Below are 144179 nucleotides of genomic sequence, written 5' to 3' on the forward strand. Positions count from 1 at the left end.
TTATACATTGAGAGCAGCTAAAATTCACCTTCTCTTCTTCAAAGGTACACAGTGTTAACTACTTAAGGAGTTTTGGTACATAGGAGGAACAAGGGAAAATGTGAACAAAGCTGTAGTCTGAGCAATAGAGATGACATCTGACAACTGTGAGCTTTTCTCCCTCCAAAGGAATACACAACAAAAATAAGGAATGATAATATTGAGCCTTCCACATGCCAGACATTATGTTAAATGCTGTACCTATAATCTCTTAATACGCATAAACTATGTTCAATTGTTATGCTCCAGTTACAACTCAAGAACTAACATTCAGAGAGGGTAAGAAATGCCCAGATTGATAAAGCTAGGATTAACCAAACTGGGTAGTTCCAAACCTTAACTCTTACCCATTATGCTCTGCTATTCCACTAATCCAGTGAAAAGGGCCTATTCTGGAATTCTCTCTTGAGATCCTTTTAGATTTGTGGCTGATCCTAGCTGCACTTGGCCAAGCACAGGATGAGGCTGTGATATTACCAACTGGTCACTAATGAATGATGTCAGAGAAGGGCTGAGACTGAAGTTCTGTACCTCCAGTTCTATACCCCTTTCCTTCTGAGGAGCCAGCAGCTCTGAGACACTGTACGGTAGGAGTTCTAATGTCTAAAATTTGAATTCCAGCTCTGCTGGTTACCAAGTCTGTGACCCCGGGCATGTTACTTACCTTCTTTGAAGGTACAATAAATTTTATCACAAATAAAGTAAAAAGTTAAAATCTCTAGCTTGCAAAAATGGCTGGGATGAATACCAGAGATTATATACAAAGTTTCTAACACAGGGAAAGTGGCTCATAAATTGTAGCTGTTATCGTTTATTATTATTTTATGATGAAATTAAAATATTTTATAAAGAAAACCAAGATAAGTTTTCAGATGTCACATTACATGAAATTTAAAATCTCAATTACCCTTTTATATTTCTCCAAACCACTAAGTAAATACAGGCTTAGTTGTCCAATAATTTATGTCAGTTCGCAAATGATCTCAATCTAAAAAAATTTTACATCTTCTTTGTAATCAAAAGCCACCCTGAAGTGGTTAAATTCTGATAGAGAGAAGAAATCTATATGGGTTAGCAGAGCCATCTCCCGGGAGCATTAAAACGATTCTTGAATAATTTTCAAACCTAATTGTATTTGCACTTCCCACTGCTCTAAAGCCAAATCAAAATTCATTGGCAAACAAGCAGAATCTTGCCAAGATCTCATGATTTATCATGTGAAATTTCATGCACAGCAAGTAGCAAAGTAGCATGGATTTAAGAGACATATGTTCAAAATTCCTGATGATTTGTCTTTTCCCTCAAGAAAGATGGTCCAGGGAAAGTCAATCATTGGGTCTCCTGGACTTTGAGTTGATAAGCCCCTAACAGAAAGGCATGGATTAGACCAGGAAGAATCACCCCTGAACTCCTGAAGACAAAAGGAAGGTGGTCTGCACCCCACGGGGAGTACAGGACAATGTCATGCAGATTCCTGTTCCCTAGGGGGGCAGTAATCATGGCTGAATCCTGAAAATAAGAAAAAAAAAAGGACAAATTCAAGGAGGATCTATAAAGCAGCCCCATTAGGTTCCATGACTGTTCCCCCATCTCTCACACAGCCTGCCATTATTACACAATACCTTCCTGGGAGAGCCAGAAGAGTGGGGGAGAGGCTGGGATGGAGGTGGAGGGAGCCCCAGATGGCTACACTGACAGCAGCAGCAGCTACCATGGCCAGTGGTCCCACATAACTGAGGCCTTAGGCATCCTTGACTGCATAGGTCTCTATTAGTTAGACCAGCCATCCAGCCAGTTTAGCCAAAACAAGGATTAGGCTGGTATTTCTCAAAGGTCCACACCCACTTACCAAAACCCACTAATCCTAGAGAGGCAGTACAGGCAGAAGAGTTAAGATCTCAGCTTCAGAGCCAGGGTCTTCTCTGCTGGGTTACCTAAGACAAATTATTTAGCCTTTCTGTGCTTTGGTGTCTCCATCTGAAAAGTGGAATACATAATGATACTGCCTGTCTCACAGGGGTTATGATGACAATTAAATGAGTGACCAGATATAAAATAGTTAGAACAATGCCTGACACTTAGTGGGTGCCCAGTGCACATTGTTATAATTCTAAACCTAGCACCCCTTTGTCATATAGTGATGTAGTTATTTACAGTTCACTAAGTGTTTTCAGGTTCCCATTCAAATCTCATGGCAACCCAGAAAGATCCAAATGGAGAACCTGTGGCCCGGAGAAATTAGGTGGTTTATCCAAGGCCGTGAATTTAATAATTATCAGAGGGGCCACATAAACCCATGGGTTTGGGTTTCAAATTTAGAGATCTTCTATGTACATATCAATCACACATCTTACTTAGAGTTTTGGCTACAAAATTAAATTACATCAAAATTAACATTTTCATTTTAACACTGCATCCACTTAAGTATTTTAGCTGGGGATTATTTACTCCGTGAGTGGACTCACATATTTGCACTGGGGTCTTAGCACTCAGTTGGTAGGTGACCCTGTTCAGGCATAGGTTATTTCCATGAGTGGAGCCAGATCCTGATGCTTTTCCATTTACTTTCACCAGTTTGAAGTGCTCCATCATGACATGGGATAGCACCAAAGCAAGCAGGCAAAAAACAGCTATGGTGAAATGGGAGTTGCCGCTTAAAAATAAGTAACTGTTCTGGCCAGAATCACCACAATTAGGCTTCTGAATTTCCACGTGTCAAGACAAGCAGCCCTGTAATAAGCTCTCTCCTGCAAATAAAATTCTGTCTGCACCACCAATTAGATTGCACATACCCAAAAGGCAGACTAATCACACCCTTTAAAGTGGCCAATGATAGAATAATCTTGTAGCTGAAGAACCACTTAGGTAGTCTCCGCCAGTTGGGGAATGCCACCCTGACAGGTTAGGGTTGCTCGGATTTGCAAACAGAACAGGTGAAAATAGAACTAGTGACAGCTGGTGGGTGATTATTCACAGGACCTCCTGACTCGGACAGGGGTAGGTCACATAAAAGGGAAGAACAGAAAAGGAGATGCCAAAAAAGCATTTGGTCCTTGAGTTCTCTGAAGAGGAACAGATGGACATAATCAATTACCTAAATAATTCAGAAGAGAGAAAAGGCTGCTTTCACCTGAATTATCCAGATAATTTTCAAGATATAGCTTGAACGAGAGTTTCCTTTTCATCCAAATGAATGGCTTGTATTTCCCTGGTTCATCGAATAATTTACTCCTACCCGAGCAGACCTGGCTTACAAAACTACTATAACCAAAGGGATGACTGCTCCTGGTGATGTCCTTTCTCTTATATTTGTGCTTCAGGGAAGGATTGGTTTCAAGCCGAGTCCTTTTGTGTACTAGTAAGCTTTTCCTCTGGAAATGAACTGGGCTGGCTGGCCCTTTGATCCCATTGTGCAATTCTATCTCGTTTATCAAGCTTTGGCACCTGACCTGTTACAAGTGTATAGAAAATAGTACAATTTGAGCATTTCAAAGTGCTGGTTTTCTATTAAAAAGGGGGGGGGTAGATATTTGACAGCCACCTTTAGATTAACTTCCTTATCTGGGTTGCATTTTAACAAAATTTTGTGGAAACATATCATTTGTTCACCAAAATTGGGGGGAGGGAATGAACAATGGTGAGTTCATATCCCAGTGAATATGGCTTGAAACATCCAAATACAACCAAGACTGAGAGAAAGAGAGCACCATCATATCAGGGTTGCATCAGAAAACAGACCAGGCCTGAGCTCCAACACCCTGCAACAAAGAGGACCACAGCAGATGGGGTGAGAGCTCAGTGTGTTTTCCAGAAGGGGAGATTGTAACTGTTTCCCCTCCACTTTATCATGTGGGTAGATCAGAAGCGACACAGACATTTCCCTGGCCAGAAACCTCTTGGCTCCATCTTCATCAGGGACATTGATCAGCTTTTACTGATTACAGGAAATGGCTGTTAACTGGGTGAATAAATAACACATCTGGAAGCAGAGGTCCTAAGATGATTCAGAACCCCCTCCTGTCTGACTCTGCTGCATAACTCAGTGGAGTGAATGCCTTCTGCCCACATGAGACCCATTGCCCACCCCTACCTTTTCATCAGAAATGGAGAGCCTTGTAATTTCCGGCAACATGAAATGTCAAACATCAAAAAAATGGTTATTTTTTTCCTGCAATAAATATGTTAATATAGCAAAGCCAAAGCACCATCAACAAAGCCAAGGTGTTTGTGCCTGCTGCTTTGGCCTGAGATAAAATTCTACTCTTAGCTAAAAAATGTTTTCTGTTGTTCCCAATCAAATGTGATTTTAACTATATTGATTCCACTCATTGAAGTACACTTTAATGCTTTCCTTCACCATTTTTGTTTAATGTTTTTGAACCCTGCCTTGTGGATTCTATCCCTGAGCAGAGTCTTCCTAGGTGACATCACTGCTGCTGCTGAAACTCACACAAAGTGCTTGATGGGGACCAGTTCCGCCCTTGGCTGTACCGAGAATTCACACTGCAACTCACTGTCACTAGTCACACTTTTGCTTCCATTTGCTTGTGCTTCTGATTATAATTTAATATGTTTTCATTCGTTTTGTAGAGTGCCCCTTTTTAGCCTCTAGCTGCTGGATGACACCATCTGTGATTGCCAAGGAAATTAAATTAAATTAAGTTAAAATTCAATCAACAGAAGATTGTTGCTTCTGTGACTTTACTAGGGACTTTGAGAGCCTAAGTGTCTAAATGCCTCTCTCTTAATATGGACACAGGCTGGCTCTGCTACAGCAACATTGGCCAGTGGCTGAAGACCCCCCAGAGCCAGGGGCCAGTGACTGACCCCTTCTGTCTCACCTCACATAGAAGACAGTGCCTCAGAGACAGATTGCTTTGCTTCTGCAATCTTTGCTCGGCTTAGGGAAACCTTTGTTTCTTACCAAAAAGACAAGAAAACAAACAAAAAATCCTTCAGGTTTGCACGAAAAGATTGATAATTTGAATGCTATCTTATACTCTATGCCAAAGTAAATTCAAGATAAACTAAATGGTGTTATTTTGCAAATAAAAATAAACCATAAAAATTGATTTTTTTAAAAACTACTACATTAATCTCAGGAATTTCTAAGCATTAAAAACACCAAGCATTGATAGAGTTAGAGTTGAATATACTAAATTTGAAAATGTCATATCAAATAATATCATAAATGAAGTACAAATACCAATGAAAAAAACTATGGGAAAATGTAACATTTGTGATAGGCAGTACAAACTCAACAGACATGTAAATGTACATATACGAGTATATATATATACACATATATATACTTATAAGAAAATAATAAAAATAGGCAACAAACCTTTCAAATTCACCTATTTTTCAAAGCCTAACACATGTACACATATACACACATTATGAAAACAATGAGAAACTATATAACAAACTCACAAAGATCAAAAATAATCATGTTCATTTCTGATGAAGTAAAATAAAAACTTTCATATGTTGCTAGCAAACTGTAATATGCCACCATCTTCCTAGAGGTTGACTTAGCAACATGTAGGGAATCTTAACATATTTAGGGAGAAATTTATCCCAAAGAAATAACCACAGACATGCATAGATATTTTTGTGGAAGAATGATTATAGCAGCTTCACTTATAACATTAAAAAAAATAACGTAAATGTCAATTTGACTACATAAATTATATTACAAACACAAAAAATATAAAACATAATTATATGAAGAAATGTTTATCATACATTACTACTAAAAGCAGGATGTAAAATTATATATGTATGTGTATGTATGTAAGTATACTTTTATATATGCATTTGATTCAGATTTTGTTTAAATATTATATAAAATGTTTAAAAATTATGTACAACATTTAAATATCATATGCTATACATAAAATATATGCCTAAATACATATATAGTCACAATGATTGATAACAAGGAAAAGAAAATCTTGATAAAATATGAGCTATAATTATCACTAAATGATGAGAATATTTTTCTTTTTAATAATCTTTATATATCTATGTTTTTCAAAAATTTATAAAATATTACTACATTATAATTTTAAAAATAATAATTATTACTGTAAGAAAGGGGACTTGCTTTTCCTGTCTCTCCCAAATGGCAGAAGTCTTGTTCCCTTGCTATATCATAAGGTATATTTCATTACCATTTCCCATAACCATGTTATAATTATCTTCTTAACCAGTTCATAACAGGAAGTTCAAAGACTCACAGTAAGGCAAAATACCAGTAAAAATTTCCCAAGGGAAAGAACTAAGTGGTTGAGCCAGGAAATGTGGTTTGCATTATCACATATGGCTTCCCATTCTGCCCCCCCACCTCAGCTCTCCTCTGGCCCTGCCCTCTACCCCACACCAAGACAGCACTTGCGCAGATGTGTTTAGATTTGGAAAGGAGACACTGCCATCCACTCCCTAGTCCTATGTCCTCACTTGAACCTTCACTTCCCAAAACCCGAGAGTCTCACAGGTAAACTCCAGGTACAGCATTCAGAATGACATGTGGTCAGAAAGACCAAGAAGTGTTCATTATTTTTAATACCCCCAAAATAGAGAACTGTCATATCATTGGTTGAGCAATTACAAGGTGCCAACTAAATGTTTGACACATATTCTTTCCTTTTATTCCTAAAGCAACCCTGTAAGGTAGGCATAAATATCCCTATTTTACAGATAAGGCCCAATTCGAGGCCCAGGAGGAAAAGTAACCTAACTGGTCAGAATCTAACTTCAATTCAATGCCAGAGCCTACACACAACAAACCATTGTGCCACATTCTCTCCAAATAAGACAGAAAAACATGCTTTTAAAACCAACCTGAAAAATAAATAAAATAAAACCAACCTGGATTCAGGTTCTAATATTAGATTTTGCTAGTTAAAGGGGAGGCTCAGAGGCCCGTTCATTAATATTTCCATCTTTCTATCAGAGAGATGCAAATTAAAACCACAATGAGATACCACTTTACACCAGTCAGGATGGCTATCATAAACAAAGCAATAAACAACAAATGTTGGAAAGGTTGTGGGGAAAAGGGGTCCTTAGTTCACTGTTGGTGGGATTGCAGACTGGTACAACCATTATGGAGAACAGTATGGAATTTTCTCAGAAAAATAAAAATCGACCTGCCTTTTGACCCAGCAATTCCACTGCTAGGATTATATCCCAAGAATCCTAAAACATCAATTTCAAAGAACCTATGCACTACAATGTTCATAGCAGCACAATTTACAATAGCCAAGAGTTGGAAGCAACCTAGGTGCCCGTCAGTAAATGAATGGATCAAAAAATTGTGGTACATATACACAATGGAATTCTATGCAGCAGAGAGAAAGAAGGAGCTACTACCCTTTGCAACAACATGGATGGAACTGGAAAGCATTATGCTGAGTGAAATAAGCCAGGCATTGAAGGACAAATACCATATGATCTCACCTTTAACAGGAAGCTAAATAACAAAATAAACAAGCAAATAGAATAAAAACAAAGACACTAAAATAGAGAACAAGTGGGCAGCGACCAGAGGGGAGAGGGAAGGGAATTTAAGGGGAAAAACGAGGAGGGATTTTTGAAGAACAAGTATGAAAGACACAGGGATGAGGTCTGTGGGGAGGGGGGGGATGGGAGGGAGGTGGGGAGATGGGGTGGAGGGGGGGTTGGGATGGGAGAAATTGACAAAAGAAAACTGTACTTGAAAAATAACTCAATAAATTAAAAAATATATATATTTCCATCTTTCCTCCCTTGCTTTTTCAGTAGAGTATTACTTGCCATTATTTGTGGCTTTATTTTCCCAACAACCAGTTAACTAAACTTTAGTATTAGAAACCCACATACTAAAAGGAAGATGTGTTGTTACTCCCAGTTTATGGATGCATCCACTGCATCCCAAGACATTTCAGGGAATCACATCACTAATAAGTAAAAGAGAAGAGCCCCAAGCTCAAGTACCTTGCAACCTGTTCCTGAGAACCAGCAGCATACGCAACATTGAAGTTTTTCACTCCCAACTGTGAACGTTCTTGCTCCATAGATGGTGATCCTTATACCATTTATAGATAACTCGGCCTCTGTATGAATAAAGCTAGCTTTATTTTATCATAGAAAGCTGACACTCTTTCTGCATTTTCTCTTTTTCCATGACTTACTCTTCTATGATAATAATAGCTACATGCCAAGAGTCATTTTGAGTGCTTTGAGTGCTTTATGTATGTACACTCATTTAACGCTCTGAATAACCCACAAGATACACACTATTTTACCCACTTCACCAACAAGGAAACTGAGGCCAGGGATTAAATAACCTGCAAAAGTATCAGACCTGAAATTTGAACCCAGACTCCATCCACTATTCTGCACACTTGATACAAAAGAAATACATGGAAACTGTACCCTTCAGTGGTTAGAGCTGTTACTTTGGTATTATTTACAACACTGCTGCTTAATGGCATGGAAAATTCGTACCCAATACAGGGACACATAATGAAAATTGTGAATGTTTGAAAAATAGAACATATGACGAAAGGTTAGCAGAAGTGGAACTTTTTAGCCTCACAAAGAAGTCTGAAGGGAAAGTTGATAGCTCTTCAAAAGAGTGAAGTATTACGAAGAGAATGGTAATCAAAATTTATGTCCACTCCATAGAGAGGAGTGTAAGAGAAAACCAGTTTAAATCACAGCAGGAGGAAATTAAACCAACTATAAAGAAGAAGTTCCATTAGTTAGAATTCTCTCTATGGTGAACTTCAACTTAACCAGCTTTCCTTATATTGCCAGTTCAAGCATTATTCCTAATGAGGTAAAGAATTTCTTTTTGAATCTCCAGTGATTAAATGGCACTCAAGGTAATATTAGTTTCAAATGTTCTGTTTTATTCCCCAATGCTCTGACAATCAGGCACCCATACCAGGCTAACAGAAAGTCCTCAGATGAGGCTGTGATTAGTCAGACTACATGACTCCCTGACCTGTTTGTTTAGAAAGAGTTTACATGAAGCAACAACCCAGGGTCACTGTGGCATCACTTCCCTGAGATCCCTGTGAACAAAAGCAGGCAACCATTCATCTGGGCATTTTTGATGGAGTCTAACTCAGAAGCAGGGAAGTGAACTGCATTGACCTTTTGTGGCTCCTTCCTGTTTGGTGATTCTATAACCTCCTACATTTAGTCATTCATCCCAATAAAGCATCATTGTTAGAACCCATAGTCTCTTCACAACTGAAAAGAATAAAGTACACACATGGTACAGATAAAAACTGTTGATGGGCAAGACAAATGGAACTCCAAGCTAACCTGAAAGAATCTTACAGTGTCTCCAGTTCAGATTTTCTCAATGTGTGGTCCTTAAATCACTTTGCATTAGAATTACCTGCAATACTAAATTTGCTAAAAATTAATTAGAATCTTTAAAGGGGACTCCAAGAATTACATTTTAAGCACTCTTCTCCCATTGAGATTCATGTATAATACCTTCTTCATCCTACAGTTGAGTAAACAAAAAACTAAAGAAACTAATGTTTGTCAACCTAGTTACTTCAAGAATCAGGAATGAAATTAGATGTCCAGGCTACCAAGCTGATAAATTTCCCATCTACTTAGAAGCATCACAAATAGATTTTTGGAAAATGTTTTGTGGAATGTATAGTGGGCATCAAAGCAGTGATAAAAACTGGTTTGTCTCTCTAGGTAATTCTATTCTTTGCCATGGAGAAAAATACTAATTGCCTATATCTCAGTCAAGTGCTGGGCACTGCAAGTAACTGATTCTCATCTATAAGTGACTTAAACTACAAAGAAATACATTAGTTCATACCAGAGCAGTGCAGAGGTGTGGCAGGTGTCAGGGCCAATTGATCCAGTGGTTCAACCCTGCCACCCAAAATTCCAACTTATCATCTCTCCACTTTGCCATCCAGATTATTAAGCTGTCACTTCTCTCTCTTAAGGGAAGAACTTCTTTTTGAGAAGGTCCAAGGAAGATTTTCCTTGCTTTGAATCAGCTCAAATAAGTATAAACTTATCCATTCCTCAACTGATTACTAGCAGTGAGGCTACAAATACTGTAAATGGCTCTAATAATCAGTTGGTATGGAATGGAGGTAGGTGAGTCAGCCACAATGTCCATGTGACCTGACGGACAAAATGGCTAAAGAAGCTCTCACATTTTTGCTTAGCAAGGATCAGTCCCCAAACAGAAGCCACTCAGGGGCTTGCCTCCAACAAGTGCTTTCCCCAGTCCTAATGTGCATAGATTTATCTTCCATTTTCAGGGAATTTTGACCAATTTCATCTTGTGACAAGGCCTTTCTGTCCCATACTTCCGATCTACATTCATGACATTTGACTCAATGCTTTGGAAAGAGAAAGACATGCTTTCTTATCTACATACAACAGAGTCCCAAATGATTTAAAATGTATTTATATGTTCAAAAATGTAATTTGTTTTCCTATTTGAACCTTTCTCACAGGACCACAGCACCCAGGGCAGCAGAGTTAATAGTGGCTAAATTTGGTCCAGTCTAGTGACCAAATTTAGAAGGACCAGTATCGTTTAAACAGTTACTTGAGGTACATCAGTAATCTCATTTGGTTTAAAGATTCAGTACTCAGATTTCCTTCTTTTCTTCTTCAAAATGGCACTTGAGTACACAGGAAAACCTAACTTCAGTTAAGATAGCTTTTGTTCCACATGGCACTCTCCCACCACCCACCATGCGTCTCCTTCACTGCAAGACCCCGTCAAGGACATTCTGACTCCTCCACTTTACCTCTGACTCACCCATTCGCTACCATCCCTCTGGGACCAAAAGCAGGGTGCTTTCTACTCACTCCTTCTGTTAGCACAGAACTCCCCCATGGCTTGCTCTCCTACTTCAAAGGTAGCATTTAAATTACATACCCCTGCCCCACCATAATAGTAATGGAATAAAGGTAGAAAGAAATATGACCAAAAAAAGCATAGAAAGAAGTCATTTTGAAAGCATTATACCCATTACACATGATAATATGCAAAACACTCAGGGTGGCCTTCAAAGCTACCCAGGTGAACCTATTCCACTAAGGAGGAATTGGGGAGGAGAGAGTAGAGCCTAATGTAGCCAGCTATAATAGCAAAAACAAAACCCATCATTCCCGTGAAATATCAAAGTTGAAAAGATATGTCTGTCCCCTTAGAGACTGAGGTTTAAGTGCAAAAGGGTAAAGTATCCATGAAATAAAGAAAAGAGACAGGTTTCCAGTAATCCTCACTATGTCTAGACAGGCAGCATCTAAAAGCCATATTGGCCAGAACTGTTTTTGCCATCAATCTGCATGGTGATGGGGCCCAGAAGTATCAGTGACACCAGTGCCATTAATACATAAGCAACAGAAGAGACAGGAGCCAGCCTGGAGCACAGCTAGAGAGATCTTTCTAGCCCAGTTATAGACAGGACTTCAATGTCATCATGGTCCATTTTCTAACTTAATACTTTTCTCTGCAAAATTATGAGCTAAAACCTAATATAAGGTACTTGATGAAATGTCATTCAGTAATTCATTTTGGGGAGTTAATTCTTGGCCTTTGAAATAACAATATGACAATATTGTTATCTTTTTTGCCTAAAATAATTGCATTTACGTTTGAACCTAAAGCCATATACTATGCTTCTCCTACAAAACACAGGCACATACCTTGCTATAAGAAAAATCATGTCTTTTAAAATCATTCTGTTTGGTAAGATAAGGATGAAAGGCCTCACAGCTCAGGTTTTAAAAATAAAGAATTTAGTTTGTGTCTTGAAACAAACAAATACTTCTGTTGGGTAATTTTCAATATTAGAAGTCAATGCCAATTAGCCAGAGTCAATGCTAATTTAAAAAATGCAACCACATCTAAAACAAAAGCAAGCAAGCTAAAAGGACAGCTAGATCAGGAGCAGAACCATAGAAATGAAGATCTCATGGAGGGTTAGCAACAGGGGAGTGGGAGGAGAAGGGGGGAGAAAGTATAGAAAATAAGTAGCATAGATGGTAGGTAGAAAATAGATAGGGGGAGGGCAAGAATAGTATGGGAAATATAGAATCCAAAGAACTTGAGACACATGGTCATAAACTAAAGGGGGAGAATGGTAGAAGTGGGGGGTGCAGGGTGGAGGGGAATGAAGGGGGGGAATGGAACAACTGTAATGGCATAATCAATAAAATAAAATTTTTTTAAATGCATTTAAATGGAGGGAAAAAATAAAGAAGATAAAGAAGGTAGAGAGAAAAATGACTAATTATATTGGGTTGGCCAAAAAGTTCATCTGGTTTTCTTCCATAAGATGGCTCTACTAGCACTTAGTTGTCTTTAACTTCATTTGAACCAATTGTCAGGTTGCATTGTAACTGCTGTCATGTCAGTGTGCATTTTTAAAAAACTTATTAAAATTTTTGTGTAGCCATTTTAATATTGAAAACAGAAGAAAATATGCAATGTTTTTTTCATATTATACTGTACTATTTTAAGAAAGGCAGAAACACAACCAAAACATTTAAAAAAAGATTTGTGCAGTGTATTGAGAAGGTGCTGTGACTAGTCAAACACATCAAAAGTGGTTTGTGAAGTTTCATGCTGGAGATTTCTCCTGGATGATGCGTACAGTTGGGTAGACTAGTTAAAGTTGATAGAGATCAAACTGAGACATTAATTGAGAATAACCAATGTTATACTATACAGGAGATAGCCAAAATACTCAAAATATCCAAATCAGTGAAGTTATTGGTGACAATGAAAAATGTGTCTTTTATTTTAAGGAAAAAAACTGAACAGACTTTTTGGCCAACACAATACAACATTAATACTACCACCATATGCAAATAGAAAGATATCTATAACAAGATTTTATCAGCAATGAAGTATATCTAGTTTTCTTTTATATTTATATTTCTATTTCTTATTTAAAATAGGAGACTTTGTGACTGAAAGGTTACTTTGGAAGCTCAACTTATAGAAAAAGTCTTTGGCTAAGTCAATCTTAGTAATAAGGAGAGGTCGATGCCCAGAAATTATGTCTGCCATGGTATCACAGAGGACGTGATATCTAAGCTGAAATTTGAACAATAAATGAGACTTTTCCACACATAGTGGAATGGAGATAAAAGCATCCAATGAGAGGAAAGAGTATGTGCAAGGCAGAGATATGTGCAATCACTCAGTATATTCAGGTCAATACACCACTTCATGCCACTGACGTGAAAGATAAAAGGATGTGGGAGCCTTGAAAAGAGGAGTAAGCCCCAAATGTCAAGTGCTACAGAGAAGCTGACATAGAACATGGACAAAATATTCCCCAGAATGCCTGTAATATGGAAATCATCAGAGACCTTGCCTGAACAGGCCAGGCTGTGATGGGTTTAGTAAAATGGGACTATGAGGTATAAATAGAATGAGCTATCATAGTAAAAAGATGGATTATCTAAAAACTCAAAAGCATCACAGAATAAAAGGTAAGTTTTGTTCTGATTTTGGTCTGGAATGGAAGAACTTGATCACAGGTTAGTCTAAGAGAAGGATCAGAAGAAAGAAGCTGGAGACAATAGAAAAGGGAGATTGTCAATAGAGAAGGCTTCCAGATGAGACAGGAGAAACAGAACAGAGAGAATATTGCCTTCTTTGCATCTAGAGAATGGATACAGAGATGATAAGTTCGCAGACTAGGTAGAGACAAGAAATTAAAGAGCTCCTAATTAATCTTGAACTTCTTAGAAGTAGAAACCAAGGCTATGTATTTATATTTAAACACGATTATGTTCCATAGATGATTTAACATAGCCTGAAAGAGTCATCCATCTACTGATAGGTATTAAAACAGGCATTGAAGTTGGGACAGAGATGTTGAGGGAAAGAAAAGCACTGACAAGAATGAAAGGAGGATAAATGGAAGGGGATCTTGAGTCCCAAGAGTACTAAAAGCCATGAATTCAAAAAAAATGAGGAGAGTCTTAGGAACCTCAAGGATATCTTTAAATACTCCAACATCTGAATTATAGGGGTACCAGAAGGGGGAAAGGAACAGCCACCAGTGGAAAACTTATTTGCACAAATAATAAAGGAGAATTTCCCCAATCTGGCAAAGGAAATAGACTTCCAGGAAATCCAGGAAGCTCAGAGAGTCCCAAAGAAGTTGGACCCAAGAAGAAACACACCAAGGTACATCATCATTACATTAGCCAAGATTAAAATGAAGGAGAGAATCCTAGAAGCAGCAAGAGCTAAGGGGACAGTCACCTACAAAGGAGTTCCCATCAGACTGTCAGCGGATTTCTCAAAAGAGACCTTACAGGCAAGAAGGGGCTGGAAAGAGGTATTCCAAATCATGAAATCTAAAGACCTACAACCAAGATTGCTCTATCCAGCAAAACTTTCATTTAGAATGGAAGGGCAGATAAAGTGCTTCTCAGATAAGATCAAATTCAAGGAGTTCATCATCACCAAGCCCTTATTATAGGAAATGTTAAAGGGACTTATCGAAGAAAAAGAAGTTAAAAAAACATGAACAGTGAAAGGACAGCAAACTCACAGTTAATAACAACCACACTTAAAACAAAAGCAAACTAACAGGACAGCTAGATCAGGAGTGGAAACATAGAAATGATCTCAAGGAGGGTTAGCAACAGGGGAATGGGAGGAGGAGAAGGGGGGAGAAGGTACAGAGAATAAGTAGCATAGACAGTAGATAGAAAATAGGGGGGCAAGAATAGTATGGGAAATATAGAATCTAAAGAACTTGAGACACATGGTCATAAACTAAAGGGGGGGTAATGGTGGGGACAGGGGGTAGGGTGGAGGGGAATGAAGGGGGGAATAGAACAACTGTAATGGCATAATCAATAAAAAATAAATTTTAAAAAAAGCCGTAAATTTGTACTGACACAAATATTCATCATTTGAGACTCTCTCCAACAGTATTCAACAGATTGTCTGTGCAGTTAGATATGTATAAGAAATGTGTCAAAAACATAAGCAGGACAGAGATATAAAGATATTGGTGAGAGAATACTATAGAGAGAACAGCAGCAATTTAAGGCTGGTGTAGAAAAAAAAGAGGTCAAAAGAAAATTGACAAACTGAGAAGCTTGACAAATAGGTAGTGATAGGGAGTGTTGGAGTGACAAAGAAAGCAGGAAGAATGGGAAGTTTCCATCATAAATAAAAGTCATCAAACTTGAAATTTCAAGTATCAAAGAGTCTATGTGAAGAGTCTTCACAGCAAGGTGTTGCAGTAGAAAGAATTGTTGATGTGGAGTAGAGATAAAGGCCATTGACATTGAGGAGTTCAAGGAACTGGAAAGAGGATGCCAATTGCCACCATGATGTAAAAATTCACTCGTATATTAGTCAAAGTTGAAGAGGAGAAAACTCTGCATATCATTGGGGTGATCGTAGAGGAAGGAAAGCACAGCACAAGCAACAGGGCGTAGAGAAGAATAAGAAGAATATAGTAAGTTCCATGTGGGCTTTAAAACAGGAAGAATATTTGGAAAAGTAAGAGAAATTGTATCAAAATGGCCATGGGGAGTGAGACGCCATGGACAGAGAGAAGTGCAGACTCATGTAGAGTCACACAAAGCAAGTGATGTCTACAGATGAGAAACAAGTCATGATCAGGGCCCAAAGGTAGAAGTGTTATGAAACAAGACTGAAATACCAGAGACACAATGGAAAAGATGGAGAAAAATATCTGGGGTGCAGCTAGGAATCAAAAAAGGGGATATCTCAAAGAATTATGGAGGCAAAAGATTGAGGGAAGACTAGTAATACAGAGTCCGTATATGAATAATACCCAAGAACTTGGACTTGGATTGAGTGAACTGAACTTAAGTTTTCTTTCTGGGTAATGCTGTTAAGGTAAAATAAAATAAATAAATAAATCCAGAGGGGTATGGGGTCCAGTCCCACATCTTCTTCCCCCTCATGTGCAGGAACTTCCCAAGGGCCCCTGGTAACATCCGGCCCAGTGGGCAAGGCATCTCAACTGCTATGTCCAATTTTATTAAGGTTAGCTGTTACCAGTAAGTATCATGCAACTTTTTTTTTTACTTAACTCTGGCATGTTGGTAAATTTTCTGCTGAGTTGTACTTTATCTTTCCCAGCTTTAGTGTAGATTATATAAAACTGTGATTGGTTTTACTGACCAATTTAGTTAGGTTACAGCCTGGCTAGTGGCTCTTCTGTTTTTAATCTGGGAAGGAAATAAATTTTAGATGCCAATTTCCCTTCTTCCACTGCCTGCTATGGTCAAGTAACCCTGATAAATTGGCCCACTAATATTCACATCTTACATGCAATGGCATCTAGGTATTTGGGCCAAAACTAAATACGGTTATTACAACGGGTCCTACAAGTATTTATAATCTTAATTTCCCTGCCTATATTGATATGAGTTTTAACTATTTTTGCCACTTGTGAACTGAATGTTTTATTCAGGTTTTCTTTCATTGCTTTATGGTTAACCATCTCAATTACAGTAAGACCAGATATTTATAGACTTCCTTGTTCTCTTTATTAATTTGGTCTTAAATCCTTTAAACCTACCTGTCACAATTGTAATCATACAGAGTATATGTAATCTCCCCCACCCCAGGACATAGATGAATATTTCTACCATAATCACATTTATTCATATCTATTTTTCCTACCATATTCTCTGCCACATACACATTTTGAAAAAAATAAATCAAGAGAACAGTTATCTTTCACATTTCCCACATACCAACTTTAATGGGTTTTTCTGTCTGCTTATTTGAAACTACAATCACTTCTGCCTTCAGAGGAGAGTCTATGTACATAAACCTTAAACTCACTGTAGTAGATAAAGAATTAAGGGGCCAGCCAGCATTTACAGCTAGAAAGAAAGTAGCATAACCCTACAAGACCCCCTCTCCATTCATCTAACCTCCATGTTCTTCATGAATAGAGTCATCTTTGTGTAAAGTAAGGTTTCTCAACCTCAACACTACTGATATTTGGAACTGGATAGTTTTTTGTTGGAGGGAGCTATTCTTTGCATTTTAGGATGTTTGGAAGTATTGCTGGCCTCTACCCAGTGTCCTCTACTAGTGGATGTCTAAACCACAGTGCCCCATAATCCTCCAAATTAGGATAACTGAAGAGGTCTCCAAATATGGTCAATTGACCCCTTAAAGACAAAATTGCCCGCAGTGAAGAACCACTGATTTAAAACACCACCCTCCCTCCACTAACAATCCCACTCTCCAGAAGAAGAACTAGGGGGAAAAAAAGGAGAGATGAAGGAAGGAAAGAGTTCAAGTTGAAAAGAAGGGGGAAGATGAACTGAGACCCCCCCCCCAGAAAAAAGAAAGGAGAGAGATAAAACAAAATATTAAAAGGAAAAAATTGAAGAACTAGTAGGGAAATGCTTAGAAAGAAATTTAGTCCTAAATACAAGAGTGAAATATATTTGTCTACCTTCCTTTAGGCCTAATCCTAATTTCAAAGATGAGAATTTTATGGCATAATCCTTAAGCCTTCACCCCTTTAAAAAACAAGAGATATGAGTTGATAAATTTACATACAAAAGGGATTTTGAGAGAGGCTGTAATGGGAAAGAACTGATATGAATGGTATTCGGAAGTGCTGGACAATGGCTAGAGACAGCTACTGAATTCCTTTATGAGTTTAGATAAATAGAGCTGAATATTAACAAAAAAATCCAAACTGTCTACCCATAGATTTAGCAAGTTCACTAATTAGCAGCATGTATATAGTTTTTATGAAAATGTCATTTTTATGCTTTAATAATACTGAGCTCCTCCTAAAATATTTAAGAATCTTCAAACTCAATTCAGGTGTATTATCTGATGGCAAACAGGTAGAAATTACAAAATAAAGTAACTTCATCTGAAAGAGATAAGTAATTTAGATTGTTCTTAAATAACTATAACCTAATTTAAGTAAACTGGCACAGATATCCTTCCATCTATCGCTAGACTAGTAGCCTACAGATACAAAGGGGATTACATTAGTGATAATCCTATATGTCACTGGCCTTTGCTCTCAGAACATCACAAAGACCCAGTCTCTTGGAAACTTCCCACTAAGTTTAACTGGAATCCCAGGGGTTCTCCAAAGAATAGGTGCAGTGAATCAACTTAACCTATCAAGTCTCTACTGCTGCAAGAGCCAATGCCCATGAGGACCAAAAAGCCACCGTGTTCTAAGGCTAAAGGAAGAAAATATCTATTTATCTGTCTCCCCTCTGTGAATTATGTTTTCTTGGAGAAAATTCAAATCATGGTTTTGAGTTTCAAACAGGCCTTTTAAATTTCACCTGTATCTTCTTCAGTAGGGCCCTGTCCTGACAATAATCCAGGCTAAAAGACTGTGAGTGATGATCACCACAAGGTTTTCCCCTCCCTCCAAAGGCCACAACTTGGTCAGGTACCACATGTTTGACTCTCTCTTACCTTAAAATAAGATCCCTCTCTGGTGACCTTTCAGGTTCTCATGCAAAAAGACCTTCAGTTGTTTTTTTGCTACCACCTGCCAAACATGTGTAAGGGCAATTCAAGAGCTAGGAGAGTCTTGCTGCTATCAGACAGACTTTGATGGACTGCCCTGACCGTGGCTCTTCTTGGGGAATCTGATGCCACCCACAGCCTTTGCTGAATGGACAGTAGATCATGCAGCACCCCCTTCCCTACCCACAATGGTTGATTAGATCAAAAGTGAACACCTGACCTGAAGAGGGGGCTTCCCAAGGCTGTTTGTTTATCAACCTCTGGCTTGGAACAAAAAGGCTAGCTGAGCCAATTAGATACCTGTCCTGGAAATAAGCAGTGGCAGAATAGAAATAAACATATGAGCCATGGATTTATATTATTGGTGGTAAATCTACTGACTTCTGCTGCTCTTCTCTTATCTTTTTGAAGGCCTGGGCATTAAATGAAGCCTCTTGGTACCATTATAGTCAAAATTCTTTAAGTTTTCACCAATTAGAAAAGATTTGTGCTCCTTGACACCAAATTCTGGCCAAAATAACTACATAAAAACACAATCCCTGAAATGCTTAATTTTGACCTCTGTTAGTCCTACCTGGTTCATCCAGAGAAAAGTAATATGCTCTATGAGCACAGCAGAGGCTACCACATCACATGCCTGAAGGGAAAAAGCACACCTAATTATAACTCACTCAGAAATATTATAACTGCCATAATGCCTCTACACTCAGAGACACAAAAACAGTCAGAAGTAAAGCAAATGAGCAGTTCGGCTCCTGGCCATCTTTGCTTCTCTTCTAGACATACCAATAAAGTCCAGGCTGCATGGCTGTCCCTGGTAGAAAGTATTGAAATGTTATTCTGAATCAAGACAATCTATGAATATCATTTAAAACCTGTGATTAAACTTCCTAAGGGTAACTTCTGATGGAGTTATAAGTAGATACACTTTGCCTCCTCACACAACCAAAAGAAGGACAACAACAAATTTAAAAACAAAAAATAACCAGAACTGCATGGAATTCTGAGAACCCAGGAGTTAAAGAAGAAACATTCATCTGGAGCAGTAGGAGGGACAGAGAAGGGTAGCCTGGATGGAGAGGACTTGTGGCAAGGTGGCGGCTGGAGAACCCGGGTGGGAAAGGAAGCAGCTGGCAGACGGAGCCATCCCACATTTTCATGCAGATACGCCAGGAGGAACAACTGGGGAACCAGACAGATTGTGCAACCCAGGGTTTCATTACAGGGAAATAAAGCCTCAAAACCTCTGACTGTAAAAACCTGTGGGGAATGAGGCAGCAGGAAAAACTCCTAGCCTCTCAGGAGAGTTCATTGGAGAGACCCACAGGGTCCTAGAATGTACACAAACCCACCCACCCACCCAGGAATCAGCACCAGAAGGGCCCAGTTTGCATGTGGGTAGTAGGGAAAGTGACTAAAAGCCATCCAAGAGCCAAGTAACTGATATTGTTTCCTCTTGAACCCCTCCTCCACATACAGTGGCATAACACAGAGACTTGGGTTGTCCCACCCTGGTGAATACCTAAGGCTCCACCCCTTACTATGTAACAGGTACACCAAGACAAAGAAATATGGCCCAAATGAATGAACATATCAAAGCTCCAGAAAAAAATACAAGTCAGTCATGAACAGATAGCCAACCTATCAGAGGCAGAGCTCAAGACACAGGTCATCAGAATGCTCATAGAAACGGTTGAGTACAGTTGCAAAATGGAGGAAAAAGTGAAGGTTATGAAAAGTGAAATAAAGGAAAATGTACAGGGATAGGAAGAAAACTGGAATTCAAACCAATGGTTTGGAGCAGAAGGAAGAAATAAATATTGAACCAGCACAGAATGAAGCAACAAGAAATCAAAAAGAGGAGAGGCTTAGGAAACTTTAGGACAACTTTAAATGTTTCAACATCTGAATCATAGGGGTGCAAGAAAGAGAAGGTGAAGAGCTTATTTGAAAATATAAGAAAGGAGAACTTCCCCAATCTGGCAAAGGAAATAGATTTCCAGGAAGTCCAGGAAGCTCAGAGAGTCCCAAAAGAGTTAGACCCAAGGAAGTACACATCAAGGCACATCATAATTACATTAGCCAAGATGAAAGTTAAGAAGAGAATCTTAAAAGCAGCAAAAGAAAAGGAGACAGGTACCTACAAAGGAGTTCCCATAAGACTTTCAGCTGATTTGTCAATAGAAACCTTGCAGGTAAGAAGGGGCTGGAAAGAATTATTCCAAGTAATGAAAGGCAAGCCCTACATCCAAGATTACTCTATCCAGCAAACCTATCATTTAAAATGGAAGGGCAGATAAAGTGTTCCCAGGTAAGGTCAAGTTCAAGGAGTTCATCATCACCAAGCCCCTATTATATGAAATGTTAAAGGGACTTATCTAAGAAAAAGAAGAAGATAAAAAATACAAACAGTAAAATGACAGCAAACTCACAACTATTAACTGACCCTAAAAAAATGAACTAAGCAAACAACTAGAACAGGAACAGATTCACAGAAATGGAGATCACAGGAAGGGTTATCAGCAGGGAGTAGGTGGCAGGAGAATGTAGGAAAAGGCACGAGGAATAAGAAGCACAAATAGTAGGTAGAAAATAGACAGGGGGAAGTTAAGAATAGTATGGGAAATGAAGAAGCCAAAGAACTTACTGTTCTTAACTTCCCCCTGTCTATTTTCTCCCTACTATATATGTATGACCCATGGACATGAACTAAAGTGGAGAAATGATGGTGGGGGTGGGTACCCAATCAAAGGGCAAAGGGGAATAAAGGGGAGAAAAAAATGGGGTAAGTATAATAGAATAATCAATAAAATATATTTTAAAAACATAAACTTCCTAAGGGCAAAGAATCTGACCAATGATACAATAGACCTTTCTCATTTGTTACTGCTAATGATTCTGTTAACCCATCTCCCCATTTTGGTAATTTTTTTGCATTATGTATTATGTTTCCCCCAAGTAGGATCCAAAATTTCATTTCAAGCATCTCTTATATATGACTAGCTTCAACCAAGCCAACTTTCCCCACAAGACTTGGAAGAGACAGGTAAATTCTGAGACCACAGGGCCCTTCTCAAAAGCATGGTCCTGAAGGTGTTGAGTTCATCTGCAGCAACCATAGCAGAGGTTCTGCTGCTGAGGTGGGGGTTTCACGAGTGCCGAGTGACAGGTGGCAGCAGCAGAGGACTTTCTGCTGGAACAGTCCCTTGGCATGATCACACATACTTCCTGGCTGCTCACTCCAGCTTGTGGCATCCAAGCCTGGTTCTTTGACTGCCTCCAAAAACCTGTAAGCTGCCTGATACTGTGTACTAAATCCTTTTATGCTTAATCAAACTTGAATGGGCTGCAACTGAACCCTGTGGTAGAAAGGTAGCAAGGAAAGCCTCTTCCACACCAGCAAAGAAGGATGATTTAGCAGGGCTGAGCTGAACAATAGATACAGAGAAAAAAATGTCCAGATGCCCATGTGAGTCCATGATGATCCAGAAAGTCTCAAGTGGGCGGTTTACGAATGGAAACAGAGAAGAACATTTTCAATGAAATGCAATAAACTTTGCCATACACGTGCACTTGCAGGGTCTTGTCCTTCCCTCCTCTCCTCCTCAAGCACTTATTTTGCTGTTTTCACATACACTGGCTATTTATGTGTCTACCCTTCCACTAGACCAAGAGCTGCTTAAGAGGAGAAATTGTGTTTAGCTTTTTGCCACCATGTCAGTGTCTGAGTACAGTGCTTGGAGTTAGTAGGTGTGCCAGACATTCTTATTGGGTGTGTATCGTTGTTACTGACAAGAAGCTCCCAGATTCTCCTTTCTCAGACAATCAGGAAGATGGGGAAAAGCTTCCTTTGGTCCTTTTTACTTCAGGATATGACCTTGAGAGCCTATGTATGGGGAAAGGTCGAGTACATCTTGCCAACCAGGAGTTTTACTGACAGCTAGCACTGGCCCTGGTGGCTCTCCAGTTTGTATTTATATCTATACATGCCTCTTCCATCAAAATATGCCATATGCAACTAAAAGATACTGAATCAAATATTAATGCCCCAGATGCCCACGCATTTTTGTAATGCCTTCAACTTTCTTTACAAAGGATTTTAATGCACTCTTGTAATTTTACTTCAGCACAGTGCAATCAGCAAATATCAATTTCTCCCTGGGACCACAAAGACTTGTTAACTGCAGTTTTACTACACACAACCTAGTGAGGGAGAGAGAGCCATTGTGTCGGACTCTCAGAATTTATCTCATCTCTGTACATCTTGGCATGAGGAAACCATGGAGATTGAGAAATAAGTTTATTTGCCAGGCTCCTGGTGATTGTTTTTAAGAAGTGAATTCAAAGCATTCCTCCTGAAGTGCCCACTCCTTTTTCTCTGCCTGTTCAATTCCTACCTATTCAGTGAGGCTCACCTTAAATGCCACCTCCACAAAGCCTTGGTTATCCCAACCAGAAAGGCTTTCAGTGTATTTTATTCCCATTTCACTTAGCAAAAACTCCTTTGGCTACTAATTATTTGTTTATGTCTTATATCACCTATCAGATTTTGACTCAGTGCACCCAAAAATGTTTACCAAGTGTGAATGCTTAATAAATATGTAGATATTCACTAAATGAGGCCCTGGAGACCATACTCATTTCTGCTCAGCACACACACCCAAAACTGCTATAGAATCTTTTCAGGTCATTAGCAAAGATTTTCATCATACTTTAACATTGGGGTTGATTAGTTCTGGGTCTATAAAAACTCAGTATTTCCTCCTGGCTTCTTTGCCTACAATTAAGGGTAGCAGATTACCCTCACAAGAAAGTGTTGCTGTCTTAGATCCACTTTTCCCAAAGCGTTTTGGGAAATTGACCAATAATGTGTGAAATGCAAACTCTTTAGTCAAAAAAGTTTGGAAAATACTGAGTTTAACAAAATTAAATGTTTTTACTGGGGGACTTTGCAGAGCCTTTCATATAGCAGCCTGCACTGTGAATCTCACAGTGGTTTATCTCAGGCACTTGTGTTCTGAAAACACATTTTGGGAAATGCTACCTTGTATGACTGCTCTGGCCTTTCTTCTATTAAACTACCAATCACGTGTGATGAAGAAAGCAAGGGTGAGTCACACTTGTGCTGTTTTAATGCTTTTTCTATAAATAATATCATAAAAATGTGGTAAATCTTATTACAAATATTTGCAAAACAAAAACTTCAGTACCTTAAAAAGAAACAAACTCCTAGGCACTGCAAGGTTCTCTGACCACCGTCAACTTTTGTTCATCATGCTTTACCTAACCTTCGTCTTAAAACTTTTTTTAGAGTGAATAATAGTTATCATTGTAGCTATTCTGTAGGGAGTTTTTTAAATATTCTAGGGAATGTGCTAAATGCAATTCTTTATTTAATCCTCAAAACTTACAAGGTGGGAGGAGATCCAAGATGGCAGTGGAGGAGATGAAAGCTATCATCACCTTTTCCTGGGACCAACCTGGAATTGCAACTAAAATACAGAGCCATCCACCTGACCAGCCAACTGAAAGCTAGCTGAACAGAAGTCTTATAACCAATTATTTACAGAAGACGCCACATTAAGACTGGTAGAGTGGGCCAAAATGCAAAAAAAAAGGACTGGTCCCACTTCCATGAAAGGCAGCTGATATTCTGGAGGGGTATTCAGCTCCAAAATGTCCCTCTGAATAGCAGGGGGTCTCAACCCCAAACCCAGCTCCCCAGCCCAGAGGACCAGTGCCTGGAAGAGGTGCCCATGTAAAATCTGGCTGTGAAAAGCAGTGGGGATTCTGTCCACCAGGGAGAGACAGGAGTCTGAGACATAGGACTCCTCTTAAAGAGCTAATGTACAAAATCTCATTTGCAGCCACTCACCCAGGGCTCTGGCAGAAGGAGGGCAGAACAGACTAGAGCTGTGGGAAAAGAGGCTGGGGTTCATGGCTCTGGGGAAAGAGCTAAAGAGACAGCTGCCAGGATCCCTGTGCTCAGTCCCTCTCCCACACCACAGATGCCATCTTTCTTGGGTGAATCATTTCTGTCCTTAGGGCATCAACCTGGAAAAATGCAATAGTCCCACCCTTTGGATTCCCTGTTGCCCTACCCTGCAGAGTTCATGCCTGCCAAGTCAGCTTCCCAGTATATCTGTAGAGGTCAGGGAAGACTCGGGGAGTATCAGTGACTGAGTTGTGTGGCTTTGTTACAGGGGCTATTCCCCGCTCTTTCCTGTGAACAGAACAGGTAATGCCTCCTTGCAAGGGGATATCCACCAGCCCCACCCTCTATGCTTCCTGTGGCTCCATCCTCCTGACTCCTGGTGGCTCAATCCTGCACAGATCTAGGCAGAATCCAAGACAGACTGAGTCATGTGGCTCTGGGGCAAAAGCCACTACTCCTACCTCCCCAAAGACTGATCAGCACCTCCTCCTCATAAGAGACCTACTAGCCCCATTATCCTTACTCCTTGCAGCCCTGCCCAGCTGAGACAGGGTTCTTGGTAGAATCTAGAACAGACTGAGTTGTGTGATTCTAGGATGAGGGCTGTTTTCCCTCACATGCCAAATCGGTGTAGAGCCCTTCCTTCACACTTGATCTCTTTAAGCTTTATAAACTCTGCTGGCCTCACTCTAATGACTTCCTAAGACCCTGCCCCACCACAAATGCGTAAAAGCACCCAGCATAGGCAATTAGACTTGGTATACTCTGGAACATTTGCTGAATGGCCTCAGACCCATCGCTGGCACCAAGTTTGAACCTGTATCAGTCTGATGAATACCACTCTCGCCTACATGGTGACTCACTGAGAACCTTACTCATGCAACTCAAGTACCACCAGAGGTTCTTTCAATGACTGAGCCTAATAGGTAGCTGGCAAGTGGAAGCAGACAGAAGCAGATCTTGGGGTGCATTGGAACTTTTCTTGACTAGCTTCAGGTTTGATTCTAACAAAAGCAAGCCTTGGTACATCGTTTGGTCCTTCCCATGCACACACAGGCCTGGCATAGTTAGCCACAAACTGTAAATCACTTTGTAGCTCCAAACAGGTGGCCAAAGGCCAGTAACAGGCCATGTTGGATATTTGTCTGCATGAAAAGAGGCCCTAGAATCAAAGCATTCAGTGGCCAGCTTCAAAGAACATTAGAGCAGGACACGATTAGCTTCACGAGCAACATATTCAAAGGGAGAACCTGGCAGGCACCAGGCCCTGCAATTTCACTTCTGCTTCATGTGGTCAGCACCTTCACAGCAGCTCATACACTGTGGTTAGGGATGATCCTTCCAGTCAGCCAGCCTAAGGGCTGAGCACACACACAAATGGCCCAATAGTAATAAAAATTCAGTTACAACAGGAGGGCTCACAAAACCCACAAAAGGGAGCACCAGCTCAGGTGATCAAGAAGATGGCACCACAGGACACCTACTACATATGGCCATCCCACCAAGACTTGGAGTGAATAGCAGATCTACCCAATATACAGAAACAAACACAAAAAAGCAGCCAAACTGGGGAGACAAAAAAAAAACATGCCCCAAATGAAAGAACAAGAGAAATCTCTAGAGAGGTAAGCAATTTATCAAATATAGAGTTCAAAAAATTATTATAAGGACACTCAAGGAAATTGATGAGAACCTCAATGGCATGAAAAAGAATGGAGAAACCATAGAAAAAAGAACCAGTCAGGAGGATCCAAGATGGTGGAGGAGTAAGTGGAAACTAAACTAACCTTCTCCCAGGACCAATCTGGAATTACAACTAAATTGTACAGAAATTATCCTGAACAACCAACTGAACACTAGCTGGAGAAAAGCCTTATAACCAAAGACAGGCAAAAGAAACCACTGCACCACAACAAGGCTGATAAGGAGTGTGGAGGAGGTACAAGAAAGCTGGCTGGGATCTGATGGGCACCAGCTGAAGTGCCAAAGGAATATTTCAGTGGCCAGTGTGTTTCCCCTGAGAAATGTGAGGGCTAAACCCCAAGTTGGGCTCCCCAGCCTACACCACCAGAACCAGAAAGGAACCCAGATAACATCCAGCTGTGAAAAGCAGCAGAGTTTCTGTCTTCTGAGGATAGACAGCTGGAGATGCAGTCAGCCTCTTAAATGGCCAAAGCACAAAATTTTGTTGGCAGCCACTTACCCTGGGCTCCAGCAGAGGGAGGGCAGGGTGGACTAGAAATGCTTGAGGAAAGTCTAGGATTAGTAGCTCTGAGCAGAGAACTGAAGGAACAGCCACCAGGATCCCTGTTCTGAGTCCTGCCCCATATTGCAGAGGCAGTCTTTCTCAGGCAAAGAATTCTTCTCCAAGTGGCATCAGACTGAGGAGAAACAATAGCTCTGCCCAAGGGAATTACTCTGCCCCACACTGTGCTTCAGCCAGGCTGCTGACAACAGTTTAAGACCATATCACTGATCAGTTTACCAACTAAAGCAGAAAATACAAAGAAGCAGCCAAAATGGGAAGACAAAGAAAAAGACCCCAAATGAAAGAACAAGTGTGTTCTCCAGAACTAGATGAAATGGAGGCAAGCAATTTATCCAACAGAGAGTTTAGACCTATGATTATAAAGATATTCAATAGCATAAAAAAGATATAGAAACCATAAAAAGGGACCAGTCAGAAATAAATGCAATATCTTAAATTAAAAAATACACTGGAATGAATAAATAGTAGGTTAGATAAAGCAGGTGATCAAATCAGTGATTTGGAAGACAAGGTAGGAAAAAACACCCAGGTAGAGCAGCAAAAAAAAAAAAAAAAAAAAAGAGGAGAGCTTAAAAAACATTTTGGATAACCTGAAGCATAACCATATCCACATCAAGGGAATACCATGAGCAGAAGAAAGCAAGTAAGGAATTGAGAATGTATTTGAAGAAATAATGATCAAAAGCCTCCCTAATCTGGAAAAGGAAAAAAAACACAAATCCAGAAATCTCAGAGAGTCTCAAACAAGTTGGACCCAAAGAGGCCTACATGGAGAGACATCAAAATTAAAATGGCAAGGTTTAAATACAAGGAGAGAATCCTAAAAGCTGCCAGAGAAAAGCAGTAGTTTGTTACAAGTGAGCACCAATTAGACTGTCATCTGATTTCACAACAGAAACATTTCAGGGCAGAAGGGAGTGGCATGAAATATTCAAGGTGATAAAAAGCAAGGACTTACAACCAAGGTTACTTTACCCAGCAAAGCTATCATTTAAAATCAAAGCAGAAATAAGGAAAGCTGCTCAGACAAGAAAAAGCCAAAGGAGTTTCTTTACACCAAACCAGTACTGCAATAAATATTAAAGGACTTGCTTGAAGGAAGGAGAAGGAGAAGGGGAAGGAGAAAGAGAAAGAGGAAGGAGAGGGGGAAAAGAGGGAGAGAGAAAGAAAAACAGAGGAAAATAGTCTAACAACAAAAGAGGAACTAACACATCTCCTTCTCAAACTATTTCATAAAATTCAGAAGAAGGGAAAGCTCCCAACTAATTCTACAAGATCAGCATTATCCTAATTCCAAAACTAGATAAAGACACTACAAAGAAATAAAATTACAGGCCAATATCCCTGATGAACATAAATGTTAAACTCCTCAACAAAATATTAACAAGCCTAATACAGCAATGCAGCAAAAAGATCATACTCCATGATCAAGTGGGATTTATTCCAGGAATGCAAGGTTGGTGAAACATTTACAAATCACTAAATGTTATTCACCACATAAACAAAATGAAGGCTAAAAACCACATGATCATATTAACAGATGTAGAAAACCCATTTACTAAAATCCAGCACCCATTTATGGCAAAAACTTTCAGCAAAGAGGGAACATACCTCAACATGAAAGCCATATAATAAATCCACTCACAGTATCATATCATACTCAGTGGCAATACCTTAAAGTATTCCTCTTAAAATCAGGAACAAGACTTTTACCAATTTTCCACTTTTCCCACTCATTCAATGTAGTATTGGAAGTCCTAACCACAGCAAGCAGACAAGGTAAAAAAAAAAAAATTCAAATTAGAAAGAAAAAGGTAAAACTGTCATTATTTGCAAATACTGTACTTAGATAAGCCTAAAGATTCCACTAAAAACTACTAGAACTAGTCAATGAATTTAGTAAAGTGGCAGGATTTAAAATAAATATTCAGAAATCAGTTGCATTTTTGCATTGCATTGCATTGATTTGTATTGCATTACAATAGTAATGAACTATCAAAAACGGAAACTAAGAAAACAATCCCATTTACAATTGCATGATAAAAATACCTTAGAATTAATTTTACCAAGGATGTAAAAGACCTGTACTCAGAAAATTATCAAACACTGAAGAAAGAAATTGAAGAAGATACAAATAAGTGAAAGCATATACCACATTCATGGACAGGAAGAAGTAACTACTGTTCTACCAAAACAATCTAGAGATTTTACACAATTCTCATCAAGACACCAATGTCATATTTCACAGAACTAGAACAAATATTCCAAAAATTTATATGAAACCACAAAAAAACCCATATAGCCTCAGCAATCTTAGGAAAGAAGAACAAAGTTGAAGGAATCATGCTACCTGATATCAGAATATACTACAAGTCCATAGTAATCAAAACAGCATGGTATGAGCATAAAAACAGACATATAGGCCAATGGATCAGAATAGAGAGCTCATAAGTAAATCCACACCTTTATGGTCAGTTAATATTTGGCAAAGGCAAGAACATACAATGGGATAAAGACAGTCTATTCAATAAATGATCTTGGGAAAATTGGACAGATACATGCAAAAAAATGAAACTAGATCACTTTCTTATACTTTACACACACACTAAACTAAAAATGGATAAAAAATTTAAATGTAAAAGTTGAAACCATAAAAATTCTACAAGAAAAGATAGGCAGTAAAGTCTCAGACATTTCTCATAGCAATATTTTTTTCTGATATATCTCCTCAGGCAAGGGAAACAGAAAAAATAAGCAAATGGAATTACATTAAACTAAAAAGATTTGGCACAGCAAAGGAAACAAAATGAAAAGACAACACACTGAATGGGAGAATATATTCACTAATGACAAATCTGATAAAGGGTTAATATTCAAAATTTATAAAAAACTTATAAAACTCAACACCAAAAAAATGAATAACCATCAAAGAAATCTAAATTAGAATCACAATGAGCTATCTCACACCTATCAGAATGGCTGTCACTAATAAATCTACAAACAACAAGTGCTGGGAGGGTGTGGAGGAAGGGGAACTCTTTCGAAGTGTTGGTGGGAATGCAGATTGGTGAAGCCACCATGCAAAGCAGTATGGAGTTACCTTTAAAAATGAAACTTCCTTTAGCAATTCCACTTCTGGGAACATATCCAAAGAAACCCAAACACTGATTTGAAAAAATATAAGCACTCATATGTTCGATGCATTGTTATTTACAATAGCCAAGACTTAAAAGCAGCCAAAATGCCCATCAGTCCATGAGTAGATTAAAAAGCAGTGATACATTGACACAATGGAATACTACTCGGCTGTAAAAAGGAAGAAAATCTTTACCTTTTGTGATAGCATGGATGGACCTGGAGAGTATTACACTAAGTGAAATAAGCCAGTCAGAGAAATACAAATACCATATGACTTAACTAATATGTGGAATCTACTGAACAAAACAAACTAATAAACAAAATAGAAACAGTCTCATAGATACAGAAGACAGATTGACAGCTGTCAGAGGTGTGAGATTTTAGGGGGTTAGGTAAGAAAGGAGAAGGGATTAAGCCAAAAAAACCCTCATAGACACAGACAACAATACGGTAAATACCACAGAAAAGGTGGGTAAGTTGAGGTAGAAGAGAGTATAAAAGGATTATAAATCATGAGGAAGGGAGACTTGACATTGGGTGGTGAACACTCAATACAATATACAGATGATGTATTATAGAATTGTACACTTGAAACATATAATGTTATTACACATCAGAATCCAAGAGGCTTCTTTCATGCATTTCCAAAAAAATCCTGTAATTTAGTCACAATTTAAAAAAATTTTCTAATTGTTTTCAACTATAATGTACGTTCATTATTTTTTTATTAGTTTCAGGTGTGAAGCATAGTGTATTCATTAGAAAGTGTTTGCCCCTACATTTCTCAGTCTCTAGTTTTAATGTCACTTCTCCTGAATTCTCCAACTTGGACAACAGAGAGGAAAAAAATCAGAGACAAAGGCTGTGTTCCTGAGGTCAGATTCTCTACTGTGCACTCCCAGTCTGGCCTTCTCTCCCTCTCCATCCCAACAGGTAAACATTATTAGTATCTAATTCAGGTTCATGTTCAACAATTGTGCAAATACTGCAGGCTTCAGTATTTTACTTCCTGCTTTCATTAGCATCCTATTTGTGTTTTTTCCTGAATATTTTAAAGAGCATTTGAACAAAAAAGACAATATTTCTTTCATAAACCTGGGCACTCCCCACTGCTTTGTTCGCAGGTTATTCTTTAATTAACAAGATTATGGGATAGCTATGTCCCCATTCTGTTTTGCACATGAGAAAGTGAGTCACAGAAGGGGGACCCACCAGGGCCCCGGTAGAGAAGATTTCTCAGGCTGTTAAGCATGGGGAAAGGGGGATCAAATGTACACAATGATGTTAGATCTGCCTTTACTATGTCCTCAAAGTACTTGTTTTCATCTCCCAGGTGGATTTTTGCAACTGCCTGACAGCCCACCACCCCCCATTAAAATATCAGTCAGGACTACATACAAACTCTTTGAAATACTCGACAAAAACAAAGTGAATTTAACTTAGTGTCAAATAAGAGTTTTAAGTACATAAATTAAGAGCACAGGCTTTGAAGAGATAGTTTGCATGTCTTTAGGATTAAACCACTTCGTTGAGCTTCCCCTTGGTCCTCCTCTCTTCTGATCTCAGCACTTTGGTTCCACTACACTTTTGGAGACTTCTAGACTTGGTGACCCTTTACGAGCCAGACAGTAATAACATAGGGTTTCAGTTCATGGATTCTCACATCTGTCCGGCCAATACTTTCAGGGCCAAATATCTTGAGGCCCAAGTGTACATTGGTAGTCTTGAGACAAACACCTCTGAAGAATAAGACAAAAGACCTCAATGTGGATGCCATTTGCTCCTTCTCACAGGTAACGTATTCGAGAAAAAAGAGCATGCACTTAAGAATAAGGTAAACCTAGTTAGTTTTAACTCAACTCCACCACATATCAGCTCTGTGACCTTGAGCAAATTATTTAATCTTTCTTAATCTTGGGTTCCTTATCTGCGTATTACAGTTAATATGCTTCTACATATTTTAAGAATAAAATTAAATAACATATATGAAAATTCCAATAATACTGCCTGACACATAAGGAATACTCGATAAACATTCACTTCCTTCCTGCCCCTCAGCTTCTTGATTGTAAAATAACTAGGAAATAATAATGTTTTTTCTCAAAAGAACTTTTAAGAAAATATTGTAGGGACATCTAAAACACAGTAAATATTTAATTAACAATGATAAAATAATAATACTAGCAGCTACCATTATCATCATCACCTATTATTAAGACACAGGTGCAACAACCTGATGATCTGACTCATTTTTGTCTGTGACACATGTGTGTCCCCACATGTCTTTAGGACCAGGGGAGAGAATGGGCAGGCAATTGAAGAGGCTGTGGTTATCTCAACATTGCTTAAGTCTCAGGAGACTTTCCTTCCTAGAGTCCGTTCTACCCCCAGCCTAATTTCTAATTAGATAAATTGGAAAATCAGCATAAGGAATTTTTAAGCCTGATGTCCTAATACAAAAGCCTTTTTGCTTTGCTTCTAGAGTTCATTAAGGATGAGAATGTTCAACCTAGACATAGAGGTTGTGACCCATCTCCCCACCCATGTTTCCTTAATATAGTTTGGCTTTCTGGGGCTTGCACAGCCAAAGGCCCTGGGGTCACATGGCTTCTCTTAGGTCTCAAGTCACTGTGCTTGATTTGACTCATCTGCTACATACAAGTGAATTTATCTAGTCTCTGTCACAGTCCATACACATATATATGTAGTAATACATAAAAATTCATTTACATTGTTAATTTTTAAATTAATACTATCTTCCTCCAGTATTTTATCTGATATTAGTACAATAAGAGCATTTGTATAACCCAGTCATACTATGGCATTTCTGTAGATTTAGACTAAACTGTCACAAAATAGTAAAATATTATCTTAAGCATACATTCACCTGAAAAATTCAACATCCTACTCATGAATTCTATCATCATTAAACAATTATTGTTTATGCTAATGTCGTTGTGCATCTTTCTATATGTTCTCTCTGCAACAGAACAACATGCAGGACTCTTCTAGAGCTAAGATGAAAACATAGCATTATTTTATCCATGATTTTTAAATGCCTAGAGATATTGATCCAGCCTGCTAGGCTGCTCAGAAAGATGTCCCACTTGCTGCATTGTGCTTAGAGACAATCTAATAAAAGCTTACTGAATAATAAACAATGGGAGCTCACCATTTCTAAAAATTTAGATTGACAGGAATAATCCCCTCCCTGGAAAAAACAGACCAGCGGCGCTTCCCATAAACCTATTATTGCCCACTCACCCATACGCCAATAGAAGATGTTGGATTATTGGAACTCCTAGCTTTAAGAGAAATTGCTTTCCTAAATTTGACCTCCCACACTAAATATAAAATATGGACCATCTGTAATGAAGGGATTGCAGCCCAAACAGCCATCATCTCTCTGAGGCAGAGGTTAGAAGGTTGATGCACATTGGTTCCAAAGGGATGGGGATGAGGATGACCTTTTGCCTTGAAAATGGTCACTCGGAGCTGTAATGTGAGAGAAAGGGCTCAGGTATTAGCCAATAAAGAGTCTCTGAAGCTTCTGCCTTGTTAGAGTCTTACATGAGCTGGGGTGGGGGGAAGCTACAAAACAATATGAGCAAACAGCATCAGCTCTCACAAACATAAGAATGTAATACAGAGAGAATGTGAAATTGGATATACTTCAGGGGGGAGTGTGTTTCAAACCCTTTCAAAATAAACAAATGTCTGCAGATAAAGACAGGTGATTTGGAAAGGAAAATAATTTCTCTTAATTGTGACACAGTTTGATCATTTGATCGGTGTATCAGTGTTACTACTTGCCCCCTACCTGCAGGAAAAGTACAATTTCTTCCAGGCTGGTTAAGAAAACATAATACTTTGTAAAAATAATATATGTGCAACAAAATGGATGGATCTAGAAAATGGTATGCAAACTGAAGTCAGAAAGAAATAGACAAATGTCACATGATTTGACTCAAATGTGAAATATGAAAACAAAAATAAAAGAAATGGACAAACAAAACAAGAACAAGCTTACGGAGGCATAAACATTGGTGGTTACAAGAGAGAGGGGGTAGAGGGGAAATGAGATGGGTAAGGGGGGTAAATTGTACGTGACGGATGGAAACTGGACTTTGGGTGGTGAACGTGATGTAATATATATAGATTAGATATCAACACAAAAAAATTATATAGTGTTTGAAGCATGTTCTGCAATAAAAAATTTTTAAAATACATAATAAATAAAATCATGTTAAAAATACTATTTTATGGAGTTCAATGAAATTCCCATTGTTCATGTCCTGAGTTTTGTCAGATTCTGAAAAGAGACTCTGACAGCAATGGAGGGGCATCCCAAAATATTGATTGCTTTGTCACAAAAAAAAAAAAAAGAAAGAAATAGGCTGCAGATCAAAGATTTCATCTGAGAGCTGAGTGCCCCATTGAAGGGAAGGCAACACTATGCAGGGACCTGAACTGCATAGGCAGGAGTGGGTCACGCCAGACTGATGGGAAGAGGTGCTCATGGATGTGTGCATTGATGCTAGCGCAGGTCAGAACATCGTTCTAATAAACACATAGGCACACACACCCATCAGCTTCATATGCACAATTAGTAGGTTTCTGGGTTATAGTTTCTGAATATAAGTGAGGGGAAATGAAGGCACCTGAATCTAGATATTGCCATGATTGATATTTTGGGAAAACAAGAATGACCTGATGAATTATGAATAAAAAATTGAATGTGATGATGCTCTATTTTATCTCAAAGAAGTCTTGTCCACTCAGCTCTGTCTCTCGGGCTCTATTAGGCCACTGTCATTAGCAAAACCATTCTCAATGCATGGTAAATACATGGATATTAAATCTCAAAGAAAAAAACAATTAATAGGGGTTTCAGTTAGCAGTACCTTCATCAGCTTGGTATGAGAAAGAAAAATGACAGAGTAATAGTGCCACTAGCAATTCTTAAGTCATGTGATTTTTTTGTACAGATCAATGATGGTTGCCAAGCAACACACACACACACACACACACAAAAGAAAAGGGGAGGGAAGGATCCTTATGCTTTGATAAAGATCTTTTTTAAAAAAGATTTGTGAATTCCATACTGATATTATCATTACAGTTATTTTCCAGCTTTATGTTACTATAAAAGAGGGCTAACCTCGTTAATTGAAAACAACTTTTGTGAACAATGGACAATGTAAAGTACACTTGGTAAATGAATAGTGAACTTTAAGAACAAGAGCTTAAAATTCATAGTTGCCACCTTAGAATGTTTTATTAATGACGTGTTTACTAATGAGTTTATTGCCTTTGTGTCACACTTATGTCACCATCAAATATTAATGTTTTCTATATTATAATAATATCTATTGATATTACTGAAATTTGCTTCCCAGTAGGTGTCACCATGAATAATACTTCTGAAATACCAAAATCGATAACAAGAATATTAGGAGGGTTTTATAGTATGTCAATGAAATGAATTCCACTTAAATGCTGCATGTAAAATAAACCAAGTAAATATACAAACTTATGATTTTGTAACATATAAGTACCCAAGTTAGGAAAATAGATCAAATAACAGTCAAAAATATTTATTTGAAATAATAAAGACACTAAATAAATGAAGAGAGGTTCTGTAGGTTCTCTGATTTAAAGTCAAGATCCTGCTCATTATTGGAAATTAATAAGCATCCACTTCTTTCAACGTGACAGAAGATCATGTAGACAAGAGGGGGACTAAGCAGTTCGAATAAATACTAAATTTATTTACCCTTGGATAAGATGGCTGCTGTCCCTCCCTCCACCTAGTCTTCCTACAATTGTAAGCTCTTGTTCAGGAGCCATTTTTTTTATTCTACCCTGTACAGGATTGGACAGTATCTGTGTGAGCAAGGGGCCTTTCTAGTGAATAATACCAAGACAGCAATGTTCGCTGGCTTCTGGACTCTGAGCAGAGGTGACTGAAGGGGCAGCTGGGAACATGGCAATACTATCTGAAGATCAATATTGAACTTCAATTTAGCACTGTACAGACCCCCTAATAAAGACAGAAGGATACATGCTTCCTTAACCAAGGGAGGAAAATCATGAATATTCAACAGGACACAAACCCTCCTAGATTCTGTTTAAGTGTCAGAACCCGTTGTTGATTTCTCTCATAGGAAAGGCTGATAGAGGAGCAAAATAGAAAGCATGCTCTTCATCTCACCTCTTGCTTAATGCATCCTTGGGCTGCCCCAGAGGTCCTCACCTTGGTATGTCCTGCTGAAACTTTTCTGATTTGCTCACACTGTGCTAATCTAAGGGCAGTCCCTCTGGACCTGGCTACTGTGACAAAATCAAAGTGTATCACAGTGCAATGACTTCATGTGTACTCCTCCTGAGTCATACTCAACCATTCTAGAATCGCTGCTGTCTTAACCAAGAGCATCAATAATAATAGTTATGGGCCCCCCTGGTACCCTACAGTAATGAGGCTTTGGAATCCTTCAAGTCCTATATCATAAATAGCTGCCTGTTTTACTATGGACAGAGGAGAGTTAACCATAACAATGTTCACTGACAGTGCCAGGTGCTGTCCGAAACCCTTCACACATACTACTCTTCTAATCTTAATAACAACTCTACGAGTTAGGTCCTAGCTTTTTCTCCATTTTACAGGTGGAGAAACTGTTCAGGGTTCCACAGCTTGGAAGTTCTGGGCAGAAATGTCAACCTCAAGCAAGCTGGCTCCCAAGCCTAGACTCTCAACCACTATTCTGCAGCTGCCTCCCAGACTGTCACAGCATAAGGGGCTCTGGGTTTCAGTGTCTGGTAGGAAGTTTCTAGCAGGAGGCATGAAATGCTCCTATAGTACCCTTTTTTGAGGACCATCTAACTAAGATTATTCATTTCTACTACCTAAAGGATATCTCTCACTCTGAATGTTGTAAAAGCCTCAAAAAGAATCAGTTGGGATCAGGGATGTCCAGCCTGTGGCCTGCAGGCCAAATGTGGCTCAGGATGGCTATGAAAGAGCCCCAAACAAAATCATAAATTTACTTAAAATGTTATGAGATTTTTTTGTGATTACATGTCACAATGCATTTAATGTATGGCCCAAGACAACTTTTTCCAGTGTGGCTCAGAGATGCCAAAAGGTTGAACACCCCTGGAATACCTAGGGGCAAATCTATAAATATGAAGGTAGGAAGTGGAAAGACCAGACTGCTCATGATATAGACACAGGAGGCCTTGTGCCAGTCTCCTTGCTGGGCTCTGTAGTGCTCTGGCCAAAGCTTTAGGCAGGATCTCATTTGGGCTGGCTAGCTTCAGGGTCCCTAGGGTCCCTAAGACTTACTTATGGGACACAGATTACCAGCTCTAACTGCTGGGAAGAACTGCACTGGCATCGCTCTGCCCACCATTTTTCATGTCCCTGGCCTTGGATCTGTCCTCCACAGCCTCCTACTTAATGCTGATCCCTGTCTTAACTCTCCATATTAAATCTGTATTGAGACACTGAACAGTCTCTTCAAAGATCATCTCCAAGAGCTAGGTCTCAAGCCCACCACCTTCTAAGCAAGCTTTACTCTCTTGGCTATTTGATCAGAATCCTCCAGGAACTCTCTGGAGAAGTCTCAGAGATCTTTGGCATCCCTGGTCTCACTAGCCCACCTGGCCTCATGACAATGCTAGGCACCCCCTAACAATTTTCACCCTGAAAGACTCTAGGGATAATGCCTATGTTTTCTGTAAGAAATACTAATTTTTGATCTTAGCTTTTGAAAGATTGTCTTCAATGAAACAAAATGTTTACTTTATATGTTTATCTTATAGAAGTAATTCTTAAATTTCAGTGAACACTGGAATCACCTGAGGGGCTAATTAGAATTACAGACCCATCTCACCTTCATCCCCTTCTAGAAAATTCTGCCTTGAAATGATAATGCTGAGGTATTTGTATTGTTTAAAAGATAGTCCACTAACTAGTTCCAGATGGACTGCACTATTGCTTTTTGGGGTTTCCACTTCAACACTTGTCCTGACTGACAAATCTATGTCCTTGGACCCAGAACAGACTGAAAAGACAAAACGAATCAACACATTTTTAACTCTTACTTGTTCTTAATATATTACCCACTGCAACTGTGTTGGGGAAACTAAGGCCAAAAAAAAACAAGTGATTTGCTCAATTTCTCAAAGTTAGTAGCAGATCTTAGACTAGAACACAGATGTCCCACCTTCTAGTAATTTCCTCTACCACTCCCACCTTCCTTCTCTGAAGTATTTCAATAAGACAATAGGTGGTAGAAATAATAAAACCTATATATTGCACATAAACAATACCATTTATTGAAAAATTATAAAATTCTATAAAAGGCTATGCAGATTTTTATATGATTCAAAGAGTCAAGGCTTTTCTAGCAATATGGCACAGAAGTAATAAAGGTGTCAATTTGGTGGTTTAAAACGAGCCATCTTGATATCTAATCCTAGTTTTATCTGGTATAAAAGGTCACTAAAAAAAAAAATCCACCTGTGCCTCAGTTTCCTTCTTTGTCACCAGCTCATATAAATATGATAAAAACAATTAAAGATCATAATAAGCATTCAAAAAACCTATACTCAGAAAATTATAAGACACCAAAGAAAGAAATAGAAGATACAAATAAGTGGAAGCACATACAGTGTTCATAGAAAGGAATAATTAACAGCATTAAAATGTCCATATTACCTAATGCAATCTATAGATTCAGCATAATTCCTGTCAATATTCCAATGATGTATTTTACAGAAATAGAACAAGTATTTCAAAAATTTATATGGAACCACAAAAGAATTCACATAGCAAACAGCAATCCTGAGAAAGGAGTACAAAGTTGAAGACATCACCCTGCCTTATATCAAACTATACTATAAGCCCATAGTAATCAAAATAGCATGGTATTAGCATAAAAACAGACACATACATCAGAAATGTAAAAGGAACAGAAATAAGACCACACTTTTTATTTTCTAAAGATTTTATTTATTTATCTTTAGAGGCGAAGGGAAAAAGAGAGGGAGAGAAACATCAATTATAGTTGCCTCTCATGTGCCCCCTGCTGGGAACTAGCCTGCAACCCAGGCACGTGCCCTGACCGGGAATTGAACCTTGATCATTTGGTTCACAGGCCCACACTCAATCCACTGAGCTACAACAGCCAGGGCAGCCCACACTTTTATAGTCAGTTAATATTCGACAGAGGAAGCAAGCCAATACAATGAGCTAAAGATAGTTTATTCAATAAATGGTGCTGGGAAATTGAAAAGATATGTGCAAAAATTTGAAATTAGACCACCATCTTACATCACACAAAAGAATAAATTCAAAATGGATCAAATACTAATGCCCACAACCATAAAAATCATAGAAGAAAACATAAGCAGCAAAATCTCAGACATTGCTCATACAAAGTTTTATTGGTTATATCTCTCCAGGCAAGGGAAACAAAAGAAAAAACAAACAAACAGGACTATATCAAACTAAAAATGTTTTTCACAGCAAAAGAAAACATCAACAAAATAAAACAATAACCCACAGAATGGGAGAACATATTCATTGATACATCTGATAAAGAGTCAATATCCAAAATTTATAAAGAACTTACAAAACTCAACACCAAAACAAACAAGTCAATTGAAAAATGGGCAAAGGAACTGAATAGAGGTCTGTTGGAGAATAGACATTTCTCCAACAAAGACATGCAGATGGCCAATAGACTTATAAAAAGATGCTCAATGTCACTAATCATCAGAGAAATGCAAATTAAAACCACAATGAGATATCATCTTACACCTGTCAGAATGGTTGTCATCAATAAATCAACAAACAAGTGCTGGCAAAGAAAGAGGGGAACTCTTTTGCACAGTTGGTGGGAATATAGATTGATGTAACCACTGTGGAAAGCAGTATGGAGATAGCTCAAAAAATTCAATAAGGATCTCCCTTTGACCTAGCAATCCAAAGGAACCAAAAGCACTAATTTGAAAGAATATAAGCACCCCTATGTTCATTGCAGTATTATTTATGATCACCAAGATATGGAAGCAGCCCAAGTGTCCGTTAGTAGATGCGTGGATAAAACAACTATGGGACTTTTTCACAACAGAATAATACTACTTAAAAAAGAAGAAAATTTTACCCTTTGCAACAGTATAAATGGCCATAGAGAACACTATGCTAAATGAAATAAACCACCTATGGTATGTTACAGAAAGACAAATACCATATGACTTAACTCATATGTGGAATCTAATGAACAAACTGAACTAACAAGGAAAATGAGGACAGACTCAAGATTCACAGATGGAGAGCAAGATGATAGCTAGGGGTAGAGGGAGACTAGCAGATGGAGAGATAGAGCAAAAACGTAAAGGACTGATGGAAATGGATGACAGTGTGTTGATTGCTGGGGGGAGGTTATGTTATAAAGGGACTAAATGGTAATGGGAAAAAAATACATGATTAAATAAATAAATAAATCCATTAAAAAAGATTGTAGTAAGTCCAAAAAATTCAAAATACAAATATACTTTTTACCTTCAACAAATAAAATAAATAGTATCCAGGAAAGGTAAATTGAAATGGTTCTTTCCATTACAAAAAAAAAAATTACAATTACTTGAAGAAATTTTTCTAAAAGATCATACATAAAATATCTTTTATAGAAATTTACCTTTAGAACAACTATTCCCAAGATTATACTTTACATTATGGCAAGTTAAAATGCAAAAGTATTTTTTCTTGGCAATTTTAGCAGCAGAAAGGCACAGAAACTGTCTTTATATAACATTGAATAACCAGGAAAAAAACTACAAAAATTCAGCCGGGAATCCAAACAGTTGTTATACTCTATATAATTATCTAATACTTAAAGAGAATTCAAAAATTTACTTATTTTATTCATATTAAATAAGAAATCAACACTAAGTGTTTCTATGAAGAAACCACATGCTAGGAACCAGGAACCAGATATTTTTAAGTTTGCTAAGTGGATGGGGAATGACAAAAATGGGAATTGAATTATTTTTATATGGAAGTCATGTCATAACATACCCAGAAAGACATAATCATTGCTTTAAAATTATGTGAAAAACTAATATTTAACAAGGAATTTAAGTACACCATGGAGAAAAGACAGTCTCTTCAATAAATGGTACTGAGATAATTGGATAGTCACATGTAAAAGAATGAAACTATAACACCACTCACAAAAGTTAACTGAAAATGAATTAAAGACTTAAATATAGGACCTAAAATCATTACACTCCTAGAAGAAAATATAAGAATAAAACTTCTTGATATGGGTCTTGATAATGAACTTTTTAATACAATAACCTATTGCAAACTAACAAAATTAAAAATGAACGAGTGGGACTACATAATACTAAAATCCTTCTGCACACAAAAGAAACCATCAACAAATAGAAAAGGTAACCTATGGAATGGGAAAAAAACATCTGGATACCATATATTTGGTAAGGGGTTAATATCTAGAATATATAAAGAACTATAACTCAATGGCAAAAGAATAACAAATAACCCTATTAAAATATGGCAAAAACTTCAACAGACATTTCTCCAAAGAAGATACACAAAAAGTCAGCAGGAACATGAAAAAATGTTAATCAGGGAAATGCAAATTAAAATCACCATGAGATATCACTTCACTCCTATTAGAAAGGCCATCATCAAAAACACAAGAAATAATAAATACTTCATGGGTGTAGAAGAAAGGAAATACTTGTGTACTGTTGGTAGGAAATAACTACAGCCACTATGAAAAGTAGTACAGAGGACACTCAAAAAATTAAAAATAGAACTACCTTGTGATCCAGTGATTCCGTTTCTGGTAATATATCCAAAGGAATTAAAACACTGACTCAAAAACTTGCATTCACCCCCATGTTCATAGCGGCATTGTTTACAATAGCCAAGACATGAAAATAACCTAAGCATCTATCAATGAATAAAGAAGTGGTGATAGATAAATAAATATTCATATACATAGGTATATACAGATATCATGGAATATTGTTAAGCCATAACAAAACAAGGAAATTCTACTATTTGCAACAACATGAATAGACCTAGAAGGCATTATGCTGAGTGAAACAAGTCAGACAGAGAAAGACAAATACTGTATGATTTCACTTATGTGTGCAATTCTACAAAAAATAAAAATAAAAAACACTTAGAAAAAAGGTCTGACTTGTGATTATCAGAGGCCAAGGGTAGGAGAAGGGGGAGTGAAGAAAGGTGATCAGAAGTTACAACCTTTCAGTTATAAGATAAACAAGTACTAGGGATGTAATGTACAACATGATGACTATAGCTAACTATAGTCATAACATGATGACTTCTATATGATATATAGGAAAGTTGTTAAGAGAGTAAATTGTAAGAATTCTCGTCAAAAAGAGAAAATTTTCTTTTTTTCCTATCGAGTTTTTATTTCTAAGTACATTTTACTGATTATGTTATTAGAGTTGTCCCATGTTTTCTACCCTTTACCCCCTCCACTCTGCACCTCCCCCTCTCTCCAGCATTCCCTCCACCTTAGTTCATGTCCATGGGTCATACATGGAAGTTCTTTGGCTTCTACATTTCCTCTATTATTCTTAACCTCCCCCTGTCTATTTTGTAATTACCAATTACGCTTCTTATTCCCTGTACCTCTTACCTCCTATTCTCTCCCCCCTCCTCCCATGCACTGATAACCCTCCATGTGATCTTCATTTTTGTGGTTCTGTTCCTGTTTTAGCTGTTTGCTTAATTTTTGCTTTTTAGGTTCAGTTGTTGATAGTTGTGAGTTTGTTGTTATTTTACTGTTCACAGTTTTTGATATTCTTTTTCTTAAATAAGTTCCTTTAACATTTCATATAATAAGGGCTTAATGATGATGAACTCCTTTAACTTGACCTTACCTGGGAAGCACTTTATCTGCCCTTCCATTTTAAATGATAGGTTTGCTGGATAGAGTAATCTTGGATGTAGGTCCTTGCCTTTCACAGCTTTGAGTATTTCTTTCCAGCTCCCTCTTACCTGCAAGGTTTCTTTTGAGAAATCAGCTGAAAGTCTTATGGGAACTCCTTTGTTGGTACCTGTCTCCTTTTCTTTTGCTGCTTTTAAGATTCTCTCCTTCTCTTTAATCTTGGGTAGTGTAATTATGATGTGCCTTGATGTTTGCTTTCTTGGGTCCAACTCTTTCAGGACTCTGAGCTTCCTGGACTTCCTGGACATCTATTTCTTTTGCCAAATAAGGGAAATTCTCCTTCATCAGATTTTCAAGTAAGTTTTTAATATCTTGCTCTTCGTCTTCTCTTTCTGAAACCCCTATGATTAGGATGTTGGAATGTTTAAAGTTCTCCTGAAGGTTCCTAAGTCTCTACTCATTTTTAAAAATTCTTGTTTCTTCATTTTATTCTGGTTGAATATCTATTTCTTCCTTTTGTTCCAAATTGTTGATTTGAGTTCTGCTTTACTTCCCTTCTATGTGGGTTCCCTCTATATTTTCTTTTATTTCACTTTTCACAACCTTCATTTTTTCTGCCATTTTGTGACCATACTCAATCATTTCTGTGAGCATCCTGATTACCAATGTTTTGAACTCTGCATCTGTTAGGTTGTCTATCTCCTCGTCACTTAGTTCTTTTTCTGAAGTTTTGATCTGTTCTTTCACTTGGGCCATATTTCTTTATCTCGGCATACCAGTCTGGATGAATGTTTCTTCTTTAATTCCTTGGTTGTTGGACTTTCATGCAGTTTGATTTTCTGGTAGTTCTGGTTGTTGTTGTTTTTAAATTGGTTGTTATACTTCTTTTGGTTGTGGGAGGAAGCAAAGTGTATCTACCCATGCCTCCATCTTGGCCAGAATGCCTCTCCTCTCTTTTCATTCTATTACATCTATATGAGAAAATAAATGGTGGAAGAACCTATTGTGGTTCTGATTTCACAATATATGTAAGTTAAACTATCATGTTGTACGCTTTAAACTTATACAGTGATGTATATTAGTTATTTCTCAATAAAACTTAACCAAAAAAGAGAATTATATGATAAGAACTGTACTCAGTGACTAAAGGAAAAGAGAACTCAATGCATCAGTAAATAGAGAACTTTCTAGTTAACATTGCTCTGCAGACAAGATACAGAATGGTACATCCAGAAGATGAGGATCTCCCAACAAGTCTTAAAGCCTTCTTTAGCTGATCACTTAACAATATTCTCTATAGCTCCTCGTCCTAATTTCTTCTCCATCACCTTCCTTCATCATCCATCCCCTCTCCATTCACCCACTTATCATTCAGCCCCTGTAGAGATCTGAAAGTTCGGGAGAAATATCAGTTTTTATGGGGATATTTAAAATCCCTGTGTTTTATGGGCATGTTAAAAAACCCCAATGCTCTGTTATAAACAAAATAGATTGTTATTATAAAGACAATAACAATTATAAAGTTGTTTCAATAACAATATAGATCATGACAATTATATTTTTGAGGATTTTTGTTTTTCTGTTTCTTGACTCTAAACAAAATGTTTAAGGAAATTAAGATCTATTTGCTCAAAACATATGACATTTACTTCATTACTTAGTATACTAAGTTCTGTCTAAATAAATCCCATGCTGATCTTTCTCCATGAAAATCTGTACAGTGAACTCCTAGTTTATTATGCCTACTTGAAAAGGGTAATTTAATAAGGCATCAGTACAAATACTTAATTGTGCAATGGCTATCGACAATGCCTTTAAACAGTTGCATATTTGCCAGATTTAGCTAATGGAAGTAGAATTGCCACTTAATGTCTTAGCTTGCACTGGTGGAAAATAAATTGTATCTGACATTCCTTTGGCTTTTACAGGACATACTTAGATAATATTTACAGTCAAATTGATCTATTGTTGCATTTATGTTTTCTTGGGTTAAAAAGGGGGATCGAATGGGTACTAAAGGATAATATTTCTTTGTATCTGCTCAGTTTGGAATGCGTTTGCATACACATGCCTCATTTAGTGGGTATCTAACCAAAGTCTAAATATCTGAATGGAGAGTGAACATTTCAATCAGGCGAACAGCTACTTTCAGCTACAGCTCAAAGACCAGACATGTGGAAGATCAGTTGATCAGTGAGCTGGACTGTTCACTTTTCATGTAGGTCATGTAGACAGAACTTGCTTTATTAAGCCACTAATACATTAAGTATTGCAAAATCTTCTTCAGTTATTGTGACTATGAGGAAGCCAGACCTCAGAGAAGAGATCTAGTATCTCGACTTCCATTCCTTGCAAAGCACTGTGAAATTCAAAAATAGGCAAGTCTTATTATTGATGGTGTTAAAAATCAGGACACTGTTTATGTTGTGAGGTAGTAACTGAAAGCAAGCACAAGGAGATGCTTCAGGTACACCGTGATGTTCCATTTCCAGATTGGGGTACTGATTACCTTGATGTGTTTTGAACCCTCCTGGCCTCAGAATTTTATTTTAGTCCAACACTAAAGAGTTTAATCTATTTTTATTTCAGCCCTATATTTGGGATCACATTTCTTGACAATACTATCCCAAACTTCACCAAGTCTTCAATGAAGAAAGAGAAGCTAGCAGATCTACACCATTGCAGACAGGAGTGTATCTCATTCCCTTCACCTTCTTGTACACCAGAATAACAAAGGGAGAACTGTGCAATATAAAGAGTCAAAATCTGTTCCTTTCTGATAATTGTAAGAATAGGTAAAATGCATATCTATAAGTAGGTGTGGTACTCACATGAGTTCACATTTTATATCCCCAATTAAGAGGTAAAATTTCACATTAAAAAACTGTATCACCTAGATAGAGTTAAAAGGACATCACAACAAAAAGCTTTGATAAGGTATTTTAAACTTCATATTCTAGACAAAGTCTCTGAAACTGGCTAACTCAACTGTTCCAAAGGAATATGGTAATGACTCAAATGCCTTAGATTTAACTACCATATCTGCCCATAATCTTCAGAATGTTCTAGGGTCCCACATAGCTTACCTAACTCTGACAAGCCTCCTTATCTAAATCATGACACTGGATGCCAAGGAATATCAAAGAAGACTCAACAAAATCTATTACTGTTCCTGTCAAATCAACTCATAGCACCTGCATAGTTTGAAGGAGGGTCTAAACATTAGGTTCTCATACACAGTTTTATTGATTTGTGCATAAAAATTGGCAGAACAGCCTATAGCCTATATTCACTAATTAATTTATTTTTTCATTCATTCTACAAATACTTTTTGAATATTAGCAATATACTAACATATACTCTACTAGACCCTGACTATACATTTTCTAGTCAATTACAACAAATCTTTGAGCAGCTGATTAAAAGCTCTTTACTGCTTACCCGATTTTATTTTGGAGAAAACATGTATATAAATACTCTTTTGTTTGCAAGAAATGGTACTCAAGTACCTCAGAAAAAGGGAAATTAACTTTAAAAATATATAGGATCTGAAAGTAACAATGGTTCTCAATGACCACTAATGTTCACTGACAGCCAAGGTGGCTCTGAGGACTAGTCATTCTTGCCATCCCTCACCGGGAACATAATTGTCTGCTTCTTCATAAACAGGATGAATTTCCCTCTCTCTGGTAGCTTGGTACCTTTTCTTATTCATAGTTTTTGCTCCCTCACAACTTTGGTGTGTGACCACTGAACCACATTGCATGATAGGAACTTTGCTAAGACTAGCAGCTACATTTCTCAGTGAGTTAGAATTAGAAAAGGAAAAAAAAGAAACTTGCATGAGATTTGGAAGGAAGAAGTGAAGCAGAAGCCATTACTCTTGGAGATCCATCACAGTCAGACATCCTGCAAGGGTGCTTCATGGGGACCAGCATGTTCTTGATCTCTTTCATGACACATCTAACCCATCTTTCCAACTGCTTGTCCCTCTGACCAACAGCAGTCCCAGAGTGATCCACCCCCAGGAACTTGATTGGAAACCCACAGCTTCCTCAGAATGGCCTTTCCATAGAACTCTCCACAAACCACCCCTATACAGCCCACTCTACAGCAAGACATGCTTATTCTCTCAGACTTCCCTACAAGCCTTGACTTGTCTGCTTCCACCTGTGCTGCAGGTGGACTGCTTAGTGTCTGTTTCTCTCACTCTCCAACTTCTTTCAGATCTACTTTCCCAGTTCCTTCCATACTGTGTAAGGACAAATTCCTGTGATAAATCCTTATTTCAATAATATTTATGAAAGTTCTGCCTTAGTACCATGTTTTCTGTATCACACTCCCAAAAGAAAGAATTTTAATTCTCCAAATCATTTGTCATGTTGGTACTGTATCTTCAAGACACAACCTCACCCCAGAGTCTCTAATTCAATATTTTCATGAGGTCTCACTATTTTTGAAAATCTGCCAATATGATTCTGTTATACAACCATATTGGACCACTAATGATAAAGTCACAAGAAAGAAAATGCAAAGTTAAATCCAAGAAGATTAGACCATTTAACATATGTCCTCATGGCTTAGAATATATGCCAAGTTAAATTAAAAAAGAAACCTGGTAGCCAGGTGACAAATCTATATTGTGACCTTACAAATTATAATAATAAATAATAACCATAATGTTAAGCCCCTTTAAGAACTGAGATTATAAAACAGAGAATTCAGGTATCAGGAAATAAGAATGGATATACTCAGACCCAGGCAGCAAATGAAAAAGCCAAACCAAGGTAAGACAAGTGTGTTATAAGAAAGGCAATTCAAAATTATTGAAAAAGAGAGGCAACCCAAACTAATTTCCCTTCCTCAGGCTGCCCTAATGTCAATGCTCATGGAAGAATTAAGGCAGTTTGAGTCCTCAAGAACCAAGAGGAAGAATACAGGACATTCCTGAACACTGGTAACAAACTGGATAGCCTTCCTTCAGAAAAGAAGACAACTGCCTAAGATGATATTAACTCTTTACAGTGACAAATTTCCAGGGATAAATTTACACAAAGAAGTTTGCATTTTTTGAACTCTTGCTCATGCAGTGATTCTAAGTATAGAAGTATGTATCTTTTCATTTCAAAATTAATATTTTATAGGAAAATACAAATGAATTGACTATGTGCTTTAGCCTTCCTTCTTCTTATTAGTATCTTTTAGCTCAAGGACAGATGTCACAGTTCACCTGGTGACAGGTAACTACAGTGGGTCTTTCATTTCTATGGAGTGAGACCCCCATCCATTATTGGTGCTGTAGACAAAATATGAAAGAGCTTAGCAGACTTGACTTCATCTAAATACATTATTTTACACAATTGTATGCACTTGATAATCCAAAGTGAAATTATATTGTTTACATATATCAAAGAAAAGTCTCTTCAACATTTCTTACCTTCATACTATATTATGTTTCTAGATGAACAGAAAGGATAAATTTTGTCCTTAGTATGCTAAAGGGCATTTTTTAATTCAATAATACTCCAGAAGAATCAAAAGTGCCAAGTGTTTACATAATTGAGTTGAACAACTTTTATTAAATCAGTGGCAAAGGTTACCTTTTCCATAGGAGGTAGTTTGGATAAATAGTAAAACTATTTCAAATTCCCATGGAGTCTCTACCAATAGTTAAACTTCCATTCCTGTAACTAAGAAATGCCTGAGGGGATGATAACAATTTTCTCTCCCTCTTTCTGTTTTGTTAAAAACTAATAATAAAAAAATCACGACAAGGAGTAATGAAAATCTACAGAATGAGGTCCCATGTACACACTGTAAAAAAGCATAGTTTATAAGGGTCGTCTTATTCCATTTGGGGATTGTTCAAAGTGGTGCTTTCTGTTGTAAATCACATTGGTTCAGAGGTTTGGGGTAACAAAATATCATCCTCAGTAGATTGGAGTACAAAATAAATAGGTTAGAAAAATCTGACAGGGATTAAGAAAGGATAAAAGAAATAGAGAAGGAAAAATATATGGTTATAGGACAAGTTTATGCTGTCAAAATAAATAAGGGACAACAATTATTCTGGGAGATTCATTATTGTAGGTAACAAATACAGTGAAGGTCATTTAAATCAATCATTTTAAACCAGAATCTTTTAATTAGGTAACAGAACTAACTATCCTGATCACAAATTTACAGAGTGACTGACTCAGGAGAGTTTGGGGATTATTTACTCTATTCTTTTCATTTTACAAGATTAAAGTACAACCCAGGAAAGAGAAATTGCTCCATCAAGGTTGCCCAGCCACTGATTTGCAGAGCTGAGCCTAGAATTCTAAACTTGGGACTAGCACTCTTTAATACTATACTCCAGGCCCCCTTCTGCAAAGAAAAAAATGCAACCAACAGTTATTGAAGGCATACTTTTTATCAACAACTACTCCCAGGATTTTCCAGAGATTCTGTCTTTTAATCCTTTCAGAAATAATGAGTTAAGGTCTGTTACTGTCCCCATTTCATCACTGGAGAAACTGAGGCTTTGGTTAACTAATTTACCCATAGCTGTAGTGGCAGAGCTGAAATAACTGTTGTTTTTGCACTCTAAAATTAAGTTGTAAACCCTAAATTATGAGTTTTATATACAGCTGAGCAATGCTGACAAAATTGCTGACCTTAAGAAATATTGAATAATCAGCCTAACTTCCAGGAAAAGGCTGTCGGTTAAACATGATGTCTAATGTGATGTCTGCAACTGTCAAAGGAGAGTAAACAACATGGTAAGAAGTACACCTGCCATCATATGAATTAGGACCTCCTATATCCTATGTAGCTCCTTCTCAAAGAGCTCAGATCTAGCAGTAGTAGAAAATTAGACAAGTTTATAAAGACTAAATGTGGTACAAAGCAACATGGGGAGAGTCTCTGAACAGGCACACAACTAAACTCTGTGAAGATTGAATTAGAAAGAATAACAATCCTAAGAGCATCCCCAATCCTTAAAAACTATTTTTATACCATTTCATTTTAAATTTTTAAATACAATAACCTTTTGAAAAAATGATGCCTGCTCATTATTTTTTTAAAAATCAAGCTACTTTGGACAACAGTTTAGATTTTAAGAATTATCTGAAGTCTCACTATGAAGATATATGTATTAATCGTTAACCTTGAGTGAAAATCATTATCACCATTAATATATAAATAGGTGGACAGATAAACATATGGAGAAATTGTACTTGACTTTAATCAAAGAAAAGAAAGCTGAAATGAAATTGAGGAAATTGCTATACTCTGAATAGATGTTTCTTTATCACCTTCTAAAGAAACTTCTATATTTTTAAGGGTTTGGAGCCATCATAGTTTGTATTATCATATTTCAACCTGATGCAGTAGTTACTGATTCCTTTTATGAAAAGTGAGGAAATATCACCTATACTTTCTTTCAGTTTCCACCCTCCCAACTCTCTGACTTGTTATAATTTTACATTATCTATAGGTTATAACATTGGCACTCTGTTCAGTCATCATAATTTTCACAGTCATTTAATATTGGTTCTAAATTTTAGGTGGGTTCAGGTGGATTGGAGAAACCAAAGAACTTCTATGAATTACCCATGGACATGAACTAAAGAGTGGGGATTGCTGGAGGGAATAGAGGCTACCAGGTGGAAAGGGCAAAAGAAGAAAAATTGGGACAACTGTAATAGCATAATCAATAAAATATATTTAAAAAATAATAAAGAGACATGACTATTTCATAGTATAATCTAGATTAGATACTAGGCTGAGAAAATAAAGATATCTATAAAGGAGATTTTAAAAAATACCTAGAAATAAATTTAACCAAAGATGTAAAAGACCTGCACTCAGAAAATTATGACACTGAAAAAGAAATTGAAGAAGATACAAATAAGTAGAAGCACATACAGTATTCATAGATAGTAAGAATTATTATTAAAATGCCCATACTACCCAAAGCAATCTACAGATTTAACACAATTCCTAACAAGCCTCTAATGACATATTTTGCAGAACTAGAACAAACATTTCAAAAATTTAAATGGAGCCACAAAAGGCCCCACAGAGCAACAGCAATCCTGAAAAAGAAGAACGAAGTTGAGATAATCACTGTACCTAATATCAAACAATACTATAAGGCTATAGTAGTCAAAACAGCATAGTACTGGCATAAAAAAAAAAACGCACACATAGATCAGTGAAAAAGAATAGAGAGTCCAGAAATAAATCCACAACTATAAGTTGATTAATATTTGACAGAGGAAGTAAGCACAAACAATGGGCTAAAGCTTGGAAATTTGGACAGTACATGCAGAAAAATGAAACTAGACCACCTTCTTATGCCACACACAAAAATAAATTTAAAATGAATTAAAGACTTAAATATTACACCTGAAACCAGAAAAATCTTAGAAGAACATATAAGCAGTAAATCTCAGACATTGCTCATAGCATTATTTTTTCTGATATATCTCCTCAGGCAAGGAAAACAAAAGAAAAAAATAAACAAATGAGACTACATAAAACTAAAAAGTTTTTTCACAGCAAAGGAAACCATCAACAAAGTAAAAAGACAGCCCACAGAATGGGAAAACATATTTGCTGGTACATCTGATAAAAGGTTACTCTCTAAAATTTATATGAACGTATGAAACTCAACACCAAAAAAACAGCCCTGGCTGGTTTCACTCAGTGGATTAAGTGCTAGCCTGCAAACCAAAGGGTCACTGGCTCAATTCTTAGTCAGGGCAAGTGCCTAGGTTGTGGGCCAAGTCCCTGGTAGGGGGCACATGGGAGGCAACCACACATTGATGTTTTTCTCCCTCTCTTGCTCCCTCTCTTCCTCTCTGTCTAAAAATAAATTATTAAAATCTTTTGAAAAAAACTATCCAACTCATAAATGGGCAAAGGACCAGAATGGACACTTCTCCAGAGAGGACATACAGATAGTCAATAGACATGAAAAGATACTCAATGTCACTAATCATTAGAGAAACGCAAATTAAAACCACAATGAGATATCACCTCATATCTATCAGAATGTCTATCATCAATAAATCAACAAGTGCTAGTAAGGATGTGGAGACAGGGGAACTCTTTGGCACTGTTGGTGGGAATGCAGATGGGTGCAGCCACCATAGAAAGCAGTATGGAGTTACCTCAAAAAATTATACATGGAACTGCCTCTTGACCCAGCAATTCCACTTCTAGGAATTTATCCTGAGAAACCCCAAACACTAATTTGAGAGAATATAAGCATCCCTTTGTTTATTGCAGTGTTAATTTACAACTACCAAAATTTAGAAGCAGTCAAGTGTCTATCCATAGATTTATGCAATTGAATACTTGGCCATAAAAAAGAATAAAATGTTTCTTTTTGCAACAACATGGATGGACTTGGAGAACATTTTGCTAAGTAAAATAAGCCAGTCAGAGAAAGATAAATACCATATGATTTCACTCATATGTAAAATATATTGAAAAAACTGAACTAACAAGCAAAATAGAGACAGACTCATAGATAGAGAGCAGCAGGCTGATGGCTATGGGTTGGGGGTGTTAGGGGATGGAGGGATGGAGTAAAAAAGAAAAAGATCTCATGGACATTGACAACATTGTGCTGGGGGGAAGGGGTACAGGTGGAAGAGGGTGTGGGGGGAACACATGGTAATAAAAAGAAATACAATAACAAAGCCAAAGGGGGATAGGATTGAGAGTGGGAGGTGGGGGGTGGGTGGCACAGGGGAAAGTGATGGCAGGAAAATGGAGACAACTGTACCTGAACAATAAAAAAATAATAAATGTTTTTTAAAATGCAATAAATAAATAAGTTTTTTCAAATGTCCATATTCTGAATGGGGCAAATTATTTTCCTAGAGCAGTCTGACTACCCACAGAGTCCTTTTTCATTAAAAGCCAGGTATAGTGCGGGCCAACTCCAATTTTCATTTTTCTTTCAGGATATAGGCTTGTGTCTAAAAGCAAGTCGTGCAGATGAACTGGTCAGCACTACTGGGAACAGAAGCAAGTTTCTTTTGAAGCCAAGCTAGACTGCCTGGCGATATGTTCCAGTAAGCTCTTCAGTTTGTACTAATCTGTTCTGTCATAAGGCAAGAGGTTTCCCGCTCATCTATTTGCTGATTTGGTGTATTCTCATATAAACAACAGAAACACCATAGAGAGACACTGATGAAGCTACCCCCTTACAAATACAACCTGCCTGCGATTACTGAGCATGCTCTGCCAAGACTGCATAAATCACTTCTTAGAGAATTAAAGAGGCAGTCATAAAAAAAGAAGACAAGAGGGAGGATTTACAAAGTGATTTAGCCTGAAAAAGAGGAGGACTTGTCAAAGAGCATGATAGAGATGGAGGAATAGGGTGGGCATGAAACACAGGGGCAGCCTCCACCAACATCAGACATGCCCTTGGAGAACCCCTTTTATTTCCAACCACTTCCAGTGTTTCACTTCTCTGTGCAGAAGCCCAGAGAGCCCTTGGGTTCATTCTAAAGCCAGTAAAAGTAAGCCAATTGCTGCTAAGATGTCCCTTTTGAGTGGCTGAATTCTGACCATCCCATTGCTGAGACAGGTAAGCCTCACTCCATCACCCATGTACCTGCCTTCTCAAAGCATTTTGGTACAGGCCATAAAGCCAAGATCCACAGAATGGAAGATGACCCAGAGCAGGAACACTCTCATACTATATAGATTTGGACTCAGCCTTGGCTCAACTTGGATTTTCTGTTGTGTGATCATGAAAGAAGACAGAAAAATCTGATGTTAGAGCTCTTTGCTGGAGCCCATATCTGGTCATTCAGGAATCAGCTCAGGTCCTACAGATACGTACAAAAACAATACAAAATTCAGAGTCACAGCTCTCCAGGCCAAGGCCACACTCTCTGCCTATTTTGAGATATGTGTGTTATCCAGGGAGCTACTCCAGGCATAAATAACCCATGATGCCCATTGGTATTATTAACCACTAATAATAGAAACACTAACAATTCATGCTCCATCACCCTGTTTCAAAATTCCAACTGAAAGATGTTTAGAACTATATTCCTCCAGTAAAGTGCAGTGTAACTGCCTAAAAACCCTGAATTTCAATGTGACTAGATGGTATAACTGAGCTTGGTTAACTGGGCAAGTGTATTCAGGTCATAATATTACAAGCACATCACTGGACTTAAAAGAAATATTCTCCATCGTCAGTAAGTCTCATAATAAGTGCATTTAACTCAAATTATATTGTATAAATTAGGGAGAGAGAGAGATTGTTCCTTAAGTGACACAATTCTTCTTTAAAAACATGCTCGTATTAGAAATGAGATGGAAGGTACAACATACCTCCACACCCCCTGCACACACACACAGGGGCACCCCTCCACCCTACTACTCTCTTCTGGTTTGTGGATGATTGTAGGCTCATTTATCCCACTCATTCAGGGATAATTTTGACCACTCAGAATTGTCACCTCATGTGCAGACTTTATATCTAAACTCATTATATAAGGTTTGAGTAATTACAAACCTGGGTCAGCATAGCTTATTGCAAGGCATCTCAAACTTTTATGAGACTGCTAAGCACCTTGGAAACTTGTTCAAACTCAGGTTCTGCTCCAGGGGGCCTGAGATTCTTCATTCCTAACAAACCCCAGGTGATGTCAATGTTGCTGAACCAGAGACCATACTTTGAGGGCAAAGGATTATTATATGGATTTAGACATACAACATGCAATATTTGACACATTTATTAAGCATTTACTACATGCCAAGCACTATGCTATTTGCTGATAATAAAAGATACTATTCCTCATTTTTCAATGCTTTCACAGTCAAGTTTGATATATAAGTAAAAACACCGAATGAGATAGAAATCTGCCTTCTAAAATATGTGCCTTAAAATAACCCTTAACTCTAACATGAGTATGTAGTACCTTACCACTTACAAAGCACTTGTTTAAATTTTGTTCCATTTAATGCCTCAAACGCAGGATCTCACCTTTCCCTCAGTTGTAACATGTAACAGATGACTTTTTTATGTTGGCATAGCTGCATACATACCCCCAGTGATGAGAAGGATTTCCTCATTACCTCATTTCATGGATCGTTGAATATTAAAAATGGATTAAAAGAAACCTATCCAGTGACATTTATTGCATGCTCACATGTGTATGAGGAGTATATAAAGCAAATTTTGCTTTTTCTTTTATAACCTATGCAGATTAGTGGAAAGCCCAGAAGGATACATTTCTTTTTCTAGTTTAAGCTCCTCTGCCGACTAGCTGTGTAACCACATGCAAGTTAGTTAACCTCTAAGGACCTCAATTTCCTCATCTTTAAGGAAGGAGCTGGACCAGGTGACCTCTGAGGTCCTTTCCAGCTCTACAATCCTGTGTGTCTATGACCCGCCCACACTGAATTTGCTATAATCTGTGTTTTAGATCCCAAAGACAGATCTTTTCAACAGCATCAGCACAACTGCACCTCAAGCCTTAGCTGTGCTAGTTCACACAGTGAAGCTTTGAACTTCCCAAATACTGTAAACTCAGGCCTGCCGGAGCTGCTGGAGCTGCTACAATTCAAGTAGTCAGCTATTGACTTGTGGCAATCTATATCTGCATTAAAATGGGGAGTTTTGGATTAATGTGGAGCTGAAAGCCCGACTGAGGCTCTTTGCTGCCAGCCTGTCTCTGTAATTGCAGCATGGATTTCACCAACCACAAAGGGCAAAATGAATGTGATCATCCCCAGTAGTCAATAGTGCATCGATTTTTTCTTTTGACTCTATGATTCACACAAATATTGAAGCTCATTTTTTAAGCAAGGAGGCTTATTCATCTACATTCTTCTAAATGAGTTGCCCCTTCAATGAGGTGATTTCTGAAGGTTACTTAATATGCAAGATAGGAGTAGATTAGTCACATTAAATATTTTTAAATTCTTTTTCACATACTCAAGCACACACATACTGATGTCCTCACTTTTATTTAAAATTGGCATTCCGTGTAGACAGTAGAACTTCGTGCTCATTATCATGCCATTATGCATCTGACTGTACAGGAATGATTAGCATGGAAATGTTGGCAAAGTTCATTCTGGTCCAGTGGTGGTTATTTTTTTGGTTAGGTGTTGTTTTTCACTCACGCCTAAGGTTATAAACAACAACACCTGTGTACAACACCTGTGGTTCATAAAATAGAACAATGATGCAGGGCCATTTCTTCCCTAAATGGAGGCTATTTATCTGCTGTAACAAACACATGTTAAGGCAGAGAAACAAAGGCAGCTCTTGTACAGTTCAATTGTGATTGCTTCGCACCATACCAGTTCTTTTAATTTCTTGTGATGCTTTTTTCCATTTTATGCTGCTTCTGGTTGTTATATCTTCTGATATTTCTTTAATCTAGTGCCTTCTTAATTTTGCTGGAAATTAAGATTCTGAATGGTTTGAAACTTCATGTGTCAGATTTGTTTTTGTGTGGTTTGTTGTAAAATGTAGTGGCCTTCTCTCTTCCAATAGTTCTAGCTTTGAAAATGATCAATAATGATTAAAATATGGTCATCAAATCCCATCAGCTTTTTTCTTCAGGTAAATTTCCCAAATTTGGTTCCTACTGTCAACCCCAATTTTAGATGGGTTATTTAATTTGCAAGGAACAGATATAATTTGGTTCACTTCAGACAAAGAGGATTTGAGGAATAATGTAGGAATAAAGACGATGAGAATCTTGACCATAAAAATTTGGCCACATACCATGGCTTGAAGTGATAGAACTTGCTTGGGAAACTTGATGTTCATTCAGAATTCAATATGATGCTGGTGACCAGGGTACCTTGCCATAGAAGTTTATGATCACAGCCCTACTATTCCACCACAGAGTGATTTTGCTTTGTTTTATGTCCTCTCAACCTTCACTCTGGTTTCTGACTACTTAACTCTTTCTCTATTTCTCAAGTTCAAATATCTCAAATCACAAAATCTAATTATTCAACCACCCCCACATGGCTCAGTATTCCATTGGCCACTAATCAAGTGTATAGATGGGCTATTATTAGATTACACAGCCATTCTTTTTTTTTACCACTTTATTGAGATATGACTGGAACATAAAATTTTTATATATTTAATGTATGCAACTTGATGGAGATAAGAATACATCTGACAAAACCATTACTACTATCTATGACATAAACATACTCACACCTCTAAAAGTATCCTCTCACCCTCTTTATTATTATTATTTGTGTGATAAGAACACTTAAGATCTACTCTGAGCACATGTTTAAGTATGCAATACATTATTATTAGCTATAGGCACTGAACTGTACAGTAGCTCTCTAGGACTTTTTCATCTTTCACAGCTGAAACTGTGTAGCCTTGACTAACATTGCCCCATTTCCTCTCCCCCAGTTCCTAGAAATTACCATTTTCTCTCTCTGCTTATCTCAGTTTTGCTACTTTAGGTTCCTCTTATAAGTATTATGTAGTTTTTGTACTTTTGTGTTTGACCTATTTCACTTAGCATAACATCCTCCAGATTTATCCATGTTGTCACAAATGTTACACATACTTTCTCGATCTAATAAATAATAGTTAGTGTCAACATGATGATTTACATGGGAGAGGATTGTAGAAGGAGCCCTTTAAGGGGGAAATATAGGCAAGGTAGCACATTGAAGCTTGTGTTACCCATCATGCCCATGGTCTCTTGTTGAATTCAAACCCAGATCATCACATACATAGGCCTTTGCAATAATTTTCTTACTAGGAACCCAGTGCCTAAAGTCTATCTCATTTGATCTGTTCTCATGATGGTAATGACCTTGGGAAAGTACCTAACCTCTCTGAGCATTAGTGTCATTGTCTATCTCATTTATTTAATTGGCATGATAGTTAAGAGAACTTCAAGAAAGAATGCATGTAAAGTAATTGGCCATTTTTATTATTATCCTATGAATACCTTATCCTGGCTCTAACAATTACATTTGTTTATAAAAGTGTCTCTCCCACAAGAATGTGGACTGCTTTGGGTCACAGATCAAGTTCTATTTATCTGTTTAACCCCTAGTCCCTGGTCCAGACCCTCATACATTTATCAACTCAAGATACACTGAAAGAATGAAGGTATTAGTCAATCCCCAGAGAATTCCATAACAAGTCTAAGATGAAAAAATTAAACTCATGCTTCCTTGACAAACTTTTCTTAATCTTCTTTATAACAAATAAATTTTACCTCTCTATGTAAGAAAGTCTAGATCTGAGAAGATTGGTTGTGCATCCCTCAATGCTAAGGAAATATAATGAGACCCCTTATAAAGAGAACACTCAGCTATAGGGAATATTTCATGTCTCTTACATCACAGAATGACAAGCCTAAAGGGGACCTCAAAAATGATATCTTCCAACACTTTATTTTACTTTACTTATGTATTTTAGCAGTTTGACACTTTATTGTATCTTTTATTAAATTTATTGGGATGACATTGATTAATAACATTCTATAAGTTTTAAGGGTATAATTCTATAATATGTCATCTGTTTAGTGCACCGCGTACCCACCACTCAAAGTCTAGTTTTCCTTCATCACCATATATTTGACCTCCTTTACCCTCTCCATCCTCCCCCACACCTCTTTTTTTCTGGTAACCATCCTCTGTTGTCTGTGTCCATGAGTTTATTTGGGGTATTATTTGTTGGTTCATCTGTTGCTTTCTGTTTTATATCCCACATATTAGTGAAATCATGTGTTTCTTGTTCTTTTCCATCTAACTTATTTCACTTAGCATGATACTCTCGAGATCCATCCATGTTATCACAAGTAATAGTATTTCATCCTTTCTTATGGCTGAGTAGTATTCTATTGTATATACAAGGTCTATCTAGAACATATCTGGCCATGTAATACAAAAAAATGAAGACATTTATTAAAGAAGATACAAGCTACAAGAAACATTGTATATAGGACAATGATGACTCAATCCCCTTCAAAGTAGGCCCCTTGGCACCTCACAGAGTTCTCCTAATCCCCATTAGCTGCCCTATCATATTTTCCTGAATCTCATTGACAGTCTAAAATCTCTTCTCTTTCAAAGATGATTTTAGTTTTGGGAAAAACCAGAAGTCACATGGCACCAAATCTGGGCTATAGGGAGGCTGAGTCACCTGGGTATTTGATATTTCACCAAAAAATTCTGCATGAGACATGATGCATGATTGGGCATATTGTGAGGAAGCTGCCAATCACCAGTTGCCCATAGCTACAGCCTTCTAAATCATCTGAATAGTTTCCACTGAGGAATACTCAATCTTAATGCAAACTCATTGCTCTACTTGCTCAATTATTTTGAATGTGACAGCCACACAGTACATGTTCACTCAATGGCATCTACCACTCCCACTGACTAGTACAGTGAAGTCATCATTGTTTACACATTGACATTCCAGTCCACTCTTCTTGCCTGCCAGTTACATTGATGCCATGCAAACCATTCTCTTTATATTAACAATGGTTGGACTTTTTTCTGACAGACCTCATATGTACCACATCTTTATCCAATCATCCATTGGAGGACACTTAGGTTGTTTCCATGTCTTGCTTACCATTCAACACTTTGCTTTAAAAATGAAGACCCTGAGGCCCAGACGGGTAAAATGGCTCACATGATGTTACTCTATAGGGTTGTACAAAGAACATGCTTAAAAACAAAGTCATGTGTATGGACCCCCCAAGGATATACTTTACCAATGACTGGAGTCTTTCCCTGCCTCAGAGATGGCATGTATCTAACACAGTGACCACTTCCTCAGCAAGTTTTAAAAGGGCCTGAAGGATGATCTCTGGGCAAACATAATTCCCAGTAAAATAACAATACCACATTTTCCTTCTCAGAAAAAAGAGTGAGTCTGGAGTCAAGACAGGTTTCCTCCTTCTATCACTGTCCTGAAAGTAAGAACACCCAAGTTTGAGTTGTGGCTCACCTGGCTTCTTTGGAATGTAGTTTCTACATCTGTAAAATGAAAAGGTTGGGCTTGGTCACTGGTTTTGAAATTAGACTCTCTAGAGCCCTTGAGTTCCACAAGAATGCCAGGAAAGAGAAGAAAAAGGCCCAGTTAGGACCCCAGTCCTTTCTAGCTATTTTTAGCATCTTGGTCATTTTTAAATTTTGGACATTTAAAAATTTGTAACTCATTTAAAATCAAATATATTTCTACTGGTTTGGAGATGTTTTAATTATGCAACTTTTGTCCAAAGCTTTAATTTCACCTCTCAGCAAAAATAGGACAAAGGAATGGTGTCACTGTTTCCAACTACTAGATCATATGTTGATCATTTTATAGCACCTAAGAAAAATTTTAAACCTGCAACACAAAGTTCACAAAACTGACCCACAACCCATGAAAATTTCTGAATATGGATTATAATGCTTAAAAGTATATACAATACTGCAATATTATCTATACAGTACATAAGAATTTGTCAATTTGTGAAACTCCAATGAACTAAAATTTTCCAGGTTTTTTGGCCACATGGTAAATTTTAACCAATTTGTTACTTTGTTCAATGTGATTCAACAATAATTTTTTACTAAGTTGTCTGTTTCTGGAGAGACACATTTTTATTTCTAGCCCCAGAGAAAAACTTACATGGAATTAATAGGAGTTTATCCAGGATTCAAGGCTTTCTTCTCCCTTACAATTCTCACCTGCTCACTAGGAAGCTATCAAGATAGTCAGATTTAGCTGGCATGCTGCTGTAGCTCATTCATTTATTCATTCAAGGACTTAAATGGAGCCACTTTCTAGGTACAGAGTTGAAGAAGGCAAGGTCTACAAGCTCTATAAGCAGATAGACACACTAAACATCCTGGAATAAATGCTAATAGAGATATGTTATGCCAGGTACAAAGAGTAAAGGAAACAGTATGACACAGAAAGAGGGTCAAAGAAAAGTTCAGAGGAAACATCTAAGACTTGGAGGCTGCACGGGGATTTACAAATATGGGCAATGTCCCAGTGGGATCAGATGAGGAGGAATGTTATGTCTGCAGAAGGAAAAAGGGGACCTAGAAGATATTCAAGGCAAACAGACAACCTGTTCAGAGTCATGAAAGGGTAGTGTTTCCAGGGAACCTCAAATACTTCAGAATGGCAGTAGCATGGTTCCAGGTAATAAGGTGGAAATATGTTCAACAGTCAGGAAAATGCAGACTAAGTAGAGAGAGGGAAGAAGGTAAATAGAATCTTCTGGAGAATTATATTCTACAGAGGGACTAAGAACACGAGAAAAATTCTTTAAAGATCGATGTTTATATGCATCAAAACAAAAGATGTCACTGTAAAGTGTGCAAGAATAAAACCCCAAACACAAGTAGGTCACTCTGGATTCTGAGTTGTGAGTGACAGAAAGAAGAGCTGGGAATGAAGTAAAGGTCAGGGAAATGTCAAGCCAGTGAATAGAGATCATGAACTCCTTCCAGAAGAAGACAGAACTCAGAGTAGGTAACAAAATAATTCAAACTCTAAAATAAACTGACTATGCCCAGGGTGCATTGCCAGCTGCTATCTTAGACCTAATCAAATGCTTCTCAACCTGCCCCAGGAAACATCGTGATCCCAGAAAGCACAAGGCAGCCAAAAGCTGAAGATGGCTGGCTAAGGGGGAGCAAGGGTTCAAGGGAAACAAACTATGAAGTCTTTCTTTAGAACCCCAGAAAAGAAAATATAATCACAGATTTTTTTAAGAGTCCATCCTATGTTCTATTGAATTCCTTACTTAGACAGCAAAGGCTAAAGAAAAGTTAATTGCAGGAAGTAGGAGTGACATAAGAAAGCCAAAATATGATCAGAAAGGGAAACCTTTCATGTTTTCATGTCAAAGGCAGTGATCACCTGCAGCTGTAAATTCAGAAATTGCACAAAGATCCCCTTCCCTGGCCCCCTCGCAGAGCCATCAGTCCCACATTACATGCCCACGTTACCACCCCCAAAAGAAAAACACTGCTGATACTGAAGTTTCTATACTTAACATTCCATCCTGTTTGCCTGAATTTAGGAACTTTTTCAACACATAATATAAGCATCCAAGGGGTAGGGGAATTGGAGACAGGTAATCAAATGGTACAAACTTCTAATTATAAGATAAATAAGTACTAGAAATGTATGTACAACATGGTGACTATAGTTAACACTGCTATATGATATATAGGAAATTTAAGTAGTAGATCCTGAGTTCACAACACAAGGAGAATGTTTTTCTTTTCCTTTATCTATATAAGATGATGGGTGTTAACCTGACCTATTGTGGTAATCATTTCACAATATATGTGAATCAAACTATCATGCTGTACACCTTAAACTTACACAGTGATGTATATCAATTATTTCTCAATAAAACTGGACCAGGAATACTTTTAACGTGAACTTCCTGAAAGAGGGAGGGGCATATACAGAATTTTATCTGTGCTTTTACATTATCAGAAATCAACTCTCTGCTTGTTTCCTAGGATAAGCAGAGAAAGATAAAAAGAAGGTTATAATATCATACTCCTCACAGGACAGAAATGTTCCCCCTCCACATGTGGGATACACACTTCTATTTCAGCAAAGAACAGCTCTTCCAGAGGTGGCTGGTAACTAAAGGTGCAATGCAGCAAGCACTGTCATGGTTCTGCTTCAAGGTGCTCTTGGTCCTGTGTCTACAGTGAGGATGACCAAGTGCCCTGATCTAAGCCAAACCTCTAGGTTGTGAACTCCAGCATATGCAAGACATTGGGCCAGTCAATTCTAGTGAGATCAAAAAGGCAGAGCCTTTGCTCTTCAAGAGTTTGGAATCTAGTTATGAAGACATGAATGTCTTGAGGGATATCCACCAGCCACATAGTTAGTGTTAAGTGAGAGATGGAGAATTGGGCTTCAGGATCAGGGTAGGGAATGGTCATTTCCATCTAAAACAATGCCCCATTCCTCAAAGCTATGCCAGCCTTAACTTAAGGATTTGTGGCCTTGGTTCAAAACCAGGGACTAAGTTGACTTAGAAAACAACTGAAAATGTAGCTGAGGAATCCAGATGGCTGTTGTCCAGGTCAGAAGAAAAGGAAAGAAAAGGAAGGAAGGAAGGAAGGAAGGAAGGAAGGAAGGAAGGAAGGAAGGAAGGAAGGAAGGAAGGGAGGGAGGGAGGGAGGGAGGGAGGGAGGGAGGGAGGGAGGGAGGGAGGGAGGGAGGGAGGGAGGGAGGGGAAAAGAAGAAAAAGAAAAGAAAAGGAAGGAAGAAAAGAGAGAGAAGAGTAGGAAAAAGCCAGCCATAGAAGGCAACAATGGCAAGCATTATCTTCTCTGAAGCAATAATTCTCAAGTGTTCTTCTATCTTCTACCATGACAATTGTGGAATCAATAGTATAATTTGTGAGCTTTTCAATGAAAGCCTATTGTGGAGGTTTATATCAATTTTGGATCTTTACAAGGGTTCCTTTTTACTTGAACTTGCTCTTTCATTTTGAGGACTGGGCTAGTTGTTCATCTTTTACTGCTGTGAGTGATTCCAGGATGCACTTTGTATATAGGATAAGCATTAAATTGAAACTGGTATCACAGCTAAATATAGATAACAATGAATTAATGAAAAGAAGAAATTACAAGTTTGATTAAACAATATTACTTTGTATCACTAAATGAACAGCCTACCACTTAAGCTACATTAGTCAAGAGATTAAGGATTTTGAAAATTCAAATTCACATTAATTTAAATTTTTCAGGTTTTATCTGATGATAGTCCTAAACACTATTTACATGCTACTCAGTAGTTACTGTTTATTGTTAATATAATGTAATTTCTATATGCAATTTTCAAATAATGTACCGTGCCCCATTATACTATAGTGAGGTTTTCTAAGTGCCTTTCTTACCCACCTTGTTGCTGTTATGAGGGTGGGGCAGGGTGGAGGTCCCACCAACACAGACTTCCCAGGCCTGAATCCCCCATCATTACCTCAAGCCAAGCAGCTTGGGTATGGACAGTGGATCCCCAGAAACTAAAACCCATCTCTCACCCACTGGAGTTGAAGCCCCAGAAATACCTGACCAGTGGATTTTCATGAACTGGAACCTCCTTCAAAAGCAGAGTGCAAAGCTACCTGCATTTCTCAGGCTCCTTGCTCTCCCCAAGCCATGAGTCCTAATTCTCGCTGTAAGATCCTTTGAATTGGGGCATTAGGCTTTCTCAGAAAAGTCCTGCTGCTACACACACACACACACACACACACACACACACATCACATACACACACCATATACACAGACACACATCTCGTACATACACATACCACACACACACATCACGTACACATATCCACACACTGTATCTGTATATATAACTCATCTGGGAAGAACTACTGATTCATCAGTCACAGAACCCTAAGTCCTTGGCCTTAGGTCTTAATGGTCTGGTAATTGTGTACTCAGGAGCCAGCAAAATTTGCAGATTTTTCCCTTTCTCAGCTTAGCTTTGGAAGTGTCACAACCACTGAGTTCAAAGGACACCCTGGCCTCAGAGGAATTAAGAGGTGCTGTTAGGAAGCTGATGACCTCGGAAGCTATAAGAGCTGAAAACTGGCTGCCTTGTGCCTCTTGGCCAACCTCCTTTACATCTGTGAAAGAAACTGGTCACACTTGAATCGCTCCTCTTTTATCTTCATGGATTTTAATCTTTCCTCCAAGTTTAAGGATGTTTATCAGAATATCAGACAAAGGGAAGGAAAATATAATCTGTACCCCCTTACCCCACTTTCATATTCTACTATCAAACAAGTCAGCAGAGGCTGAAGGCTGGGAACAGGTACTTTCTACATGGAGAGTCTATCACCCTCAAAACATGAACTGCCTGGTAAAATGTTGTTCCTCCTGATAATAAAGAATATCCCTAATCCAAAATTGGGAGCAGGTATAGCCCATTTTAAAGAGAAGGCTTTGCTTCACTGGATAACTCGGAGCATCCCCTCTTTTCTTACCCCCTCTTTTTGTAGCCCCAGGACCCTGGCTCTCCCGTGTCAACTCCAAGTGTTCCCTTCATCTGAAAGGCCCAAGCCACTGTTAAGCATTTTCTTATAACATCCACTCTCCTTTCAGTTTCTGAAGTCTCTCCTTTTTCACCTCTTAAGCAGCCTCAGAAAACTCACCTCTACCACAAACCTTCCCAGGTGAATTAGAAAAAAGACTGGGCTCTCACAAAGCCGGTAGAGGAGAAGACCAGGACTCGAAGGCAAGTCCAGAAGTTGTCTCTGCCATTAACTATCTAAAGCCACCTCCACAGTCCCTCTGATGCTACCATCCACAAAATTAGAAGTATAACCCTAAAGATCTCTCCAACCTTAAAGCCTCTCATGCTCAATGGCCAATTCTAAAGGCAGATTTCCCATGGACTCTTCTACCAATTAGAAAAATCTCTACTAAGTCCTCACACCTAATATATATATATTAGACCCTTTGCCTCACTTCAGTATTTATTTTGGTGACCTTCGACAATGCTCTTGTTAGAGTTCCAACCAAGATGGAGGTGTAGATAGAAACCCTTCACTTCCTCATGCAACCAAAAGGAGGATAACAACTAATCTAAAATCAATAAACAACCAAAATCACCAGAAAATCAAACTTCATGGAACTCTGACTTCATGGAACCAAGGAACTAAAGAAAAAATTAACCAGAACAACCACACCAGTAAGGTGGACTGCACTTTCTGGCCCCTCCCCCACAGGCAGCACCACAGGGCAGCAAGGAGGGTTGCTCTGCCCTACTGGATACCTAAGGCCCTGCCCCCTTACTACTTATCAGCTGCACCAAGACAAAGAAACATGACCCAAATGACAGAACAGAGCAAAACCTCAGAACTAAGCAATGAGGACATTGCCAACTACCTGATGAAGAATTTAAAAGCCTGGTAATCAAAATGCTCACAGAATTGATAGAGCTTGGTCAAATAATGAAAGAACAAATGAAAGATACCCAAAACAAAATAAAGCAAACTGTTCAGGGAAACCAAAGTGACAAGAAGGAAACAAAGATTCAAAGCAAGGATTTGGAACAAAAGGAAGAAATAAACATCCAACTGGATCAGAATGAAGAAATAAGAATTCAGAAAAATGAAAAGAGGCTGAGGAATGTCTGGGACAACCTGAAATGTTCCAGTATCTGAATTATAGGGATGCCAGAAGGATAAGTACAACAGCAAGAAATTGAAAACTTATTTGAATAAATAATGAAGAAAAACTTCCCCAATCTGGCAAAAGAAATAGACTTCCAGGAAGTCCAGGAAGCTCAGAGAGTCCCAAAGAAGGTGGACCCAAAGAGGAGCACACCAAGGCACAATATCATCATTAAGTTACCCAAGATTAAAGACAAAGAGAAAATTCTAAAAGAGGAAAGGAGAGAGTTATCTACAAAGGGGTGCCCATTAGGATATCAGCAGATTTCTCAAAAGAAACCTTACAGGCAAAAAGGGACTGGAAAGAAGTATTTAAGGTAATGAAAAGCAAGGACCTACATCCAAGATTGCTCCATCCAGCAAAGCTATCATTTAGAATGGAAGGGCAGATAAAGTGCTTCCCAGATAAGGTCAAGTTCAAGGAGTTCATCATCACCAAGCCATTGTTATATGAAATGTTAAAGGGACTTGTCTAAGACAAAGAAGATAACAAATATAAATAATAAAATGACTACAAACTTACAACTATCAACAAATGAATCTAAAGGAAATGAAAACAAACACTAAGCAACAACCAGAACACAAACAGAATCAGAGAAATGGACATCGCAGAGGTAGTTCAGTGGGGAGGGGGAAAGGAGGAATGGGGGGAACATACAGGGAAGAAGAAGCAAAATTAGTAGGCTTAAAATAGATAGGGAAAGATAAAAAATGGTACAGGAACAGGGGACTCAAAGAATCTATATGTATAACCCATGGACATGACCTAAGAGTGGGGGAAATGCTGGAGGGTTGGGGGGCAGGCTGGAGGGGGGATAAAGAGGGAAAATTGGGAAAACTGTAATAGCATAATCAATACAGTTACTATAAAAAAAGAAAATGCTCTTGTTAATATATTTTAATAAAATAAGATTACTACTAAAGCAGTTACTTGCACTTATGTCCAAATGACGTCCACAGGAATTCTGAACATTTAACAAAATAGCCTGCATCTATAAAGCTGAGCATGTGGATGTATATAAATACCTGGATATTTTACCATGGGGCAGCAAAACATTCAGAGCATAACTCATTGGGAGGTTTTGCCATCAGGGAGACACCCTGATTGAGCTTGGAACATCTGCCCACCACAGTATTTGCTGCTGCTGAAATAACTTTGAATGACAAATAGTCTTGACTATGATGAATCACCCCCTTGCCTTCAGAGAGAGCTCAGATTTGAAAATCTATCAAGACCCTACTGAAATGCAAAACTTAATGTTTCTATCATCACTGTATTCCAGAGCCTGAAACTAAAATTTTCCAAGCTTTATTCTGTTAGTACATCCTAAGCATTGCCATGGTTTCCCATAAATGCAAAGCTTATTTTGCATCATTAAAATGAAACAAAATAATGATTAGCTGAGTTAAGGCAAGATTGCAAACTGAATAACAAGTACAAATTATTTAAAGGTGGTATCTCTTTTTAGATATCTAAAATTATATTTCTAATTTGTCTTTGTTATCCCTCATTATAGACACTTAAGCAAACAATATTTTTAAAAGGCATGTCCTAACTAGGAGCCATGTTTGCTTTTAGAATTTAAAATCCGTAACTCTGTTTTTAAAAATATTGTTCCCTTTTTCCACTATCCTTGTATCGCTGTAGGATAAAAACCTTGGCAAGCATCCCGAAATCTCCAGGGAGCAGACAGCAGAATGTGCTTCTCACCACTGAAATACTCTCATTGTTCACAAACTAGCCACACCACCGAGAGACTGACCTCTTTCCAACACTGACAAGTGAACATGAACAGCCCTGCAGACTTTGATTGGCGGTTCATTGGGTCTCTGACCTTGAATGACATTGCTGGCAGATTTTGATTGGCAGGCTGCACTACAGCAGACCACCTCTAGTACACATACCCGCTCTCCAGAAATTAACCCTTATCTTTTTAAAAACATTCTCACATTTCCAAAACATGGACCAAATATGAACCCAAATGTGACTGTAGGCATCAAACAGCCTGGGGGAAAAAAGCATGATCTTTAATTTACAACATTCAGATCCCACTGCAATTGACATATCTAGTAATGCACTTGGTCAGCCTATGGCTGCATCTCCATGAGGCCTAACAAAAATTAGATGAGAGAAATTCAGGCAGTTATACAGATGCGCTGTCTACAGGGCACCAAATATTCAGATACTTAGGCACCTCTGCATGGTTCTCAACATGTGGACAAAACATTTGGGTGACTGATGAAAGGTTTCAATTTCCTCTGGATAACCAGGCACATGAAGAGAAGTCTCAGTCTCAGTCTCAGCCGTGGGCCCTCCTTCTGCATGTGCCTGAGCAAGATGAGGGCTGGTGTGGCCCTCACTTTTCTAGTGAATGAAAATATACTGACTTTAACCCAGTACTCCACAAATTTTTCCTAAGTAAATAAAAATATATTTTCAAATAAAATGCCACATCTGTCTTTTAAAAACATTGCCTTGATTTTAAAATAAAATGAAGATGCTCCAAAGTTAGCAAGAAGCTGTGAACCTCATATTCCTGGTCAAACAAGGCATGTTTTACTTTGCTCAACCTGGTTTCCCCAGACACGCCACTAAAATGTAAATGAAAGTATGTATAAATTGCAAACCTTCAAATGTAAAGAAAATGAAAGGGAGACAACAACAAGTGAAGAGCGAAACAAATTTTAAAGTTGGAAATAATTGAAGGAAGTAACAGAGCTGAAACTTAAATACCTGCAGAGAAGAGTAAGAAATACAACAGTTACCCCCACAGCATTCTGGGGAGACTCAGGAATTAGAGACACCCATTGCCATGACATAAAGGATAGATGGGACTCAAAACAGGACAAGTGGACAAATGTTGATATAAGAGGCATCCAGATTCCCAGGCTCCCTCCCAAGCCATGAAACAACCAGCCATCTCTTACCACACCGAGAAGTTTACTATCCATTCTCCTGGGTCTCCTACTTGCCAGCTGCAGATCTTGGAATTTGTCAACCTTCACAATCATGTGAGCCAATTTTTATAATAAATATATTTACACCATATATATGTAACTAAATTACACAGATGATAAATAGATGATAGAAATATAGATAGATAGATGATTGATAGATAGATAGATAGATAGATAGATAGATAGATAGATAGATAGATAATCCCATTGGTTGTTTCTCTGTAGAACCCTAATACAAACAATGAAGTCCCAAGGAAGAAGAGAATTTCAAGAAGGAACAGGTAAGTGATGTGCTAAGTGTTCACGTAGATAAATGAAAATGAGAGTCAGTAAGCAAACTTGGGTTTGGGTAATCTTGATATAAAAAGTCTTTCTTTCTGAATTTTTTGAAAAATATATTTTATTGATTATGCTTTTATAGTTGTCCCATTTCCCCCCCTTTATTCCTCTCTGCCCTGCGCACCCCCTCCCACCTGCATTCCCCTGCTTTAGTTCATGTCCATGGATCATACATGTAAATACTTTGGCTTCTCCATTTCCCATACTATTCTTAACCTCCCCGTCTATTTTCTACCTACCATTTAAGCTCCTTATTCTCTGTACCTTTTCCTCACCCTCTCTCCCACTCCCATTCCGCACTGATAACTCTCCATGTGATCTCCACTTCTGTGATTCTGTTCCTGTTTTACTTGCTTGCTTAGGTTGTTTTTGTTTTTCTTAAGGTTAGGCTGTTAATTATTGTGAGTTTGTTGTCATTTCAGTGATCATATTTACCAGTGTGTCTAGCTAAGTCCCTTTAACATTTCATATATGATAAGAGCTGGGCCCTGGCTAGTGTAGCTCAGTGGATTGAGCACGGGCCTGAGAATCAAAGGATCACAGTTCGATTCCCAGTCAGGGCACATGCCTGGGTTGCAGGCCAGTTCCCAGCAGGGGACACACGAGAGGCAACCATACTTTCATATTTCTCTCCCTCTCCCCTTCCCCTCTAAAAATAAGTAAATAAAATATTTTAAATAATAATAATAAGAGCTGGGAGATGATGAACTCCTTTAACTTGACCTTATCTGAGATACACTTTATCTGCCCTTCTACTATAAATGATAGCTTTGCTGGATAGAGTAATCTTGGATGTAAGTCCTTGTGTTTCATGACTTGAAATACTTCTTTCCAGCCTCCTCTTGCCTATAAGGTTTCTTTTGAGAAATCAGCTGGTAGTCTAACAGGAACTCCTTTGTAGGCAACTGTCTCCTTTTCTTGTGCTGCTTTTAAAATTCTCTCCTTATCTTTCATCTTGGCTAATGTAATTATGATGTGCCTTGATATGTTCCTCCTTGGTTCCAACTTCTTTAGGACTCCCTGAGCTTCTTGGAATTCCTGAAAGTCTATTTCCTTTGCCAGATTGGGGAAGTTCTTCATTATTTGTTCAAATAAGTTTTCAATTTCCTGGTCTTCCTCATCTCCTTTGGGTACCCCTATGATTTAGATCTTGGAACATTTAAAGATGTCCTGGAGGTTCCTAAGCCTCTCCTCATTTTTCTGAATTCTTGTTTCTTCATTTTGTTCTAGTTGAATGGTTCTTTCTTCCTTATGCTCCAAACTATTGATTTGAGTCCTGATTTCCTTCCCATCACTGTTGGTTCCCAGTAGATTTTTCTTTAATTCAGAAAATGCTACCTTCATTTTTTCCTGGGTCTTTTTTATGCTGTTGAAGTACCCAGTGAGTTTCTGGACCATCCTGATAACCAGTGTTTTGAAGTGTGTATCTGATAGGTTAACTATCTCTTTGTCACTTAGTTGTATTTTTTCTGGAGCTTTGAACTGTTCTTTCATTTGGGCCATTTTTTTTTGTCTTGGCACACCTGTTCATAGTAAGGGGTGGAGCCTTAAATGTTCACCAGGATGGGGCAACCATGTTGCTTTGTTGTGACACTGTATGTAGGAGAGGGACTTGAGAGGGAACAATGCCACTTGCTTGACTCTCTGCTGGTTTTCAGTCACTTGCCCCACTACCCACAAGTAAATTGGGCCATTCTGGTACTGATTCATGTGGGTGGGCTTGTGTATATTCCAAAACCCTGTGGGTCTCTCCAACAAACTATCCTGTGAGGCTGGAAGTTTCTCCTGCTGCCTCAACTCCCACAGGTCTTTTCAGTGAGAAGTTTGAAGCTTTATTTCCTCACACTGGAACCCTGGGTTGCACAGTCTGTCTCACTCCCCAGTTGTTCCTCCTGATTTATCTGCACACTATTGTGGGAACACTGGCCCCAGTCCTCCAGCCTTCACCTTGCCACAAGTCCTCTCCTCCTGGCTGCCCCTCTCTGCCCCTCCTACCAGTCTGGATGAATGTTTCTTCTCTAACTCCTTGGTTGTCAGACTTCCATACAGTTCAATTCTCTGTCAATTCTGATTGGTTTTTGTTTTTAAATTTGTTGTAGTCTTTCTCTTGGTTGTGCAAGGAGGCACAGTGTATCTACCTTTGCCTCCATCTTGGCCAGAAGTCCTAAAAAAGTCTTAATAGATCAAGGAATCTAGTTATAAAGTCTCTCAGTTTAGTCTAGCAAATCTCATCAAATATTTTCAGACAATAGCTCAGATGAAGGTTAAAGGTCAAAAATCACATTCAAATATACATTCCTGTATTTGTCATGTATAAACAAATACATGAAAAATAGCATAGCTGGTGTCAATCAACTTGCAAAGTACATCACTCAGAACCAGGGATTTAGTCCTAGCAGAGATGGTCTTGTTTGATATATGTTTCCTGTGACTATTATAATAAATTATCTCAAATTTGATACAACAGAATTTATTCTCTCACAGTTCTGGAATCCAAAATTTCAAAATCAGTTTTATTGGGCCCAGACCAAGATGTCACCAGGGCCACTTTCCCTCCAGAGACTCTCAAAAACAATGTTTTTTTGCCTTTTCCAGCCCCTGGACCTGCATTCCTTGGTTCATGACCCCTTCCTTCCTCTTCAAAGCCAGTGGCCTAGCCTCTCCTTTCTCTGACTCTTCCCTCTACTTCCTTTAGTAGAGGGAAGGCTTTCTTTCTCTGTGTGTTTGTGTCAAATCTCCCTCTTATATAAATACAGTGTCACTGCACTTAGGGTCCACCTGTATAATCCAGGATAATCTCCCCATCTCAAGATTCTTAGGTTAATCACATCTTCAAAGTCCTTTTATTTTTATTTATTCATTTATTCCATGTAAGTTAATACTCACAAGTTGGAGTGATCAGAACATGGATGTCTTTTGGAGGCATCATTATTCAGGCTGTCACAGTTGGTATTCCAAGAACTGTGTCAAAATGTGCACCCTAGCAACCCAGCTGACTTATCATCACTCAGCCCAGGTTGTAACCTCAAATATTCAAGCTCAAATACTTGAAAGAGAAACACCCTAAAACCTGGGCCTAAGCACAACCAGAAAAAAATTCAGGCATTTTAATGACAGAACCAGTGATAAGATCCCTTTAAGAAAGATAATTCACAGTTGTGGAAGGCCTGTCACTTAGCAAGAGCCCTGAGCCAATCAGATGCTCTGTCAAGGGCAAGGCAAGAGAAAACCTGCCTAATTGGATTGGCTGCCTTAATGGGCCAGAAGTCAACAAGTCAGAATGAAAAATATACTCAATTCAGCCACCTGGAATTGGTTGTAAAAAAGATGCAATAAAATAGGTCAATTTTCAGGAACTAGTAAGAGGGTTTGTACCCAAATAGACTGAATGTTTCCGCCTTTACACACCTATTTGTCACTTTGTGATTATAGCCTTAAACCACTCAAGATGAAATGGTTTATCTTGTTTTTAAAGGGTTAAAAAACAGTGAATAAATTTATTCATCTTAACACATCCTTCCCAACTATGGCCACTCAAATAAATCTGTTGTGAGTTTGACCAATTGTACTGGTTCTTTCCCTGCTCATTGCCACAGTTTATCCTTTTTAATGTGTTAATACTGTTTCAGTGAAAATTTAACTCAAGTACATCTGTATGTGCCCTCTTCTCAGGTTGCCAATACACTACATGTAATTCTGTTTTTAATCTTCCTCCAACAGAGAAACTGGTTTTGTACTGAATTAAATATTTGTGGTTCAAATGGTCCACTCAACCACAAAACTGGACTCACATTTTGACTGTTCATAGCACATTAAAATGGTTATAGAAGATGTAAAAATGGATACTTCTGAAAGAGCTTCATCCTTGGGGAACTTCTCTTGGTCCTGACCTGCCATTCCTCATTTACTCTTTCAGAAAATATGTACTGAGCACATGCTCCGCAAGCCTCTCTATGAAATCCCTGCTCCTAAGGTGTTCACAGTAGAATGAAACAGTCAGGAAGAAATGGCCTCATACTTCCAAGATTCTGGATTTTTATAATAGATTGGACCTGTGTCAAGGCTTCTGGTCCTGTGTGCCATAATGGGTTGAATAAATCCCCACCAAATTCATATCTACCCAGAACATTAAAATGTGGCCTAATTGGGAAATAGGGTCTTTGAGGATGTAATTAGTTAAGAATCTTGAGATGAAATCATCATAGATTTAGACTAGTCCCTAACTCAAGTGATCTACTGAGATCATTATTCCTTTATCCATTCTTTATAGTAAACATCTTTCCAGGATATTTTTCTAGTTCTCCATTTAGGTGACAGTTTATTACTGTTTTAGTGATGTTGACATTATTCCTACAAGCCTCTGCTTTGTGTCTTTCATTTTTACCCCTAGCTGACACATTAGTGGCACTCCCATAATAGTATCTGCTTATAGGACCAGCATTTAGCTTATCTTTCTTTGGCCTGTAAGTCTTAAAGTTATAAAGCTAAACATTATGTTTACAGAAAACTACCATTTGGACTGAATTGACCAAACACATGATATGGCATTTCCCTATACTCATAATTAATCATGTGTTTGAGTGAAGAAACCAAGCAGGTCAACTGTTTTGACATCAGTTTAATTCAATGCCTTCACTTCCACATAAAACACCGCTTTATCTAGCCAGGTTTAGATATTAAAGGTAAAACATAAATGCTACTGCCCATTACAGGCTGATATATCTGCTAACTCAGGGTAGTTAGCCAATTTGTCTGATCTTGGTCAGATCATGGGAGCACATAACTATGTTATTGAGAGGTGGAGAGGGCAGGCAAGAAATGCCAACACTGGGAGTCAAGCAGAGACTGAGGAAAGAGAAACATTAGCTATGCTGCAGACAAAAGCAAGATATGGCCTTCTGCATTACCAAAGTCCTGCTGCCCAAGGAAAGGCAAGGGGCACTTGAGTCCTCAGTGCTGCACACAGACCCAGTCAGATGTCAGAATGCCACAAGCATGTCATTAAGGGCAGATAACTAAAAGAAAGAGCAAAGGCTTGTAGGAATAAGGTCAACCTTATCTAAACAGGAAAGTGTTTACAAGGGGATAGTGAGAGCAGGTGCAGTTCCGACAGGAAATCAACAACAAGCATGAGTGAAGAAGGAGAAATAAAGACAAATTAATTCCAACGGAGTATAAAACTCTCTGGAGTCCAAGACAGCAAATAGAATCAGGGAAGGGGATGGGAGCTTTAGCATTTATGAAGCACATCCTAGGCATTAGGCACTATGCTAAACACTTTTGATATATTATTTAACTTGTCCATTTTATAGTTGAGACTTGGAGAAATTAAATGATTTCACCACCTAAGTCTAACTGACAAGCAAATTCAGACCCAAGTCTGTCCATATCAATAGACCAAGGTGTTTCTACTGTCTCATCATTGCTCTAAATATGGACTGAGACCATCTGCATCCAAGTCACCTGACTTGCTTGTTACAAATGCAGGCCCAGCACTCCTGAATCAGAGTCTCTCTAGGTCGAGGGTGTCAAACTCATTTTCACCAAGGGCCACATCAGCCTTAAAGTTGCCTCCAAAGGGCCAAATGTAATTTTAGGACTGTATAAACATAACTACTCCTTAACTGTTAAAGAGTTGAAATTACATTCAGCCCTTTGAAGGCAACCATGAGGCTTTTGTGGCCCCAGTGAAAATGAGTTTAACACCCCTGCTCTAGGTGATCTTATACACACTGAAGTCCTAGAACTACTGTCCACCATGGTGCTTCCTCACTGAGGGAGGCCCGTCCTCTGAGCTTTAAGTACATTTGCCTCATGTTGAATGATGGTCCTGGGTTAGGGCAGGGTTGAGTCCACAGTGAGGGTGACGTGTCTCAGCTACACCAAGGCAGGAGCTGAAAATCCAGGCTACTTCTCCATGGGGCAGAGTAAGGCCAGCAGCCCCACTATCAGCAACCCCAGATTTTACCTTAGAGCTTCCACACCAAATACCAGAAGAAACCAAATAAGTGGCCAAGGCCACATGGTCAGAACTGCCGCAGAATCAGGAGGCCAGCTGTGGCACTGGAATCAAAATCCCCAACACTGAGAGTCAGTTCTCTCTTGTTCCTCTGTGAAAATTTTTGGTTCTTCACATTTCCTCCACACTAGTTTCAGCCTCTTTGTCTATAATCATAGCATTAGTTGACATTAACTGAGAACTTGCAGTGTAGCAGGCCCTTTTCTAGAACTTTTGTGTGTATGTGAGCTTAAAATCACTTGATGAAATAGGTATGATTTCTGTCTCCATTTTACAAATGAGAAAACTAAAACACTAAAAGATTAGGCAATTTTCCCAGGGTCACCCAGCTGGCATGTGCTAAAGCTGAGATTCTAATCAAGAAAGAAGCCATACCTTCCCTCACAACACTCTTTTCTCTCTGACAATGGCTGTGGTGCCACCTTCCATGTTTCTGGTGCTCATTAGGAAGGTTTAGGTGCCATCCTTGGACTCGAATTAGGAGTCAAACGCTGCCCAAAGCATTTCTGTCTGAGTCAAATACTGCCCTGAGCATTTGTGTCTGACCAGCTATGATGGGGAGAAAGGAATATCTCAGCAAGTTTGATTCAGTCATATAAGATTCTGCTGTGACATCATGAGTGGACATGATGTGAGACTTAAGCCAAATGAGCAGAGTGTCCAAACCCCAATATGTACCTGCCATTCTGTTAAGGGTCTAATTTGGGAATCCTAAAATTAAAAAAAAGACTTCTGCCTTGGAAACAGAGAGATAAAAAATCAATATGAAGGTGGATCTTTCAAGAGTTACTGGGCACAAAAAAAAAAAAAAAAAAGACAGGACATGCTAGAGGATTGTCTCCAGTGGCTGAAGTGTCTACAACTGCCCAACAAGGTAAATCAAATCTGCTGCCAATACATTCTTCTGCTGTCCAGATAAAACGGCAGACTAAGCTGGTGAACTTTCACCCTTCACCCGCGCTCTTCAAGCCAAAGTACAGATTTAAAAAAATCAATAACCCCAATCGATGGGAAAATATTTTTAGTCTCTAACTGAACGATATGTTTTGACAAGGCCAAAGAGGAGCACAAAAGAATGGCAAAAGATAAAAGACAGAAAATTAGGAATTTGCTTTATTGGGGGAGGTGGAATCACCAATCACTTTCTTTTTCCCCTGCTGACATTCGTCTAAATTATCTCACAGCAAGGAAATACAGTGTAAGGAGATGAATTTATAAAATGGCATGATTCACCGCCAAGCACCTTAAAACCTATTATTGCTACCATTTTCAGTTGCCATTTCCAAGAAAGCAATCTAGTGAAATGCCTGTGTTCAGAACAGAAAGAGAGACAGGAGCATTTCCCCAAAGTGGACGGAACAAACAATGGAACAGAGCCTTCCGCCCCCGCCCCATCCTGGAGGTTGCATCCAATACTAAACACATCAGAAAGTGTTTAAAATCCACCCAATTTGGCTCCATTTTCTCTCAAAATAACCACTGTTTTTCATAACCCAATACCCTGAAGGTTCTTTCATAACTGAGCAAATTAAACACATAATATCACCTTGTCTTCTGGCCCCTTAAGCAGTAATTTATTTTTGTACACAGACCTAAATCCACTATATTTCCAAAAATAATTTCACATTTTTTCTAGAATAAAGAAACATGAGACCCTGAATAAAATAAACAGAAATTATCAAGCACTTGTTTGTTTTGTTGGTCCAAGAAAATCTTGAACATAGAGAATTGTCTTACCAATTAAGTAACATTTTTAATTGTTTATAGCAGTAACAACAACTGGGGAATAGACAGATTTATGAGATTCAAAAATCTATATAAATCCAATAGACTAATAGTTGGAGTAGCAAACTATCAAACTATTTTACTTATTAATGCATTTCCTCCTTTCTCCCCAGTATCAATGCTGTCTGTTTTTTTTGACAAGCCTTTGACTTGAATTTAGTAACTATCATTTTACTAAAATTTCTAATTTGTCCCTTTACTATAAGTTTAAATACACACTTCTTATATAACTATATGCCCAGGCCTATTATTCCATCTATATAATGAGAGCCAATTCAACCCACAAGAACTGGTCAATTAAGTATAAGAAGGGTTCCAAACCAATGCTTTAGCATCACATATTTTGGCAGTCAAAGCATCATCTATTCAATAGCTATTTGGTTAGCCATTGTTTTACACTGTTAGTTGCTTTTTGTTGAGATTGACATAGCCTCTATAATGGCAATCATTCTGGAAGGATGAAATGATCTGACAGTCCAGTTTCCTGGGACTGTTCCATAAGATCCCTTGACCAGTCTTGAACACTTCATGTTGTGGCGAAGACCTTCCAACTGTTACTGTGCCTGCTTCACAGACTCTCCAATATACTTTGATCTACTCACACTTTTTTAATATGACTGATGTATTTCTCTGTCTCTAGCAATAAAAATCATGTAATCTTGGTCCCTTTTCCTGAGCATTTACTATGACATGCTCTCTGTAATTAGCATTTTTTTTACAAACCTGATCCTCACAATAAATCTACAATATAAGTACTATTATCCCCATATTATAGGGGAGAAAAAGTCTTAGGGAGATGAGATTATTGCTCAAGGCCACAACAGATAAGTAATAGAGCCAAGGCATAAACTCACTTCTGTCTGATGCTGCTATTTATACCACTAGTTCATTCAGTAAATGCTACCACCACCTAGATGGAATGGAGCTGATCAGATTCACTATCAATGGAATGTGATAGGTAATTGGAATGACAAGAAAATTACACTTGATCAAGTCTTTAGTTCACAAATAATTCTGTCATATTCAAGTGGGCATGAAAGATACTTTTCATTTATTAAGTCCTTAGTTATAATACATTTATTAAGAATCTTTAATTCTAGGATATTTATGTAGATATAATTCATCAATAAATTCCCAATAGGAAATTTATTAATAAGGAATACTGTAATGAAATAATAATGCATGAGAAGTACATTTTAAATATAAGTACAACCTGTATGTAGTTCATAAGCAGGTGGTATATCAAAATCAAGAATGGAATATATATTACCTGTGAAGACTCATTTCCTTTGTCTTGTAGATAATTTTGTAATGTCAAATTGCTCTATTTCACACATTTCCCCCCAATGGCTGTCGATAAAATGCCATGTTTCAGGTTGCCCACTTGTTTTTTCACAAAATACCCAGAGGACTTAAGATAATGTGTTCCCACTTTTTAAATTCCCTGACAGTAGTTACCATGGTGGTTGATTGTTGAAGAATAGTGATTGAAATGAGTAGGTAATTATGATGTTGAAAGCTTTCCAAATGCCCAGGAAAGTGTGATAACTACTTGAATTAGCTAACAAAAATATGTCAGGTTGCTGCCAAAATATGTCGCAGAAACCCATTATTTGTAGTTGGGAAGTTACCAATGGTGTGAAAAAACAAAACGACCCTTATAACTCTGACTAAATAATCTGTGACTATCATTTGCAAGTAAAACTGAGTGTACATGTGAATCTCAAAGTGTTTTGAGAATGGGGAGACCTGCAAGACTCAGTGATTCACAGATCGGCATGATGTTCAAAATATTCTATTTCAATGGGAACTAAGTTCTTCTTAGCAAAATCAATTTAGCTAACTCCTTTTCTCTCTTCCATAAACCCCAAGGCTTGTTCTGATTAGTAAAATAACATTAATAGTAATAAAGCTGCTAACTTTGATTAAGTTCTCTATACACAAGGCACTTTGTTAAGTGAGACTTCACCTGAGACTTTACATTTATTTATTTAATTCTCATCAAAACTCACCAGCTACCTACTATAATTTTCCCCATTTTAAAGATGACAGCTGAGATTAAGCAATTTCCCCAAAGACATGAAACTAGTAAACCATGTAGCCAGAGTTCATTAACTTACACATCACCAACCACATAGCAGGACCTCTTGGAGAGACAAAATGAACAGGCAGTCACAGCTCCTATTCTTACGAAGCTTACAATTTAGACTGAATCCCAGGTCTGCCTTCAAAGTCCATGCTTTTATCTACCAAACCAACCCATCCACAGGTGTACATGGATGGCTCACTTTGTTGGGAAAGGCGGTCTCATACATGCAGCTTTTCTGGGTCCTAGGACACTTTCCTTACTAACAGCAAATGAGCCCTCACAGCCTGTGCTGGCCTTATCACCTTACATGGGAATATTTTTTTCTCTGTTCAGGCCTAATGTGTGCTCCTTTGTTCTGCTTAAGGGTGTGTTTCATATGGCACCTGCCCCCCCACTCCTCCAGAAAGAGGATGGGGTCCTCTGCGGCAGCATAAAGGCCCTGCATCACCCACTGGGAGGAATCTGCTGGCCATGTAGGCCAACGCCCACTGCTGAAGCCAATCTTGCTGTTTCATCCATGTTGCACTGACCATGTTGTATTTTCCTTGGTAACTCCAATACCAGGATGCAGCAGGAGCGTTCAGACTTCCACTCCTGGTGATAGGCAAGAGATACCACTTGCTCAACACATGTCATTCAGATCCTTTATCTATGTTATTTTTCTCAACCCTCAAGACATCCCAGTAAGAGACAGAACCAGGATATGAATTCACAGGAAACTCATACCAACTTCCTCAGTGGCAGTGAAGGCTCCGTTTGGCATGGGAGCCTGCCTAATGCTCTGCCACTCCTCTGCCTTCTCTTCCATTCCTACCACCTTCCCCCAAGAACTTACTACCTGAAGCCCAAATTGTGAAAAATCCCTCCTGGTTTCTCTCACATATGCTGGCTTCTCTTGTTCTTGAGGTCCTCAAGAGTCAGCTCAAGTTTTCTAAAATACCAGCTTCATCATGTGATTGTCCCAGCTAAGAAACCCTTATTGGATCTCCTCACAGTCGACCCAGGAAATTCTCGCTCCAGCGCCCAGCATTTACAGCCCTCTACCATGTGGGCCCAGATCATTCTCCAGCCATATTACTCCTGCTCCTGGGCATGAACTGCCTTCCTTAGGCACACTTTTTCTCCACTGACCCTCACCTGCTCTGCTCACACACACCATGCTTAGTAGGTTCAGAAGCCGAGAAGTGCCTCTGCTCACCTGGGCCTCCTGCCTGAAAAGTTCCCTTGTCATATCCAGACACAAACACAAATCCCTTTGTCCCTGAGGCTCTCCTCCACCTTGCCAGTCCATGCCCAGCTTGCTGTCCTTTCATAAGTCAGTGCTATATAGCTGACATGCACTCAATCAACACACAGGTTTGAATGCTCATTCTGTTCATTTAGGACATGAAAAAGAAAAAAGCACAGTTTCTGACTGTTGTAAGAACTCACAACATCAAACATGTTCAAAATGTGTGCAGTACTAAAAATATATGCAAGTTAGAGCCCTGGCTGGTGTGACTCACTGAATGCGAGCCTGCGAACCAAAGGGCCGCCAGTTTGATTCCCAGTCCGGGCCCATGCCTGGGTTGTGGACCAGGTTCCCAGTAGAGGGCACACAAGAAGCAACTACATACTGATGTTTCTCTCCCTCTCTTTCTCCTTCCTTTTCCCTCTATCTAAAAATAAATATAACCTTTAAAAAATAAAAATATATGCAAGGTAGAGAGGCATACTGGGTGGCGGTAGAGGGGTGGCACTAGTGAAAAGCTCAACCAGGAGCAGGGCCCAGACAGGATCAGCTTCCTAATGAATCAATAGGAGTACCTAAGGCAGTCATGTAGGAAGAACAGGACCAGATTCAAGGACTGACTTGCATAAATGATTTATAGTTTCCTTACCTGTCCTATTCAGTTCACAAGGTTGTTTTGAGATTTCAATATGACAAGAAAGAAAGTTCCTCAAAAACTCTAAAGCAAACTATAGTATTATTGTACATAGGTTTTACCTCTCCGGTTGAATCCTAAATTGTTTTTTTCCATCATTTTTTTAAAATTTTTATTATTTTTAAATTATATTCTATTGATCATGCTATTATAGTGGTCCCAATACTTCCCCTTTTGCCCTGCTCCACCTAGCACCCACCACTCCCTCAGGCAACACCCCCACCATTGTTCATGTCCATGGTCATGCATATAAGTTCTTTGGCTTCTCCATTTCCTGTACTGTACTTTGCATCCCCGTGGCTATTCTGTATCTACCAATTTGTATTTCTTAATCTCTTCATTTCTTCACCCATTCCCTCAACACCACTCCCATCTGGCAACCATCAAAACAACTCTCCATATCTATGATTCTGACTCTATTTTTCTTGTTTGCTTAGTTTGCTTTTTAGATTCAATTGATAATAGATATATATTCATTGCCATTTTATTGTTCATAATTTTGATCTTTTTCTTAAATAAGAAAAATTTCATATAATAATGGTTTGTGATAATGAACTCCTTTAGCTTTTTCTTGTCAGGAAAGCTCTTTATCCACCCTTCGATTCTAAATGATAGCTTTGCTGGGTACAGCAATCTTGGCTGTAGGTCTCTGCATTTTATCACTTTAAATATTTCTTGCCAATCACTTCTAGCCTACAAAATTTCTTTAGAGAAATCAGCTAAATTTTTTGTGAAAATTCTCCTTTGGTGACTAACTGCTTTTCTCTTACTGCTTTTAAGATTCCCTCTTTATCTTTAACCTTTGGCATTTTAATTATGATGTGTCTTGGAGTGGGCTTCTTTGCATCCATCTTGTTTGGAACTCTCTGTGCTTCCTAGACTTGCATATCTATTTTCTTCACCCAATTAGGGAAGTTTTCTTCATTATTTTTTCATATAGATTTCCAATTTCTTGCTCTTTATGTTCTCCCTCTGGCACCCCATGATGCAAATGTTGGAATGCTTGAAGTTGTCCCAGAGGCTGCTTACAGAATCCTCTTTTTTCATATTCTTTTTTCTTCTTGTTGTTCTGATTGGTTACTTTTTGCTTCTGATTCTGTTTTGATTATGTTATTTTTGTTTTGATTCAGATCTTCAGCCACTCTACTTTTATTTCCCTATAAATTGTTCTTTATTTCAATTAATGTATCCTTCATTTCTGACTAGATCTTTTTTTTTTTTTTTTGATGTTGAGATCCTCACTAAGTTCCTTTAACATGCTTACAACCAGTGTTTTAAACTCTGGATCTGAAAGATTGCTTATCTCCATTTTGTTTATTTTTTTTCTGTAGTTTTGATCTTTCTTTCATTTGGACTGTGTTTCTTTGTCTCCTCATTTTGACAGCCTCCTTGTGTTTGTTTCTATGTATGGATATTAGGTAGAGCTGCTATGACTCCCTGTCTTGGTAGTATGACCTAATGTAGTAGGTGTCCTATAGCGTCCAGTGGCACAGGCTCCCATATCACCTTAGCTGGGCACTTGAGGTTCACCCTCTGTGTGAACTGAGCACACCCTCCTCTTGTAGTTGCACCTTGTTTGATGTTGGTGGGTCAATGGAAGGGATTTACCCAGGTCAGCTGAGAGGACTAGCTATGACCACTGACCACCAATCCCTGTCCTGTGGAGGATCAGCTGTGCAGGGGCATGGTGGTAGTACTCCAATGTAGTATGTAGCTATCCACTGAGTGCACAAGCTCTGGAGTCTCCCAGGTGGTACAGGCAAAGGTCAGTTCCCACCTTTATTCTGCCCAGGGCCACACTGCATGAGCTATAAAGCAATCTGCACATGGCTGCTATTTTTGCTAGTTTTTGAGATTCCCAGGTGAAGCCAATCTGTTAATCTAGGCTGGCTGCTTGCAGTGCTGGGCCTGGGGTCACTTAGCAAGAGATACAAGGGCTAAGGGCTTACTGAGGCTGGCTGTTACTTGTTTGAGAGAATATAGGAACTTGTGAAGTATGAGCCAAGACCAGCCATTCATAAGGAGAAGCCACCATTAACAGCTTAGGTAGGTCTGTAAGTTGGGTGGTGCTCAGCTTCAGGTAATCTCTAGTGTGGGGCAAACAGTATTAGCCAGGTTAATGGTGTCTCAGATATGGCACCTGCCTGCAGGATCTGTGGCTGTATGTTGGGAGGGTTCAAAAAGGAACGATGGCTTCTGCCCACCTTTCTGTGTGGGAGAAAGCTGTCCCTCAGTCCTCACCTTGATGCCAGATACTTCAATCTTTCCCCATATGCCTCTGGCACCTTTCAAGCTGCTACTCCAGTGCTGGAGCTCAAAGGTAGTAAGTCTGAGTAAATGTACATGTGGGTTCTTTAAAAGGAACTGCTTTGGACTCCAGAAGTTTCTTTACCAACTCATTACCCCCTGGCAGGGGTGGTTAAGATTTTATTTATTTCAGTGAGGGAAATGAAGGGAGGGAAACATCAATGTGCAGTTGCCTCTCATATGCCCCTTGTTGGGGACCTCACCAGCAACCCAGGCACATGCCCTGACTGAGAATCAAACTGGAGAGCCTTCGGTTTGTAGGCCTGTGCTCAACCCACTGAGCCACACCAGCCAGGGCTATCCCCACTGGTTTTTGTAGCCAGAAGTTATAGGAGCTTATCTTCCTAGCACCAGAACCCTGAGCTAGGGGCATGGTGTGGGGTTGAGACTCCTTGTTCCCAAGATATCCCTCCCAAATTTTTATCTACCACACTTGGTGGGACCAGCTGGTTCAGGCTCTTCATATTTCTGCCCTTCCTACCAGTCTGGATGGATATGATTTCTTTAATTTCATAGTTGTCAAACCTCCATTCAAACTGATTTCTGATGGTTCTGAGTGATGGTTTTTCTATACTACCATTGTAATTTTGATGTGGTTGTGCATGGAGGTGGACTGTTTTTACCTATACCTCCATCTTGACTGGAGGTCCAAATCTTAAATTCTTGGAATGTAGAGACTGATACAGGAAGTTGATGTTCCATGCCTAGCCTTTAGTCCGTCATTCTTAAAACTTCCAAAGCTTATCACAAGACTGGACTAAAATCCAGATTTCTCTCCATAGCCTTAGGATCTTGGTACCTGTATTCCACTGCCTGAAGTATATTATCCACAGACCTCTGCATTGCATGGTCTCACAGTTACCATGAAGCTTTCATAATTCATGTCTCAGCTCAAACATTGCCCCTTCAGAGACACACCTCTGTTCGTTCCATCTTCTCTCCCACTCTCTTCATTATTTTGTTTTCTAACCCTCATAGCACCTATCATTATCAGAAGTTATTCTACTAGACTACAAGGTCCATGTCCACCATCATCTCTCCACTGTCTGGATCACAGCCTAGTAAAAGGAAGGTATTCAGTATTTGTGAATGAATGAGTCTCCAATGCATTTAAGAACAATTTTGACTGAAACAAATTTTGCAGTAAGCTAATTTGATGGTGCTTAATTTATATACTAAGGTACCCCATTCTGGGGAAGATCCCCACTCCTTAGTTATCTTTGCCTCCAAGATTTTCGCAAAATCCCCAAGTGCAGGAAGACCATGCATTTTCCCTTCTATGAAAACATCCTCAATTCATCAAACTGATAATATACTTAGCTTTTCAGGATAACCATAGAGAAGAAAGAGAGATTTCCCCCCAGGAACAATGCTGGGAAGTAAGAAACAGAGGCCCACACTCTGTGAGGGAGCACCCACACAAGGTAGCAAGATCTCAGTGGTCTTAAAGTTACATTTAAGGAGGTGGAACCAGAATGATGTATGCCTCAAATATGACAGCAAAACAGAGCCACCTGACATCTTGGTTTCCCCACTGAGGGTCTCCATGGCAATGAGAATGAGCTGGATATAAAAGACCCTGGCCCTCTTTTCTCACATACCACATAGCCACCTGGGTCACTTTGAGACAAGAGAGGTACACACAATGATTAAGTCTGAATATCTCAGAAGCCTATTGAGATGAAGGTTCTGAGTCTGATTTCATTTGAGTCCAGGAAAATGAAGAAGTGAACTTTTTCTTTCACACCTGAAAGTATGGACTGAGGCTCTGACCTATAGAAGAGGCCTCCACTGATCAGTGTAGCCTGAGCCAGGAATGCCTCCAGCATTCCTTTCATCTTTGCAAGGGAGAAAAACTGGCTGGGACAGAGTTCCTGAAATTGCTTTTCCTTATGGAAAGGAGATTTTATAGATACACATGGAGTATCACATAGAATTCAGAAAACCTAAGTTTGAATCTGAAATTATGTGGCCGTGGGCAACTCAATAAACCTCTCTGAGCCCCAAATCAATAAGATTCTATTACCTCACAGAGCTGTGTAGAAGATAAAAGAGAGTCATGTGTAGGAAAATGCTAGGTGAAATAAAAAATCCTAACATTAACACTTTCTTCCCACAAAGGGTAGAAAAGAGTCAAAAATAATTTCAATTTTATTTTCTAGCTCTGGCTATAAAGCCAATTCAGATGAGCTATTAATATACCTGTTTATCGGTGTATATGTTCATTGTCATGCAGGGACTGGAAGTTTATCTTCCTCATCTTTGTAATTTCTTTCAGTAATTAAGGGAAATTGATTCACAGCATCTGGGACAAACTAGCTCCAAGCTGTATCCACTATGCTCCCACTCTCATTACTTCTTCATATGTATGGTATTATGTAATGTTGGCCAACATCTGGGACATAGAAATCCCCAAGTTTCAACAGGTAAACAATGCAGAGGCTTGTTTATTGATCATGTAACCATCCAATGCAGGTCCAGGTGGGAGGAGGATGGAGAGGATAGGTGCTGTGCTCTATCAGTCATTCCAGGACTCAGGGTTCTGCTACCTTCAACATGAGCTTCAAGCTATATGCCATTGACATCCAGCTGGCAGACAGGAAGACACAGGGACTGGATGAGACATAAATTCAACCCTTAAACATCTCAACATGAAGAAAGAAAATGAAGCTAGAGGCCTCATACATCCTGATTTAATATATACTAAAAAGCTACACTAATCAACACAAATAGTGTTGGGAAAATTGAATACCCACATGCAAAAGGATAATGCCAGACCCTAATCTTATACCAGATACAAAAATTAACTCAAAATGGATTAAAGACCAAAACATAAGACTTAAAACTATAAAACTCTTGGAAGGAAACAGAGGGAATGCTTCATGGCATTAGATTTGACAATTATTTCTTGGATATGATACCAAATGCACAGGCAATAAAAGCAAGAATAGAAAAGTAGGACTACATCAAACTTACACAATTTGTGAAGAGAGGAAACAATCAACAGAATTAAAAGGCAGCTTACAGAATGGAGAAGATATTTGCAAATCATATCTAATAAAGGGTTAATAGCAAGAGCATATCAAGAATTCATACAACTCTGCTACCAAAAAAACAAATAATATGCAAATAGATGTTTTTCCAAGAAGATATACAAAGGGCTTAGAAGCATATAAAAGGATACTCAACATTTCTAACCACCAGGAAAATGCAAGTCCAAACAACAGAGATATCATCTCATACCCATTAACATGGTCCTTAAAACAACAACAACAACAACAAAAAGAAAAACCAGAAAATAGTGTTGGCCAGAATTATTGGCAAGAATGCAAAGATATTGAAAACCTTGTGCATTGTTTATAGGAATGTAAAATGGTGTGGATGGAAAATAGTACGGCGGTTCCTCAACAACTTGAAAATAAAATTACCATATGATTTAGCAATCCCATTTTTTGCATATATCTAAAACAACTGTAGACAGGATCTCAAAGAGATATGTGAATACCCATGTTTCTTGCAGTACTATTCACAATACCCAAGAGATGGAAGTAATCTAAAGGCCCACTGACAGATAAACAGGTAAAGAAAACGGGGTATATACATACAATGGAATACTATTCAGCAATTAAACACAAATAAATACTGTCATAATGCAGTATTTATTTCATTTAGCATAATGTCTCCCACAACATGGATAACTCTGGAGGACATTATGCTAAATGAAATAAACCAGTCACAAAAAGACAAAGACTGCATGATTCCTCTTAGATGTGGTATTTAAAATAGTCTAACTCTTAGAAACAGAAAACAGGATGGTGGTTGCTGGGGGCTTGGACAAAGGAGAAAAGGGGAGTTGTTGGCAGAGAGTTTCATTTCTGCAAGATGACAAAGTTCTAGAGATCTGTTACACAATAAGGTGTACTTTACACTTAAAAGTGGTTAAGATGACAGGACTTCCGCCAAGATGGAGGCGTAGGTGGAAACACTGCCTTCTCGCACAACCGAGTTTAAAGACAACAAAGTATTAGTAGCAAAATACACAGCCAAAACACAGAAAATTGAACTACACGGAAGTCCGACAACAACAAACCTTTCAGCCAGACCAATAAACCAGCAAAGGAGCGAGCAGTGAGACAGACCACGCAGGTCCCAGCAGCTAGAAGCAGCAGAGGGGACCGCTATTGCCCCCCTTTGACCCCACCCCCACATACAGCATCACAACCCAGCAACCTGGGTGGCCCCGCCCTGGTAAACACCTAAGGCTCTACTCCTCATACATAACAGGCATGAACAGATCAAAAACATGGCTCGAGAAAAACTCAAAGCCCCAGAGCCCATAACTCTAAGCAACTAAGAAATAGCAAAACTTTCAGATGCACAGTTCAAAACACTGGTGATCAGGATGCTCACAGAGCTGGTTGATTCTAGTCACAAATTAGAGGAACAAATGAAGGCTAAACTAATTGAAATGATGGGAAATGCACAGGAAAGCAATAGTGATGGAAAGGAGACTGGGGCTCAAATCAAGGGAGTGGATCAGAAGGAAGAAAAAAATGACCAAACAGGAAAATATGAAGAAACAAGAATTCAAAAAAATGAGGAGAGGCTTAGGAACCTCCAGGACATCTTTAAACTCACCAGCATCCAAATTATAGGGGTACCAGAAGGGGAAGAGAAACAGCCATGAGTGGAAAACTTATTTGAACAAATAATAAAGGAGAATTTCCCCAATCTGGCAAAGGAAATAGACTTCCAGGAAATCCAGGAAGCTCAGAGAGTACCAAAGAAGTTGGACCCAAGAAGGAACACACCAAGACACATCATTATTACATTAGCCAAGATTAAAATGAAGGAGAGAATCCTAGAAGCAGCAAGAGATAAGGGGACAGTCACCTACAAAGGAGTTCCCATCACGCTGTCAGCTGATTTCTCAAAAGAGACCTTACAGGCAAGAAGGGGCTGGAAAGAAGTATTCCAAGTCATGAAATCCAAAGACCTACATCCAAGATTGCTCCATCCAGCAAAGCTTTCATTTAGAATGGAAGGACAGATAAAGTGCTTCTCAGATAAGGTCAAGTTAAAGGAGTTTATCATCACCAAGCCCTTATTATATGAAATCTTAAAGGGACTTACTAAGAAAAAGAAGATAAAAAAGATGAACAGTGAAAGGACAGCAAACTCAGTTATTAACAACCACACCTAAAACAAAAGCAATCTAAGAGGACAGCTAGATCAGGAGCAGAACCATAGAAATGAAGATCACATGGAGGGTTAGCAACAGGGGAGTGGGAGGAGGAGAAGGTACAGAAAATAAGTTGTATAGATGGTAGGTAGAAAATAGACAGGGGGGAGGGCAAAAACAGTAGGGGAAATATAGAATCTAAAGAACTTGAAACACATGGTCATAAACTAAAGGGGGGAATGGTGGAGGAGGGGGTGTGCAGGGTGGAGGGGAATGAAGAGGGGAAATAGAACTGTACTGGCATGATCAATAAAATATATTTTTTAAAGAAGCATAGGACAAGACAGGTGTGAATAGGATTCAGCTGTAGGCGGCTTTGAACATGCAGGAAAGGAAATGACAGGGAATAGAAGAAGGATACAAAAAGGAAGGTGGGGATTTGCTAAGCACATATTCATTTGTAAATTATACTGAGGAAAAGGAAGAAACTGTTTCCTTCTAGTCTCTTTTGTTATAAAGGCTCCCTGCTACTAAGACCAGGAACTTCACCCAGTACCAGTGGTAAGAGTGTTCATGCAGAAGCCAAGTCACTTCTCATTATTTCAAACTATGCTCTCTGCAGGGCACTAGGGAGACTGCTTGGAGACTGCCAAGGTAAGAGAGGAAAGGATGGAGGCAAAGCTCTACTCTCCCTCACTCATTTCAGGCAGAGAAGTTCTGCTTTACCTGACTTCTATATAGGATTTCTACTTATGATTTCATTGGTGGGAGAAATAGGGGAAGAGGGAGGGGTTAAAGGGAAAAAACCTTTCAGTTATAAAATAAAGAAGTCTTGGGGATGTAATGTACAGAATGGTGACTATAGTTAATAATACTATAGTGCATATTTGAAAGTTACTAACAGAGTAGATCTTAAAATTTCTCATCACAAGAAAAACATTTAACTATGTGGGGTATTGGATGTTAACTGAGCTTATTGTGGTGATCATTTCACAATACATAGAAATATCAAACCATTGTTGTACATGTGAAACTAATGAAATGTCATATGTAAATTACACCTCAAAGGTACATACCATGAAAATATAAAACCCACCTATCTGAACTGAAAAAGTACACAAACTTGAAAATATATGTGAAAGAATATTTTTTAAATGGTTAAGATGAAACGAAAAAAGGTGATGTATATGCATACTTATTGATAGAGATATAGATAATATATTACAAGTTAAAAATAGAATGTATATTATATCATTTTTGTAAATATATATGCTGTATATGTATATACACATGCATATGTATTTATAATACATATGCTGCATATGTATGCTTATGTATTTATATACATATGTATATTCTACATTTATATATTAAAATATTTTATACCTATCTTTATAATATTATATATTATACATGTTATAATATTACATATTATAAAGATAGGTATAAAACATATAAATAATCAACCCAAACCTCTACAGTCAATTAATATTCGACAAAGGGGGCAGTAACATAAAATGGAGTAAAGATAGCCTCTTCAGCAAATGGTGTTGGGAGAACTGGACAGCTACGTGCAAAAAAATGAAACTTGAGCACCGACTTACACCATACACCAAAATAAATTCAAGGTGGATAAAAGACTTAAATATAAGCCATGACACCATTAAAGTCCTAGAGGACAACATTGGCAAGAAAATCTCAGCTATTCCACGCAGCAACATTTTTACGGATATGTCCCCTAGAGCAAGGAATATAAAGGAAAGAATAAACAAATGGGATCTCATCAAAATAAAAAGCTTCTGCATGGCTAAAGAAAACAGTATTAAATTAAAAAGACAACCAACTGTATGGGAAAACATATTTGCCAATGATACCTCAGACAAAGGTTTAATCTCCAAAATATACAAAGAACTTACACGACTCCACTCTAGGAAGACATCGAACCCAATTAAAAAATGGGAAAAGGACTTGAACAGACACTTCTCTAAAGAGGACAGACAGAATATCCAGAGACACATGAAGAGATGCTCAATATCGTTAGCTATCAGAGAGATGCAAATTAAAACCACAATGAGATACCACTTTACACCAGTCAGGATGGCTATAATAGGCAAAACAACAAACAACAAATGTTGGAGAGGGTGTGGGGAAAAGGGGACCTTAGTTCACTGTTGGTGGGATTGCAGACTGGTACAACCATTATGGAAAACAGTATGGAATTTTCTCAGAAAAATAAAAATTGACCTGCCTTTTGACCCAGCAATTCCACTGCTAGGATTATACCCCAAGAATCCTAAAACATCAATTTCAAAGAACCTATGCACCACAATGTTCATAGCAGCACAATTTACAATAGCCAAGAGTTGGAAGCAACCTAGGTGCCCATCAGTAAACGGATGGATCAAAAAAGTGTGGTACATATACACAATGGAATTCTATGCAGCAGAGAGAAAGAAGGAGCTACTACCTTTTGCAACAACATGGATGGAACTGGAAAGCATTATGCTGAGTGAAATAGGCCAGGCATTGAAGGACAAATACCATATGATCTCACCTTTGACAGGAAGCTAAAGAATAAAACAAACAAGCAAACAGAATAAAAACAAAGACACTGAAATAGAGAACAAGTGGGCAGCGACCAGAGGGGGGAGGGAAGGGAACTTAAGGGGGAAAAAGGGGGAGGGATTTTGAGGAACAAGTATGAAAGACACAGAGATGAGGACTGGCGGGGGGGAAAGGGGAGGGAGGGGGGAGACCGGGCGGGGGGGGGTGGGATGGGAGAAATAGATTAAAAAAAATGTACTTGAAAAGTAACTAAATAAAATTTAATATTAAAAATAATAATAAAATAAATAAATAAATAAATAAAACATATAAATAGAATAGAATGTCAGCACATTCTGGCAGATTTCATACATCTCTAATCTGTCATTTTATTCCTTGTGTGAGGTAAATGGATGATTAGAAATACTTCATAAATAAATAAGAATATGTGCCATAAAAATACTGAAAAGTTATATACCAAAATATTAACATAGTCATCTCAATGTTGCAAGATTTTTTGTATTTACTAATCAGTATTTCTAAAATCTTTTCTAATAAACAGTATTGTTTGTACTGAAAAAATTTAAGGCAATAGATGAAGAAGAAATACTTTGATTCTATATGTACCTAGTGATATGGTGAATTTTGGCCCAAAGATATTTTACTTAAAATTCTTGGATAAAGTGTTTAAACTTCCTTTTATACTTGGGGGGGGGGGAAGGAGAGCCATCAAGACACAAAGTATGATCATACATAAAGGTAATACATCAATGTTAAGGTCAGGTGAGAGCTTAAAGAAGAGATGGACAGGTCTAGAAGAACATACACACTTTCAAAGAGTAAACAGGAAGGAAAATTTGTTTCAAAGGGGAGACTAGACCAATAATGGCAATGAACAGTGAGATGTATGAAGTGGTGTTTCAGTGATCATTAGTTGGAGGTAAACTTGAACCTTTAAAAGAAACTAGATTAGAAAAAGGGTATGATCTAATTGTAGGCAGTTCTGCCTATAGAAGTTATATTTTTGGATGTTGTCCTGTGTGTGGTAGAGAACTAGCCCAATTTTGCTGGCAGAAGTATGGCATAGCCAAAGTGGTGTTTTACAACAATTTACCTGTCAACTGCTTATACATGGCCTCAAATTGGAAATATAGGTTAGAAAGTTTAGGCAATATTTCAGGTTTGAGGTAATAGAGACCCTTACCAGGGAGGAGTGGGGAGGAGCAGAAATAGACAGCAAAGACAGATGTGAGAGACAATGAAGAAAGAATCATTCAGACATAGAAACTGACTGTGGTAGCCAAAATTTTGCATGCCCAGGAAAAGCACTGTGTGTTCTATTTTTCCCCACTTCGGTAAGAACAGGTTAAAATAAGCATCCAGAACATCTTCTGGGGGTCAGGGGGAGGCAGTTTCAAAAGGAAGTCTGTGTAGATAGAAAGATCAGCTAAGGACTTTGGGGTTTGGTGGAGGAGAGGCTTTTTCTGTTTTCCAATTTTTGGGAGAATGTGCTGTGGTAATGTAAAAGTAGAAAAAAATCAAACCATGGGGAGAGGAAGACTGAAGATGAAGAAGATGTGGGATGACTGATATATATGAATCTCCTAGGTAAGAGGAGAGGAAGGGATCTGGAGTAAGGCTGAGAAAAGGGAAGACAGCCCATCTTTGAGGCTAAAAGATAAGTGAGAGGATGCACTGGGATAGAGAAAAGTGGGAACTGTGAGTTCACGCATCATCAGATAATCTGATTTTTCTCTAAAGGAGTTATGGGGGTTGCCTACCTCACAAGGGGTGAGTGATGTTTGAGCAGAAGAGGATGTATCTGAAACACTAGTATGAAAAGGGTCTCAGAGAGACAGACAATGACTAAAGGGTCAGGCACCTAGATCTGGCTGTGGATCCGGTTCACAGAACTCAACAGCTCTTTCTGCTAATGTCTTGGAGCCTAAGTCCCTTAGCAATGAGATTCTAGGACTGAAAAATGCTTGACAAGTCAGTGGAAAATCATAGTAGGTTCAGGACACAGAGAAAGCTGTTGAGGGTGAGGTGGACAGAAAGAAGGGGACCCAAGGCTCAGGTGAGGTGGGAAAGGCTGAGATAAAAAGTTAGATCTGCTTTCAAAGTTCAGTCATAACTTTTGGTGATTTGGAATGATAGTGTCTTATGCATAAGTCCTTGAGCTGGACTATAGAGGAAAATGGGTCCTTGAGGAAATGGAAAAGAGATCCCCTAGAAGGACTGGCTGTACCTACTGAGGAGAGCAGCAGTCTCATCAAAACTGGAGACCCTTCCAGGATCCTCAAGAGGAACCAGTAAGTGTATATAACAGTGGCACCCCAGAGGGATAAAAAATGTGATCACCAGGGATATGCTTAAGCAAAGCTGATGTAAAGTAACTAGCATGCAGACTGACAGAGGCTCAGAACAAGAAAATCCTTCCATTTTACCCACATCCAAGGGTGGTCTTTTGAGGAGCATGTAAGACATGCAGTTTTCAGATCTCAGATTCATTAGATCTCGGATCTAACAACAGCTAAGTTTAGACTAAATGTTATATTAAACTCAATTTTAAGTTATTATTGTTCATAACAAGAGTCACCATCTTTTGAGGGCTATCTATTTGCCAGAATCTTTAAAGGCATTATCACATTAAATTCTCACAACAATCCATTTTCTGGGTAGAGAAACTAAGATTTAGAAGTAAAATTAACCTTTACAAGATCACTGACCTGATAACAGGAAAGTCAGGATTCGAACACAAGTCTCTATAGAGCCACAGCCTGAACTCTGAAGCAGTAGTCCTCTCTGGGATGACTGCAAGCAGGACTCACCAGCAAGGCCAAGAGGCCAGGGCTTTCCAGGTGATCATTCAGGGGCCTCCTGGCTAAGGACATCTGCAAAACCCATCTATAGACCTAAAAGCAGTTTCTAAATCAGCTAAACTAAAAGGCAAAATCAATTTAAAAGCCTGTGTTTAAAAGTACAGTAGAAGAACTGTACTTATAGGTGAGATCATGGAGACAATTGTACTTAAACAATAAAAATAAAAAACTCTAAAAACATAGCCACCATCAGAGACAGCCCACATTAAGAGAAGGCCATGTGTAAAGGGCTTCCTAGACACACCAGCAGCCCACCAAGCCAGTGGTAACGTGCCTCAAGGTGACTCCATTTATCACCCTTCTCAAGAGATCCTGGTTTAGACCTCCTAATATCATCATATCCTAGGGACTAAAGGTTCCCAAGTCACCACTTTTTAATATGGGTTGTGACTAGGAGTTATTTGGCATGTGTTGACACCTTGTATCAGCTGGAACTGGAAGAAAACAGGAGGGACAGATGTGGTTCGAATGACATTTTTCCAACAGTTTCATATATATGTGTACTCTCCACCTGTGTGGTCCACCTTCCCACTCCCCCTGATCAAAGTAGAGTAGCTATCCCAAATTCACAGACTTTTTTTTTGGCATCAGGATTTTAGGTAGAAAAGCAACTTGGCATTTAATACCATTGAACATATAAAGAATATTGCCAGCCAACATCTTAATTTGCATCAGTGCATCTCCATCTGTCCAGGTAAGAAGGTAAGTAGAGATGGGCAGCCATAATGAGATGGAACAAGGCAACAGGCCCTGACATAATTGTGTAAATAAACAATTCATATGGATCAGCTCTGTATTCAGTATACACGGATCAAATATCTACAATTATTTAAATTTTTAAATACGACTCTTTCTTTTTACAAATTCAGTTAAATAGCTTCATGAGGGCAGAATCCTAGTCTGATTCATCATTCCCTCCCTCACTACCAAGCTCAATGCCAGGCACACAGGTGTTGACAAATGAGAAGCCATTTAGTGTTTCTATATGCAGCCTATTGTCCACTTTTCTTTCTTTTTTTTAACCGGAAACTCAAGTGTAGTAATGAAACCTCATGCCTGAATCATATGCAATACAATCTAACACAGTCTTTCTCCATGGCCCCAAGATTATTTGGACCAGGATTCAAGCCATCTTTTTTAGGACCAGAGTAGGAGCCAGGGAAATAGCACTATTTAACTGTTTTCCATATGATTGTCTCCACTGAGGTTATAGAGCAACAACCAATAACTCTGTGGTCTTTTGGAAATATCTGAATCACTCCCAAGAATGTTATTTCTAATAGACTCAGCCTTCACATAAATGACTTCTGTATGGAATCATACTACTTCAGAGCCAAAAGCATTCACATAAATTATCTAATGCAACACCCTCATTTGACAGATGGGAAAGCATAGGCCCAGGAAGACAAGGGTCTTGCCAGTGGTCATACATGTGGTTGGTAACAGGACAAAGATGAGAAGCCCAGCCCATGTCCCTACTTTTACTCTCCTCAGCTCTCAACCTAAAGTCTTCACTGAACTTCACCCCATCTAAATCACATCATCCTCCAATTTACCCTAACAGTAGTCTATACCTTTGTAGATCTGTCTGTGGGACTCCATGTTGAATATCTGCTATCCCCCAGGATGATTCAGTATCAGTAGCTTACCAGGCACAGAATAGACAATAAACATGTGTCTAATAAATGAGAGAATACATGCGTGAGTGAATAAATCTTCTCCAATGTATTTCTGATTATACCATGCAGCCTTCATTAATTATGTATCTAATATATCTTTTTACTTTTCTGACTGTCCAAAAAATTGCCATGTCTATTTTAGAAACATTGATAAGAAAATCTCATGGATTTTTTTAAGTCTTTTTTTTAAATAAGAGCTTCTAGACATACTAGAAACAGTAGTTTTATAAATCATTTTAAGCAACTCCTCTTTCCTCAAGGAAAGCACAGTGTTTTCTTGATCTTTTTGCCCATTGCCTGATATAGCAATTTTCAACTGGTGTGCCACAGCATGCTGGTGTACTGTAAGATTTTTTAAAACATGCAATGCCTGACTATTTAGTCAGGGGCACTGATCTATTTTCCCTTAGATTGCCAAATTTAAAAATAACAACAGCCAACACAATAGCTGTCCAATGTGAATAAATCAAAATTATACCTAATATTTTGTCAGATTGGTAAAAATATATTTTTGGTGGGCTGCAGAATTTTAGTAATTATTCTACGAGTACTATGAGATCAAAAACGTTGAAAATCCCTCATCAAACACATAGTAGGAATGGCAGGTAGTAGAAAATAAAAAAGCATTTATTGAATAAAAAACTAAGAAATGAGTAAGATATATATACTGTACATGTGACCTGCTACTGATAAATTATCTGAATGCTAAATTGAAATATTACCCAAAATGTTTTTCTACATTTTCTCCAGGATGAGCCATTTGTGTCTTTGGGACAGAGCCACACTCTGAGAACTAAGTGGTAGGCTGATGGCACAGAGTTTGAACCCAAAGTGAGTACTTGGCCTCCATTACAAGAGGTTAAGGAGACCTGTGTCCTCAAAAGTGAGAACGGGGTCACAGAGAGGACAAGGAACACACATACGCCATCCCCTGCCTGCCTCAGTAGCAGGGACTCTGGAGCAAAGCTATCCCCTGCTCTGTGTGGAAACCCAGCCACACTACAGTCCCACTGGCCCAGGTGCAGCTGAAGATAAAAGCCACCCACACAGCCCTGAGGGCAGCAGTAGCCACCCTCACACAGCCAGGCTGGCCTGACCCAGCTGCCCTTCAAACAGAAAACACTTACTTGAATTTCAGAGAGACCTACTGCAGCCACCCCTGTGGCAATTTTAGGTTAAGTCCACGAAAGCAAGGGTTAACATACAGAGCTGTGCAGAGAAAACACCACCTGTATTATGTTAAACCCCCTTTATATAAAAGGAAAAATCCAACTGTTGTGCAGAAAATCCCTACCCTTTGCGATCGATGCTTCCTACCACTAGGGCATCTAGTAATTTCTGATTCAGTCTCCTGTAGCCTTCACTTCAATGACAGGGCACAGCAGGCCAGGGGCAGACAGTGGCCAGGCTCCACATGGCAAACCATCAGCCCAACTAAGAGGTGTGAGTGTTGGGGTGGGAGGAGTGATGCACAAAGCAGAAGGGATGTCACCATCGGTCACACTGGGACTGTTTTAAGCCTTGCTCGGGTCTTCAATCATAGACTCAGAGTTCAAAGGGCTGGTTAGGCTGTTGGTCACTGATCTTATCTCAAGGTGATAGTCACCTCTGGCCTTTCAGCAGACAGCCAGCCTGCTGTCCATCCATCTTGGAGCAGTTTGACACTGGATTCTCTACCCATTTTACAGCCAGTGAACATTTTCTATTGATTTATTGATCCATGTCTGCCTGTGGAGGGAGCTCAGAACAGTCTCTGTATGTACTCACAGCCTCCCACATGAATTTTTTTTCTTTCTTTTTTTTCTCCTTTTTATCAAGGCATGTTATCAGTCTGGGATGCAGCAGGAATTAGAGCATGCAAGAGACCAATTTAGCAGCCGTGAATGTGCCTACCTCCCATTAGTGGGTCGAGTCTGCTTGTCTTTTCTTACCTTTTCTTTTTCTCTTCATTTTGTTCCAAACTCTCTGAAATACCTGTCCCTCACCCATTCTTGTTTTGTTAGCCCCTTCTGTCTCTTACCATTATTTGAGATAGTTCTCAAATCTAACACAGAACAAGCAGAGAAAGGGTTTAGAACTAACATTCTCTTTTTCCCTATTGTCCGTCTGCCGTCACATCCCATTACAGATGAGCACTGTATTTCTGAAAACAAAAGACTTTCTCCTCACGCTTGGCTTTTGAATAAGCAATATTCAATTGCTTTGAATCATTTATAATCCAATTCTGAGTCATTCTGACTGTACTGGTTTCTCTTCTAGAAAAAAAATTTTTTCAGCATACTCATCCTTCCTGGAATTTCATGAATGAATACTCAGAAGCCACAAGATCTGTGTGGTCCTTAAGCTTTTTAATCAGCAGAGCAAGGTTAAGAAAGTGCTTATGAATCAAATCCATTTCTTCATGGAAGACAAAGTACAAAATCCTTGTAAGCACTTGTCTACCAGGTATAAAGTACAACAACAAAAATCACTGGAACAACAGCTAGTGTGTCTTACAAGCAGACCATGAGGCTATGCTTAGCACTCATCACTTCCAAGCCATCTGAGACCAGATCTACAAATCACACCTCTGCCTTTGAAGTTTTCAGTAAAGGGACTCACTTATCTCCTGATAGCAATTAGAAAAAAAGATGACTATGGTGTCTTATGAGTAAAATATTCCATTAATCTGGACAGAGGATAACCCAGTCACATTTTGTTCATAAATATATTTTCTAAAAAAATAATTTGTTTTGCTGGTAAAAAAAATATTGCTTTTATAAGAGCAAAAATTCCCAAGTATTCCATTCTCACTGGAGAATAAGGCTGCTTCAAATGCCTGTTACCCAGTCTCAGTGTTTTAAAAATTTCTGGACTTCTGGTCAAAATGGAGTCTTTAGTAAACATGGCTTGCCTCCTTGAACAACCGTATCAAAATTAAACTAAGATATAGAACAACCATCACTCAGAACTGTCAGAAATTGAGTCGAAGGGAAGTCTGACAGCTATGGACATATCCATATCCATATCCATAGAAACCACATCCATCCACACTGCTAGGAGGGGCACAGGCACAGAGCAGGTTGGTTCCCACATCCATGTGTGGTAGATAAAAAGTTGGGAGAGATATCTCAGGAACAAGGAGTCCCAGCCCCACACCAGACCCCCAGCCTAGGGTTGGGGAAGATAAGTGAGGAAGATAAGTCTCCATAACTTCTGGCTGCAAAAACCAGTGAGGATGGAGTTGGTGAAAGAATCTTCTGGATTCCCTAGCAGTTCCTTTTAAAGAATCCACACATGAACTTACTCAGACTCACTACTTCTGAGCTCCAGCACTGGAGTAGCTGCTTGAAAGGCACCAGTGGCGTACAGGGAGGAACTGAAGTATTTGGCATCAAAGCAGAAGCTGATGGTCAGCTTTGTCCCAAACAGAAATGCAAGCAGAGAACATTGTTCCTTTTCTGAACCCTCCCAACACAGTGCCACAGAGCTAGCAGGCAGGTGCTATACCTAAGACTCCATCAACCTGGCTAACACTGTTTGCCCTGAAGTTCACTTGAGACTCTGTCCCACCCAACTTATGGGTTCATCCAAGTTGTTTTTCCATATAAACAGCTGGTCTTGGTTCATGCTTCACAACTCCTAAATTCTCTTAAGCAAGTAACAGCCAGCCTCGGTAAGTCCCAGATGCTGTACTTCTTGCTATATAGCCCCAGAACTGGCACTAGCAGCAGCCAGCCTAGATTAACTGCCTGGCTTCACCTGGGAATCTCAAAGGCTAGCACAAGTAGCAGCCATCTCAGATCACTGTATAACCCATTCAGGGTGACCCCATGCAGAACACGGGTAGAGGTTGACCTTGGCTTGCACCACCCAGGAAACCCCAGGCCCAGCACACACCCAGTGGATAACTACAGACCACACTGGAGCACCACCACATTGCCCCTGCATAGCTGATCCTCCACAAGAGCAGAGGGTGCTGGGCAATGGTCACAGCCAGTCATTGCAGCTGCATGGCTTGGGTAAATCCCTTCCATTGACCTGCCAACAACAATCAAGGCTCAACAACAAGTAAAGGTTGTACTCAGCCCACAAGACAGGGTAACTTGAGTACCCAGACTGGGTAATATGGGAGGCTGTGCCACTGGGCCCTACAGGACACCTACTACATTAGGCCACACTACCAAGACAGGAAGTCATAGCAGCCCTGGGTACACAGAAAAAACACAGGAAGGCTGCCAAAATGAGAAGAGAAAGAAACACGACCAAATGAAAGAAAAATCAAAACTACAAAAAGAAAAGAACTCAATAAAATGGAGACAAGCAATCTATAAGATGCACTGGTTATAAGCATGCTCAAGGAACTTAGTGAGGATCTCAACAGCATAAAAAAGATCCAGTTAGAAATGAGAATACACAATTGAAATAAAGAACAATTTATAGGGAAACAACAGTAGAGTGAATGAAGCCAAGAATCAAATCAATGACTTGGAACATAGGGAAGCAAAAAAAAAAAATCAGAACTACAAGAAGAAAAAAGAAGGCAAAAAAAGAATATTCTGTAAGCAGCCTCTGGGACAACTTCCAGCATTCCAATATTTGCATTATTAGGGGTGCATGAGGGAGAACAGAAAGAGCAAGAAACTGAAAATCTATTTGAAAAAATAATGAAAGAATTTTCCTAATTTGGTGGATGAAATAGATATGCAAGTCCAGGAAGCACAGAGAGTTCCAAACAAGGTGGATACAGAGAGGCCCACTCCAAGACACATCATAATTAAACTGTCAAAAGTTAAAGATAAAGAGAGAATTTTTAAAGCAGCAAGAGAAAAGTAGTTAATTCCCTACAAGGGCATTCCATAAGATTTTCAGATGATTTCTCAAAAGAAACTTTACAGGCTAGAAGGGATTTGCAAGAAATATTCAAAGTCATGAAAAGCAGGGACCTACAACCAAGATTGCTCTACCCAGCAAAGCTATCATTTAGAATCGAAGGGCAAATACAGAGCTTCCCAAACAAGAAAAAAACTGAAAGAGTTCATCATCACCAAACCATTATTATATGAAATGTTAAAGGGACTTATTTAAGAAAAAGAAGAAGGTCAAAACTATGAACAATAAAATAGGCAATGAATATGTATTTATCAACAATTGAATCTAAAAAACAAAATAAATGAACAAGCAGAACAGAGACAGAATCATGGATACAGAGAGCATTTTGATGGTTGCCAGTGGGAGGTGGTTTGGGGAAATGTGTAAAGAGGTGAGGGGATTAAGAAGTAGAAATAGGTAGTTAAAGAATGACCATGAGGATGTAAAGTATAGATAGGAAATGGAGTTGCCAAGAACTTATATGTATGACCCATGGACATGATCTGTGGTGGAAGACATGCCTGAAGGAGTGGGGAGCACTGGGTAGAAAGGGGCATAGATGGAAAATAGGGACAACTGTTATAGCATGATCAATAAAAGGTAATTTTTTAAAAATTAAAAGCATAAAAATTTCTGAAACTGTACAGAGCGGGCCTCCAGTAGCCCCATTTTAATCCTTCTCTTCCCCAAAACCTTCTCTTTCATCTTGAGCTATCAGTTGTCTAAGAGACTTAACCGGACCAGTATAAGCTAGTTTCCTATATTCCCATCTGCTTATTTAATCACTTAAGTGTGTCACAGATTTTTTTGTGCTTTTTAATTACTTGTATTTAATCTTTTTTTAAATTTAATTGCACTTAAGACTTCAGTGATAAGCAATTAAAGTAAGGAGTGGTAATTAAAAATAAAATCAAAAGTACAAATTAAAACAGGGTACCATTTTTTACCTACCAATTAGCAAAAAAAATATTAATGGTAATTCATAATACTGGTGAAATATGTCAAAATGAATATCCTGTAGGCAGTGTAAGGTTGTTAAAATCATTTTAAAAAATAACTGAACAGCTCTGGCTGATGTAGCTCAGTGGATTGAACACGGGCCTGAGAACCAGAGGATTGTGGTTCGATTCCCAGTCAGGGCACATGCCTGGGTTGCAGGCCAGTTTCCAGCAGGGGATGCACAAGAGGCAACCATACATTGTTATTTCTCTCCCTCCCTTCTTCCCTTATCCTCTAAAGATAAATAAATAAAAGTTTTAAAAAAATAATAATTGAACAGCATATGCTGTTAATAGTCTTTAGAATGAATATATCCTTTTCATCTAATCTATAAACACAATTTTAAATAATGAAAAAAATTTATGCTCAAAAATTTTCACATCAGTGGTTCATGAAAATAGCACCAAAAAATTAGAAACAATCTAAATTCTAAAAATGTGAAATAATTAAGTTGTGGTACAGTCAATCAATGTAATGAGATATTATAAACATGGCTTGCCTGAAGAGCATGTAACAAGGAGACATTCCTCTACTCTAATATTAAGTAGAGGGGACTAGCAGATATTATCAACAATGTCATTATGACTAGATGAAGGGAAATGAGCACAGAAAAAATATACTGGAAAGAAAGTTTCTAAATGCCAGTAATAATGCCAGGTAGTAATTATGAGATTATGATTCTTTTTTTCTCTTACCAAAATGTTTTTTAAACTTGCATGTCTAATGTTTCTAGGAAAAAGTAAACATAAAAACTTGGAAAACTGGAACATTAACTTTGGAACCATCTGCAGTGGTTTTCAAACATGTAATAAAATGTTTGCATTTTTAATATTCTGAGAAATCACCTTGGAACTGATGTAGGGAACTGGGCTATTTGCTTTGGTAAAATGATTTAGAAAGTACCTAGACATTTTTCCCATAAGTGGTAGAAAGCTTTTCAGCGATGGACAGCAAGAAAACCAACAACAAAGACACTAGACCCCACACTACCATTAACCAATTGGTTAAAGGAGAGCAGAAATCATTGAGTTCCTTTCCACTTTAATTTTTTTCATTCAAACAGATAAAATCACTCGTAATTCATAAAACTAAAAAGTAATGATAAACCATTAGATAAATAGGCAAAATATGTGACATCACTAAGTTTCAGTTTTCCCTCCAGAATATTTTTTTTCAATCTTCTGGTTGGACTGGCTATTTTATAAAGAAGCCCTTTAGTTTCATCATCAAAATGGTACCATTGTAGATGTCACTCACCCCTGTTGCAGGATGATTGTCCCCATTTCTACAGCACACATCCAGGCTGATGGTGAGCCTACCCCCTGCTGAGGGAAGTGATGACCAATGGCACAGGCCTCTAGGGGGGTGTAGCAGGAAGCCAGGCTGAGCCAGTCCATTGACCTGCCTAATCTGGGAACCGGGCTGCAAAAACAAACAAAAGTGAACTGTAAGCCCAGGAGTCCCAGCAAGAGAACAAAGGTTGAAGGTAACCATACCTTTACCAAGATTAAGTCAACAATCAGACAGGATTTTCTACCTGGGTTCCCATATGACAGTCACTATCATCAGATCTAAGGACCACATGAACACTCTGTCCACAAAAAATCGCCAGAAGTCTACGTGACCATTCTCCTTGCCAAGAACAAATACCAGTGCTTTTCCCTGAGCTACTCTAAAGAGTCCAGAGGGTAAGTCACTTGTAATAACTACAGAGGCAGGTCTTGAACTGATTTCTTTATTGAACTAACATTCATCGAGCTCCACAATGTGCTAAGCAAAGAGAATGCAAAAAAGAATAGCACCATCCTGGTCTCTAAGGGGTTTGCAGTCCACTGGAAATAATAACCAAATGTTACACATTTAGCATCCTCTACAAGACCTGGTGCTTTTGATGCTGTGCAGCATTTAACCTTCCAGCCTCCCTGTGAGATCTTGCTGTGTAAAGATGTACCAATTCATGACTGGGCATAGGCTGCCAGACTAGAGAGAGCACACAATTATGGCTATAGAAGCCTCCTGTATGCATGTTTGGGATACAGAAATATCCCAAGAGCAAGGAGCAAATGGACACAGAATGTAGCAGGCTCATAAAGTTTAAAAGAGTGTGTGAGAATTAGAGTAGATAAATCACAGCATACTAGTCTCCTATGAAAGAAATACATTTACATGTTCCCCACTACAAGGTACCCTAAAGGTCCTGAATTGGAATGCTAAGGAGAAGCAAAGACCCTTGGAACCCACAGTTCAGAAAAGAGCTTGTCTGTAATTCCTGTGAGTACTTCTTGCTCAGTTCCTCCAGCTGCAGGGTTCCAGCACCCTCAGTCCCTGTCCTGAGGTCCAGAGAATCCAGAGTTGGTAGGAGGAAGCTCCAAAGAAGAGCTCTGGAGTTGACTCACCCAGCTGTAAATCTGGTGCTTATTTTTCTTATCCAGTAGTGCAGAGGTCACATACCGGGAAATTATTTTCACAGGAGGCAGAGAGCCTTTAGCTACTTCTGTTCTACTCAGACCAACCCATTATTCTGCTGCTCCAGTCTTTCTACCATAAGTAACACCTATGTAAAAAATATAAATAGAAAAGCAGGAGCCTTATCCTGCCTAAGGCCATTCAGCCAACATCCAAACTTTTTGTGACATGGGCCAAAGTGGATGTATCTACTCATATACATCCATGCATGCATTCATACATGCAATTGTCGAACGAGTGCCACACATGGAAGACACTTGTGTAGATTGCATAGTTGTCATTCTAAAAATCACCTGTGTTAAGTCAACAATGGTTTGTACTACAAAGGAAATACAGTTGGGTGAGCACTTCTCTCCTGTATCTGTATAGTGAATATGAACTTACAGACAAAAACAAATACAAATGTAGACACTAATGTTACCTTGAAATTATTTCACCAATGTTGGAATTGGTACTTCTCATTGATTAGAACCTACCTTTGACTTATTCATGACTTTATGATGTTTTTTAAAGAAAATAAAGCAGATTCCTAATCATTCAACACATCCAAGGTGTAATACTTGCAGCCTTCCACATGTGTTGATTAGACAAGCTGAGCATAATAAAAAAATTAGTCAGTCTTGCCACCTTTCTTCCAGACCATCCCTGCACACGTGAGTATACCTCACCTGCCTCTGTCCTGCCACTTGCTGATGCTATTTTCCAGGGAGCGAAGGTGTCTATGAGCTCTGAAAATTGGACCACAGGGACAGCTCCACACTGGCCCCAGTCATACTGATGGCAAGACTGATCAATACCTTGTGTGACACTTTCAGAATTCATTGGAAATGATGCCCTTTTTAAATGACACCCATATTTTAAAGAGGGAAGCTCCAGTGCGGGGAGGGTGTGGCAGAGAATACCACACAACAGTGTTTTTCTTCAATATGTTTGGCTCTGGTAAACTTTGTTGGTTAGGGCCAATGAATCTGTATTTCTGGTCTCCCTGCTCCTATCTCACAACCTTTGAACAAGAAGATACAATATTAAGGCAACAATGCAAGCTGACAATTTCCTGTGCCCCAAAGTCTCACAAATAGCATAGAAGCCCACCATACTTCTTCAGATGCAATGGGTCTTTGAAAATTCTAGGTTGGTTGTTGACTTCTGGCACACCAGTCTAATAGAGAAAACCAATAGAAATTTTCTTCAAGAATGAAATCTTAAAATACCAGGTTGCTGTTCTAAACATTTTTTAGAGGACTGACCCTTTCCTCTCACCTAGGATGCTGGTGGGGGGACACAAAGCAATAGTTTGCTTTCTTTCTAGTAAGTGTGCAGTTATCTAGACCAGCCCAGAAGGTTAGCAGTACTGCTTAACCAAAGCAGATGGGAAACTTTGGTTTAACTGCTGAGTTCTGATGAGGTGGCAGATAGTGTTGCCAGCACATCCTAATATCAGGCAGCCCACCCAGGCCTCAGAAGTAGAGATTCAAATGGCATTGAGATCTGGGGAACCAAAGAAGTGACTCTTCTGACTCTGGAAGACTCAGGGGGAAAGACTGAGAGAAGAGAGCAGAAAGAATTAGGGTCCCATCTCTCCCTCTCTTTCTCCCTCCCTTCCCCTCTTTCTAAAAATAAATAAATAAAATCCAGTTTAAAAAAAAAATCCTGACTAGTATAGCTCAGTTGGTTGGGCATTGTCCTGCAAAGTGAAAGGTACCTGGTTTGATTCCCACCAGCAACACATGTTTGAGTTATGGGCCCGGTCCTGGGTAGAGTAGAGAGGCAACTAATCAATGTCTCTCTCACACATCAATGTTTCCCTCCCCCTTATTCTCTCTTCCTTTCCCTCTCCCTAAGAATAAATAAAATCTTTAAAAAAAGAATTAGAATCCAGCTACCACACTTAAATAAAACCCTACATACCAACAGTTAAGAGCATAGATTCTCAACTTGATCTTGCATCCAGATCCCCTAGAGTGTTTGTTCAAACATGGAATGCTGGGCCCCACCCCCAGAGTGTTTGATTCAGGAGGTCTGGGGTGGAGCCCTGGACTTTGCATTTCTAACAAGTTTCCATGTGATCCTGATGCTCTCGGGACCATATTTGGAAAACTATTGGCTTAGAGACCTTTAAATTACCTACAAACCAAATAAACCTAGCTGTGTAAATGGCACTATAATTGTTTTTGTGTACATCAGGACAAATATAATAAAGCATCTCTTTAATAAATCAAATTTTCCAAAACATTGTGGGGATTTGGGGGGAAGGTTATTCATTTTTGGTTTTTGTTTTGTTTATTCTTCCTGCCTGGCACTGCGAAGAACAAAGGTGGACTGTGAATATTGTTCTCTGACAAGGACAATGCTGCAAACGAAACAGGCATGTGACAAAGTCCTTGGCAGTTCAAGCTCCCCTTAAGGTTCAGGGAGCAATCGCTGGGGCCCTGAGTATCCAGGTCAGCTGAGTCAACCAGATGCTGGTCAATCACAGGGCTTCAGGCCGTCACAATGAACAAGCAATCAATGGGCCATCCCACCCAGTTGCTGAGAAACAAAATCTAATGGCTGACCACTCCAGGAGCTGGTCCTCATGAAATCCAAGTGCGCTATCTTTGCATGGCCAAGTTCTCAAATACAAAGCAATTTTTCCCCTTATCCAGTCAGGTTAACGATCAAGAACTGCCCAATATTCCTAAATTAAAATAATTAAGATAAATAACCTCCACCTTTCTAAGAGTAGTTCAAGCAGATTTTATGAGGAACTACGGTCTTTTTTGTTTAGGATAGCAAATGGAGGCCACTCTGCCAGCACAGAAACAATGAGAACTGATAGGGTGTTCCTCTCCAGCCACGATCATCCATGCACACAGGACCCCGGGATCTGTGGGTTTGCTTCTGAGCTGCTTTGTAGCAGCTAAGAATTTTCACTTTCCATTACCATGTTTGAGGTTGATGAGTCCCTCCAGCTAGGGATAATTAGAAGAAAAAAAAAAAAAAACAGGAAAGAAAGTGGTGTAAAAAGTAGAAAAAGGAGAAAAAATAGACAGCAGAGCACAAGCGAGAGTTTTTGCAATGCCTTTCTTCCTCTCAGGACGTGCAGAGAAGGAAAAACCAGGCCTAAGAACTGCAGCCCTGTGTATTCTGAAAAGGCAGGAGCAAAGCCAGGAGCATGGGGACTGGGCAGAGAGAGGTTCTAGTCTCTGTGCACCAAGGAGAAGGCGAAAGAAACGCCCACTCGGAGAAAGCAAATAGGTGAAATAAAATTTTCCCCAAAGTCTTATTTGTTAGTTTGTTTCTCTCTCTTATTTTTTATCTTTAGTATCCAAATCATTCTGCATTTCTGAGTAAGAATGATAGGACCTGAAGTGAGAGGCAACAACTCTAATCCATTAGATGGAAAAGAGCACTAAATATTTGAATGGTGGGGAAAACACAAAGAAAAGCTCTTCCCAAATAAATTTTATGTGGGAAAAAAAAAGAAAAAGAAGGTGAATCCATTTTTTAAGTGTGAAAAACTACAGTACAGGAAATCCTAAAATATCCTGCAGTAATCAAAGAGTGGCAAGTAAAATTAACTATGATGTAACTTTATAACCAACTAATAATGAGTAATTTGTCCTTGGCGTTCTCTTTATTTGGTGTGTTACTTTTACTGCTGTTTTCATCTCAGAAATAGTTAAAATGCTGTGTGTCTGTCATCCACTCCCTTAGCTCCCCAGCTCTTGCCTATAAGATCATCTGATTCTCAACAATGACTCCACCTCTGGGGGTTTTCAATAACCTGATCCTTATGGGTTTGGAAGCAACTACTATGTTGTATATGCAAATCAGTAAGCTCCAATACATTACTGAAGTGGCACACAGCTCTGTTCAAGGCAGGAGGTAGAGGAACAGGGAAGGACACAGAAGAGAGCAAGACATTCTCATTGACTTTAAAGAGCTCACAATCTTGTGGTAGGTGTAGATTAACAAACACAAACTGCCATACAAGTGGGAAGTAAAGAGTAAGTGTCTAAAGAGTTTTCACACCACTATTTGTGTGAGGCAGGCCAGGAGAAAGGGTCTAGAAGTTTTCACAATGGAAAACACACAAACTGAACCTTGAAATACACACAGGATTTCACCGTGATAGAAATGGGGGCAGGAGAAAGGAAGTACTCTAGTCAAAGTTTGTGGCCTATTCAAGAAACCTTGCTGTATCATCAGGTTTATGAGTATTATGGGAGTGAGGGATTCATTTTAGGAATCAGGCCTTACACAAACATGGAAGGACCCAGGGAGGTAAAGTCTAGTGGGAGCAGCCAAAGGATCAGAGAAAAAATCAATTAAGCAGTTCACCTGGAGTACTGGCAGGGACATGCAAGAAACCAACCAGGCAACCATGAAAATTACCACAAAGAAGGAACTTGTGGGGAAGCCACTGCCTCTTAAAGAGCCAACGCCTCTGCACATCCACAGTCAAGAGTCTAACAGTGGGCTTGAGAAGCACAGGGTGGAGGAGAGCAAGGACTCATCACGCTCTGTGGCTGACCGTAACAAATCTCCAGAAGTAATGCCTGCTGCTTCTCACCCACCTCCCTAAGTTCATTCGAGTTCTTTTGAGCAACTCTGACCAGGCAACCATACAGAGAAAGGAAATACTGTTTCTACTTGAATAGATCCGTGTAGCCTAAACCCAAAGCGCAATTATAAAAAAAAAACAAACTGGGAAGAGTACTTTACAACAGTGAAATCCGTCCTCAGTTCCAAAGAAACTGGGCAGTCATTAAAAGTTTTAACAGCAGATCGCATATCTAATTCCTCTTTGTAAAGAATAACTTGAGTGGCTGTATGCCATACATCACAGACGGGAAGTAGAAAGGAGGGTATTTACATCTTCCTGAGTTTACTCAAGCTATTGTTTTCCTCCCTGAATTGCAATTTTTCCCGGGCAGTGAAAAAATTCTCCTTCCTCACAGATTCCATTCAAACATTACTTCCTCTCTGAAGCATTCCCTGACTTCCCACCTAGAATTCTCATTTCTACCTCTGGGTTCCCATATTATCCTCTACATTTTTTAATTTAAGTCCTTTTCACATTACACCATGCTTTTTTGTTTTTGTGTTTCTTTTTTAACCGTAAGTTTCTTAAGAAGAGAAACCATGTTTTAGTAATTATGGTACATCTAATATTGGGTTCATAGCACGTGATCAATAAACATGGAGTGAAAAAAATGAATGAATGATAAATGAATAAATGAAACCCAGGGGACATTAATGAAATAGTCAAGGCTAAACAACTAGAGGCTTGAATTAAAAGAAAGGCAATAGGAAGGGAGAGAGTAAAGAATATCCAACTAACATTTAAAAACTGAATGTCTAAAACTTGGTACCAAATGGTGGAATATGTAGAAAAGAAGACAGACTAATAAAACCTATAAATGAAATAAAGTGTAAGGTGTAGAAGGGATCATGATTAAGTCTTATGAAAGAGATAAAACTGTTATAACATTAAGAAAATTATACATCCATAAAGTAAAATATATTCAAAGCACTGTCCCATGACAACAACAAAAAATCCAATTTATCAGGTAGTCAGACAACTAAGAGAGGTTAATAGTATTATACATCAGACTTTTTATAGAAAAACTTAGTTTCTAAATCTTCTCATTTTGTTTCACTTGGCACTTATCACAAGGCAACTTTAATGAATCAAAAGAACTATAAAAACACATAATAGAATTTCAGCCAAGATGGAGGCATGTAGAAACTCTCCATTTCCTCACACAACCAAAAGAAGGATAACAACCACTCTAAAATCAATAAACAACCAAAACCACCAGTAAATCAAACCACGTGGAACTCTAACAACCAAGGAATTAAAGAAAAAATCAACCAGAACAACCAGGCTGGTAAGGCAGCGGACCAGGCAGGCAGACTCAGAAAAACTTCACTGAGGTGGCTGAGGGGCAGGGCTGACTGCCCAATTCAGCAGAGCTGCGAGGGAGGGGCTGACTTAAGGGGAAAACTGAGACTCAGAGCTGGGTTGCCAGGGTGGGAGATACTCCCAGCCTCACACAAGAGTTTGTTGAAAAGTGCACTAGACAGGAGCAGGCAAGCTGCACTGTTCCCTCTCTGGCCCCTCCCCCACAGGCAGCACCGCAGGGCAGCAAGGAGGGTTGCCCTGCCCTACTGGATACCTAAGGCCCCGCCCCCTTACTACTTATCAGCTGCACCAAGACAAAGAAACATGACCCAAATGAAAGAACAGAGCAAAACCTCAGAACTAAACAATGAGGACATTGCCAACTACCTGATGGAGATTTTAAAGCCCTGGTAATCAAAATGCTCACAGAACTGACAGAGCTTGGTCAAATAATGAAAGAACAAATGCAAGATACCCAAAACAAAATAAAGCAAACTATTCAGGGAACCAACAGTGACAGGAAGGAAACAAGGATTCAAAGCAAGGATTTGGAACAAAAGGAAGAAATAAACATCCAACTGGATCAGAATGAAGAAATAAGAATCCAAAAATATGAAGAGAGGCTGAGGAATGTCTGGGACAACCTGAAATGTTCCAATATCTGAATTATAGGGGTGCCAGAAGGAGAACAACAGCAAGAAATTGAAAACTTATTTGAACAAATAATGAAGGAAAACTCCTCCAATCTGGCAAAAGAAATAGACTTTCAGGAAGTCCAGGAATCCCAGAGAGTCTCAAAGAAACTGGACCTAAAGAGGAACACACCAAGGCACATCATCATTAAGTTACTCAAGATTAAAAACAAACAGAAAATCCTAAAAGAAGAAAGAGGAAAGGAGAGAGTTATCTACAAAGGGGTGCCCATTAGGATATCAGCAGATTTCTCAAAAGAAACCTTGCAGGCAAGAAGGGACTGGAGAGAAGTATTTGAGGTCATGAAAGGCAAGGACCTACATCCAAGATTACTCCATCCAGCAAAGCTATCATTTAGAATGGAAGGGCAGATAAAGTGCTCCTCAGATAAAGTCAAGTTAAGGAGTTCATCATCACCAAGTCATTATTATATGAAATGTTAAAGGGACTTATCTAAGAAAAAGATAACAAATATGAACAATAAAATGACAACAAACTCACAACTATCAACAACTGAACCTAAAAGAAAAAAAAAATGAAAACAAAAACTAAGCAAAGGACCAGAACAGGAACAGAATCAGAGAAATGGACATCACACAGAGGGAGTTCAGTGGGAAGTGGGAAGGGGGAAGGGAGGAATAGGGAAGAAAAGGGACAGTGAAGAAGCATAATTGATGGGCTTAAAAATAGATCGGGAGACATAAAAAATGGTACAGGAACAGGGGACTCAAAGAATCTATGTGTATAACCCATGGACATGACCTAAGAGTGGGGGAAATGCCGGAGGGTTGGGGGGCAGGTTGGAGGGGGGATAAAGAGGAAAAATTGGGAAAACTGTAATAGCATAATAAAAAAACTATAAAATAAATAAACACATAATAACTTTTAATGCAATTTTAGCATGAAGCATCTGACATTGTTGGCTCATTTCACAGATTTTCAAAATGGCCCCATACTGAACTAATGAAGCCAGGAAGCTCCCAATTTTTGTTAATTTATTTTTAATAGGGCGAATCTTCTTTCACAGAGGCTTGGGATTAAATTCCAGCTCTACTCTATCTTAGCTGAGTGATCTCAATCAAGCCTTACAACCTTCAGGCCTATGATGTGATTCTAGTTTGTTTTTCTAATTTATTATTTTATTTTAAAATACACGAGGTCTGTCTGGAAAAGATCCAGCCTTTATTAATAAAACAAGAATAGTTTGGGTGACAGGTGACATTGATATAGTCTGGCAGCCAAGGAGAGTGGGCAGGAATGATTGTTCATGAACAATCATGACTTCACTGTACCAGTCAGTGGGGCTGGCAGACACCATTGAGTAAGCATGTGTACTATGGGGTTGCCACATTCAAAATGACTGAGTAGAGCAACGAATCTGCATCAGATTTTGTATTAAGCTTGAACATTCTTCCATGGAAACTATTCAGATGATTCAGAAGGCCTCAGCTATGGGCAACTGGCGATTGGCAGCTTCACCATGACAACACACCCACGCATGCATTACATCTGGTGCAGTGTTTTGTGGAGAAACATCAAATCGACCAGGTGATTCAGCCCCTTTGCAGCCCAGATTTGGTGCCCCATGACTTCTGGATTTTCCCAAAATTAAAATCACCTTTGAAAGGAAAGTGATTTCAAACTGGCAATAATATTTAGGAAAAGAGGACAGGGCAGTTAATGGTGATTGCGAGAACTGTGTGAGATCCTAAGATGCCTACTTTGAAAGGGGTTAAGGCATCATTGTCCTATATACAATGTTTCTTGTATTTTGTATCTTCTTCAGTAAATGTCTCTATTTTTCATATTACATGGCTGGATACATTCTGGGCTGACCTCTGGTATCCATTGAAAAGAAATTTTTCTTCCCTCCCTGTCTTTTAGCCACTTAGTTATCTCTCCAGAGTAAATCACTATTATTAATTTTAGAAACATACTATTAATTTTTCCTACACATAAATGTTGTATACTCTGTATGCTATTCTGAACCCAGTACTTTTATTTACTTAACTTTGAAGAGTTTTCCAGGTAAGTATTTATTACACTGTATCATTCTCTTTTTTTTTTTTACAGATGTTTTGTGTTTTATTGCATGAATCTTTATAAACTATTTTACTGGTCTCTGATTAAAAAACAGTTTTATTTATTCTAAACTGTTGATATTACCAACAAATGTTGCGAATGATATACTAGTATGCATTTCATTTCACTCACATACAATTGTATCTATTAATAAAATAACTAGAAGTGGAAGTGTTAGGTCAAAGGACATGTGTATATTTTTTCTTTTCCTTTTAAACAGTTTGTAGGAAAGTATATAAATACAATAAAAATGTACATCTCAATGAATGTATGAGTGAAATAATCTTTATGATCAACTTAAAAGCTGTATCATGAACATTTTCTTTTTTTGTAAGATTAGGGTTATTTTGTTCCTAAATATTTGATATATTGATAACTTACTAACTGGTCATCTGCTCTAGAATTCTCTTTGTAGAAAAAGTTTTAATCATGGACTCGATTTCCTTAATAGTTAAAAAACTATCCAGATTTACTCTTTCTTCTGATGTCTTTTTTTTAATAAGTTGTATTTCTTTAAGAATGCATGTATTTCAGTTAAATTTTCAAATGTATTGATATAATGTTATTCATAATATCTTCTCATTATCATTTTAATATCTGTAGGATCTGAGATAAATTTTTTATTCTTGACATTAATTCTCTCTTCTTCTTCTCTCTCTCTCTCTACCCCCCCCCCCACTCCTTTTTCTCTCTCTGCCACCTCTCTGCCTTACCAGGGACTTCTCAGTCTCATCAGCCTTTTGTAAAACCAGATTTGGCTGTGTTGATCCTCTCTGTTGTATGTTTGCATTTTTTTTCTCCTCAATACTTTCTACTCTTACCTTTGTTATGTCATTCCTTCTGCTTTTTAAATTTAACATACAATTTCCCAACTTCTTAAGATGTACACACAGCTCATGGATATCAGCCTCCCATCTATCTAATGTGTGCGCTTGAGGCTAACAAGTTCCCAATAAGTAAGAAGGTTTGCTACAGAACATTTTTTAAGTCATTCAGTTCAAATAATTTTAAATTTCCATCATGATTTTTTTGTTAACCCATGTGTTCTTATTTAGAAGCCTATGTCCTAACTTTCCAAATATTTGGGAATTCTCTAGTATTGTTTTTGTTATTGATTTCCAGCTGCAATTTTTTTCTGATTTCGTTTAATGAGTTGATTCCAGTCCACAACAAGTTTTTGTACTTCCTGGTTCACTGTCCAAATAGTTCCAACCTAGAGCTAAGTCACATGTGAAATTCAACTTCGAGTTACATTTCAAAGCTGACTCTGAAGCCAGTATATCTCACTAGCTTGGAGTTACCTTCATACATGATGGCCCTCATTAAGTGTAGGACTCTGTTGTTCAAACAAGAAATTGTTTCTCCCACTCTGACACACACAAACGATTTCTGGGAGAGAGAACAAAATCTCCAACAGGTAGTTTCTAGAATAGAGTCCTGGTACAGGTCCCTAGTACAGGGCTTCTGTGTAGCACAACTTCATCAGCAACCACCGTATCATTGTCTGTGTAGATGGTGCCCTCTGGAGTTGTGCACACACACTCTATGTAAACATGCATAGCAGCCCTGCTCCACTCAGCCAGAAGGATTCATAGCCCTTAGCTAGAATGTCTGCTGTGCTACATCAGAAACCATGCATACTTGCTTTTGTGTCAGTTGTGACATTTAGCTCAATGCCTAGCACCTCTGTTCATAAAGTCCATTGATGGAAGAAGTAAAGGATGAATCTCTGAACAGAGAGATAGATGACATAAGAAACTGGGTAATTTTGTTTTCTACTACAAAGGTTGTGGCTGAAGTTCAGTGGAACTTAATGACCAAGATATGGTCATTTTTTAAATAAAAATAAAATAAATACAGGGGTGGGCAAAACTAGGTTCACAGTTGAGTATGCAAAACACAGTTTATTCTTGTATGATTATTTATTATTGTATTATTTTCTATATGAACAACTATAAACCTACTTTTGCCAATTCCTGTATAAATTTAAAACAAGTTTCAAGTAACAGACAGCCAGGATCTATGAAAGGGGCAAATTAACAGGATAGTCATTGTCTGAAATAATGAGGCTTAAAGCTATAAAAGCAAACATATAAGGTGAAACTATTAAAACTAAACTTTTCTTGAAAAGGTAATTGGATTCAAGTAAATTTAAAATGATAACATTTGGTACTACATCCCTGATTACACAAACAATTCAGGCAATTTAGTAATAAATATCAGATAGTCTGGGTATTTAAATTTGACTTTTCCCTAACCTCTTTGACATGTTCTTTCATAGTAAGTGATTTGGGGGAATTTTTAAAAAGTGAAACTAACAAGCAGGACTGAATTCAAACTCAAGAAAATTAAGTCTGATAAATTTGGGTAAGTAGCCTTACTTCTCTGAGTTTTGTGTTATCCTTGAATTATGAGGTAGTTGAGTCACTATTTGCTCCAGTATATTCTGGAGAACCACGATCCAATAAAATGTTAACATGACAAAAAGGGTTTGACAGTCCAATAACTGTAGAAAACATTAAAAGTAATTTACTATGACATTCCTCAGAGTTTTTAACATATCATGAATCTCAAAAACAGAATACACTATGCAGTGTTTCTTAAACACACCAGACCCCAGAACCCTTCTTGTGCTAACGCATCCCATGACTGTACTGTGAAATCAGGGTTACTTTAGTTTCCTTTTCTGCCACTACTAAGTTTCCATGATTCTAAGTAGAGTTTCATGAGAAGGAAACGTAACAACAACTACCAGTTGCCAAGCTGGAAGAGGAAACAGATACTTTTGGTTTATCCACACTAGAAATTTCTTTCAGTATTGTCAGCTTTCTCAACTGGGTGACCACATTTGTTGGCAAACTAGTCAACAAATTATTCAAGTCAAAATTTCAAGTCAAATTATGAATAGTACTACAAACAAATTAGAAGTACTTGAATCAAGGAAGTGAGAATTTTTACTCTGTCAGAACCTCAGAAATCTTTAGAAAAGAAAAAGGATTCTTTCTGGCACCATCTAAGGAATTTTTAAGCAGAACATTGATATTAATATTCTTTCCAAGCGTGTGTTATAAGAGATATCAATACATTTAAAAGTGATTCCTAAATATGCTTGACAAACACTGGGGTTAAACACAGTGAAACAAGTTTCTTTATTGTTCTAAAGCACATTATAACTCAGTAAGAGGTAGACATAATATGTAATATTTATGTGACCATTGGCTTCTATAATATCTTGTAGGACTAGTGTTCCACAGAAAACACCCTTTGGTAATGGTGGCCCAGTTCATAGAATTTAGGGATTCTGTCAAGTGTAGAGCCTGAGAGTGGGAAGGGAAAATGTTTCTGAGTCTTAGGATAAACAAATGAAAGATTCTAGAATAGTGGCTAGCATATACTGAGGTTGGGACATTTAAAAGCAGGTGTAAATTGTCATATGTTACTAATGGGGGTATTCCATGAGGGGAAATTTGGCAAATTATGCTAAATATATAGATATATACAATGTATGTGTATTAAATGATGTTTACATGTATTATTCATTTCAAGGTTGTTTGAAATAGCTAAAAGTTTTTTTTTAATCTGGGTGTTTATAGAATCCTTGCTGTTTAAGTAACTAAAAATTTAGGATGACCTAAGTGTCTATACGATACTAGCTAAACTGTGGTATATACTTGTAATGGATTATGCAGTAGAGAAGATCGGTTAAGGCACAGGGTAATTCCATGAAAGTAAGCCCCTTGGGTACTGGATGCATCCTTCTAATTTTTTTAACTCAAAGATCTAGCACAGGTCCTTAAACATTACAGGTGTTTTACAAAACTCAACACCAAAACAACAAACAACCCAATTTAAAAATGGGCAAAGGACCTCAATAGACACTTCTCCAAAGAGGACTTACACATAGCCAATAGGCATATGAAAAGATGCTCAACGTCACTAATCATCAGAGAAATGCAGATAAATGAGATATGATCTCATACCTGTCAGAATGGTTGTGGTCAATAAATCCACAAATAAGTGCTGGCAAGGATGTGGAGAGATGGGAACCCTTATGCACAGCTGGTGGGAATGCAGATTGGTATAGGCACTGTGGAAAGCAGTATGGAGATACCTCAAAAAATTAAATATGGATCTACCTTTAATCCCACTTCTAGCAATTCCACTTCTTTAGAATATATCCAAAGGAATCCAAAACACTAATTTGAAAGAACATAAACACCCCTATGTTCACTGCAGCATCATTTGCAATTGTCAAGATATGGAAGCAACGCAAGTGTCCATCAATAGATGAGTGGATAAAACAACTATGGGACATTTATACAATGAAATTCTACTCAGCCATAAAAAGCAATAAAATTTTGCCTATTGCAATAGTAGGAATGGACCTAGAGAACTTTATGCTAAGTGAAATAAGCCAGTCAAAGACAAATACCATATGATTTCACTTATATGCAGAATCTAATGAACAAACTGAACTAACAAGCAAAACAGACACAGACTCATAGATGGAGAACAGATTGCGGCTAATATGGAGGAGGTCAGGGAGCTAGAGGGATAGCACAAACAGGAAAAAGAAGTATGACTGTGGACAACGGTGTGGTGATTGCTGGGGGGAGGAGAGTATAAGGCCACTAAATGGTAATGGAAAAAAACATAAGAAATATTATAAATAAATAAGTAAGTAAGCTAAACTCTGTTAGGAGGACCAAATGGGGGGGAACATTATAGGCATTTCATAAATATTTGGTGAATAAAGAGTAAATAAAATGACCGAATGAGGTTCCAGTCAAGAGGTAGGCATAGGTAAACACACCTCGCCTCTATGTACGATCACAGCAAAAATTACAAATAGACTACAAAACAAATCTCACTAATAATTATCAGAAAATCAAGCTGTATGGAAGTCCCACAACCAAGGAATTAAAGTCACATTCATCCAGACAGGTGGGAGGGCCATTTTTATCTACCACATGTGATAGACAAAAATTGAGAGGGATAACTTGGGAGCAAGGGGTCCCAACCCCACACCAGACCAACCAGCCCAAGATTTTAGTGCCGGGAAGATAAGTCCCCATAACTTCTGGCTAGAAAAACTAGTGGGGGTTGGAGTGGCAGAAGGAAGTATGGGATTCTCAGGATTTCCTCAAGGGCCAGCAATTAACTTAGTACTTCTTCAGACTCATTCCCAATGGGCTTCAGCACCAGGCAGCAGGTGGAATGGCACCAGTGGCATATGGGAAGAAAATTGAAATGTCTGGCATCAGATAGAGTCCCAGGGGACAGCTTCCTCTGGGACAGAACTCCAGAGGCCAGGCAGCAACAGGGCCCTTTCTGAGCCCTCCCCCACACATATCCAGAGAGTGGTGATACCATTTTGGACACTCCATCAACCTAGTTCATGTACATTGTCATGCCCTGGCAGTTACCTAAGCCTCCACCCTATCCAACTTCCCAGTGTGCTTTTCTAAAATAGACCAAGCTACTAAGACAGGGAGTCAAAGCAGCTCTACCTAATACATAGAAACAAACACAGGGAGGCTGCCAAACTGAGGAGACCAAAAATATGGCCCAAATGAAAGAAGAGAATAAAACTCTAGAAATAGAACTAAACAAAATGGAGATAAGCAATCTATCAGTTGCACAGTTCAAAACACAGGTTATTAGAATGTTCAAGGAACTCATGGGTACTTAAACAGCATAAAAAACACCCAGGCAGAAATGAAGCTTATACTAAGTAAAATAAAGAAAAATTTATAGGGAACCAACAGTGGAGGGGATGAAGCCAAGAGTCAAATCAATGATTTAGAACATAACAAAGAAAAAATATTCCATCAGAACACTAAGGAAAAAAATGATCTGAGAAAACAAGGATTGACTAAGGAGCCCCTGGGACAACTTCAAACATACCAACTTTTAAATCATAGGGCTGCCAGAAGGAGAAGAGGAAAAGAAAGAAATTGAAAACTTATTTGAAAAAATAATGAAAGGAAACTTCCCTAATTTGGTGAAAGAAATAGATATACAAGTCCAGGACATACAAGCACAGAGTCACAAACAATATGGACACAAACAAAACCACACCAAGACACAACATAATTAAAAATGTTAAAGATAAAGACAGAACTTTGAAAGAAGCAAGTGAAAAGCAGATAGCTACCTACAAAGGAGTTTCCATAAGACTCTCAGGTGATTTCTCAAAAGAAACTTTGCAGGTTAGAAGGGACTGGCAAGAATTATTCAAAGTGATGGAAAGCAAAGACCTACAACCTAGATTACTTTAACCAGCAACCAGCAAAGCTATCATTTAGAATCAAAGGGCAGATAAAGTGCTTCCCAGACAAGATAAAGGTAAAGGAGTTCACCATCTCCAAACCATTATTATATGAAATGTTAAAGGGACTTATTTAAGAAAAGAAGATAAAAACTATGAACATTAAAATAGTAATAAATTCACAACTATCGATTAATTGAATCTAAAAAGCAAACTAAGCAAACAAACAGAGCAGAAACAGAATCATAGATATGGAGATCATTTGGAGGGTTATCAGCTGGGAGTGGGAAGGTGGAGATTGGGGGAAGAGGTGCAGGGATTGAGTACAAATTGGTAGGTGCAGAATAGATGGGGATGATAAGAACAATATGGAAAGTGAGTAGCCAAAGAACTTTTATGCAGACCCATGGACATGAACTAAAGTATGGGGGTTGCTGGAGGAAATGGGGGTACCAGGTAGAGGAGGGAAGGGGAAAACATTGGGACAACTATAATAACATAATCAATAAAATATATTAAAAATAAATAAAATATTTTTAAACGACTGAATGAATGACACCTAAATTCACCGCCCTCCATAACAATGAACTTAATTTCCAAATTTCCTTTTCTTGGGACTCAAGTAATTGATCATTCAATAATGTATGAGGTACATATTATGTAGCATACATTATGCTGTATGTACAGAGGTAAATCACATAAATCAGATCAACAGATTCTGCCCTTCAAGAATTAAACTCTCATAGAAGAAGGTAAGATAACAAAAGATAAAGCTCAGTGGGAATTTGGTAAAAGAAACCATTTTACTTTGTTAAATCATTATCAAATTTCTAAATTTCAAACACCAAAGGAAATAATTACAGAAGTTTTTTTAATAAGCACTATCTTCTGGCCCCCACCATCCTGTACAGGAACTAGTGACTAATTATCAGAATGCTGACCAGGATGTAAAGGGGGAAAGGAAAGTCTAGCTTCCATTAGTATCCTGCTATGGTATAGTTGCTTTTATATTAGCCAGATCACTTTCCTAGCTCTTGATCTTTTCCTGTTTATTCCTCCCACTTCCCATTTACCTGTTCCACAAAAACAAGCAACCAAACTGTTCTATGTTTATTATTTCAGGGTAAATTTTGGGGTCTATTTCAGGGTACAAGGGGGTCTTTTTAGCACTAAACTTCAAAAACTTAATGTTTTAGGGAGCTGGAGAGGGTTCTGCACATGAAAAACAAGTATGTTGGAGAGAAATGGAATCTAAGGAGGTTGGGGCTTTTTGAGAGAGACTCTAACAGATTTTCCCAGAGGGGGAGAGAGTGATGAAATTTGACGTTGGTCCTTACTAGAAGCCAGGGCCCTAGCAGAACTCAGGGAGCAGGGAGGGAAGGAAGCAGTGAGTCCAGGTAGCCAGCACCATAGGAGCCTCAAAGAAATCTCCGTGCTCCAGGAAGAAGGAAAGAGTAAAATAGTGACCAGCATAGAAGTGACAGCTGCCACTAGGCTTGAACAGGCCATGGAAAAAAAAGGGAAACCTCACAAGCACCATGTGGGGATCAATGTCACAGGACCAGATGAAAAATGGACATCTCACAGGCAAACATGTTGAACAATGTCAGAGACCACAGGCCATCCTGTCATGCCCAGGCACCAAATAATTATGTCCCCAAAACTTAGGCTCGATCACAAGAAAGGGGAGGGGGGGTATGTTCCTGCCAACCCAGCAAAATGGAGACTCAAATGTAAATTATACTGAGTTACAGGAAAAAATAATAATAAACAAAGCTATGTTTCCTGACCACCTGGGTTGTAGACAATCATAGAAATCAGCTACAGGTAGCCGCACTTGCATTAGGGTTTCTGCATTGACATGCCTTACATTCACAGAGATAGTTTAAATTCCCTGGTTTCAAACCAGTCACAGAGAGCTCTCCTCAATTTGGTGGCCTTGCTAAGGCTGACCTGCTTTCACCAGGGGAAATCTCCTCCTTCAGAACACTCTGAGACACAGTGAGGAGAAACCCAAAGCCACTGATGCTTTAGGAATGTGGTCATTAGAGCTGTATCATCCGTCACCTTTGGGTGGTAATTAGAAAAGGGAAGTCAATAACAATAGTACGTAAAGCTACTTTACCAAGATTTAAACAAGTTGTAATATTGCTGAGCATCTATTGATGAGTCCAAATGTGCCACAGGCTATTGAACACAAGAAGGGCTTTGATGGGAGGCTTTTCATTATTAATTTGATGGGGTGAGGTTTATAGACATCACAGTATACATTTTCATTGTTACATGAGACCTGGCCTCCCACAGCCATCAGCTCTAATCAGTATATTGTGAGGTGACACCCAAGGTGGGGAAGGATTTCTCAGAGGTCTGTATCTGGGACTAGCAACCCCATGAGGGGAAAAGAGCCAAGTCTTGACTTTGCAAGACTCTTTCCCCAGCCAAATAATACTGAAGGGGGGGGGGGGGAAGACAAAGAATCTATGATCCTTGGTAAAAGGAATCTCCGAGGTGGGAATCAAGAAGTGCAGGTTTTAGTTAAACTCTGCTAATAACTAGTTCTGTGCCCTTAGGTATAAGCCTATGTCACTGTAGTTCTCTGGGCTGGAGTTTTTTTTACCTATAGAATGATAATCTTTTAAGGTGACTTTCAAGCCCACTATTTTATGATTTTTCTATCTTGGATTATCTCTTCCACTCTCAGAGTTTAAATACCCTGAAACTTCCTATTTTCCTTTCCAGCCCCAAACTCTCTCAACTCCAGACTTATATATGCAGCTGTCCCCCTGACGAATCCACTTGTGTGGCATCTCAGACTTCACATAACCAAAACCAAACTCTTGACTTCTCCCTAAAGCCTGCTTCTCCCCACCCCAAGGCAACCCTATCCCACTCTTCTTATCATAGCAAATGGCAACTGCATTCTGGAGCTTTCCTTGGAATGTTCTTTCTCTCATACTCAAAATCTAATCTTTCAGCAAATTGTGTTGGTTCTGCCTCTGAACTATATCCATAATTGAATGCCCTCCACCATAACATACTAGTCCAAGTATCCATCTTTTCCAACCTAACTGGTGCCTCCTCCTTCACTCATGCCCATACCTGTGCTGTTCTCCACATTCCTGGAAGAATGGTCACTCCTCTGCTCTTGCCCCAGGTACCCTCATAGTTCACTTCTCACTGCCCTCATGTCTCCATTCAAATTCACCTTACAGAGAGAACTTTCTTAATCATACCATTAAAAACAGTATTTTATGCTGCGTAACAAATTTCCACAAACTTAGTGGCTTAAAAAAAACATGCATTTATTTTGTCATAGTTTCTGTGGGTCAGGAGTCCAGGCACAGCTTACTCTCAAGAGACTGCAATCAAGGTTGGCTGAGCTACATTCTCAAGAGAAGGCTTGGCATGAAAGAACCCGCTTCCAAACTCATTCATGTTTTTGGCAAAGTTAATTTCCTATGGCTTTCTGACTGATATTCCTATTTTCTTACTCACCAAAAGCCAAATGGAGCTCTCAGCCCTGAGAGACTACTCTCAGACCCTTGCCATATGGTCCCTTCCACAGGCAGTTCACAACACAGCTGCTTCCTTCTTCAAGGCCAGGTAGGGCTCAGTTCCTCTTTTAAGGGCTTTTAATTGATTAACTCAGATCCATCCAGGAAAATCGCCCTTCTGATTAATTTAGAATCAACTGATTTGGGACCTTAAATGTTTTAATGTATTTTTTTCTCTATTACCATTTATCCCCCTTCTACCTCCCTTCCCTCTGGGACCTTAATTATGTCTTCAAAGTCTCTGCACCTTTGCAATATTGCATAATATAATTATAGGAGTGATATTCTATCATATTCACAGGTCCCATTCACACTTAAGTTGGGGGTGTGGCTGAGGGATAATTAGACAGTGAGTATAGCCAGGGGTAGGAATTTGGGGAAACAATTCTGCCTATCACAGTATTCTACCATAACTTTTACTCCATCTCTTTATATATCCTTTGCCCCCAACATGTGATTTGTTTACGTGTTATTCCACTTCCCCTGAGTAAAATGAAAGATTCCTGAAAGCAAGAACCTTATATTGTTCACTGTCATTTCTCTGGCAACTAGAGCAGTATCTGGCATATAATCAGAGCTCAATAAATATTTATTGAATGAACATATTTAAACATAAATTTATTTGACCCTTCTCATTCCAGGAGCCCAATATATTATATTCAATCTGGTCACTTACAAGTTAGCTTTGGTGAATATTTATTGGGCACTGACACTTTACCAGCCACTTGAACACTGTAGTTAATCCTCACAATAATCCTTTTTAAATCACCCAATCTCTTCTGAGCCTGGCTGGTGGGAAATTGAATTTCAGGCATATTTTGGAGAATCCTATATTCTTGTTGTGAGTACTATTTATCTATTCTCTCCTTCTTCTGTTCATTAATAAAACTTTTCAGTTTTAGCTAGGCACACAGTCACCTGATGCAGACCCCCCCCCAACTCAGTTGTTATTTTAAGCTAGAGGTGGCCATAAACTAGGATCAAGCCAATGGAGTGTGAGAAGAGATGAGCATGATTTCACTTCCATAAAGACAAGGTCACTTGTCCTGGACTTCTCTTTTCCTCTTTTGTTAGACCTGGAGCATGGGCACGGAGGTTAGCCAGCTTCAGCACTCCAGCATGAAATTTAACTTGAAGTTGACAGGATTTCCAAGGGCCCATGGACAGAATTTAGGGGGGCCTGAAATTTGGATGGAAAGTTACATCTTTATTTTCAATAACCTCCTATTGAAATTCAGCATTTTCTTTCATCACAAATGAGGTAAAAAAGTACAGTAGTATTCTTAGCACCTCTGACCTTGTCACTCTCAGAAACCATAGATATTTTCATATCATACTACATTTAGTCAGATATCATGAAATAAAAATTGGGGCTCAACATTTTTTGAAAGTGCAGAACTTATTTGACACAACACAGGATCTTGCTAATAATTAATAAGGAAGCGTATCTATTAGTATATCACAAATTTATCTTTTAAATGGTGTGATCATTATTTTACTATAATTTACTTTCTTTATAATCCTCCTATATATTTTTATGCATGTAAAACATTTTTTTCTTTTTCAATCAGAGTCCCCACATGTCACCAGATTACCAAAAGCACCTTGGCATAAGAGTTTAAAATTCTGTCCTGGGAGATGGTAAGGTATCGAGATGGAAAAAATGTGGAATCCTAAATATTTTTGTGGTGCAGAGCTGCAATCTGGGTCTGAACATCTCACTTAATTCTAGATGAGAAAGAGAGAGAGAGAGACTGACTTCTAATTTGTTTGAGCTTCGTACTTTGAGGTCTGTATGTTACATCAGCTAAGCCTATACCTTGGTTAACTTCTCCTCTCGAAAGTCAAGCCAGAGTCCTAGGGTGCCATATGCTGTATAAAGCCTTTAGGAAGGGACTTTCCAGTCTTTAGACTGCCTTGTTCTAATCAATGAGATTATCATACAAGTCTGCATGGTTTCTAGAAGGTGACAACAGTGGACCTGGGACCTTTTAATGCCTGTTGGTCCTAGGGCAACAGTTCTTAAGGTTTGGGCTGTCTACTACCCCAGCCTTACCCATCCAAGTTCCCAATAACTCCACTAACAGGGATCACAGTGGTGTTCCTGACTCCAAGGAACTCACCAGTCTTTCTTGTCTCAAAAGGAATTCTTTCTAAAGAAACCTTCTTTCTCTTTAATTTCACCCACTTCTAACCTCCCAAACTCAGTCATTCACCTCTATCTTCTCTGCCCTCTGGAATGACCCCAAATAATTAATCTCAATGAGTTTATCTGCAGACAAAATCCTGATTGGGTGTTGCCTGGAAACCTTGTCTTGCCATATCCTCTCCCCTTCATAAAACTTCCACAGGCAGAGAACACAAAAATGATGTTGCCATCTTGTTGTAAGGGAAAAATCCTTTAGCAGTGATAAAGAGGATATTATTTCAACATGTTATGTTATAGCTACTACAACAGTACAAATATGAGGTCTTAAGAGCTTGAAAGTGAAAGGAATGTGGATATTGTAGGGAATTTAAGGAGATAGAATAAAAACACACAGTGACTGGTTAGACATGGAAGGATTGTGGGAAAAAAAACAAACAACAAAGTTGACTGCCCAATTGAAGTTTGAATGAGTGACAGGAGTATAACAGAGAGAAACGTAGGAAAAATCATTTTGGAAAAGACAAAAGGTTTTAGATGTTTATTTTGAAAACCTAATGGAAATTCTACGGAGGTATAGAATGAGAGTCCTGAGATCAGTATCTATCTAGATAGAGATGTTGGAAGAGGCCAAGAGGACGAAGGCACTCACTGAGGTAGAGAAGTAAGAAGTGAAAAAGCAAAAGGCTACCTCTGGTCCTTGAGGAACACTCTCACATTTAGTAAATAGAGAAAAAATATCAAAGGAGACCCAGTGGGAATGACTAGAAAAGGAAGAATAAGGTTAGGATAGTGCAATGTCACAGTAGCAGGGGCTATCTGAGCATAAAGATGCATAAAGAAATTAAGAATAAGAACTGAGCAAAGGGCAGCAGATTTTGCAATAAAAAGATATATACATTACTAGTAGTAGATATCCATATAAATAAGATACCCCAAGGTACATGTATTATCAGGGAAAGAGGCTATCAAGATTTTTTTAGGGCTACAATGAAGACACAATCTTCCCTTAAAGACTTTTCTGCAATTTCTGGCAAACTCACTACACAAAACATGTCTACTTGCTATTTACAATCCATAAAGTGTCTGTGGTCTGAAAAATATCTACATTTCAGAAGGCATTATGCAAAAGCAAATGGGCTTGGAATTATGAAATATATTCCATTGGCTCAATATCATGGAAAATATGTATTTTCATTTCACTTGCCAGAAAACTACATGTATTACATATAGTAGCTATTCACATATAAACATTTTTCTCCAAGCTATGCAAATGAAAATATCTCCCTTCATTTTCATCCTATACTGAAGAGATAATATAAGTTTTATTTAGGGCACTAGCTAGTACTTGGCTAAACCCTGCAAATGTTCACCCACAATGGAATCAATAGATGGAATATAGAATTCATCTCACAGATGAACGATGCCTAATGGACCCTAGATTTTAATTCTAACACATGAGCCCAAACTGAAAAGCTAAAATAAATAAAAACAAAAAAAGAAGTGGAAAGGAAAAATAAGTTCTTCTACAAGGCAGAAACAAATAGAAGTGTACATATTTAGACAAAGAAAAAAGTATGCAGTTAACAATGCCCTCATAACCTCTAGTGAGCATGAATAAAACATTAACAGAAATTACACAGATTAAATATTGAGGTGCTGGCTGTTGCCACTCACCACAAATAATGAAAGCTTTTACACTGATCAGTTATTTCCCTGTTAAAAGATTTGTGAAAGTCAGAATCATGATCAGAGAAGAATTAAATAAGCCTCTTTTTCCTACCATTAGTACCAAAAAAGAAGAAAATGACAAATTTAGGGTATTTTTAACTTGCCTACCATCTGATAATTTGAAGTATTCTCATGGTTGCATGAATTTTTCAATTTCCCTGCGAATATCTGGCAGCACTTGAATGCAGACTTGTGTTCAGTCTTCATGTTATTTTTTTATTAAAAACCAATTGTGTTGCAGTTATCTACGGGGTCAGACTCTGAGCATTTGATAACACTGGGCAGGTTCCAATCTGATAACAAGTTTCAGAAAGCTGAAATGAGGGCATCTTAGTGATGTTTTTAGTCAGAGTGGCCATAGTGGTTATTGTACATCTTCTCCCTATACTGATTCTCCTCCAACCTGTCATTGATCTACTCTGCTGAAACTGGAATTAACCAGCTCACACTTCCTTCCCTCTGCCTATCTTCGCATCCATCCTTCCCTCCAGTCTCATAATAAAATGAGTCTCCCATTCCCCCATGGTAAATTCTCCCACCACTTAGCTTCTTTTTCTTTTGTCCATTCTAGAGATGGTGGCCATCGAATCATCAACCAATAAATACACTGGCTACATACCCTTTGCTGCAAACATCCACTAGCTTTTCCCATTTTGCTTTTGGGGATGGAAAGACCCCCATTAATTTACAGGGAGGCCTCATTTATCAATGAATCTTTCCATAGACCTCCCTTTCTTTTCTGTCAATCTTTGCTAACAAGTAAACTGCAGTAGGAAGATAAATATACAGCAGTTAAGAGAAAAATAGACCAAAATCACATTTATAAAAATTTAAAAATTATATATACAAAAAATTAAGAAGAAAATATGCTTATAGGATGAATATCCAATACTAATAGACATAATTTTTGAGTAAATGACATGTGTTCTGAATGGCAAAACTGATTATCAAAATAGTCCCCAAAAATAGTGGAATATAAATTGGAGACATTTTTCTAGAGCATGTTTCATTTATGCCCATCCAAAACCTTAAAAAAATTGACCATATCTTGGAAGCATGGTTAATTGGAAGCAAGATGAGTGGATAAAACAACTATGGAACATTTATACAACGGAATACTACTTGGCCATAAAAGAGAGAAATTTCTACCCTTTGCAACTGTATGTATGAATGTGGAGAACATTATGCTAAGTGAAATAAGCCAGTCAGAGAAAAGAGTATGCCATATGATTTCACTATTATGTGGAATCTAATGAACAAACTGAACTAGCAAGGAAAATGGGAACAGACTCATAGATAGAGAGCAAAGTGACAGCTAGTGAGGAAGTAAGGGGGTGGAGGAATAAAACAAAAAGGAAAAAGGACTCAGACATGGACAACAGTGTGATAATTGCTGGGGGTGCAGGGTATAAGGGGACTAAATAGTAATGGAAAATTACAATAAAGATGAAATTTAAAAATTGACCATATTTTTTGACTCGATTTAACCACTTCTAGGAATCTGACAGGAGTATAGAGCAAACTGCATGCACATTTTGTAAGCTTGTGTGTATGTTTATTTGTTTTATTTTTGATGGTGAAAAATGAGGCCCAACCTAAAATTGCAATAAAATATGATTAAGAGACTGTATGGCACATCTAAACAATAAAATGTTTGCCACTCTTAAAACACAGGTTGATTAAATATACAGGGAAATGCTAATTTTATACCACTACGGAAAATACAGACAAGAACTAGTATAAATTCAATAACATGAAACATTGCACAAGATATTAGAGAAATGCAGTGCAAACATTTTAATAGAGATGACCTCTAGGTAACACATTTAAGGTAACAATTTTTTTCTATTCCTTTACTTTTCTAAATTTCCTGACTTGTCTAAAATGAGCATATGTTATTTTCAAAATGTTAAGTTAAGAAATCAGAAGAAAAATTAAAAGGAGGTTGGAAGAAGCTCCTAAAAGAGTAGGGTTTTGTGTTAGATATGTGGGTTTGGTATCAAGCAAATCTAACTTCAAGTCCTAATTTTGCCCTTCCTAGTTTTGTAAACTTGGTAAGGTACTTCACCCTCTGGATCTCAGTACCACCCCCTGTTAACTGAAGATAACAGTACTAACCACAGGGTTGTTAAAGTGACTAAATTATATTATTCATTTCCTGGCTGTGTATAGTAAGTTCTCAAATTGGGCTGTGATCACTATTGTACTAACTCCCTGATAGCTCAATTCAGCAAGTCTCTCCCCTGCAAGGATGGTTCCCCTCTTCCAATGTCAAACTCTCACCATTTCCCTTGCTGAAAAAACTCATAAAGGGCAGGAGAGTCATCCCAATATGATCTTTATAGAAAGAAAAGAACAGATGTACTTCTCACACTGATGGGAAGTAGGCTTTTGGGGTTTGAACAATGGGTAGCAGAGAACTAAGAAGGCAAACAAAGAGCCATTTCACATGGCTGCTTGAGCCTGATCCTACAAGGAGGAATGTACAGAGTCCATGGTCAGCATAAGCAGGAATCAGCTCGACGGTGGCTGTCTCAGGCACACTCTCATTTTCCAAAGGGAAGATTGGTTCCCATTCATATGACCTACCATACCCCTTTCCATCTTCTGAGGATTATTCACACACTTCCTTTTGCCAGAAGGCACTCTCCTCCTTCTCACTCTCTACCGGATGCCATTCCCCTTTAGGGAGCAGCTTCAGAGCTACCCTCCCCCAGAGACCCTTCCCTGTCATCCAGTTCACTGGAGACCCACTTTCTTCCCCTCCCGTTGTGGGGGCTGTGGCCCCATCCTCATGCCCTGGCTCACTTCGGTCTCTTGCCTGCTAATGAGCTATTCCTTATGGCCTTGTTTCATCTCCTTGCCAGATCACAAGACATAGTCTTTACTGTCTTCACTGTGTGACCCACAAAAACAGGTGCTTGGAAAGAATTTGAATGAATAAAGTAATTTTCTTTTCAGGGTGGGATTTTAAAAACCTGTTCGATGGGTAACTTCCCCTTTCTTCAATTTCCCAGTTATAAGAGAATACTGGAGTAAGTCACTTCTCCATTTTTCACCCCAACAAAGAATCAGGACACTGGTGAAAACAGACTACTCCTTCCTCTTCTGACCTACAGCCCCTGCTGGGGCTGCCTTGAATCGTGACCGACTGCATGGATTTTTAGTTTTGAATCTGCAGTCTCATCTCTCAGAAACCAGATATTGATCTCTATCTCACTGGGTCTACATAAACTGGATTGCCTTGAATTCAGAGATTGTTTTTTAAGGAATAAATTCAGTAAATTAAATAGAGTACGTGTTTTTTTTTCTTACACTATGCCAAATAGCAAGTTTGACCCTTTTTATCTGGCTTTTCTGGTAACACAAAAATCTACAATGCAGAATGGTTGTAGGGGAGGCATTTTTCATGCCTCGACAAAAAATGAGCCAAAGGGCCCTGACCAGTGTGGCTCAGTTGATTGGATATTCTTCCACAAAGTGAAAGGTTGCTGGTTCAATTTCCAATCAGAGCACATGCTTAGGTTGAGAGTTTTTTGGTCCTATTTGGGGTGCATGCAAGAGGCAGCCAACAATGTTTGTCTCTTACATCGATGGTTCTCTCCCTCTTTCTCCCTCCCTTCCCACTGCTCTAAAAATAAATAAATAAATAAAATTTAAAAAAATGAGCCAAAGGTATAATTTTGCAAACTTCACCATAGCTGTAATTGTGCCCCAATTAAGCACTATAATCAAGGGGTATATATGCCAAGAAAAGAGTTAAAGAGGACAAAGGCCAATCCAGTGCTGGTCCACAGATTGGCCACAAAACGTCACAGATGCCATATTCATGGGTGAGTAAGTCATGGAGTCTGCACATATTTATTGTGCACCTCATGATGTACCAGATGCAAGAACAAGACACACTTGCTCCTGTCCTCAGAAGCTTCCTAAGAAGTCTGGTGGCAAAGACAGACCTTTATCTAGTAACTACAGCTATGATGGCAGAAACCTAGGAGAAGTAAAAAGTACTATAGTCACTTAGCCAGGCCTCACCTAGCCTGGAGGACTTATAGACTTATGATTTACACAGGACCTTGAAAGATGAGTAGAAGTCTGCTAGGTTAATTGGGGCCAGAAGTTGGGTGAAGCTTCAAAGGGAGAAGGATCATTCCAGACAGAAAAAGCAACATGCACTTGGGATGGGGGGGGGGGGAACATGGCCTGTTTGAGAAACAGAGAGATGTCCTTGATGGCCAAATGGTGAAAAAAAGAAGGAACCTATAAGAGTCAAGACTAGAAAAATAATTCAGAGCCTAGAGGTCCAGGTGAAGATGCTAAACTCCTTCCCACATATAATGAGAAGACACTAAAGAGTTTTAAGTTTGGTTCCTTTGGCTGCAGTAAAGACAACTGTTTGGAAAGGGAAAGGTAGGATCAGGGGGATGACTTAAGAGGTTGCTGCTGGAGCCTAAGCAAGAGATGGTGGTAGCCTGAGTGTTATAGTGACAACGGGCATGGAGAAAAAAGAACAGATTTGAGAAAGAGTTCCAAAACAGACTCAGTCCTTCCATCAAATTGCTGCTCCTTTTACTGAGTCAATCTCCCAACCCCTGTCAGCCTCCTATGCCCCACCATTTGCTCACATCCTGAGAATATGAAAGTGGGGAGACAAGGTACCCTTCCCTTCAATCATGAGAGTTTTTAAGAATGTATCTATCACGTTTCTAATATTGATTGGAAAGAGACCCTCTGCCATTAAACATGCATATTCCCACTTCCATATCAAATTAACCACTGGAGAGACCCTAGGTTTTTTAAAACAAAGGAGGCCGGTTTCAGCACAGCTGCTAGCAACCAGTGAGCCTGAAAATTGAGTCCTCCAGCTCTTCCCAGGCCAGGGTTCTGTCCATGTGACCATCAGAGAGGAGCCAGTAACCAGTGTCAGGCTGCTCTGAAGAGGTGAGAGAGTGACTGTCCTTTCTCTCCACTTCTATAAGGCTGTGACCACTTAAGGACTAAAATGGACATCACGAATTCTTAAGAGGATTTAAAAAAAAAAACAAACAAGTAATATGTTTCCTCTGCTATTGTGTACTTTCCCTAGAATCCCTCTATAAAAGGTTTTTATTATCCAAGGCAGCTTTTGAGATGTCGCTCGTCAGCCCAAAGTATATACACATTAAGATACAGCTTATATCTTGAGTCTCCCAGAACCTTGCCCTCTTGCTATTAGTACATTCAAACCCCTCACACTCACAACAAAACAAGAGAAGCCAAAGTAGATGAAAGGGACCAGATCCATTTGCTCCTCACCAGGCCCCTTAAGAGCCTCTTAGAGGATCCCAGGTTACAAATACATTCATCTTTTCCATTTCCAAATACCTTTTTGAAAGCAAAGGTGGGTCTATAAAATGGGACAAGGAAAATGTCTGTTTTTCTCTTTAGAATATTTTCTTTAAAATGTTTTTATCTGCTAACCATGAAACTGGCTTTAGGTGTATACTATTTGTTCCCAAATGTATTTTAAACAAATACCTGTGTTCCCTGGGATTGTGGGTTTCTGTGGCAATCAATCTACTGAAAGGTGTGACTCAGGGAAAGAACTTGGTACTCTTGTTTTGAGGGACAAAGAGAGAAACCAGGGCTTTATTTATAAACCAGCAGAATTTCATGTACTTTACAGAAACTTTGTATTGACTTCAAAACCTTTGCAGGGATAACTTTTGGTTTCCATAACAACATCTATGGCACCTAGCTTTCCCCATGAACACAAGTGACACAAGACAGAGGACGGCCATATGTGATGGATTCAGTTATGCATCAATTACAGCCATGAAAAGTCAAGAAACATCCCAACTTACCCCATATCTTGCATATATAAGATGTTATGTTGCTGACATGATGCTGAGGCCAAAGGGTGAGAACATGTAGAAATTCAGATCTGCTATAAGCTTGGCTGTGAGGCTTGAATGTGGCTGCATTTGTTTCTCACATCAGAATGCATTTTTCCATGAGCCCAGGTGCCTGGATGTGCAAAGTACATAAGCAGTACTTTGTACTTTTTACTTGCACTTATGTGCAAAGTACAGAAGCAGTGTTCAATTTCCTTTTTTTTTTTTTTTTTGCTTTTCCTCAAAGGCCTTTTATTCATTTTTAGAGTAGAGCAATGATGAAAAATACATTAAATGTGAGGATGAAAATCCTAATCTGAGCTATTCTTCTAGTCATTCTAATTGAAAGATTATTCTCTATAGGAGATTTTACTTTGGTCCTGGTTGTACAGAAAGTGCTGCTCGGTGGTTAAGCCATAGATATTCTTGAGTGAAGCCAACCTGGGCTCTATCTCCACTCTGTCATTTACCACTATGGGGACTCTGCAAGTTGCTTAACATTTAAGTTCCAGGGGGGTTTTAATTCTGTAAAATGAGAATAATAACCTCTTTACCTGATTGTTTGGCTTGAGAAAATATGCAAAAAAGCTTAGCACTGTACCTGACAGGTATATTATTTATATTCATCTTCACTATTATTACATTTATTATGCTTAATTTCAGTACAAAGCATCATCTTCATGTTCTTTTAGTCTAGAGTGATGAGATGCCAAGCTCTATCATATTCAAAATCCAGTTTTAAAGAACCTAATATTTTATGACACCCTGTTAGTAAGTGAAGGAAACATTCATTCCAAAATATCATTTTAATTAAATGTCCAGCTACCCCCATTCCATTGAAAGAGACTTTAGATGTGCCAATGATATCTTAAACTGCTGTGCTAAAGTATTATGTTTATTATTTTAAGTATATTGTATTGATTATGCTATTACCTTTGTCCCATGTTTTTCTCCCCTTCATACCCTTCACCCTGAAACCTCCCTCCTATCAGCATCCCCACCCCTCCCCTAGTTCATGTCCATGGGTCATACATAAGTTCTTTGGCTTCTCCATTTCCTACCCTGTTCTTAACCTCCCCTGGTCTATTTTTTGACTACCAATTATGCTTCTTATTCCCTATACATTTTCCTTCATTCTCTCCCCTCCTCTACACCCCACTGATAACCCTCTATGTGATTGATCTCCATTTCTGTGATTCTATTCCTGTTCTAAGAGTTTGCTTAGTTTGTTTCCATTTTTGTTTTTTCTTTCTAGGTTTAATTTTCATAGTTGTGAGTTTGTTGTTATTCTAATGTTCATAGTTTTGATCTTATTATTATTAGACAAATCCCTTTAACATTTGATATAATGAAGGTTTGGTGGTGATGACATCCTTTAACTTGACCTTATCTGGGATGCACTTTATTTTAAATGAAATCTTCCATTTTAAATTAAATCTTTGCTGAATAGAGCAATCTTGGATGTAGGTCCTTGCCTTTCATGACTTCAAATACTTCTTTCCAACCCCTTCTTGCCTGCAAAGTTTCTTTTGAGAAATCAGCTGGTATCCTAATGGGCACTCCTTTGTAGGTAACTGTCCCCTTTTCTCTTGCTGCTTTTAAGATTCTCTCCTTATCTTTAATCATGGGTAATTTAGTTATGATGTGTCTTAGTGTGTTCCTTCTTGCGTCAAATTTCTTTGGGACTCTCTGGGCTTCTTAAACTTCCTGGAAGTCTATTTCCTTTGCCAGATTGGAGAAGTTAGTTTTCCTTCATTCTTTTTTCAAATAAGTTTTCAACTTCTTGCTCTTCCTCTTCTCCTTCTGGCACCTCTAGGATTCAGATGTTGAAATGTTTAAAGATGTCCCAAAAGTTCCAAAGCCTCTCCTCATTTTTTTAAAATTCTTGTTTCTTCATTCTGTTATAGTTGATTGTTTATCTCTTCCTTTTGTTCCAGATCATTGATTCAAGTCCTATTTTCCTTCCCTTCACTATTGGTTCCCTGTTCATTTCTCTTTATTTCACTTTGCATGGCCTTCACTTCTCTATTTTGCATCTGTACTGTTATTTCTGTGAGCACCCCAATTACCAGTACTTTGAACTGTGTATGTGATAGGCTGGCTACCTCCTTGCCGCTTAGTTCTTTTTCTGGTGTTTTTACCTGTCCTTTATTTCTATCATATTTCTTTGTCTCAAGCACCTGTTACATTGTTAGGGGAAGAGCCTTAGGTATTCTACTGGGCAGGGCAAACCACATGGCTGCATTGTGGCTCTGTCTTTGAGGGAGGGAACAGAGAGGGAACAATGCCTCTTGCTCAGTTGTCTCCCTGCTTTCAGTCACTTCTGCAGCTACCCACAAGCAAATTGGGCCCTTCTGGTGCTGATTCCTGGATGGGAGGATTTATGTACATTTTAAGAACTGTGGGTCTCTCCAACAAACTCTGTGAAGCTGGGAGTTTCTCATGCCACCTCAACTCCCACAGATTTTCACAGCCAGAGGTGTTGAGGCTTTCTTCTGCTGCACTGGTACCCTGGGTTGCGCCGTCTCTTTCCCCATTGTTCCTCCTCATCTATCTGCATGCAAATGTGGGACTGCCCAGTCCTCCAGTCACCGCCTTGCTGTGCATCCTCTCTGCCCCAGCTGCCCACCTCCACCCTTCCTATCAGTCTAGATGAATGTTTCCAGCCAACTCCTTGGTTGTCAAAGTTCCACACAGTTTGATTTTCTGGCAGTTCTGGTTGGTTTTGTTGTTGTTATAGTTGTTTTTAAATTGGTTGTTGTCCTTCTTTTGGTTGTGTGAGGAAGTGAAGCATATCTAGCTATGCCTCCATCTTGGCTAGAAGTCTTGATGTTTTCTGATTCAACAATTTGTTTCCCTAAAATATCAACCTATACTGAAATAAAATCCCACTGTCCCTCCCAAACTCTATGACTGATCATTTGCTAAATTTAATCACTGAGGAGATTTCACTAGCCTAAATCTGAATGCAAGCAAGACAGCATTAACTACGTCCTATTTTCCTCTGGCTAAAGTAAAGACTGAACAGCTTCTCAATCAACGCAGATTATTAGATTTCAATCTTGTTTAAAGCAGAACTTACCACCAAACCAGTTGTTTGTTTGTTTAGAATAATTTTGGCTTTGATTTTCTTTGACCACTGAAACTGTCCTTCCATGCCTGCTGGATGCCCTATGCCTGCCAAAGTTCAGCTGATAGACAGCATACAAGCTTTACCTGAATTCTGCCTTTTGGTTGCACTGGAATATCCTAAAGTCCCTCTGCCCTATGGAACTCTTGGGTGCTCTATCCTTGCTGAGTCGCCTCTCATTTCCCTATCAGTCAAAACAAGGAAACTGAAAGAGTTTAATGAAGGGATTATTTACAAGGGTGTGCACAGCTTAAGGGAAACTGTCAGGGGTTGGTAACGAACCAAAGGGAAAGATAATTAATAGAACAAGGCCTATTTGAGGAAGGAGAAGAGACCATTTCCAGAACAGAAGTTGTAGCCATAATTTTGGAATGTTTCCCTGATAGGAGGTATGGAGTTCAATCCAAAAAACAAAAAAAAGAAAAAAAAAAACAAACAGGGACTGTCAACCACTGGCCCCAAGAAAGAGGGTGCACAGTACTAATACCCTAACCTTTCTCTTTCTCCTCTCTTCTAACATGCTGGTATCTTCATTAGCTAAATTCATCCAGAAGCTCCTGAGCAAGAGAACCAAATGAACATAGCTCATGAGATCAGCCTTCTCAAGCAAAGCCCTGGCCAGGTGGCTCAGTTGGTTGGAACATCATCTTGTACAGCAAAAAGTTGTAGGTTCAATTTCTGGTCAGGGCACATACCTAGGTTATGGGTTCGATTCCCATTTGGGGTGCATATGGAAGGCAACCAATCAATGTTTCTCTCCTTCTCTCTCTCTACCCCACTTCTTCTCTCTCTAAAATCAATAAATATATCCTCGGGTGATGATTAAGAAGGGAGGACAGGTTGGGATAGAGGGAGTGAGGGAGGGATACAGGGAGGAAGGGAGAGACAGAGATTTTTTAAAAAGGCAAAGAGTTGATCTGGAAGGGCAAATGAAAAATATCTAGCACAAACCTTTTAGGATCCTCTCTCATTGTCCACCTTCCCATCAATTGCAAGTAACCCAGTTTTTTAGGATCCAAACTATTTTTGCAAGCATCCCTAAGGCAGAAATAATAGTTCAGTCACCTTGCCCCCAACATTTAGTGCTTGAAACAAGGGACAGATACCCTAGGAGTATCTTCTTTATGCATTACCCAATTACTCAAATAGAATGGATGACATTTAGACAGATGGAAGGGGCAGGGACAGTGACAAAATCAGGAATCGTGCAGGTAGACTGGATGTAATCTGCCAGATCCCTAGGAAACCTGGCTGAATCTTGCTGTCAGGTCATCAGGACTGGGACAGGCCAGACAAACAGGCTTCAAGACAAAGACCTAAGTAGATTAATTGGCTCAGTGAGAAGTAATTAAGTAATTTCAGGGGGGAAATCATCTGCACTTTTATATACCACAGTTTCTTTATCCACTCATCCACCAATGTACACTTAGGTTGTCTCCATATCTCATCACAAGAAAAAAAATTTGTAACTATGTATGGTGATAGATGTCAACTAGACTTATTGTGGTGATTAATTTGAAATATATACAAATATTAAATCATCATGTTACACACTTGAAACTAATGAAATGTTATATGTTGATTATATCTTGATTTTTTAAAGACACTATAAAAAGCAAGTTTATGAAACCTGTTACCTTTTTTTCCTGAAAAAGTTATTGAGGATATTATCTACTTAATCTGTGGCTCCTATATGTAGACAAGGATGAGAAGTATCTTTGAGACATAAGGAAAAGCTTTACTTCTGGGTATATATCTGAAGGAACCCAAAACACTAATTCAAAAGAATGTATGCACTTTTATGTCCATTATAGCATTTTTACAATAGCCAAGATATAAAAGCAAACCAGGTGCCCATCAACAGACAAGAGGATAAAAAATTGCAGTACATATATACAATAGAATATTACTTGGTCATGAAAACAAATGAAGTCTTACCATCTGCAACAGCATGGTTGGACGTAGAAGGTATTTTGCAAGTAAAATAAGTTGGAAGAGAAAGACAAGTACCATATGATTTCACATATATATGGAATCTAAAGAATGAAATAAACAAAATGGAAAGAGACTCATAGACACAGAGAACAGATGGATAGTTTCCAGAAAAAAAGTGGGTTTGAGGGCAAAGTAAAAAAGGTGAATGGATTAAGTACAAATTGGTAGTTATAAACTAGTCACAGGGATGTAAAGTACAGCAGAGGGAATATAGTCAACAGTATTGTAATAACTATATATGGTGCCAGGTGGACACTAGAAATATAGGGGGAAACATTTTGTAAAATATATGATTATCTAACCACTGTGTCATATGCCTGACACTAATGCAAAATAATATTGAATGTAAACTAATTTAAAAATATATTTTAAAAGATTTACGGTCATAAATGATAATTCAGGTGACAGAGAACAAAATGTTTTCAGTCATAAAAGATAACTCAGGTTATATAAGAGGAAGAATTTCAGTCATACATGGTAATTCAGTGATAGATGAAGAAAAAAAAGCTTTTCCCACCCAAGGAACAAGAATGTTCTGCCCTCTCCACTCTCAATATTTCTTCTCCATGGGCAATGTCAGTGTGTCTCTGTTGTGGTATCTCTTTACTTTGGCTGCCAGAAAGCTTATCATCAACGACTTCCGCCAAGACGGAGGCGTAGGTGGACCCACCTTGCTTCCATGCACAACCAAATCTAAGAACAACTATTTTTAACGACAATAAACACAACCAGACCACACAGAAAATCGACAATACGGAGTCCGAAAAAAGGACAAAATGCTTGGCTAAACGGGTAAGCCAGCAGCGAAGCCGGTTGACCAAAAAGATCCCTGACCTGGTGGCGTGCAAGCAGCTGAAGGCGCTGATCGGGGGCTAGCTAAGGGCACACACAGGGAAGAGGCACGGCTTGCTGTCTGCGGTAGGTCGTGCATTTGCGTGCAGATAAACCAGTGAAGAGGCGAGCATTGAGACCGCACGGCACAGGGCAGCAGGCTCCCACAATTCTGCTTGGATAAACAGGCTGGGCGAGTGGTGGGACAGGACAGACTGGGCTAGCGGACAGGACCACCATTGCTCCCTCTCTGACCCCGCCCCCACACACAGCATCACAAACCAGCGACCTGGGTGGCCCCACCCTGGTGAACACCTAAGGCTTCGCCCCTCTTACTTACTTACCGGTGCAAACAGACCAAAAATGGCTCAAGAACAACTCAGAGCCCCAGAGCCGATAAATCTAAGCGATGAGGAAATAGCCAAACTTTCAGATGCACAGTTCAAAACACTGGTTATCAGGATCCTCACAGAACTGGTTGATTTTAGTCACAAATTAGAGGAACAAATGAAAGCTAAACTAATTGAAATGAATGGTAATGCAAAGGATACCAATAGTAATGGAAAGGAGTCTGGGACTCAAATCAATGGAGTGGACCAGAAGAAAGCAAATAATGGCCAAACAGAAAAGAATGAAGAAACAAGAATTCAAAAAATGAGGAGAGGCTTAGGAACCTCCAGGACATCTTTAAACATTCCAACATTCGAATTATAGGGGTATCAGAAGGGGAAGAGTCACGAGTGGAAACCTTATTTGAACAAATAATAAAAGAGAACTTCCCTATTCTGGCAGGAAATAGACTTCCAGGAAATCCAGGAAGCTCAGAGAGTACCAAAGAAGTTGGACCCAAGAAGGAACACACCAAGGCACATCATCATTACATTAGCCAAGATTAAAATGAAGGAGAGAATCCTAGAAGCAGCAAGAGATAAGGGAACAGTCACCTACAAAGGAGTTCCCATCAGACTGTCAGCTGATTTCTCAAAAGAGACCTTACAGGCAAGAAGGGGTTGGAAAGAGGTATTCCAAGTCATGAAAACCAAAGACCTACAACCAAGATTGCTCTATCCAGCAAAGTTTTCATTTAGAATGGAAGGACAGATAAAGTGCTTCTCAGATAAGACCAAATTCAAGGAGTTCATCATCACCAAGCCCTTATTATATGAAATGTTAAAGGGATTTACCTAAGAAAAAGAAGATAAAAAAGTTGAACAGTGAAAGGACAGCAAACTCAAAGTTATCAACAACCACACCTAAAACAAAAGCAAATTAAGAGGACAGCTGAATCAGGAGTGAATCATAGAAATGAAGATCACATGGAGGATTAGCAACAGGGGAGTGAGAGAAGGAGAAGGGGGGAGAAGGTACAGAAAATAAGTAGCATAGACAGTAGATAGAAAATAGATAGGGGAGGGTAAAAATAGTAGGGGAAATACAGAATCTAAAGAATTTGAGACACGTGTTCATGAACTAAAGGAGGAAATGGTGGGGGAGGGGCATGTGGGTGGGGGGGAATAGAACAAATGTAATGGCATAATCAATAAAAAAGTTAAAAGAAAGAAATACTGCAAAAAAAAGCTTATCATCAGCTTCAGTGAGCAAGTATAATATATTTACTTATAATTGTAAGGTCTGCATGTTGTAACCTAGGTTTCACTTACTCTTTATTTTCTATTGTATTTATATATAGGATAATCCTAATTTTAATTAACTTTTGTTATATATACTTTTATAAGCCATATCAAATCTCTCAAAAGTGAAGTAAAAAGAAAGTCAGGAAGAAATGGAAAATTAATCAAAATCTATCAGACAGCTTTTAGTGTAAAGGCAAGTGTCATGAGCTTCTATCAACAGAAGATTTGTCAGCCTGCTTCCCCACATAACCCTAAAAGTGAGAATACCCTGATGCTGAAAATCAAACTTGTCAACTCTTCCTATACCTTAATCTTTGTAGTTGTAAAAGCATAGGCTAAGCTTTATTGGCAGACACTTTCATTCAGCAACATTAACTGAGCACATACTATGTACAGGTGCAAGCACTGAAAAGAGTATGAAGGCAATAGAATGTTCCAGAACACAGAGTCTGGAGCCAGACTGCCTAAGCAGGAATCCTGAATCCACCACTAACAAGCTCTGTAAATTTAAGCTAGTTATTTAACCTCTCTGTGCATTTTGCATAACTATATAATGGGCTGGATAATAGCACTCATCTCACAGCACTGTTGTTTAAAAGCCAAGTGAGTTGAAACTGTAGGACAGTGTCTGACAATAACAGGCACTCTGTTAGCTACTATTATCAAGAACAAAAAAGAAGACATAGCTATTGATCCAAAGAATCTTATTGTCTAGTAGAAAGACAGACACATAAACAGGTTTTTTTAAAGGGTAATAAGTGCTACACAAAGACAAGTAAAAGAGCACAAAGGAGAGTTTCATTGTGACGGTGTTTGACAACCAACTCATTCAAAAAACATCATACATTGTCCTTTTATTTACATTCCTGTCACTTTCTATATGTAATGTGTATCCAAGAGAATTTTTTCCTTGAATTGCAATCTACAAACATGTGGAAGTTAATATTTCATTGACATTTAATCTAATTGCCAATATGTAATAACAACAATTATAGTATTTTTGTCTCTGACATTTATGTTGCCTGAACACTACACACTTTAAATTGACCCACAAGCTATAACTGTCTTCAATTGTTGTCTTCGACTTTCCTAGATTGAGAACAAAATTTCAGCACCAGAATACACTCTTCCACATGTAAACAAATCCAGATATAAGCACAAGTACACACACAAAGTCGGTGTCTGGGTGCTATCACTGAATCCACCCTGGCCCAGTCAAACAGCTATGATTTTTCATCACTTCAATCCATTGTGCAGCAATCAACTGGACTGACCATGTGGTAAACTGGTCATTAAGACAGCTGTGATAATCAGATCCGCTGGGAGACATTTAGTTACTTTGTTCATCTACACATAGCAGGAGTCTTCCATGTCGAAAATGTTTGCAACCCTGAGGTAGACTTTCTTGTTTTAAATCTGCATTTCTTTTACAGGTCATTCATATCATTGGGATCTTATTATCAAGTTCATTTAAAGCATCACTTTGAAACAAGCACATAGGATGTGCAATGAAACTTAGAATATATGTGCTATATTTACCAAGACTCTCCCATTAAATAATGCAGTCGGAAAGGGGCTTTTTGGCTCCTACATAAAAAGCTGAATTCTTACAGTGTTTTATTTCTGATTTGTAATTCCAAAGCCTATGTAGTGGCTGTCTAGTTATCTACATCTTCATGTCCTGTAGGGTGGTGTGTATAGCAGGACAGAAGCAGACTGCTGGTTCAGTTTGATTGTGTGGCCCAGGCTGAAGAGCCTCCTGGGACCAGCAGTGTTCTGCAAATTAAAGTCGGCCTGGCCTGAAGGTCAACAGCCATCCCCCCAGCAGTCACTAGCTGTCCCAGCCCACTGCCCTTGAGAAATTGGTGTGCTGCAAAACATATTTGCTCAGCTACAGAGAGAAAGCGATTCTTCACCTAATTACATCCATTTTGCTCTGAACAGATAGATCAGGTCTCCTTGTGGGGAGTGGTGAGGGGGAACAAAGCATAAAGGAAAAGGATATGCATGTTTATTTGTTAAATCTCTCCAAAAGTTTTGTAGGAAACCTGTATATAGCTAAAATTAGATAATGAATGTTCATGTTTTGTGAATACAACATACTACATATGAGGGAAAGGAAGAGTTAGAGAAGGATGAAAAGGGGAGGCAAGAGTATGCACCCCACTCTAGGGGCTGTCTGACAAACATGGCCACAATGAATCCCCATCTACAAATAGCTCCCAACTACAAATGCCCTCTCCTGAGCCTGTCAAAATAACAGTCATTCTCCATCATTCAAGGACCTCTCTGAGTGCTGCTATCCAATCTTCCTCAGCTCTTTGCAATGTTTTTACTCATTTGCAAAACAAGCTGTGTTAGCCAGGCATCTCACATGTAAGCTACTTTGCTAACTTAGGGTGAAAGTGTTCCAAGAAGCCAAGGGAAATGTTTGGAAGTGCTCATGCAGCAGCTTGGGAACCACACAACTCTGGCGTGCCAACCTACTGGAGACAGAGCCAACTGACCTCAAGTCTATTTGGGCAAAATTGTAAAGTAGATAACATTTTCTTTGGCCAAAGAAGCTTCCAGAGCTTTTAACCACTATCTTCTTTCTCATCAGTATCCAGATTGAGTTTCCTTATTCTTGTTCTATTCTGTACCCACTTTCATCCTCATTATCTTCACTCGCCTAATTTTGTACTCTTAGACCATTCATTCGCACTAAAATACATGACAGTTCTCTTGGGTTCAGCTGTATTTTAACTGGGGTTAACATCAAAGAGATGAAACTCTGGGTGGAATCTCAGGCCTTGCTCAAGGAGAGATTTAGGGTCATGTAAACCTTTCTGACTGACATCCCTAAACATCCTTCCCTGCTGGAGGTCACCATTTCCTCTGTGCTGTATTATCCCCCAGAATCATCCCTTGTGGCTAGAGCTTTTTCTGCATAGCCATGTAGAGGACTGACTTGGAAATTATCCTGAATGCAATATTCAGTCCAGGAGCCCTGTGAAAACACGGCCCTGGAGAAGTAAGGCAGGTAAAAGAACTAAGGAGTTGAGCCAACTTGCAGCCCCAACTCCACCACATTCATCTGGAAAATGAGGATGTGCATTCCTGTCTCTTTACCACACAGCACCTTGCACGAGGCAGTTGGAGCCTGTCTCAGAAAGACTTTGAAACCCTCAGATTAAAGGGATTGTACAGTTTAAGAACAAAGGGATTCAAAGCCCTTCTATACAGTTTAAAACATTGTAACTATCCTGGCTTCTGGTCTTTAAGACAGAGCCACAACTTTTCTAGTTATTTTATCTTAATTTGAAAGCAGTCCTAGCTGAATTGTTCATTAATTTGTAAGATCATGCCATTAGTTACAAGGTAGATTCGAATGGGCAGGGGAGAAGAAAAAGAGGCAAGCCAGAGTGGGAGGGCAAAATGGACCCCTTGGTCTTTAGTAAGTATTTAGCTTACAATAAATGCATTTCACTTGATCGAAAGGTTAAGACAAACAGATGTGGGGGATGGTCTCTTCACTTCCTGCTTCACAGCATCCCATGGTTTGGGGCCTGTCCAACCCTCCTGCCCTTGCTTAAGCTGAACAGCTTTGGGATTTGTTCTGGAAGCACTGTCTCTATGAGACTGACCCTGTGGAATGCCCTGTTCTTAGTGAATAAACCCCCCAAAATGAAGATATGTCTTGGAGATTCATGAATTTGGCCTTAAGAAAAAAAAACTGTGATTCAAATGAGTCATAGTTATATTCAGCTCAGAAAAACTTTATGCTAAGAAAGGAAGAAGAAGGAAAGAAGTAAAAAGGACAATGTAAAAATGTGTCATGTACATGAACAATATACTCAGCTGAAGCATAATAACCAATCTTTTCTACCATGTTTTATTGGTGACTTCATTTCTAGCTCAATCCAAAATTATATTCAATTTTTTAAAAGAAAAAAGAAAGAAAAGAACAACAGTGACTTTTTGGATTCCGTAATTAACTGTGGTAAAGGGATGGTTTTTCAGCCCCACAATAGCTAAGGGCACTTCATAATAGAATCCAGAGCCTTTCACCCCTAAATCACTGATTTGAATCCAACCCAGGTCACTATTGACAGAATGTTATTACCTCTAGGTGCTGTCTGGCAGCCCATGTGGAATGAGTTGATGGTCTCTGTCCTGTTCCATGTGGACAGTTGCCCATGTCACCTCATTGTCAGTTTCAAACGAGAAGCCAAGGAGTTAATGGATATGGAGTCCAAGCCCC

The sequence above is a fragment of the Artibeus jamaicensis genome, unplaced genomic scaffold (genome assembly GCF_021234435.1).
Source record: "Artibeus jamaicensis isolate MK-2021 breed Jamaican fruit bat unplaced genomic scaffold, CSHL_Jam_final contig_548, whole genome shotgun sequence".
Lineage (NCBI taxonomy): Eukaryota > Metazoa > Chordata > Mammalia > Chiroptera > Phyllostomidae > Artibeus > Artibeus jamaicensis.